We start from the raw sequence: 112,812 nt of genomic DNA on the forward strand, positions 1-112,812 counted from the left end.
CACTCAGGAAAAGAGATAAATCAACACAAAGTGTAATTCAAACATGGGCCTGAGCCAGACATCTTGTTTTTGGTTGGAATGTGGTTTTCCAGCAGTCTAAATCCATGAAGCAAGTTTGCTCACAACAGCCAATACATCTCTTCAATCTGCATCCCCTTGTAAAGCAAGGAAGGAAGTCAGAGCTCACAACTGTTTATTTAAAGCTGCCCATGGTCTCCCAGCCCTTGTAACATAACGCTAGGCTTTCATTGCTTCTCTGCTTCACGAGCAAAAGGGAATTAGCTTTTTCAAGTTTGTTTTATAAGAATCGTAAATAAAGCAGCACTTATTCAAGCTTAGATCCTCTTTTTCTGAGATGGAGTAAGGCTTGCTTGGGTGGCATTGGAAATACTGAGGCAAGCTGAACATGTTTATATTACTGTGCCCCCAGGGAGAGCGGAGCTTTGTGGTGCAGATGGATTACAGGGGAAAGGAGCTGTTGTAGCTGCTTAAAGTTTGGTGTTAATGGTGGGAGAGAAGTGGCTGTGTAAGTGTGATATGTTCGCTTCACAGGTCAGTCATTTCTGTTCACGTCAGTGAGAAAAGGGGGAATTCCCACAATACCTACCTCCAGTAAAGGCCATTTTGATAATGCTTTAAACAATGTTGCATTGTGAAGGAACTGGTCTTTTACTCAACGTTTCCGGAGAAAATCTGGGATATAAAAATATATCAAAACTCTTTGCATTATTTTTTGGTCTATATTTTTACTACACATCAGTGATAATGACTGAAGTTGTATATTTTAACGGTTAATAAATTCCACAAAAAGAAAAACTACATTTTAAGCTGCTTCCACTGTTTCCTGCCTTGCTCTGTGTGTTGAACAGTGGTGTCAAAAGTACACACATTTGTTACCTAAGTAGAAGTATAGATACTGCAGTTTAAAAACACTCCGGTAAAAGTTGAAGTATCAACTTGACCTCTTTACTCAAGTAAAAGTTAAAAAGTATGTGCTCCAAAAACTATAAAAGTATAAACGTATAAGGTAACTTTTAGAAGAAAAAAAAACAGCCAGATGCCATTATATGAATTGAAAGCTCAATTTTTCAACTATTTTGAAAAATCTTTGAGATAGGGCCAAGGATGAGGGGGGTCTTGTTGGTCTCCATCTTCATCTCCCGATACACTCTCACCTTTGTCCGACCTTTCAGACATTTCAACATCTTTTTTCTGAATCCGACATTGCAGCATGGCATATACAATTCGCGTTTGCAGTTTGAAGAACACCTGCTTGCTTCTGATTATTTCCTTTAGCATCAGCATAAAATTGATGAATAGCTAATCAATGAGTGTTTGTGTTTTATGACTCATCCAGTTTTCACTAGATTTACACTAAGTGCAAACACTAGTTTATTTAAAGCAAAACTTCCTAAAAAATATTGGATGGGTTTTTTAAACTTGGCAAAATAATGACATTAAGTTGGCACAGTTTTTCTGTTTTGTATGTAGACTTTCTGGGACATTTATTTTGTTTATAATGATTTAATTTAATGACAAAATTATATTGTCTCAACTACTAGTAAAGATATTGTTGGTAATATTTGAGAGTTAGCAAGATTTGAAAGTGGCACCCCCCCTCCGTTCAAAGCTATGTCCTCCCTCGCAAACTCGAACACACATCCCACAGCAGAACTCTGCAAAGCAGAGGGCAGCTGACTCGGCTATTTCTTACAATACATTATGGACTTCAGCTTTACTACATAATGTCTCGTTCACTTTTAAATAAACTATATTATTATTATGGCTTTTAAGGTAGCAGGCTAGGTTTAATAATACTAAACTTAAAGGTTTTAGCATGTTATTTTTAGCGATACTTATCTCCTATGTTGGATGTTGCGCATAATTCTGGCAACAGCCAAACCTGATGTGGAGGAAGGACAGGGATGAAGGCATCTGATTGTTTTTTAACTATTCAGACCGAATGGCAGAGACTGGTCAGAGATTTTAGAGGCTTGCAGCTCTCACAGATGTCTGATTTTTTTCTGAATAGATAAGGTACAGCAAAGAAGATAAGTAGCTATGATGATTCAGAAATCTAACAGGACAGGTTCAAATCAAAACCACAGTTGACCAAAATATTTAAAAATATAAAATATAAATTTGTTTGAGTTCTGCCAGCATTGCTGCAAGGGACAAATGAGTCAGTGCTCAAACCATGCACCACACACGACATCAAATCTGCATGGCTGCAATGCCAGCAGGGAGCCTCCTCTAAAATTGATGCCCAAAAAATCCTGCAAAATGTTTGTGCAGGGTAAGTTGACTATGGAAAACAAACCCATATGTTTCTAATTATGTCGAACATTTGTGACAGCAACCAGGTAAGATGTATAAAGAGAAGTGTGTTTGCCTACACACAAGCATGAGGGTGGGAGTGTCAAGGTTTGGAACTAAATAAAGGCTGCCTGATGGAATGATCTACAGTCAATTCACCATCTCTGCAGCAGGCTGCAGCGTCTCAGACTGAAAGAAAGTGAGAATAGTGGTGAGAACAGCAGAGAGAATCATCAGGGCTCCTCTTCCCTCCATAAAAGATATTTCATCCCAGTTTTGCATGTCGTGAGCCCTTAACATGATCAGTGACCCCTCACACCCCCACTATGGACTGTTCTCTCCGCTGCCCTTTTGGAAGAGGCTTTGCAGCATTCAATGCAGGTTCTGCAACAGTTTTTTCCCCACTGCCATCAGACAGTTTAACTGTTGAAAAAAAATCTCTAAATCATGTCACAGACTCTGTGTCATACTGACAACACCAAATCAAAAATACTGCATATTTGCACCATATATATTAATGCTCTGAACTTCCATATCAATGCGTTTTGCACCATGTTTTTCTCCCACACTGTTTACATTTGATCACTACTGTACTTTATGGAATGGAAATGTTAATTTACTGTCCGGAAAGCTGTACTAAATGAAAGTTTGTTTTGTACATACTCTGTATATAAAAATTTTAATAAAAGTTGTCTAAGTCTAAATGAGCCAAGAATCCCAAAATGTACTGTGAAATTGAAGAAGAGCACAGCCTTTTAGGACACAGAGAGAAAGAGAGAGGGGAAGCAGCTGAGGCAATTAGGAGAAAAGTGAAATCAGCTGAGGAAGGTCAATTTAATTAGCTTAGAGAATACTAAGCTGAGGATCACTGAACGCAAACAGCGATAAACTAAACCTGATGTAAAGACAAACATTCGAACTAGAGCACACACAAACAACTCATGTTTACCACAGAGAACATAAACACAGATCATGATAAAAAAAAATCTAAACACCAGAGAATAAGGAAATTAACAAATTAAATAAAAAGAAGCAGCACAACTAGGACGACACTACACAAAATTAAAATGCTGTAAAAAATAAAGGAAAATGGCAAACTGGAACCAGAGTCCCAAGAACTGAAACATATATGTTATTTAAATTGAAAATATTTATTGTAATTGTGGACGTCTAAAATTGTTATCATTTCCTTAATTAATCTTATTTAAATAACACTTGTGCTTCATTGAGCTTTACGTGCAATTTTTGTAGATCGCCAATACGTCACTCCAAAAAAGTTAAAAAACAAACCAATGGACTTTGTTGGTTCCATCCAGGAAGCTTTCTCATTTCAAAATGTCTGGAGTAGCGTTCCGGGCTTTATAGAGTAGCCCAACAAAGCCTTGTTATGGCTTAGAAAACGTGCAAATTGAACCGTATAAACAGGTCCAGACCTTAGTAATGGGGAGTCGTCGAGGTCCTCATTGGCCTGCAACACCCGATACTGTCCTATGCCTTTGAAAAGGGAGTTGTTAGAGGTATTGTTGGCTCTGCTGACCAGGCAAGATGTTTTGGTCCCCTGCATAACGATGGGGGTTGAGCTGATAGCGGGAAGGAATCAACCCCACGCTGTGTTGTAAGTTTTTGAGAGCTGGAACCTGCACCCACTCTGTTTAAGGTTGGTTTATCTCTCTTAACATAAATGGCTTCCTTTACACCCCTTTCAAACCAGCCGTCTTCTATGTCCAAAATGTGAACATTCTAGTCATCAAACGGACATTTGACAACAGTGAGATTTGAACCCACACCCTCAAAAGGACTATGGAATACATTCAACATGTTAGAACCTGAGATCTTCCCAGACAGGTGTTTGGAAATATCTTAGCCAATCCACAGTGAAAGCTGTTGTAAAGATGGAATAAAACATTGACATTTACATTTGGGAAAACTGTCATGATCCTGGCGCAGGTGGCTGGCTTGATTGCTCATTCCATTCACCTGTTTAACTCTGCCCAGTTTCTCATTACCACTTATTGTAACCACCTATTTTCACCTCCTATATATGCTGTTTGTTTTCAGCCACCAGTGCCAGATTATTCAAGCTGTTGTGAGAGTAACTCTAGCCTTTAAGTAAGTCTGTCTGTTATCTTGATTCTGACCTGTTTTCTGTTTTGGAGTTTTTTACCGTGCCTCTGTCTGCTATGTTTTTTTCAAAGTTCTCCTGGATCCTGCTGATTACCGAACCTGGACTGTTTCTCTGACCTCGGCTTGGATTCTCTTTAAGGACACTGTTGCTCCATCAGCGTCAGCTATCGTCAGCTTATCATTCGAGGCTACTGGAAGCGGCTACAGCTGCTAACTATCTCCCTTTCATCTGGGATCGGACTGGACTTTGAACCAGGTCAGTGACTTTTGCTCCTTGTTTTTATTAGGCTGATATCCCAGTCACTAACGTGTTTTTTCTACCTCTGCAGAGAATCCACTTATTCGCCCCGCTGACGATCAGCTGCTCGCTGAGTTGCTGGTTCTAAATAAAGCTTGTTGTAAACCGTCCTGAACTGTCTGAATATTGGGTCCAAGTTTCTGAGGTCGCTACAAAAACCCATAATTGTTCAATGACCTTTAAAGTTCAGACAAGGAATCAGTTACAGCCATCCTAACTCAGTGGGTTTGTTACACCAGTGCAAAGTGCTTAAATTAAATACACATTTTAACTATTTTAATGCAATTTAAATTAGAAAAAGATAAAATTTCACACTGGGAAAATAGCAGTTAGCCATGTTTTAGACTTATTTTAACACCTTTGCAGCTGTTCATTTCTGTTCCTAATCAGACCTCTTCGTGTAACAGCACACCAGCTCTCCTGTACAGTAATGAACCACAGTGGGAGCAGGCGTGTGCGCTTTGGATGGGATTATGTATGTGTGTGAGTGTGTATCTGTGTGTGGGAGCAGGCATGCCTGAGGTTGCTGAGCCGTGGCCTTCTCAAAATTAATAAGGACTTCCTTCCTACCAGACAGTCAAACACCTGATCATTTACCAAGGAGAACAAGCCCACGCATCCCTCAGAGCTGGCAGCCTTTAGCCTCTAATAAGGATCAGCTTGTGTTCTGTAGCTGCCCATCAATCAAAGCGTTCACATGCCGGACATCCATAAACAAATCATGTTTTCTCTCCGTACTCCACCCCAACTGTGGGAGAGAATGTTTGTGTGTAAATTTACACTCGAGAATCCTGGGTGGCAACTTCGTCCAGCCCGAATTCAGAATAGGTTCTCCAGTAAACTTACTTTGAACATGTTTGAGCCAAAATAAACCGGGTGAAATGTGCATTTTATGATGTGCGTAACCTTATTTCTTCTCCTTGAATATCAAGTTATGACAACGCCTTTTTTCTTTCCCCAAAAAATGAATTAGAGTGGCTTCTGTCAGGTACAGCAAGATCAAATGAACAGTTTGAAGCCAGGATCTAGAGTTTATGTCTGAAAACAACTCGAGGCTCCAGAGGTAAAATCCCCTTTCAGATCATGTATGACAAGTTTTCAGTATCAGTTTGAGTGAAAATTGCTTTTTTTATTTCACTCTCCAACAGACAGCATATCCTTAATGTCTAATAAGGTGTTTTTATTTGTATTAGGAACATTTAGGAGTCTTTTTACAATAGGGTGCACTTTGAAGTTTGTATTTGCCGTCAAACCTCTGAATAAATATTCTGACTTGATATGTCATTTTTTATTTATTTTGTTACCAACACACAGAGGTATGTTGGTAACAAAATTGTGCTGTATTTTTGTGCTCCAATTATATATTTATCTAATAGCATAAAGCCCGCAGTCTCCATAACATGGAAAAAAACTGTTCATAATCATCACCCTCTTATTATTTTAAGTAGCAATGTTAGTGTTACCTGACTCACAAATGAAGTGAAATGAGTTATAGGATATATTAAAGCAAAATGAACCGAAATATCTTACTAAAAACAGAACTGCTGTTGCTCTGGGCAGCAAAACAAAATGTGAAAACTGTAGTTTAATGATGTAATATGAAGTAAGCCTCACAAAGCGGTTTAAAAAAGGTTTGATAAAGGGCACATTAGTGGGAGTAGAGTTTCTCCCCCTGTTTTGGGACTGGCTTATCTTCTCTTTTTACTCTGTGATCTTCTTTTTTCCTGCTAACATGTTGTTCATTGACACTTTTTTTTACCTGTGTGTCATGATCTTGCCACTAATGGCTGGATTTGGCTCTTTTTTTCCACCTCCTTAGCTCCGCCCAGCAATAATTTTCTCTAATTAGATCCACCTATTCCTGCTTTCTATTTAAGCTGCCTGATATCAGCCATCGGTGCTAAATTATTTGAGCCGAGTGTGAACGTTTTCTAGCTTACCTTCAAGTTTCTGATCACCTGATCCCGACTAGTTTCTGCCACTGGACGTTTAAGTTTTGGTTGCCTCTGTTCTGCTCTGTTTGCCTGACTGTTACCTGGATTCTGCCTATTACCGACCTTGGATCTGTCTTCTGACCCCGGCTTGGAAACCCCTTCGTCATCACTTCGGACTTCTGATCTTCAGGCCTGGAAACCTGCTCCTTCTTCGACTCATTCTTCTGCTCTTCTTCATGCGTTGGCTTCTGCTCATTCTTGCTCTGCTGCTCTCCTGGAACTCCGGAGGTACCTTCCGCCGTATGCTACGGAGAAATAATCCCTCCGGACTCCACTCCTTCTGGGCTCAGACTCAACATTACCCAAGAAAATCCAGAAATCTGTCTGATCTGTCTGCTTGAACTCTGGGTCCTATGTTCTGAGCTTCGACACTGTGTCTCTTTCTAGGACAAAGTCAGTTTCTGCTCTAATTATATGCACTCTAGTTCTCTTTACTGCAACTTTAACACTTGGCTCAGTGCTTCTAATGTTAGCTGCTTTTTTGTTTGTTTGTGTTGTTGAAATTGTTGTTGGCGCTATGCTTCCTCATAAAAGTTACCCCAATCCAACACTTCTGTGTTTTTTTTCTGTCTACTTTCTGATCTCTTAACCCCTATAGCAGATAGATGTTCATACTGTGCCTGGTTCTGTGGAAGTTTCCCAATTGAAATTGAGTCATTGCTTTCCACTGTTACTGCATTCTTTCCTTGAAGACTGGATAGCTGCAAAACTAATGACTGGATGGCTTTGCTTTTCTTGAAGAATGGTTTATTTTTATTTTTTCCAGTTGGGATTTAATCGGAATAAAGCGAATGTGTTATGCAGAGATGTTGAAATTTATTGGAAAATAATTAATCTAATAATTATCTGAATTGGTTCTTGTGTTACTACATATTAAAAAGTTTTAAAGGTGATATTTATCAAGAAGAGCTGAGTTCCTTTATGCTGAATTGATTGGACTCTATGTGAGTTGAGATACTGAAAATTACTAAATACAACAACATATTTTGAACTGTTCATTGCCCCATGTTCATATTTGGATGTAAAGTAGCATGTGTTCTACTGAGTCAGCTAAGATATCTTGTCATGTTTGTATTCTTGACAACTTTAAATGAACGTAAAAGGTATACATTAAAACCAGTTGATTGCCTCGACTCATTAGCTCGAAGGCAATACCTCACACCAAGCATGCTTATAGAAACAGTGGAGAGGAAAAATTCCCTTTTAGCAGGAAGAAACCTCCAGCAGAACCAGGTTCAGTGTGAGCGGCCATCTACTGAGGCCGACTGGGATTCGAGGAGACAGAAGCAGACATACAGAGAGAAGCAGAGATACAGAACGTAACTGTCAACTAGCTCCACAGGTGGCCCTGTCCAGGAAACACACAGCCAGGCAGACGAGCTCCGAGCCAGCTCTCATGACAGAAGATGAAAGAGAGCACATCCAGTTAATCAGAGTCAGAGAAACAGGACTACACTGATCTATAAACATCTATAAACATATAAACATGTATAAACAACGGTGCTGATGGCAGCATCACAGCTTATATTTCTCTCCAGGATGGAATCACAGCCAAACAGGAAAAGACCAGATGAAGCTACTATGAGAAAAAGCAGAGACATCATAACATTAGAGGTTGAACTAATAAATTCTGCACAGTGGGAGAAGAGAGATAAAATGATGAAAAAGGGGTCCCTATTTGTCCTCCAGCAGTCTAAGCCTATAGCAGCATAACTATAGAGATGGCTCAACCACACATCAGATATCCAGTAGTTGTGCTTCTGATCTTAATCAATCAGGGGCACATAGTACAAATACTAATAGTTCATTAGTTTTAGTATCTCACTTCAATGGATCAAATGAAAGGCATTATACAGGTGTTAAGCTACACTGGTGTTTTTAAAGGTTTTTTTTTGGTTAATTTTTATGATTTTCCACTTACAGCTAATTTAAAAAAGCTCTTATGATTAAAATATTACATCTGTTTAATAAAACATTTTAAATGCAGAATTGTGGACTTAACGGCTTAAAGTATGCATAATACCTGCAAAAATGCTCTTATTTCCACTAGGTAGTTTTTTACAGGAAAAGAAAGGTGATGGTTATTTGTGTGTATTGCAAATTATAACCTGGTCACTTAGCAAAACATTCAGCAAATCCATCTGGTTTTTCTGATTCACAGACTAAACATACTTAAGAGTGTGAGGTAATTTCTAAATCTGAGTTCTAACCCAAACTCCAAAGGTAAATATAACGCAACATTAAGCCCCTTTAATGAGAGCAATGGTCTCTGCTTTGCTCTATGGTACTCAGTTTTTTTTGTTTTTGGTGTGTGAAACACTTTTCTTCTGATTTACTTACACTAACCTCCCTGTTTCTCACACTGATTTAAATAAAAGAGAAAAACTTTCAGGAAAAATAATATATATACCTATAATATACTGTATACACTTTATATCGTTTTACTTATCATTTTACTTATGGTTTTACTACTTTACTATAAGTAAAATGATATAAGGTATATATATTATGTTCATATTCAATAAATATGTATATATTATATTATATATATATATATATATATATATATATATATATATATATATATATATATATATATATATATATATATATATATATATATATATATATATATATATATATATATATATACAGTTTTAGTTACACCTCTAGAAGTTATACATATCAATTACAATGTTAAAACTCTTACTTATAAGTGCAAATGATAAATTCAAAAATATGAATTAAATCGTAACTCCTGATAAAACTTAAAGCCTCACTAGTTGGAAGCATAAACAACCATTTAACCCTTAGAAAAGGACAATCATAGAAACCTCAATCAAATGCTGCTCGTGCTTTGAAAACAACCTTCCAGCTCTAAAATTCTTTCCATGTTTCTGTTTTTGGTCTTCTTCCTTTTTTTTTTTTATACTGGTTGGAAGTTCATCATCTGGTATGGAGAGGAGTTTTAATTCTTACTTGCAATTTTATGATTTGTTCTCCTAAATTAGTAGTCACTTGTCATAAATATGTAACTCCTACTTATAAACTTGTGAAACATGTGATTTATACCTTAAATTTGGCAAAGTTGTATCTTCTTAATTTGTATTCTCACAGATGAAACATCTGATCTCATATTTATGACTTGATGTCAAGGAAAAAAATACAAATCTTAGATTTTTTAAATGTTTATTGACTTACATTTACAAATTCAGACACCACTGTATAGTATAGTATAGTATAGTATAGTATAGTATAGTATAGTATAGTATAGTATAGTATAGTATAGTATAGTATAGTATAGTATAGTATAGTACAGTACCGTATCATATCGTATAGTATACTATTGTACGGTATAGTATAATATTGTAAATTACAGTACAGTACAGTACGGTATAATACAGTATTATTATAATATTATATATAATACAGTAGTATTCTGGTACATTTCTGCATTATTATTATGTATATGGTTTAGTTGTGTCAATTACATTAGTAAGATAATTACAGCTTTGATAATTAACAATATTCTTCTGTCCACAGTCGTGGTAAACATAAAAATGTGTCTCTCTATGAAATAGTTGAGTTGACTTATTTTGCACGTATGTATGTTTATTGGGTTGTGCAAAATTTTAGTTACAAAACAGTTAAGATTTTATTGTATCATTCCACTCAAGAAGGATATTAGCACATAACTGAAGTTTTAACAGCATCACAGTCAGTCAGGAGTACTGAGCTTAGCAAAAGATGTTTCTGGGGAAGTAAATGCATTTTGCTGAAAAACTACATCATGTTAAACCCTTGAGTGATACAAAGTAACTTTTGGGAGATCACACAAAAGTTTAAGGAGTTTAAAATAATAAAAAAAATGTATTAGATCCAACAATTTCCCAGGATCTTGTAAAAAGAAATTAAGATCTGGAAATGCTTTTGTAATATCTTGCAAATCCTCTGCAATCCCTCTGAAGTTTTACAAGATTCAGGGTTAATTTTAGCAGATCCTAGAAAAAAACCAGAGTTAAGACCTATGCATATACCAAAATAACAGTTAAAAAATCAAATTTAACTATAAACTGTTATTCAGTTATTCAACAAGTGATAATTTATTAACATTTACATTATATTTTTTATTCTCTAAGTCTTATAAACTTAATAAGTTTTGGTGACATGTATAACTATACCTTCCTCTTACAAATAAAAGGGATTATTTTTAGGTTAGTGCTGCATATTCAGGATCAAAACAGTTACACATTACTCAAAAAAAAAATTTATAACAAAAAAATATAAAGTTGCTATAAAAGGTTAAGTTTTTCCATCTTTCAGGTGGAGATTCTCCACCTTGTCTGTGAATGGGTGCCACAAGAGAAGAAGGATTTGTAGGATAACAGAAGAAATTAATAGAAATCTTGCTAATGTTTATTTTTCCTTTAATTTCTGTAGAGTGCCTCAGTAGAGAAAAAAAAAAAAAGATCCATGGTTGTTTTGGACGTGTGTAAAGCAGACCAACATTAAAAAATACACATTTTGCACTTGGAAGAGAGGTGATTCTGAAAGATTCGTGTTGCAAAATATTAAGAAGCAGACTGGATGGGACTCATCTGTTAGAAGTGATTTACCTGTTTTATTTGCTGCATTTTATTTTATTGCAATTATTCACCTACTGTTTAAAGTTTTAGGAACTCACAATCAAAGACAACAGGAATAAATCCTTGTTGAATTGCAATTTTAATAATGTAAAGTTTTTTTTAACTTCTTTTTTTTTAAGTTTCTATTTGTAGAATTCCTACAGTTGAAATCTGAACAGATTTAAAGCAGGTTATTCTCAAATGCTAAGTTTCTCAGTTCTGTCTGATTGGGGCAACACACAGGAGGTCCGGTGGCACACTGTTTTCTTTACTTGGGCCCATAACGCCGAAAAACACACAAACACTTGGGTTGTAAATGACCTGTTCATCACACAGCGACAGGAGAGGTGATTCTGGACCCTTGGTGGGCCAGGTGTGCAGATGAGGACAGCTGTGGTGTGCCAAGACCTGTTGGCATGGCATTGCAGGTCAGTGGAAAGTTCTGGAATCTGTCGCCGCTGGCAGAGCTCAGCTCCTGAGTGCGACCGGTGTTGGCTTTGCCTCCAGCTGTTTCTTTACAGACGTGCTGAACGCCAGCAAGAGCTCAGGGGCCAAGATCAGCCCATCGAGTCTGGCCACACACAGACCACTTAAAGGCACACATATATATATACAGACGGCCACGGTTATACAAACTCACACCAACAAAAATATTTACATCTCATGCAACAGTAGCAACAAAACTCACCAGAGAAATCATATTTTCTCACATTTAGTAAAGTCTCAATCTTACCAGTGTATTCTAATAAAAATATTTTAGGGTTATCTTGCTCAAAAATATCCCCACCCCTTGAGGTTTTTGAAGCTTTGCCACATTATAACTTGAAACCTTAATGCATTGTATTGGTAATATTTGTAAAAACTAACTTTAAGTATAAAAATGGGGTCTGTCTATAATGACAGGACAGCCACTAAGAGCATTAATTATAGAAGTTTCCAAAAGCAACATGAAACCTATACATACAGGTGGGGAGTCTGTTGGCAGGACAGGTTTGAGTTGTTCACTCCACAATTCAGGGTTAATGACAAGAAGAAACCTGTTGTTGAAAGAACACCATAAGAAACCTTGTTTGCAGTTTTTCAAAAGCTATTCAGTGGACAGAATTAACATGTGGAAGAAGGTGCTCTGTCCTGTTGAGGCCAAAAAGAAACTTTCCATACTAATTACAAATTGCTGAGAGTTAAGAAAAACTAACCCTGACTGGTGGTGACAGTATCATACATAGTGGATATTTATATACTGCAAGGGACTGAAAGGTTTTCCAGTCTTGAGATGGAAGATAGTTAATGCTGGAAGATCCTGGATGAAAACATTTCAGATGCTGCAAAAGGTTGGAGGTCCACCTTCTAGGCAGATGAACTATTGTGGCGTATCAACCCAAATTAATTCAAATGCCGTGGCTAGTTAAGACGAGGGGTATAGGCTACTGTAGTGGGAAAAAGGATTAAGCTATTTGCTCCAGTTAAATGAACGGAGATTGATTGATTTAACTCGGTCTGCACTATTTTTATCTTTGCAAAGAGAGAACAGTTCATCATACAGCCCTGATGGCACGGTAACATGTTATGAATAAGCCTTGAGAAAGAATATGGTTTGTTATGGGAATAAGGTATCGCTTATCGACAAACACCCTAATGCAGGGGAATTGTGTGGCCTTGCAGGGGAAACTGACTGAGTTAAAACTTTACAGTGAGTATATAGCAAAAATTAATATATGAAATGAGAGAAACTACATTTTCCGACCACACTACTGATGATGCGTCGCGCTGAATAATTACATGTAATGATATTCTTTTATTCTCTGTTAGGATTCCAGTTTGTGTGGGTTGTTTTTGTATTTTTGTCTCTCAGCCACCAGGTGGTGCCCTGTCCTCGTTGGGCCTCCCTGCACACCTGCGGGTCGTTGTGTCATTACCGGAGGAGTATTTGAGCAGTGGGCTGTCACTACCTCGACGCCAGAGTGTTTGCCAGTTTTGGGTACTCTAGCCAAGCTGAGTTTAGCAGAGTCTAAACCTTAGCATTGTTTCTCTGAGTCTTATCTTGTTTTTTGTCTTTGCTCTTCGACAGGAAGCCTTCCTGTGTAACTGGATAGCCTGGACCTTCTCCCCCTGGAAGGATTTACTGAGTTCACACTGAGCAGGGGAAAACCTCCACACAATCCTTTCAAGTCCTCATCTGGAAAACCAAGTGACAGTCCGCTCCTGTACTCCTCTGGGTCCAACCTGTGTCTGCCTGTCCGCTCTCCAACGAGTTCCCTCTTCTCTGGATTAAACCCCCACAAAATGGATTCAAGGATTAACAAAGAGCCCCCCAAATGGGGGTTTCTCTCCAGCATATTCAAGCCTCAGTCATTTTTCCTACAGGCCCTGAACTGATCCATATGTACTCCCCTTCAGACTTTCCGGTTCCGGTTCACCAGTCCGCTGAGTTCCAGCTTCCTCTTCAGTGTTTTTCTACATTCAATAAACCTGTTAAACTTTACCCCTGGTCTCTGAGTGGTTCCCTGCATTTGGGTCAGATCTCTAAAACCAATTATGACATTCTCCCCATATCCCGTTCTTAATACAAAACAGTACTTACATTAATGAGCCTTGCATTGATATATTGGACAGTGCACCCAGCCGTCAAATCCAGGTCGATGTTGAACTCAGGTGAGCCCACAAACTACTACAGATGACACCACAGCCAAGGTGCCCCCCACAGATGCCGGTGACAGCGTCCGCTGATGTGCAAATACACCCCTAGAGAGGAGAATAGTATCCGAACAGCACAAAATGAATATATAACAACTTATGGCTCCTACATGAACCTAAACAGACAGAGCTACAGTGGATTTTTAAATACTTCTGTTAGTATTTTAAAGTCCACTGTAGCGAACCTAAAATGTGTTTATTAGAATATACCGTTATATTGAAATAAACATTAGTTTCCAACCTCTTTTGTTCCATTTTGTTAATAATTTTATCTTTTCTTAAATTTTATAATTCAATTAATAATATTTCAGTGTGTCATTTTTTATTTTCTTTAACCATTTGTGTTACCCCTTTGCCATTGAATCACTCTTTTTCTTTTCTCATTGTTTTGTCTTGCCAATGAAATGTGCTGTAAAGACTTGCTTGCCTGGCTTTGCCTTATGAAGATTTATTTTTGTTTTTTTTAACAAAAGTTGGTCTCTCAAACTGAATCCAAATTCAAACAAAGAAATACCCTCAGGTCTGTGGCTGTACCTTGATCAAGGCACTGTACATGCAAAGAAATATGTTTTATTTGTGAAATAAACATCATATTTGGAATTATTTCTAAAGAATTTTTCTAATCGGAATAATTTTGATTTCTATATTTCCTTTAAACACGTTTTCTTTACTTGAATGAGATTGAATAGATTTTTTTTTGTTAACTTTGTGGTGTTTTAGTTGTTCTTCATGAAAGGAAACACATCTATGAGTTTTTTATATAACTCTGCAATAGTTTAGTTTAGACTTATTATTCTGTTTATGTAACAACTTTTTTGTCAGTTTTTGCTGCAGTAAAATTTTCCTAGGATAAATATTCAGCAATCCAAATTTGTCCTGTGTCAAAATATACAAAGCATTGCCTCCACTTTTTATTAATAATGATGTGACAATGCAATACAGAGTATTCCTAATGTCTTTGATCGAAGAAGCTTTGATGGTGGTGTCAGTGAATAATTGCTATGTTGAAACGACCCACCGCAGCAAAATAAACTTGCCATCCTTTGTTTTTCTTGTGTGGTCGACAGTAATTCATTGAGTAAAGAGTAATGGGAGGGAATTCTTTTGAGGCCCTTGTTTGCTAATTCATTACCTGCTCAAGACCAGGAAAAGTGGCTGCGGAAATTAAAATTTATTGAAATCTATTTCAGTGGTAAAGTTGGCTGTGTTTCTTGGAGAGTCAATTCCTCTTTGAAACTTTCACAGTGAGTCTTGGTCAATGGAGGAGGCGGGCTGCCTCTGCGGTGGGACCCAGAGGAGGAATGTGTAGGTTTTGTGGCCGATGGAAGCCTGGACTTAGAGGAACTTGTAGATTGGCGTGCTGAAAACAAAATATAAGCTGATCAGCAGTCTTTGGTGTTTAAAATGAAAACTGCAGGTGAGTGGCCAGGAAAGTGTCACATCAGCACCAGTGTTTCGCTGTTCCTGCTGAAAGGGGATAGTCAAGAAAGTTGATTATTGGCCATTTATCTATCTACAAGCTTGTACAAAACCTGCAACAGTTCATAAGAAGCTTGTTTTATGATTCCCTCTGAGGATGTCTTTATTTTGGACTGACGATCAAAGAATTTTATGGCTCTCATAGACCCGCAAATCTGGACGACATCCACCCTTGGCTTGAGAACAAAACAAAAGCCTCTTCTGAAGTCAATCATACACAGAAGGTTTATTGTAATACATGTCTGCAAATTTGGGTATACCACCCTCATGCTCTTTGAACTGTTTAAACTGTTGACTTTCCTTGCTTCGCCATTCTGTTTCCATCAGTCGACAGGTCTTCAGCAGAAACCAACAGTGAAAATGGCAGTTGATGCAAGACGGCACTTAAGGAAATGTCAGACAATACAAAAACAAAATAGTCCAGACAGTTTAAAGAGATTGCAGTTTGTCATCTGGCGGCTATAAGTGGATAATGGTAAATGTAGATGGTGTGGCCAGATTTTAGTGGTCTGATCCGGGTGACTTAGAGGAAAGTTTATTCATAACATATTTGACCTTTTGCTTAAGTCCTTGGTATGGACAGGGAGTATTCCCGCAGCCCTGGCGATGCTGTTGCCAAAAACCACAACCAAATCATTTTACAAAAGGAGGAAACATTTTTTCTGAGTTTTAATGTACTTTGAGTGCAAACTCCCTCCTTAAAATTTTCTCACAATGCAATGACAGAACTCACTGTATTTTTATGAGATTTTATTCAGTAGGCCAACAAATATGTTTGCATGTTGTAAGTTATAAGGAAAATGGTACACATGGCATAAAACTGTAATTATCATTACATCTTAATACTGAAACATGTAGACCGCCTGAACTTTTTTTGAACTTGGTTTGACACATCATTATCCTAATAAATAAATACAAAGCACACTTTTACTTTTTTTTTGCATCCTTTGCATCCCATGTATCCTTTGCCTTTAATCTCACAATCTAGAAATACACCGTGTTGGTCTTTCACATATATAAAGTACATGGACATTTTTAGTTGCAGTCTGACATGTGAAACAGTTCAAGGAGCATAAATAACTCTGCATGGGACTGGATGAAGTTTTTCCTTTACTGCTTGTCGTCTATGTACTGCAGCACTCTGTCTGTTATTGGCCAATAAAGTCTCCTTGGATTAATTATTCAGACTGACTGAAAGTCTTCCTCTCCTGTGTCCCCTCTTGCTGGGCACAGAGGTGGTGGATACGGCTGGCTGCAGTCATAACAGGCATTTTTCAAAGTAAGCTTGATTTGATGACATGTCGGACATATTGAATGCCTTGCACTGTTTTCAGGCCAAGTCTGAGCATTTTCCAATGAGAGACGGGAGACACAAGGAAAAGAGCAAGAAAGTTTCTTGGACAAGGAATTAATAAAAACCAAACAGTTTAAGCGACAACCAAACAGCGGGAGGTGCAGTTTCCTTCAGCTTTTACAATGGTTTTCATTGAATTGGCCCCAAATTGTCATGTTGTCACTTTAACTTTAGTCTAGCATATGGTATTGTTTATTTGTGGTTACTGCACTTATTGCTTTGCCAAAGTGTGGTTGGGGTAAGAGCTATAGAAAACGGGACAGGAGTTTTTCTCCCTAGTTTGCCTCTCTGCACCACACTGAGCCTAACAAGCTGCTGAAAAATGGGACCAGGTTGCATTTGAGCCTCTAAAGAATGTGCAGGGGCTGTGAGTAACCCTGTGGTCTGTCTTGGCATGTTTTGTCTGGCTCCTCAAAACCTTATGTAGTGTGCCATTGAATACGGAGGGCATGCAGACCAAAGAAATTGTTGAGGGCGTTCCTACTTTGGACCAGTATTGACGCCAAAGCCTAATAGTAGCACCTAAATCAGTCTCCTAACTAATATTAGCACCATGGGTATTTTTCTCCCGGGTGGCACCTGATTTGTTTGGAGTAGTGCATCCTCCCTGGCCTTAATTTCAGTGCTATGGATGTTTAAAACACTACATCAGACCAACGTCGTCTCATTAAGGTATAGAACCAACTCCTGTTGGGATTGTGGCTGCAAGTTTTTTCAAGTTTGGCTTTATGAGTTTTGCATTTTTTGCACTTTTTTTCTTTGCGAAACAGCTTAAGCTCAATCAAATTTGTTGGGCACATTGCAAAAATTGAAATCTAAATAAGTCATTTTTGCTTAAATTAAGTGCATTTTTTCTTGAAATGAGGAGGTAAATGAGGGAGAACAAGACAATTTACATTTCAAATAAGAAAAAAAGAATTGCTTCGTCTTATTTCTAGTGCAAATCATCTTATTTATCTGCTAAAATTGAGGGTAAATACACTCAATTTAAGAATTTCTTTACTTAATTCTACTGTAGATGGTTTTTGCTGTGCAATATTATTCAAGACTTGTACTTTAGGACTGGTCTCAGATTTAGTGCCATCTGGATTTAGGTCTGAACTTTGACTAGGCCATTCATACAAATAAATACTCTTTGAGCTAAACCATTCTATTATACCTCTGGTTCCATGTTAAAGGCTGTCTTACTGCAAAAGAACTAGGCCATAACCTTTTTTCTTCCATTAGGCCCCTATGTTCAGCTTTTCTTTCACTTGAATTTCAACTTCCTAATCCCAATAAACAAATCCATATAACATGGTGCTGCCATGCTTTTCCACAGTATTGACTGTTTGAGGTAAATTGCAATGTTTTTTGCATCAAATAGCATATTACATGTATGCAATACATGTATAAAATTGAAGATCTTTTGTATTTCTTCTTTCCACTCTTCCATAAAAAAATGTTGATGCATCAACTAATTGTTCCACTTGAGCTGTAGTTTTCTGCAGCTCCTCCAAAGTCAGCACGGGCCTCTTGACTGCTTTTTTTGGTTAATGCTTTCACTAAATACCCTCTTTGGTCTTCATTATACACCTGAACGTATACTGAGATTTTAAAAGAAAGAATTTTATATAACCTCTAAAAACCAGCCCCCTGAGCTCTTTTTCTTTTGAGGCATCAGTGCAAAAAGAGCTGAATTCTAAATGCATGACACAATCTTAAAAATTAAATGTTTTTTTTTTAAGAAAATGAACCATGCATTATTTTACTATTGCTTGCACAACTATCCGCTACTTTTTCTTTTGTCTATTTATTTAAAGGGGTCATAGAATGATTATATTGGGTATTTGGTGCTGGTCCTTAAGGTTTCTGAATAGGGTGTTTAACATCAGTTGGGCTGAAAATAGCATATTTGCTGTACTATGAGCTCTAATGAAAGCCTGGTTAAGAGCCTCAAAAGCAACAGGTTTTCATCCTGTCACGGTATGCTCATGAATATTTAGGTAAGCTGTGCGCTGATTGGTTGGTTTACAAAGAGCAAAGCTGACTCATCATTGCAACAAACACTCACTGAAACATCAAATTTTTTGGGTGACCAGACATCCCCCCCCCCCCAATAAAAACTGTCCTCCTTTTCAGAAACCCAGATCTGGTCATCATAGATATGCTAGCATTGCTATCAACAGCTTAGCGACAGAATCATACTTACAGCTTGAGGTGGTGATGGCCTTACGGTCGGAACAGCCCCTTGTTTCAGTAAAAGAAGTTTAGCAAATCCTGCTTTGAACTGTCAAAGATTTTGAAAGCTGTCTTCGGTAAAATGCTTGGAGAAAATGAACAGCTGAGCATCAAACTTTGCAGGGATCTTCTGATAGACAAAAATAATCCATGCCTGTCGAGTCTTCGGATCCTTGAGAAGACTGTCAAAATGTTCCCCTTTCTTCGTGCAGCCAGGAACGCTGCACGAAGAAAGGGGAACTGCCTCCTTTGTAATTCTTGTAGAATTAAACCCAACTATCGGCTAAACAGCTAAACTGGTGTCTTACATCTACCTCTATTCATGTTCTTGGGCCAGGGATCCAGTGGGCTGGTCTGTTTGCCAATTTCGGGGCGTGACAAAAGCACAGGCCAGAACCAAATAAGGCAACATTCCCGAATTGACGTCAATTTGGGGCTTTGTTTGGATTTCCCCATTTTAAGGTGGAAGTTTTGAATTGTGAGACTTGCAGAGAAAGGAGGAGTCGATGGGGTTTGAACTTCTCTGTACGTCCATTTCACCCACAGAACTATCGTTATTCATCTATGACAATGGACACTCGGTTTTGCATTCTATGACCCCTTTAACATTTCTATAAATTTTAGGTGTAATTTCAAAAGGTAAAATGATTCAAGGTCTATAAATACATCTGGAAGCTACAATCTGTGATTATATGATCCGCATAGCAGAAGGAAATACCATCAAACCTTACACTTGGAACAATGCATTCAGACAAGTACCGTTCTCCTGGCAACCTCCAAATCCAGACCTTTCCATCAGATTTACACATAATTACGTTTGATTTGTCACTCTAGAGAATGCGTCTCCTCTGCTCTGGAATTCAGCTGTGCCGTGCTTTACACCCCTGCATCTGACGCTTCGCATTGCACCTAATGTTGCATGGCTTCAACACAGCTGCTCGACCATTGAAATCCACTCCATGAAGCTTTCTGCTCACCATTCTTGAGTTAAAAGTTTGTTGGTGTGTAGTGATTTACTCTGCAGAAAGCTAGAAACCTCTTCGCACCTTGCGCTTCAGCATCTGCTAACCCCGCTGCATCAGTTTATGTGGGCCACTACTTTTCGGCTATTGTTTCCAAACACTTAGATTTTTTTATGATACAACTGGCATTTGACTGTGGAATTCTTCGGAGCGGGGAAATTTCACGACTGGATTTGTTGCACAGGTGGCATCCTGTCACAGTTCTCTGAGATCCTGAAAGGGACCCATTCTTTAACAAATTTTTGTAAAAACTAGTCTGCATGCCTAGGTGCTTGATTTTACACACCCATGCCCATGCAAGTGATTGGAACACCTGATTACGTTCTTTTGGATGGGTGAGCAAATTCTTTTGGCGATGTAATGTAGTTCCTCTATTATCAAAATCATAATTTCCTCATGACTGAAAGCTAAAAGGAGGAATAAGAAAAGTTGCAGTTGCATGGAGGAATAAACTGGGCTGACTAACAAGAATCGATATTATCTTAAATGATTACTTGGTGGCTATACCTGAATTAGCTGATATAACATATCACCCCCACTGACTATATTTATTTCATTGCATGGTTGGTCTCTCTTATTACACCTGTGCTGACTTTGCAGGAAAACTCATATCCTCACTCTGATGCCGAGAAGTGTGTAAATTAGACCAGAAGCAGATCTCTGGTCAATCAAACCTCCCAGCATGTGCGTTCACTGTAAATTAGGATTAAAGCTGATATCCCCAGCAAGGCCAATATTTTTTCAGCCTCACCACTAAATGTCGGCGATTTATCATTCAAACATCCTCAGGTTTTGTGTAGGTACTTTTGGGCCTCAGGCTCAGTGGGTTTGATCCTCTGCCAGACACAATATCAATTCCCGGCCAAACGTCCAAGCTGTGAACGCTTGTCTGAGAGTTACCGTAAATCCTTTTGCTCGCAGTGCTAAGAAGCTCAGAAAGCCGCAGCCCCTTCTATTTGCCACCCCTGTGGTCCTCAAAGGTAGCCACTGATACTCTCTAAATTATGATCTTCGTGTATAGGAGAGCAACAGAGCTGAATGAATAAAGCTTTACCTGTTGCCCCTTATTTTCCTCAGTGGAGCGCTCAGTTATCCTCCGATTTGATTAATCCGAGTCTTTATTGGAAATGATAGTGATGATTAATGTCCTTTCACCTTGCCTCTGTGATGGAAATGCTCATATTTCATACATTTTTAAATTAGAACTGATATTTCTCTCTCTGCTCTATAGCAAAAGAAACTGTTAAATGAGCAAAGAGGGGCTCTTATTTTTCTTTTTAGTAAAGCGTTTTAACAGTTCCTCTATAGATATCAGGTTATTGTTCCCATGCACTTTCTAGGTTAAAATTCACATAGCAAAAACACGAAAAGAAAAAAACAAGCAAAGTTCTTTTGGTTACAATTGAAAAAGTATTTGTCTTCATTCCAAGAAAAATATTGGTGTCAGGTCTAGTCAATGGTTGATGTAGAGTAGGCTTCTTTTCAGATTTTAATAACCGTATTAATCAGGATGAATAAGAGCTAATATGTATAACAGACAGCTTTGTAGATGTTTATTTAGAGGAGTTCAATACTGCGCCTACCACCAAGTTCCCAGCAGGATTCTGGAATCAAACATCAAGGCCTGTCTCTGGTCCTCGACCCCTGCCCAGGCCTCTGTGATGGGCGGGCCAAAACTGAGAGGGTTCAGGAGAGACAACACACCATAGCTGTGTATATCTGCACAGAGAGGCCTTTCGCTCGTTGCCATGTTGTAGCTGACCGCAGGACTGCAGTGTTTACTTAAGAGCCAGTGCATAAGAGAAAAGCGGACCACCAGCACTCGCCACCCGCCGGGCCCTGGGCTGGACGTGGGGCTCATCTTTGTTGAACATGGCTGTGGAATATGCCGCCGCCCACCAGGTGGCCTATATTTAGCAACAAACTGAAAAACCTCTTCATTCTTAAAAAGCTGTTTAGCTTTCCAAGGAGAAGGGGGATCAGAGGAGGACGGATGCTGATGGTGTCCCGCTGTGGTTTGAGAAGCACTTGACTTTATAACTCATCTGGACAAGATAGTTATGGATTCAAAAACCGATTTTATCTCAGGTCTTTTATCACCAGGAAGTCACAACAGAAAATGATTGCATGATGTTGAAAATGCATAACAGAACTTTTGGATCAGTTCACATGTCGAACTTTCTTTCTTTCTGCTAGCTGAAACCTGAGAAAGTTGAAATATATATGACGTGTTTGAAAACTAAAACGTTTAGCAAACTCCTTTAGGCACATAATCTCATGGTCTACCACTGCTTCAAATGTGATATTTGTCGTACTATGCAAAATATATCAAACTTTAACTTAATTTATCTGCAAAATATTGAGTAATGCTCTGCATTGAATGCATTGCTCTGTCCTGTCTGCTGCTGCCTGCCAGTCTCATGGAGTGATGAGATTATAGATCCTTGACGCCAACATCATACATTATTTCATAAAGAGTTACACATTAACTGTAAATGAGTAAATGGTCAAATAAAACTATTCATTGACAGTATTTTGTCTGGGCTGCATAGTCAGCAGACAATACTGTGGCAGTAATAATGAGGTTCAAATCAGCCGTTGAAGAAAATTCAACAAACACAACTGTTTATTTCTGCTGTCAGACGGAAGCATAAATTATAATCCCAAACTATTCCTAATGTCCTAATGTTCAATTTAATGAGCTTCAAAAGGAAGTAGGAGTAACCATGAGAACCCACTTATGAACAGGAAACAAACCCCGACAATAAAAGCAACCACTCCACCGCCTTGAAAATATTTGTTAAGAGAAAAATATTTGTGTTGCATCCCCTTATCAAACAGAAGGTGATAGAATTTCATGCAAATATATCACGACAATCAATTCTGGAAACGCATTTATGCCCTATTTTGATTGCAGGATAAAAATTTTGCAGGCCCCTTCAAAAAAGAAATAATAATAAATAGGCTAATACACAGTCCTTGAGTGAATCACATAATGACATGCTGATTTTTCTCTTTCTACATTCAACACCTCTCAACATCTCATTGAAATTGGAAGGAGAGCATATCCATGACAGAACATGCATATGACTTTTTTTGGCTCTCGCATGCCTGAATGTGAAACAATCCCCCTTTTCATGACCATAGTCTCATTCAGTGGGTGGTGAGAGCCCCACTGTGATTGTGGATGAGGGGGCTTAGGGATTTTTTTTTTTCTTTCTCTTTCCAAGGTGAGCACCTCATAGGAGATGAATGTTCGCTGCCATTAGTAGAAGTGTAGGAGTGTCAGTTAACCCGACACTGGCACCAGCAATACTTAATACCAGATGGAGGGAGCTGTCCTTGAAGTCTTAACAAGCAAGCACTGAGAAACAAGCCTTTATTCAGTATAAGGGAACGTAGAAAAAAACGATAACCTAGCAAGGTTACCACAAAGTGTACGTTAAATCCAACATATGAAAGGGAGGAATAAAATGAATTGAACGGGGTGGGAAGGGGCAGAGGTCCAAAGTGGATAAAAACACAGTTTAGCTGTTGCTGACTGTAATTTTTTATCACATTCAAAACAGGCAGAAATATAAAACAAAGCAGTGGTTGTCACGCTAAAGGGTCCAAATGCTTAAGAGGTGTCAAATTATTGTACCTCAGCTGGATACATCTGTGTTAGACGCCAGGGGGTGAGAGAAAGAGCCAAACCCTACAGACTTTGGCACATTTGTCCTTCGCCGCTGGCACAGCAGAGCCAAGCTGTGAGGCTTTAGAGCATCAATAGAACCCTGAAGTTTTCTTACACAAATCTACGAGCTGCTACGAGTTTCTAGCCTTCAACACTGCCTCCTAGAAAAATGGTAAACATGACAGCAAGTGCTTTTTCCCCCCCACATGAGCTCTGCTGAAGGGGGCCAATCTGGGATCAGTTTATACCAGCAGCGGGACACGGAGGTCTAAAAGTTTCCATTTTCAAGATTAAACAGATAAGATTATATCAGCTGAAGTACCAGGTTTTTCTTGGCCGTCATAGATAGGGAGTTGAGGGCTATTACTTAGAATAACTTGACACCAACAAAACCCCACATCGACCAGCGAGGAAATCACTAGCACATTCAACTCAGTCTATGGAGGCACCTCACACAAAGATCCCTGAAGAGGTAACTTGTTGGCAGCTTTGATAAAATCCACTGGATTTTCTTTTCAGGAACTTTACTGAAAATTGAGCTCGAAAACCTGTCAACCTTTGCAATAAAAAAAAAAAAAATTGAAAGAACCGAGCTGCTGGCATGTACGCTGATCTGGCACTTGCCACTTGACAAGTGCTGTTAAGTATCCGTTAATTATCCACTTCTCATTCATAAGGTTAGCTTAGTGATGAGGTAAAATGACTGAAGTAAGAGGAAGGCCACTGAGCAAGCAGCCCTGACATCCGAGGAGGACATAGAACAGTTGAGGGGTGCACCGCAGTGTCACGTCAACTCTTCTGAGAGCTCTTTGGCTCTTCAAGGTCTTGTCCGGTTCCAGTGTTCCTCCATGCAGACAGTAAAACTAAACAGAGGTCGGCCTCTTAAGGGCATCTGCCAAGTCAAGCAGAGATTTCTTTCCTGTTAACCCAAGAGTCTGGAAGTCGCTTGATTGAGGTCGCCGGCTCATTCTAGGCTTGAACCATCTGCCGCACCTCGTCAGGAAGGTTTGGAAAAGTCCCACCTGGATTAGACTTTGGTTAGACTTAAAATTCCAATTAGCCAATTTACAACTGTAACTGGAAACAGGTTAAAATGTGCAATATAAAAATGTTTCTAAACTTTGTGTTTAGAAAACAAACATTTGTTTTCACTTGTAACTCACAGAAATTAGCAACCATCAGATCGTCATCAGACCAACATGGAGGTGCAGTTTTAAACATGTAGTTAGACTTGCTGCAAAGTAATTACCTTACATTAGAGGGTTATAAAAGTCCCAGTTATGTCTATGCAGATTTGATTTGATGACACACATCTCTATATTACAGTTTCACTACAAGGCTAAAGCATGTTACAGTCGTATAGCAAGTTAATACATAATATTAATGAATAAATTTGACAGAACATGCTCCACTTTCGAGGCAAAATTAATTTTTGTCCCAAAAAATACAATTAATGAATAATCCACATCCAGAATCATAGAAGCTAAAATATTACTACTGAAGGCAACATTTAAATATGCAAATAAGGTTTATTACTGATAGTCCCTCTTAAAGACAACAAATGTATACAGGTAGTCATGTCGGTCTCAGACAGTAAAAGAAACAAAAAAAAAACTCCTGCATGCTTTTATTAATAGCGGGCATAAGCGTCGTTAGACCTATTTAAGGGTGGCTTCAGCCACCCTTTCTTTGGCATTAGCCACCCTATAATTATTTTGCGATTTTAAAAAATATATTTTTTTTTTCTGTATTTATTTTTTCCTCATATTTTCCCAAAACAAATGCAGTAAAGCACCGAATAAAAGCCATAAAGAAGACAAGTTAATCTGAACAATCATAGGCGTAACTTCCTTAAGGACTGGTGTGGACATGTCCCCACCAATATTTTGTACACGTATTTTGCTTTCGGTGCTGTGAATATCTGATTAAAACCCCATTCATGCCGCTCCTCAGAAAGAAAATAAAAAAAGTTCTCCCCGCTGCTCACCGTCCACAAACCCCGACAAAAAAAACTCAGAAAAAAGAATCTGTTGCCTCTCGCTTTCTCCCCATCACCCCCCTCCGCCCTCTCCCCATAACATTTGAATTGAAGATATCCGCGGGTGACGGGTCGGGTTCGGTAGTCATCCTAACGGGTTCGGGCGGGTGCGGGTTGGTAAAACTCGACCCATGCAGGTCTCTAAGCTACACTACATTCAGTATCGTTGCCATAGAAACAGAGAACAGCGCCAATATATCAGAATTATACTAAAACACACGCAAATAATTTCCCACATAAAAAACAGGACTTTCAGTCCATGACAGTTTTCCGTTTTTAGAGGGTTGTTTATTTTGCGTTTATTAAGTGATGGCTGTGGTATATTAGCTTTCACTGCTATAAGCTTTCGCAGCAGTGATTGATTAATTTAAACAGCTGCTCTACTGATGGTCTATCGGAGTTGGTGTTTAGGTCGAACATAAAGAACACCTTTTATTTGAAGCTTCTTGTAGCTACTGTTTTAATCCCGGCTTTACTTAAAACTTTTTCCTGACTTTGATAGTGTTGCCATTCAGTAGCAAGCACTGCGCCCCTTTTTCTTTTATATGTACACGTACATTTAAGATTTAGCGTGTTAAGTTGACAACTCATGAGCAAGCTGCTTTTTGCAATCTAGCAGGAAGGTAAGGATAGGATCTTGCAGGTGTGACGTCACTCTGCAGGGGGTCCAAAGATAAAAGATTTAAACAATTTTGGCATTGGAATTTCAGATTTAAGGGAGTTAGAAAGTTCACTTTGTAAAAGTGCAAATAATAAATCTGATTACCGATTACTTTTAAGCTGGTTGAACATACTGCGACAGACTGGTGACCTGTCCAGGGTGATCCCACCTCTCACCCAGAACGTGGCTAGAGATATGCACCAGCACCTCCTGATCCCACTGAGGGATAAGGTTAAAGAAAATGGATGGTTGAACATAGTCCGCTCTCCCAGATTCTATCAAATCAGTATTGATACCCTCAGGGGCGGATTTAGGAAATTTGGGGCCCTAGGCAAAGACAGGCAGGGGGCCCCCTGAGAAGTAAACCCATAAAACAGACCCATTGTACAGATAGAGAAATGTTAATAGAATAGACATCCATTATTTGTTCTAGGTTTTGTCCCTCTCTCCTTGTCCCTTTTTCCTCTCTATTTATCAGCGTTCTGATGGCATTTTAGCCAAAGGATTTTTATCAAAAACATAATTAATGTGCACAAATAAGGATTAGTTGTATTAACCATACATGGAAACAGAGTTTTATGGGGCCCCCAGAACTTGGGGCCCTGGGCAACTGCCTAGTATTGCCTAATGGTAAATCCCCCCCTGGATACCCTGCTGGTGGATGTTCTTGACAGAAAGACGGAGTTGCTTAATCATATTCTGCTTAAGGTCCCATAAGATCTTGTCCGAGTCCTGGTTTAAAAGTAAATTAATTTTAAAAAGTGACCCAAAATTGACTGTCAATAAATGTTCTACAAAATTGATATATTTATTTGATTTCTTTGATTTGTACTGTCTGTTTAGATTTATGTGATATTTTTTGCACAAAATATATAAGTGAATATTGTAACAGTTATGTTTTCAACTGTAAGCATTAAATTGATAAATGTTATTCGCATTTTTTTGGCTTTATCCTTTCCAACAAAAAAAAAAAGGCGTCGCGCAGGTAGCTCCCTTTCCTTATGAGCCGTCCCCACCAACTTTCAACACAAAGTTACACCCTTGTCTTAGACAACGCCTTAGCAGGTGCACTGAAAAAATTCGGCGCGCGCTTGGCGCGCGCATTATCTTCTAGGGGCTGAGCCACCCTTGTCTCTTAAACCTAGAGACGCCCCTGATAGCGGGTCAGACATATTTGCTTTATACCAGATAATTTCACAGGATACTCTTTGGAATATTTATTCCTGTTGGGTTTTACATCCAATATAATAGTTGTAGCAAAGTAGTTTGTTTTTATCTAAACATGTTCAATTATGTTCTCCCACCATTCCTACAATACAAGTGCATCAGCCAATCTTTTTCTATAATAATTACCTAAGGATACATTAAACTTTATTTAGGTCAAACATTCTAACAATGCAGGCAATTACAGGTGGTTGTTAGAAGATGCCAGGAGCTGGTGGAGGACTTTGTGGGTTGAAGCAGGAAGAACCAGCTGCAACTGAATGTCCCGAAAACTAAAGAAATGGTTCTGTACTTTAGAAGGAAGCCTCAAACACCTCAGCTGGTGCAAATAGAGGGGGGCAGTTGGGAGATAGGGGTATCCTACAAGTACCTGGGAGTAGCATTGCAACATAGGTTGTACTGAGCCACCAGCATAGATCATCTCTACAGAAAAACCCCATCCAGACTGTACTTTCTTCAAACTGTGGTCTCTTTTAACATGTGTTTTAAACTGCCGTGTCACGAGTGCCATCTTTTATGCTATGGACTGCTGGTGCAGCACTAATCTGAAGAACATCTGTGGAATACACATGATTATCAGAAAGGATAATCCAAGAGGTGGCTGAGAAGAGGACTCTACCCAGATTTTTCTGCGTGAGGCCAACAAAAAGAAAAAAACATGTTCAGCAACAGACTGCTGTCCCATTTCTGCTTCACAGACAGACTGAGGAATCTATCAACTTTGTCTTTTTACTCACTTGTTTTTATTGCATCCTTCAGGATCAATAAATTTGATATCTATCTATCTATCTATCTATCTATCTATCTATCTATCTATATATATATATATCTATTAAAGAGAATTGGTCCTAGCACTGATCCCTGTGGTACTCCAGAGTTAACTAAGGAGACTGAAGAAGATTAATCATTTATGTGAACAAACTGAAATCTGTCAGATGAATAAGATTTAAACCTGCCTGGTGCCGTTAATTTAATTCCTCAAAATATTATCAAATGCAATCTTAAGATCTAACAGCATCTGAGACCATAAGAATATCACTAGTGACTTTCACCAGAACTGTTTCAGTGCTACGGTGAGCTCTAAAACCAAAATGAAACTCTTCAAAAAGTTCATTATGGTTTAAGTGCTCACACACTTGTTTGGTAACTTCTTTCTCAAGAGCTTTAGATAAGAAAGGAAGATCGGATATAGGTCTATAATTCTACAAGTCCTCTGGGTCAAGAGACGGCTTCTTAAGTAAAGGTTTAATTACAGATACTTTAAAAGCCTGATGTAGATATCCCTGTTACAGGGATAGATGAATCACATCTAAAATGGAGGTGGAAATCAGAGTGAATACTTCCCTAAATATGCTGATGAAGATTCTCAGTCATCCAGGTCATAGTCATTCCATTAAAAATTCAAAAAAAAAATCCACTGTACTTGGTTTCCAAGATTTGAAGACGTTTCGCCACCTCTCCAGGAAGCTTTCTCAATTCAAATGTCCGGATCCGCAGTGAGTTTGAGTCTTATATAGACAAAGCCTTCCCTAAATACTTTATTGGAACTGGATCTTACATACAAGTTGAAGGCTTAGATGAAGATAATAGTTTTGCTAACTATCTCTACAACACCACAACAGTGCTAGCTGTTGCACGCTCAAAGACATGCATACTTTCAAGGCACTTTAAATAAAAAAATGCACATGTTCTGCCAAATCTGGAGAAACCTCTTATTGAAGACACTTTGTTCTTCTTTAAAAATCTTTTGAAGGGGATGCTCACTGTTGTTCATAATCTTCTTCACTTTATGAAGAATTCTTCTTAGTTAAATAATTTCCAGGGGTTCTAAATGATCAGCAAAGCTAGAGGAGCTGTCTCATTTTTCCTTTTGGACAGAAATGTCTAAATAAGTAAATCTTTGTTCTTTAGCCTAACTTAAGAGATTGTCAACAGATTGGTGAAGAAATAATGCAACAGTTTTTGGCATCTACTTAATCATATCAAGTTACTTAAACACAATTGTTTTATGCCCTCCCTGTAGATGTGGGAAAAATGTGTTAAAGAAACTAAATAGGATTAAGTTAATGCCAAAAACAGCTGTATTATTGTTATTTTTTCAGTACATATACTGTATTAGCATTGGAACATTACTGTTCTGAGCCTCTTAATAGCATCATTGGGGGCTGAGATTGTTGTGATAGATTGGAGGAGTAAAAGAATTAAAACATTATCACCAAGCATGAACATTCAAATTTTTGCAGTATGGAAATCAGTGTGGTGTAAATCAGAGAATAAATCGAGCTTGTGTAGCCGAGGTATGCAAATGAAGGGACGTTCCTGTTATCTTACAGGGAGCTGAAACAATGCAGCATTAATTAATCTTGCAAGAGTGTTTTTTCTTGTGTCAGTGGAATTGGATCAGACATTCACTGGGTGGTAAAGGTTGACTTTTCCTAAGGTACTTTGGTGGTTGGCTCAACTGGGGTTTAGAAAGAGTTGAAAATCCAAGACAAACTCCGCCAAGGAGTCTCTGTTAAACATATTCCTAAATGATCAGAAATCCTCTTTTAGAACATGTACGATCGAGGCTCATGTTCATCTGAGATGCACTGACGTTTCCAAACACAACATAGCTTTTTATAAACGATTTGCCTCTTCAACTTTATATAACATCTGACTGCTTTTTGCTGTCAGATCAATTATTTTTCCCGTCTGTTCCCAGTTGTTTCATTTGTTCACCAGGTTCAGACTAAACTGTCAAGAAATGTCGTCAAATATTCTGAGTGGTCGACATCAGGTGGAGCAGTTCCATTTTGGATGAGCTCATCCTGAAAATATGAATGCTGACGATTAAGGAGTAGGCTTTGATAATTTCTCAGAGCCCATGACTGTTATGCTTGAAGAGGCTCTCTGTGTGATTCTTGGCCACAGCCTTGTTTTCTGTGTAAATTACACACAAAGAAAGCTTAAGAAGTGTTTCTCAAAGGGCTCAACAGTTTTTATGCTTTCACTCCATTGGCAAATCTACTGTGGAAAAATTGAACCATACTTGAAGTGTGGTGTTTTTTGGAGGCTGGGCTGGGGATCGATTGCTCAGTGCTTCAACAGCAACCCAACCCCCCTCACCCTGAGAGAGGACAGGACAGGGGACACCTTCAACCACTTCCCACAGCAGGGCTGGAGGTGTTAGATGCCTGCACATTCAGATTCTGTTTGAACACAAGAATGCATGTCAAAACAATACAGTATCTAAACGGAACTTGGAAAATAATCAGGTGTTTATTTGTTGTGACTGTGAAAATTCTAATGCTTTTTTCCTGTTCATTCTTCATAGAACTGCTTACGTTGTTCTAAGGCTTTTAAAACAGCAACAGGTTGAAGGGCTGTGTTTAATATAGAGTGCTGGTAGGGGGGCTTACTGACCCATTTTCCGCACTTTTTACTCTTTACTCGATTCTCTTCATTGATGATTGAATGCTCTCTTTCATTTTTTCTTTTGTTTTTAAAAGAATAAAGTGGTTCTATGTTAATTGTTTCTCTTGTTTCTCATTAAATCATAAAAGAGGACACAATATAATGTAATTACTATTTAATACCATGTGCGATAACCTGTTTCTCTATATTCAACACCCAGTGCAATAAATACCTGTCTATATAAATACCCATGCAACCACCCAGTGCAATAGCTATATATATATATACATATAAATATCCATCTTTATAAATACCCTGTGCAATAACCCTGTATAATAATCCTGCTAATAAAATCAAAAAAGCTGTCATATGTGGATGCACTGTATACCGAATATACCCCATGCTTATTTTCTTCCTTTTGCACTTTCTTCTTCTCCTTTGACTATTTGAGCTGATGGAATTAGTAAATTTCTCCACTGTGAGATCAATAAAGTCAATCAACCAGAAAAAAGCACCTAAACACTGCAGGCTTCACTTGACAGTCGAACTTTAGAGTAGTGGGAAGATCAGGCACTAAATTGCTGGTTCAGAACCAAATAATGAATTCTGCTCTTATCCATCAAATCATTCAGGAGAACATGAAGCCATATGTGTGACACAAATCTCCAGAACATTTAGGTAATGCAAAAGAACATTAATCTAAAGGGTATCAACAGATTTGAAACACAATTGGAATCCTGTTGCCTGACCTTAATCAGCCTGTTCATATTTAAAAAGCCTCCACAGTGTTTGCTTGGGATTTAACGAGGTGAAACATTCAAGGCAGACAAAAAAATAAAAGCTGACCTGTTTAGATTGCTATTAAAGATTCCTATTAAAAACTTAAATTGTAACATTATGTAATGGAAACTTAGATCCAACTAGATGCAATTATATGTTCACATAAAAGCCCATTCAGAGCAAAAAGAAACTTTAAAATATTCTCACATCTTGCGTCACTCATTTTATTAAGTGACGTTCACTAAATTGGCTCCAGAAAAGAAAAGAAAAATATTTATTAATCTTTCAAGTGTGTGTTCATGCTGCCACCTTGTGGTAGAAAGTGGATTATTTTTAAATCTATTGTTTAATGTTTTCTTTATTATGTAATATCAGTATTATATAAGTAAAAAAGTCCATGATGAGTAAGGTTAATTGTTTGGCAAATAATTCGCATTTATTTATGATGGGTAACATTTAGGTCTAAGAAATCCGTTACTCAAAATACCGATACTTTCTCTGCAAAGTAAAGAATAATTGAAACTGCCTATCTTTTAAAAATATAATCAGACATCAGGATGGCAGGATAATGGTGCCGTGTTTGAAAAAAACAAACAAAAAAACCATCCCCGGCTGCGGTTCCTTTGTGGCGGCCTCTTGTCAGGGTTCCATTCATAGGCGACCAATCAGATTAAAGCTAACAGACTCCTGTCAGCCAATAGCGACACAGCTTATTGTGAGGCCCTATTGCAACCGCGGACAGACAGTAGCAAGTGGACCGGTTGGAAGCTAAGCTAACTATTTCAATAGGAAGCCAGTTAATGCCTGTTTTTCAGAGGGGTTCTATCTCAGAACAAGCGTTGAGTCGTTTCCAAAAATTCCAAACTCCATGGAAATATTTCCGATGGTAGGCTAACATACAGAAGTTAACGTTTATTTTAGAAAAAGCGCTTCGGCGAGGCTAATTGAGCAGGAGGCGGGTAGGCGCCACTTCTGTTTGACAACAGCGCTTTTCGCTCACGTTTCTGCTGTTGTTGTTTTTGCAGCGGCTTACTGGAGTATTTAATTCATCACTGCGAAGAGTTAAAGAAGAAACCACCATCTTAAGTATTTTTTTTATTATTATTTTAACAAAAGGCTATATCTGAATATAAGTTAGTATGGCAGAATTTCTCGAAGATCCGTCGGTTCTCACGAAAGATAAGCTGAAGAACGAGCTCTCAGCGCACAATGTCCCGCTTCCGAGCGGGGACCAAAAGAAGGAGGTTTATGTGCAGTTATATCTGAAGAACCTGACGGTACTGAACAATAAGAAAAGCCCGCCTGTAGACACCTTCTCCAGCGACGAAGAGCTGCCCACGCCGGTGGTCTCCAACAGGAGCCGCTCTGGGAGAGTAAGTTTGACTGAGAGGAGGCATGGATTTATTTAAAGTGGAGCTAAAACTGCACACTGCTGGCTTATAAAAGTGATTTATTCATTCCTAACAATAATATTTCCCAGTGAATCTAATTGGGTTGTGTTGGTTTATCAGAAAGCAACAAAGAAAACGGATAAACCCCGCACAGAGGAGGTGGAGGTGACAGAGCTCTCAGATGAAGATTTGAAACAACAGCTGGCAAAGCATGGTGTGGACACTGGACCTATTGTTGGTGAGTTTATTAGATCCACACAGTTGGCACGTGGTGTTAACATTTTAAACCTTTTACATTATTAATCAGATAAAGGTTGATTTCTAAAGAGTATTGTACACGTTTTATAGATGAAACTAAATAGCTGAATAAAAGCTATGTGACAGAGACAATGCCAGTCAAGCATGAGATTTTATATTTATGCTTTACTTCCTATTAAACTAGAAGTTTGGTGTATTTTTTTGGGTATATAAGCTTCCACAGACCCCGTTTTAAGTTGAAAATTGAAACAATAGTGTGGAATAATCTGTGTTGGTTTAACGCATAAACAGTCATTAAAAAAAAAAAATTTAAAACAATCCACTGGACTTGGTTTCTGTGTTTGAAGACATCGGAAATCAAGTCTAGTGGATTGTTTAACAATTTTTTCGGAATGGTTATGACCTGGATGACTGAGAACCTTCACCAACAACACGTAAACAGGGTTTCTGCGGGTCATTAAATAATAATTTTTTTTTAAATTAAGGCCTAAATTGGCATTAAAATTCATTAAATGTGATTATTTTGACATTTAAAATGCTTTATTTAGAAAAAAAAGTTTATAAAAACAATTTATGAAACGATATATACATTTTTGCAAATATATCGCCATATATTTGCGCGGAACTGCTTCTGGTTGCTCTGAAGGCAGAGAATGGGAAAAATGCAAATTTCTACAAAAGTGGCTGGAAATCGAGGAGTTGCAGCCTTCCTACGGTAATTGTAATAAAACAAATTAGTACATTAATATTAAATTGTAAAAAGAAGGGGGAAATGTTGACAAGGATATAGAAATTGACATAAATGTAAACATAAAGACATTACATGTCCGATGGGATATATTGCTGGGATTATTGTAGAGAAATTCTTGTTTGTTTTGTTTTATTTCCTTGCATCTGAAAGAAAACAGTAGACACGGTCAAATTAAATACAAATTGTAAACATTTGTGAAAGACAAATGTGTAGATATCTGGAGGAAAAAACATTAAAAAGGCTCCATCAACAAATGAAAAGCTAAAAGAGGATTATAAACTAAATACAAAGTTATTATAATTTTGTTTTTGTTAATACATTATGATTATCATGGGAACTCGGTTAAATAGCTCATTTAAAAGTGAATGAAAATAGAAATAAATGTTTATTTAAAATGACAAACATCCCTGTTTTATGGAAATTGCAGGAAAAACGTTGCGTATTTAGATTTTGGTTCAACAATAAAAAAATGTAGCATCCTCTTATCTAAGCCGTGAAATAAATAAATAATATATCCTTTTTTAATTGTTGATTTGGTCGATTTAAATCACAGCATATTATTCTATACCCTAAAGAACTGGTATTTATGTATCGTATTTGTAATCCACCCCTCAGCTTCTACCCGTAAGGTTTATGAGAAGAAGCTGCAGAAGCTTTTGGGTGAGCCTGCAGCTGAAGCTGGAGCTCCTACAGACGTCACAACTCTCCCCAAAGCAGACAGTAACCAGAACGGCAACACAAACTCTGACCACTACAGTGACAAAGAGGATGGTGAGCTTTGATCGCTTTACTGGTGACAATCTTTTTAGACATAACCAGGTTTGTTAGGGGGGTAATAACCAATCAATAGATCAGCTATTGATACTAATTAATTTCTCAGCTGGACTGTGTATGCAGCTGTATTTAAATATGTTTGCCATTTTTTTTTCTTCAGTAGAGATTACTGAACCAGAAGCGGTTCCTGTGGTTGAGAAGCCTGTCAGGAGCAGAGGGAAAGCTCCCGTCACAGTCAGAACCAGCAGCAGACGACAAACCAAGGCAGGTCACTTGATGTGGTTAAATGAATGAGAACGGAGGTGTTCTAGGGCGCGTTGGTTTGACAATGTTTGATGCTACACTCGCAGGTTGTGGAGGAGGTTGTTATTGAGGAGACGCCTAAGAAGGCCAACAAGGGTGTGGTTGAAGATATCCTTGCCAATGAAATAAGCACACCGACAGGAATCAGGTAAACGTTGATCTTATGAAGCTGCCAATAAATCTATCAACCAACCTGATGGTTGATTAACAGTTTTTTTTTATTTGCAGTGCGACATGCAGGCGCCCCATCAGAGGGGCAGCCGGTCGGCCCCTAAAACCCAGCGAGTACTGGCTGGATGAGTCCCGCGTGCAGCGCACCGTCCACACCGAGAGCCGCAGCTACACCGAGACGTATTCTCAACCAAGCAGCACCGTCGCCTCCAGCAAACCTCCAGCCGGAAGAGGGTTCCTCCCCCTGTTGCTCAAACTCCTGCTCCTTGTAGTGGTGATTGGTTCCCTGTACTTTGTGTACCAGAACCTCAGTGCGGATCAGGTTGACGCCCTGAAAGGCCTCCTAGACAACGTCGTCGTCCCTGTCCAGAGCGCTGTGGAGTCGGCAGCCAACTACCTGGGCATCGGCAGCAGCAAAGCCGCCATTGATGGCGCCGGCAATTAAAGGACCCTCAGCAGCCGTGCCCGGGTCGCCTCTCTGCCACAACGCCGCCACAACTCAAAAAACAGACCACGCCCATTCTTCCTATACCTTTATGTTTTGGACAAAAGACAAAGGTTTAATTGGAACGAGATGCTTTATTTTACCAGACTCCGACTTTCCTCCTACCACAAGCGGGCGGAAGTTTGCTCCAAACAGTAGCTGTTGGACGACAGTCAGAAGAAACGACTTAAATGTTGATTTTTAATCTGTGAATCGTTTGTCTTTGTGTGCATTTAACCCTGTATATGTAGAACCGAGTGGAACGGAGCGGCCAGTTTATCCGTGCATGATTGTAGTTCTTTGACGGTCATACAGTAGTTTTCCATGCGACGCTCTGTGCCAGGTGTTTTTCCGACTGTGAAGTGCCTGGACACTTGTTAGCACTTAGTGCCCTCCCGTTTATCATGTTACCTTTTTTTCAAAAGAGCGCTTCTATTAATACCATGATGTTTTTATGTCCGTATGCATTTAAAAAAAATTGGTTCTGTAGCTTTAGAGGTAGCTAGTTCTTATTTTTTGTCATGTCTGGTGCTCAGGTTGATTCATTTCACACCATTTCGTTGTGGTTTGTGGTGGGAGGAGACAGGTGGTGCAAGCAGGTCCACTGTGAGGAAAACCAACCAATTAAAAACTTTCCTCTCTCTTTCCCAGTGGCTTTGATGAATAAGTAAACTTGAAACTCAGTAGTGACATCATGAATGAACTGACCATGAATTTATTTTATTTCTTTTGGCATTTTTACCAGCATTGTCACAAATTTACAAGGAAAAAAATCCAAATTAAAGGTGTATTTTTATTTTATTTTTTGTATTAACGCTGATAAATAGGACTTACATTCAAAACATCACTCTTATATTCCATCTCTATCTGTAAGCCCATGTGAGTTTATATCGGCTGTACTCTGTTCCCATTTGTCTCTTTCATTTTAACAGTTTAAATTAGATTTTGGATCCTTCAGTCCATTATAAAGGGCTGGCTGTTGCAGTGCACCCACATAGCCCGCTTCAACGACCTCAAGAACTACAAAGATGACACCTGGAGGAAATAAACTCACAGGAGTTTAACGCAGTTATATTTTTGGTTTCTTTTGTCAGAGCTAAAATTCTTGCCTCGGCAGAAATTACAACAAGTAAAAGCAACGTTACTAGGCAGAAAAAAGGACTCACTCTTAGAGTTGGGGGGGTTGGAATGGGGTTCAGAGGGGTTTTGTTTCTATTTTGATATTTTTCTAAGGCGGCATGTTCTACAGTTTTTTTTATAGATGTTTAATGATTTCAAGCAATATGTTAGACATGCAAGTAATACTGTATATTAATCAGAATTTTGCTGAATTAAAACAAGTGATTCATCTTCAGGCAGCTCTTCAATAATGGACACAAATGACGGGTTATGTGGGTAAGGATTTTTAATCTGTTTTTTTATGATAATTTAGGCTGTGTGTCAAAAAATAAATTCGGTTTTCGCCACTTTTTCTGTCCCCTTGTTTTGTTTTTATCCTAAAGACTAAGCAGTTTATCTTTCTGAAGTTATATTTGCAAAGTATCAGTCTTGAAGTGTCCAGTAGACCTATAGGGCCTAATAAAAGCAGTTTTTTTGCTTAGAGATTTATTCCTAGAGAATTTGACATGTTTTAGGAAAGTTTGGGTCTGATTTTAAATAGTGTTTCACCGACACCAGTGTTAGGCGGCACCCAGATCCAGCACTAAAATGGTGGTATCGGTGAGTACCAACTAATAAGGCACCAATACCATTTTAAGAGCCAAAAGTTTATTCAACTATTGTCACCCATTCTATGTAGGCAATAAAAAGTTCTACTGGATTCACTTTGCATTAGTCCCCTGCTTCACAAAGGTAGGCAGCAGCTTGACAAAGCCATGATGGCAATTATTTTACATCCAAGTAGGATGCAGTTCTTCATATACACACACACACATCAATTTCAAACAGATGGTATCGGCCAATACTGCACAGCCAGGTATCAATATCAGGGCCAAAAAAATGGCATCGGCACAACACTAATTTAACTAACAACCTCATCTAAAATGTTAAACAAGGAAGTGTACACCTAGGATTCTATTTCAATAAATAAACTGTTTTAATTAACCTTTTATTTGAAACTCGCTTTTTTGCTTGACAAGATCATAATTTGGATTTTTAAATAAAGGTGGTCTAATTAGGTCTAGATGCTACAAAAGCAGCAAGAAAACTGAAACATGGAACAGATTTCTGGTTCTTTCATTATTTCTTGACCTAACAGATAATATGCTGGTGAAGATTCTCAGTCATCCAGGTCATAGTCATTTAAAAAAAAAAAAAATCCACTGGATTTTGTTTCCAAGTTTGAAAACTTTTTGCTCCCTATCCAGGAAGCTTTCTCGATTCAAAATGTCTGGATTCGCACTGAGTTTGGGGCTTTATAGGGTGGACGAACAAACAAAGCCTTGTTTTTGCTTAGAAACATGCAAATTGAACCTGACCCTAGCACCTGACCTGACCCAACAGATAATGCATTGGAGAAAATCTAGATCCTAGATCTAGATAAGTCATTTTTTTCTTAAAATCAGTGCATTTGTTCTTGAATTGAGGAGTTAAAAGAGACATTTTGCCAATGGAACAAAACAACTTAGATTTAAAATGAGAAAAAGCAATTGCGTTGGCTTATTTCAAGTGCACATGATCTAATTACCTTATTTTAAGAGTAAAAATACTCTTTCAATTGGCAAATGATCTAATTTACCTATTCAAATCAAGGGTAAATACACTTAAATTAAGAATTTTTTTTTTTTTTTTCTAGATTGTTTTTTCCTGAGTGTGACTGAGGTTTTAAGGATAATATTTTGTACTCTGAATGTTTGAAAATGGCAATATAAATGGAAAGTAACATTTCATAAAGGAAAACAATGAAGAATATTGAGCACAGAAAGATGCTCTACTTTGGAATGCAGAATGATGCCAACATGACCATGAACTGAAGTCAGCTTTAGTTCAGCTCAGGAAAACAGGACAGACAAAACATCAGTGTTTCACATGCTGCTTTATGGAACCCTTAAACCAGGCATTTGCACACACAAAAAAAAAGATTTTCAGAAGGGCTAAAGTGCAACATCATAACAAAGTTTACAGCCTTTTATGGAGGCCAGTGAGGTGTAAAGACTGATCAAACCAGAGCAACGCTATTGAGACCAAAATGGATTTGCAGGCTTGTAAATGTTATTCCTGAAACATTGCATTAATGAACAGCCAGACTGAAAAGTTCATTTTAGTCAGGTTATTCAATTCAGAAACTTGTACATTTGTTACAGTGATGTATCTCAAGCATTTCTGTTCTTGCATCTAATTCACACTTTCATATATACACTTAATACTTGGTGTAGAAGCTCTTTTTTCCTGTATAAATGCATCCAAGTGACATGATATGAAGGCGTTTAACGTCTTTACCACCTAACCAGAAGATCCGATGAATTCCTTTTATTTTCCCAGCCAGAAGAACTCTGTTTTTCAGTTTTCCAGTTCTTTGCATCCATTACTGAAACCAAAATAGCACAAATAAAACAAGAAAAGCAAGAAAATCTCAAACTCTAAAAGCAATTAAAAAAAAAATAGAAAGGAACAGACACCTGCTTTCTATTTTTGGAGTCATTTTGCACGGTTGATCTGCAGCAGTATACTTAAGGTTCTGCTTGAGGCACAAAGTTTAACTCTTAAAATTGGAAGTAAATTATAAAATTAAAGTCATTACAAAGAAGAAAGTCTGCTGCTAAGCCAATATCTAAAGAAGGGCAAGAAAATGGGTTTTAGTAATGTTGTAACCCCGTTCATTTCTAAAGGAGGACAGTATATTAAAATGTTATACCTCTTTGTGTGATTTGTTTGTTTCTATTTGTACTCCTTCACTGGTGTCTGCTCGATAATATTTTCAGATATAAATTTAAATTCTTCTCTGATGAAGTAAACCTCCTGAGAGACCCTCGAAAGCTTCATGAAGCAAGACAGGGATGGATTTCTGGAAATAAAGACTTTTTTCCACCAACTTTTATTGCTTTTTTTGGTGCAGAAAGGAAATTTATATCATTTTTTCAGCCCTACTAAGAATCATATTGAAAATTACAGAAACATTTTTTACCTCAAAATTACTAAGAGTTCTATTTATTACCTTTTTCCTTTGAAATATCTTAGCAGAAAAGACATGGATTGTGTCTAGCTGGGGTTTCCTATTGGAGTGCAAAGTGAGACTTTCAAGGAGACAAAGAGGCTTAGTTAAATAAATCCAGGAGGCTGCAGGTTGACAGCAGGCAGGAAGAGCGGCGGGCAGAGAGTACGGCACGTCTGCAGTGGACCCTGCAGTTGCTCTGGAGAAAAGGCCAGCAGCTTCAAACATACACAGAATCTCCAGACAACAGGTAAATATTGACTTATTAAGTTGATTTAAACAAACTAAGCAACAGTTCTAGTCGATTATTCCTTCTAAGAGCATTAAAATTAAACTGAAATAAAACAAACTTTAAACTGTTTGCACTAACTTGTGCTTTTGAGCATTTCTTTCCATCTCTTTGTTGAATTGAATGATTGGTCTGATCAGGTTTGGTACTAAATGTTAGAACATGTGGACTGCCAGGATTTGGTCTGCATCACTCTAAAGGTAGTTTAGATCCATGTTGACAGGAAATAAGTTATTCCTGAGGATTATTTGTTGTATTTTTCAAGAAAGATGTATAAAGTTCATTTGGATTTATTCCTAATCTGCAAAATGTTTAGTAACTCCAGAAATAACTGTAAAGAAAACCAATGGTCAGAAAAATATATATAATTAAAACAAAAGTTTCACATCATTTAGGTTGTTGTGGAATTATATAGCATCCTATGGTGGATTTTGTTTTTGTTTTTTAGATATTTTTCATTTTTTACCTTTGTTGCTTTTTATGTTTATCATATTATAGGGGACACCTACGCCAGATATTGTTTTTAGGCTAATATCTTTATAAACTTAATTATAATTTAAAATAAAATATTCTCCTTAATGCTGCATGAAGGACTTAATACCATGTTATCTATTTTATGTCTACTGTTGTTGGAAAGGAAAGCATGCTTTTATTGTGAAGAAACAGAAGTGCTGTCCCTTCCTCCTGACCTTGGTGCTAAGCCATGTAAATACCTGCTAATGTTTATGTGCTTGGAGAACATAACCCTGCCTATGGATAATCCAGAGTCTCCCAGTTTGAATGAATGTGCTGAACTGTTTGTGTATTTAAATTTAAACTGTTATTATTGGTATAAATATTTATATTCTTTTGGACGATGAATCTTCTTTTAGGTCGATGCACGCTATTAAATACGTTTGGGGAAAGACAAGATGATGTTGCCAAAGCTTTAGAAGCTTCTGATAGGATAATTATAGGATAATTTGAGTATTTTGAGCCTGTCAAGTTCACCAAACAGGCAGAATCCATCAGTAGTCCATAAACAGGTCAGGTAAACAGATCAGACAGGAACAGGTGGGCCCAATGGTTGAGAGGCAGAACAGGAAATCCCCCTAAAGTAAAGCTGGACAGACTCTCACTACTTGCTCGAGAGAATAATCTGGTCCTGATGACTGGTAGCAGGCAGCTTAAATAGAGGCACGAGCAGGTGGATTAGAGGTGCAGTAATGAGAAACTGGGCAGAGTTAGACAGGTGAATGAAATTATTAATTAAGCCAATCATCAGCGTCAAGATCACAACAAAGGCAAAATCTCAAACATATTCTTCCTGTGACATCCCTGGGGAAAAAAATAAAATAAATTCAACCAAGTCAACATTTTGATACAAATACAAACAAGACCTTGCTAGATAATAGCTGGCATTGATAAGAGTCATAACCGCAGTAAAATGAGTCTTTTACAGACATGGACTGAAAGGTGATGCTCAGAGGAAGAAGCCATTATTACAAAAGTAAATTAAAAAGACAGATTATAGTTTGTAAAATGCTAAATAAATATAATTTGGTTAATATTTATTGATATAAAACATAATAATTTCAGTCTAATTTAAACTCAGATGGCAAGGAGGATATGTGTTCATTAAGTGAGTAAAAAAATGTCTTGTTTTAACTGTATGGAGGAATCTTTGCAAATACACTGGAAAAATTATCTAGAAATAAGTAAAAACTTCTTAAATTAAGTGTATTTACCCTTAATTAGAGTAGGTAAATGAGATAGTTTGCCAATGGAATGAGTAGTTTTACTCTTAAAATAAAATAATCAGATAACATGCACTTAAAATAAGACAATACAATTGTGTTTTCTTATTTTAAGTGTAAATTGTCTTGGTCTATTGGCAAAATGTCTCTTTTACCTCCTCAATCTAAGAAAAAATGCACTTATTTTAAGAAAAAATAACTTTTTTAGATTTTGATTTTTTCCAGTGTATGAGTAAAGATTAAATCTATATTTTTATATGCAGCATTCAGATCCTCACTTTTAACATTTATTTGTTAAATAATATGTATCATGATTACCTTATTTCTTGTTCCATAAATTATTTCAGCATTTATTTTTTATTTAGAGGATAGCTTTTTACAGGTGAGGTTATGGTTCATGGGTAGTGCAGGTGCAGCAGATGGAAGCAGTGTTTAGGGATTAAAGTAACTCCTTTAGCAGCCTGCAGTTACTGAGATTATTGTGCTCCGTCCTCCATGAAGGGAGGAGAGCTAAGGGAGAGGAGATCTGTGCAGCTCCCTGCTCCTCCATCCAGCCCCGAGTCACATGTTCTCTATGCTGCTGCTGCAGCAGCTGACCGGATACCTGCCTCGACATTGTGGACTGCACGGCCCCTACTGTGGGACGTGTTATTGATGCAACTCTAAGGGAAACTCGGCTTTGGTGTAACATCATTTTGCCATGCTGATTACATTGTGGTATTTATACCTTGCAGCTCGGAGCGTCGCTGAACAAAGCAAGTATTGCTGCTTTTTCTGTCTGACTGCATGTCATTTCAAGGTGAATCATGAGTGGGGCAGAGCTCAGGAAGTGTGTTTTCTGCTATTGGATTATTGGTTTTACATGTAAAAAAAAAAAAAGGGAATGATGCAGACATAAATGAAAGGTTTAAGTCTTGCTCAGTGGCAGACTGCAGTTTATTCTAAGGTTGAACGCAGCATGTAATGTATCTTTTTGCATCTTATTTGACTGAAATTAATTCAATCTATTAACACATTTCAGCACTGAAAATGGCTTCAGTCCTGGAAAAGCTGATCACCCCACTGATCAGCGGTCCTCCTGAGCCCCCCAGAAATAAAGTGACAGTAGTGGGCGTGGGTCAGGTTGGCATGGCCTGTGCTGTCAGTATTCTTCTCAGGGTAAGATTTCCAGCATTTATACCTCTTTACACAAGATACCTACTTACTTCTGTCACAGTATGGGTTAATTCCCTGGATCCTACTGGATTGACAACAGATTACTGATGTCTTGGCCTCTGATCTTCTCTATTCCTTATTGTCATGAAGGAGGTTCTTACATGCAGAGGCGTAGCCAGAAAATCCTATAAGGGGTGGCCAGTCAATAACCAATGTACATTGAGGGGTGGCCGAAAGGCACCAGAACCTCAGGGTCAATCTACAATCTTTCAACAGGAACAAGCACAACATCAATATTTTTAAAATAAAGACAAACCATACTTTCCTGCAGCCTTTGCTAACAAATAGACAGGTATATTTAAACATCTATTATGTGTAAATAAAAGGTATAGTGGACAAAATTCTTTCAAGTTTGAGTTCTGGGGCGAACATATTTTACATTAACAACAATCATTCTGCAAGTAAAAGATATTTAAATCTACTAACATCCACATTTAATGAATTTTTAAGTTATTATTAAAGTAATTATTTATTTATGATTTTTCTGAATACTCTGAAAATTTGCAGAGGCACATCATTTTATGTTTACCCCAAATAATTCAAAATTTAGTTCTGAAAAGGGCATGGATTCTGTATCTATCATCTTTAATGTTTGTATATTGATGTGCATAATTAATCACAGTGTTTCTGTTTTAAAGTAGTTGTTAATATTTATGTAAAATTTAAATGTTTATTAAGTTTGAACCTTCCCCTTCAGAGTATTGCTGCTGCCACCGTCTATATTAGAGGGAAAAAATGGTTGGGGTGGCCACAGGGGTGGCCATGATTGGCTAAGGGTGGCCATGGCCACCCCTGGCCCCCCATCTAGCTCCGCCCCTGCTTACATGTACTTCCTACTGAACAATGTCAACATATAATAGGGCAGCTACTAAAGTGACCTGAAAAAAGAAATGTTTAAATAAAGTCCATCCCTCATTGGATCATATATATTTTGAAAACTAAGACTGAGCAAAGTTTGTCTAAAACATCTAGATGATAGGAAGTAACGACGCCTAAAATCATAGATTTCTTTACATACCAATGTTACTGAATTTTGTCACACTGCAACCACAAGCTTAAAGGTATAGTGGAGGATTTTCGTGAATTTTTTAAAAGACCCGCCCTCTCCAATTTAAAAAAAATGCTTATGCACAACCTTGTACCTGTTCCAGAGAAGGTACGCCTATTAAACGTGTGCAAGAGCATACACAAGCCCATTTCTCCTCGTGCACACTCTGATTAAAAGTTGCTGTTTGCATCACTCATATAAGCTTACTTTCCAAAAGAAGATTTGCAATTTTTCCACTTTGTCAAACTCACCACCGATAAGTGAAAATGGGGACGAGCACTTAGGACGGCCTTACGTAAACATATCACCATGAATGACAATTAGGAGGACCACTTATTTTGATGATTCACCTGGAAAATGAAAATCCTGCACTGTACCTTTAAAATATTACTGATTGCGATTTTCTGAGATTGTCAACTATAAATTTAGACATAATTGAAAAGCAGATGGAAAATAATGATGGATGCTAATAAAGTTTTTTTAATACTTTCACAAATAAAACGAAAAGGTGTGGACTTTCTTTGCAGTTACAGCTGTTGGGGGGCAATTCTTTTACTAACTTTGTAAAAAGGCTTAGCAAAAATTAACAAATGTTAAGATAAACTGGATGATTTGTCCCTGCGAATGTTCGATTCTCTCCTCTATAGCTCATTGTCATGCCAGAAGGTGGAATTGCTTCCTTTCTGAATTAATTTCCAGTCTATAAATAACATTTTTTTTCCATGATTGCCCTGCATTCAACTGCATCCTTCCATCTCCTCCCTTCTTGTCCCATTTGCAATAAATAAATAATCCCTCAGTATGAAGCTATCCACCACAGTGTTTCATAGAATTCTCTCTGCATGTGGTGAGGGGTTCATTTTCTACCTATCTAGCACAAAAGTTTAAACTTTGGTCTCACCTCATCATTCCCTAACATGCCTGCTGCATCACCACACGTCCTTGTGGAAAACTGTAAATGGGCCTTATTGCAGCTTTCTTTTAAACATTTATTTTTGTCACAATTCTGTCAAATCCAGATTTGTGTGATGCATGATTAGCAGCCCTTTCCAATTGTTGGCTGTAATGCATTTAATCAAAAAGGCATCAGAGTCAAATGTGGTATATTGTATTTTGTGTTGGTCTGTTTCTTGGTATCTCGATAAAAAACATTGGAGCTTGTGATGTGATCAAATGTCTACGGCACAAACGTTTGCAATGTGTTATTTATATTTTTTTAAAACAACAAAATATTTGAAATTTGAAATAATTGGCTTAAACTGTGTTTAATTAGCATTTCTGTAGGTGTTTTGTTAAGGTGAATTTCTTTGGTTTATCGTAGGAGCTGGCGGATGAGCTAGCCCTGGTGGACGTGGTGGAGGACAAGCTGAAAGGCGAGATGATGGATCTGCAGCACGGCAGTCTTTTCCTTAAAACCCCCAAAATAGTTGCAGATAAAGGTAGGTCTGTTTCTTTAAAACACTTAGGAGAGGAAACATTCACTGCTCAGCACTGAACACTTTAACCACTATTCCACTGATGAGTTTATAAAAGCCAGGCTTGTGTAGACGCCTTATTGTAAGATTTATTTGAAAAACACGCCATACTCTCTTATCTTCTTATAGGTTTTAAATTATCATTAGCCTTTTTTACAAATAACTCCCAATGTTCAATATGGAATATTCTGACTCCAAGTCCAATAAGAGTGTGACTTTTGAAATGTCAACCCTCAAAATATGGAGCAAAGAACGAGGGAAGTTCTATAAGTAATGCCCCTGACCCACTTCCAGTTGTTTGATCAAGCTCAAATTTTGCATATGCAATTGTTTATTTCTCTATAAATTAAGTGGTAAATTACAGCTCTGTAATAACTGTGGTTTCTGATTAACAGGTTTTTGAACTGAAATCTGAAATGGAGCCTGTTGAGTGTCGTGCAGTGATCCAGGTTTTGAATGGCATCATATAGCCTCATATGGCTTTATAAGGCCTTGTAAGGCCATATGATGGGGTATCATCACCATAGGTTACTTTCATTTGATCAAAAGTCTCCTGTGGCGTGCGTCCTTTCAAGTACAAAAACTGTATCCCCGTGCAACACCCAGCAGGCTCCATTTCAGACTTGACTCAGTTCAAACACCTGTGTATTGGAAGCCACGATTAGTTCTAAACTGTCATTTGCCACTAAATGTAGAGAGATAAATATTTGCACATGGAAATGTTCAGCTAGATCAAACAACTTAAAGTGTAGCAAGGGCATTACTTATTGAATCCCCCTTGTATAAGTCTAAAACAGGTATAAAACAATATGTGCTTTTTGGCAGGAAGATGTCGGTTGGTTTCAAACTGGATAACGGAGATCCCCAGTCCTTTGCTCTTTACTTTGCGTACCCAAACTATGAAGTCAAATTTAGCTAAATCCAACATATTAAAGTGTAACTCATACTAAAATCCACTTTTTTGCATTTAAACTGCATTATTCTTTTGTTCCTTTTTCATCTAATATTTTTTTAGATCTCTAATAACTGTAGAGGTGTAGCAGTGATAGGGTGAAAGTGTTTGTGTCATGTTGCTAAAACTCAAGACCTCATTATTAAGTTTAGAAACATGATATAATCTATTTCTTGATGCAAATATAGATTAATGACTTCCCTTTTTTTCTTTTTTTAGACTACTCAGTTACAGGCAACTCCCGTGTTGTTGTAGTCACAGCCGGAGTCCGTCAGCAGGAGGGGGAGAGCAGGCTGAACCTTGTACAGAGAAACGTCAACATATTCAAGCACATCATCCCTCAGATTGTGCGATACAGTCCCGACTGTATCATCATTGTTGTTTCCAACCCAGGCATGTCTACCACACCTTTATGATAAACACTTCATTTTCTCCTCTGTATAAAAACATTATATTTATTTCATATGATCCAAAAACATTTTCAACAGTTGATGTTCTGACCTATGTGACCTGGAAACTGAGTGGCCTTCCTAAGCACCGCGTCATTGGCAGCGGCACCAACTTGGACTCGGCCCGCTTCCGCTACCTGATGGCCGACAAACTTGGGATCCACTCGAGTAGCTTCAATGGGTGGATTCTGGGAGAACATGGAGACACAAGTGGTGAGGAGTTGGTTTGCTTGTTTTCTTGTTTCCATTTAGACACATCCACACACTGAGCTCATTCCCTTAAATCAACCGTATCATGTTTATGTTAGTGCCTGTATGGAGCGGAACGAATGTGGCAGGAGTCAACCTGCAGGTGTTAAACCCTAACATTGGCACAGACTTTGATGAAGAGAACTGGAAAGAAACTCACAAAATGGTGGTCGACAGGTAAGCTTGACGTCAACTTAGAAGTCAATTTGTGCTGTTTTATATTTAGTCCTTCTGTAATATGTTTTTTCATTGAAATGTTCCAAATAGCTTATATTTATCTCATGATCTACACAGGAGAGAGAGGGAACCGATGTACTGATTTATAGTACTTGTTCACCAGTTGCTGGTAAACCAGTTAAGCTGGATTCTGATCTGATCAAAGCATGTTTCAGTTAACTTGTCTTAACACATTTTTAGTGATAGGACAGAAAATATGTTTTTCCCTTTTGCATTTCTTCCCTCATAAACAGCAGGAGATTTGTTGATCTCTGAAAGTGCCCCTTTAAGCTTGGAAATCAACAATAATTATTGTTCTTGCAAAAATACAGTTTTAGGCCATTTTGTTTTTTTTTACTGGTGCCATTTCCTGCATAAGACTCAGCTGATTTATTTCAGCAATACTTAAATATTCTCCTGTCTTTACATTTTTAAGAATGGCGTAGACAAATATACCTCTGTATTTTCACATTTATACTCGAATGAAACAAAAAGCTGATTACTATGTTAATGTTCATAAACACTTTGCAATATCTATATACATCAGTCATTTTAAAAGAGAATAAAACAATAATTTTTAATGTTAAATTTTCTAAAAGTGAAAATTTACTTTATTCAGTTTGTTACTGTTAAATTGACGAATGCTATTTTTTGCCCAATGTGCAAAAAACATCAGTGTAGAAGTTTTCCTCATAAGAGGAAAATTTACAACTTTGTTATAAATAAAAAAGATATTTTTTAGCTTTTTGGTATCTAAGCAAGTCTCAAAAGCCTTAACATCACTACCCATAGCTTTTATTCTGCACATTTACTAGCATGTTTTTTGTAAACAGAGATAAATTTGATTCCCTTTGATTTTTCCTAGAAAAACAGGAGAGTCTTATACAAGAGATTTTTTTTGACATAGGGTTAAAAATCATTAAAAAAATTAAGTCCAGATATTTTTTTGGCACAGGTTTGTTTTTGTCTGTAACATTGTGTAATTCTGTGTCTCTAAGCGCATATGAGGTGATCAAACTGAAGGGTTACACCAACTGGGCCATCGGTCTGAGTGTGGCCGACTTAACTGAGAGCCTGATGAAGAACATGAACAGAATCCATCCTGTCTCCACCATGGTGAAGGTAAGGGATCAATGCTCTCTGTCTTTGAATCTAATAATCATGCATAAATGATTTGCAGACTAATCAAAGGTTTTCCATTTGGAATGATAATTTCCTAAAGCATTTTCAGTTTAAGATGAGGTGTAACATCTAGATTTTGATGTGAAATGATGCCAGAGGTAGCTAGCTTTTTTTACACCCTTTCTAAAATCTTAGTACTATTTACCAGACAATCAAAGTATCCTTTTAATCTTTTCAAATTATCTCAAATCCTGATCGTTTTATATAACTTGAGGCAAATACCAACCAGCTGAGCTGATGCTCTCAGTTTTTAATTTTAGCAGTTTATTATTTTACCAGGTTATGAAGTTAGCATCACTGCTTCTTATAAATGTGGATATTTGGCCAGTTTTGGAAAAATTTCTACTGATTTCCTGGATTTAATGTTGCTAATATTTTTGACTTTTATGTGATTTTACTGATTTATATATACACACATATATATATATATATATATATATATATATATATATATATATATATATATATATATATATATATATATATATATATATATATATATATATATATATATATATATATATATATATATATATATATATATATATATATATATATACTGTATCCAATTATTCAGACGATTAATTTAACATTTTACTTGTTTTATTAATTAAGTATTATTGTTTTGTTTTTTTATAATCTACCCACTTTATCAAGTTTGGTTTTCTTGGTTTCTAACGCAGCATCACTATATAAAAAAAGATAAAACTTATATTTAATTGCATTACTTTTCCCATTTTTTTCTACATTTTATAATAAAAATATAATATGAATATATCCTATCTCCAGCTAAATGCATTACATTTTCAATGTATTATTATTATTATTTTTTTATTTATTTTTTTTTTATTTGTGTTATTATTAATCTTTGAGTGAGCTGCTTTGATGCTGCTACTCCAACAGATGATGGAAAAGTAGATCACACTCTCCACAACAGACTTACATCTTGCTACAAACAAAACCCATAAATTAAACTTGTTTATTTCCTAATTTTGTTTATTACAAAAAAAAAAACACATGTTGTTTTAGTTTGAAAAAAGAAAAATGTTTTTAGGGCTAAACAGATATCAAAAGCTTTTTGTGGCTTTGTCATTTGAAAATTGGTTTTATATCTGTCCATCTTTTGACAACTGACACCGAACACTTTAAAAAGGCTCTAAATAACCGATTAACTGATTTTCTCATTTAAAACATCTTTATAACATGATAGAAACAGGAATTACAGTGACTTGCCTCTCAACGTGATTTTTTTCCCTGCATCAACAGGACATGTATGGGATCAGTGAAGAAGTATACCTGAGTCTGCCCTGCGTGTTAAACAGCGGCGGCATCTCCAGTGTCATAAACATGACCCTGACAGATGAAGAGGTTGCCCAACTGCAGGCCAGTGCCAACACTCTGTGGGACATCCAGAGGGACCTGCGGGACATCTAACAGACCACGAGGGGGCGACATAACATCAGACCTTCACTCTGCAGTCACAAAAAGCCATTCAGTGTATCTGCACCTCTCTCACTGCTTTCTGTAGAATTTGGTCAAATTTAGCATTAGATGTCACTTTGAACATTTATTTTTGTTGGAGAGGGGATAGAATGATTTTAAATTAACAAAGCGATATGTTTTAATGCATCGAGGTGCAATGGAGAACTTTTGCTTTGATGCAAAATAAAGTTTTGCTGTAATGCAGTTTCATGTATTCACTGGCACACATTAAAGATACATTATTATTGTAGCGCTGCAGAGACACATAATTCGATCTAAATGTGAATAGCATCACCCTGACCTATGCGTGACTCCTTCAAGGACGTCAGCGTTGACAGTGTGATGATGTTTAGATTGATGCTGCTGATAATCACTTAGTGTTTTAAGAAGGGACTGGTGTAATTGCTGCCTGGAGCTTTTTTCATATTAATAAAGAGATTCCGACACATTTCAAAGACAAAATTCAAGGTGTCGCAAGACTTTTCTAGATAAAACTTTTCAGTTTCTAGCCCTTTATTTTAACACACATAATACAAACATTCATTATGATTTATGGAGGCTGTGTCTGAAGTGCAGAGGCCCTAAAGGAAGGAATACAAAGAGACAAAGAATACAAAGAAAGAAGGAAAATCAATAAGGATCCTGGGGGAAAAGAGGAAATGAGGATACAAGGAAGGATAGAAGAAAGTAGAGCTTGAGGAAGTTGAGCATTAATTGGGTGCAGAAGGAATAAATACTCAAAGAAAAGAGGTAAGGAAAAACAGAGGTGAAGAAATACACTTGAAAAGAAGGAATTTTAAATGAAAATAAGAAAAAAGAGAAAGACAAACTGATACAGTGAGTAGACTATTTCCAATAGGACGAATTGGTAAAGACACTTAACCTCTTACACCCTAAGGGGGTATGAATAAATTTCTGCCTGACAAAAACACACAAAAGTAAATAACTTATAGCCTCACAGCTATTAGATTTAAGAAGAAACTTTTGGTACGTCTGTAAAGGTAAGATGTCATAGAATGGTTTTCTGGTGTCAGTACCATTGTAGCTTTGACCCTGCCTGAAATATTAGGGACAAAATACAAAATATTTTGCATTTTTTGAACCTCGCCAAAATTTTCTTTGAAATAAACATTGCAAAACACTACCAAAATATTATTTATAGCACAAAAAGTAGTACAGACTTTTAAATCTAAATGTTGTGTAAAAATATACCAAATTTGGACTCAATCAGATGAATCATATTTATTTTAGAATGGTATTAGTGAGAAATTTCTTAGGCGGAGAGGCCATTTTGGCACATTTATCCATAAATGTCACCAAACTGTGCCAAATGTGTTTTTTACATCAATACTGGGGGTTTGTTAAAATTACGAGGTCACGTAGCAGCTGGACCCACCGGTGGGTCCGTAGGGTTCTAGGGGTTAAAGTGGAACTGCACCAACAATTGCCTTGATAAGTGCTGTCCAAGTAGTGCTGGCACTAAGGAGGTAAAGAGAGGAAGCAGGATGCTTCCTATCTTTAGTTCACTTAGCATAGGAACCTCCTGACCTTCCTATCTGCCCCATAGGAGCTATACGGTTGCCCACAGTCCTTAGCCTTCATTTGTACTCTGTCTGAAACATGTTGATGTTTGTGGTTTAATAATGGAGAGCTTTGTTTTTTGTTTTTGTTTTCTGGAAGAGTGCGGTCCCAGAATTGACAAGCATCATCCATGTGCTTTTCTGTTGTCTATTAACACCAGAAAGAGCTGTCCGGATTTAAACCAGCAGCCTGGAGCTCTTCGTATACCCTGGATAGGGTTCTTTCTGTTAACCCCACATCGGTTACCATCGGTTACCATTTGCATGTTTCCAAGCAATACAAGGCCTTGTCTATATAAGACTCAAACTCACTGCGGATCCAGGCATTTAAATTGAGAAAGCTTCCTGGAGAGGTGGCGAAACGTCTTCAAATCTTGGAAACCAAGTCCTGTGGATATTTTTTGAACTTTTACGGAATCCCACAAAAGGTGAACGGAACTGAGCTAGGAGCAACAATTTGCACAATTCGGAAACAGCCACAGACTGACTGCCATGGATTGAAGTGGGAAGGATAGGAGTGTAGAAATGCATGCGGCTGGTAGCATCAACAACCAAAAAAAAGAGTAAGGGAAATAGCAAAAAAACTAAAAATAACATTTGAAAAGCCAAAAAACTTCAAAAATGCTAAAATTAATTTCCCAGGTTTATTCAGAACTGCCAATAAACACATATAATATTAAGAGAATGCAGTCAATAATAATCAATGTACAGTTTAGAAATGCAGTTGCCAAACAATAAAGTTTATTTCTGAGTCAATTTTATGCAGATGAACTATTCTCACCAACATTTCAAGGTTAAAAGATCCAGAAAATACAACAACTGGATCATGAAAAAAGAAAATCACATATATTTTAAATTCCAGTCTTGGTGATATTCAGGTCTGCCTTCGCCTGAGGAGAAAGAAAAACGGATTAAACTACTAAGAAGATTATGAGACATGAAAATGAGGTGCAAACGTTTACCTGCTTCTGCAGGTCTTTGCAAGAACTTTGATTGGACGACTGAAGCTGGAAACAAATCCGTTCCATCGCTGATCTCATTAAAGTTTACTAAAGAAATATAAAACAGAAACATTTGGAAAATTATCAAATGTGTAAATTACGAGCTGAACCATAGTTTCACAGGAGCCAGTCAAATGCAGCTGCTGGATCCCTTCTGGTCTTTCATGCATGAAATTTCTTAATAAATCTAAAAGCAGAATTGAAGAACATTAAAAAAAAACAACTTTTATTAATTATTTTAATTAGTAAATCATTGAATAAAGCAAAAAATAGCAAACCTAAGCGGTAAGCTCCCTCCTCTTCCCTGCTGCTGCGCTCCAGGGTCGAGCGCTGTCCCTCTGAGAAAGAGCGACATTTAACAGGTTGGGTTAGAATGGAAAACTATAACATTTTTGTATTTTTCTGCTACAAATGTCGGTCTTACGTGCTCCTTTTAGGTAGAGGATTGCCTGAGGAGTCCAGTTTCTCCTCTGTAAAAAAGAAAAACATTTAGAGAATTTCTTTATGTTTAGGTCTAAACGGGAGATTTTGTTTTAAAAAAATCAGCCTGTGCTTACATATGGTGCAGAACAGCACTGAGAAATCAGTGACACCACAAGTAGAGTGACCTTTAGAGACATTGTTAGAGTCTGTAATGAAAAATGTCTCATTAAATTATTCTTTATATTTCTAGCAATAATTAACGTATCATTTTATATTGTTTTCTATATAATTGTCTCCTGAGTTTAGTCTAATTTTTCCTAACTGTTAAAAACAAAAATAACAAAAATAGTAAAAAAAAAAACAGATCATATTACTAGGTAAAACATGTAAAAAAAAAAAAAAAAAAAGGGTAGTCTAAATAATATGCAATCATTACTTAAGACAATTAAGCAGCAAATGTAAATGTTTTATTTAAAAAAGCAAAAATATATATATAGAAGTCCATGTGTTTTCTGTTTACTTGAGGCCCATAGAATAAAAGACATAGTTTCCTTTTTTAGATCTAATTGTTGGAACTTAAACTACTCAGTTTAAGCTTCAAAATAATAATTGTATGTTAAATATTTTTTAAACAACAAACCAATTTACATACAAGGGTTTTAATAATAGCTAAAAATGAAATGTGCATCACTTTACAAAATACGCCTTCCAAAAATTGCATACAATATAAATTCATGCTCGGCTGTTATTACAAGTGAAGAAAGTTTAACTCGATGATTTCTTAATTCATGGTACATTAAAACTAAATAAATAAACTAAATATGAAAACAACAACAATAATAATAATAATAATAATAATAATAATAATAATAATAATAATAATAATAATAATAATAATAATAATAATAATAATAATAATAATAATAATAATAATAATGATAAAGGTTTCTTACTGTTCTGGATTTTTTATTCTGAAGGCTGCAGCTTGTATAAATGTTGCATCAGTGTTTCCTCCTGCTTTATAAAGCCACATATTAAGTAAACCAGCTTATTTTGTGACATCAGTGATGCGACTGACAGGTAATTATCAAATGACGTCACGCCTAACACTATATCTGGGATGGAGTGAAAGGTGCTACTGAAGCTGTCGCTGCAAATTAGCCATAGGCCCTGGAGATGAGTTTGAACTTTGAGGGCTCTAATAACCGCAGGAACTTTGCAGGGTCACACCGCATAAAGACTGTTTTCTGAATGAGTCTAAGTGTGGTGTCAGATAGTGGGGGTGAGAATATACCAGCAGGAGGATTAAAACTGGAAAACAGTGTTCGCCTTTTATTAAAGCAACACAAGGATTACAGGACAGAGGCGATCAGAATTTCTTATAAACTGAGAGGAAAATCCTCAAAAATTAATTGAGATCTGTAGCAGATGAAGAGGTACCTTGCTGTGGGCGTGTTACCAGCCGCCTTTTACAGTTGCTTCCTTGAACCCCAGTCGGCCTCAGCAGATGGCCGCTCACACTGAGCCTGGTTCTGCTGGAGGTTTCTTCCTGTTAAAACAGAGTTTTTCCTCTCTACTGTCGCTACAAGCATGCTTAGTGTGAGGGATTGCCTTTGAGTCAATGAATCGATGCAATCAGTTGGTTTTCCTTAGATAGAAAACTTTGAATAAATTTGACTGGATGATCTGGTTGAATTGTAAAGTGCCTTGAGATGACGTGTTGTGAATTGGTGCTATAGAAATAAACTGAATTTAGATTAATTCTATATTAACTGTATTAAATGGGTTTTCACCATTTTCCATTTATCCTCACAGCTATGCAAACTGCTTTAATTGCAACTTATTGAACCAAATGGATTCACTAAAATCTCTACTGGGTGACCGAGCTTAATACATTTAGCGATAAACACGCATTTGTTTAATGCTAGTGAGTTAAAAAGATATATTGAAATTAGAATGAGTTTTAGTTTAAAGGTCACCTTACTGTTTTTTCTAAAGTTTACTTTGATAATAACATATCATACATGATGTTGTAATATATGTTACCATAACTGATAGTACAGGGTTTCTTGATGTTTAGGTCTTATCTCAGTATTAACTTGCCCATTTACATAAAAATGACATGAAACTGATGTTGGAGTGACTTCCTTATCAGTGGTCCAGATGCGAGTTCATGAAACTGAAGTCTAAAAATTAGTGGAGAAAACTAATAATTGAGCTTCATAGGACCCCTTTTGTGTTGCAGCAAGAAGAACATAAACGCATTAAAAATCTAGGTAAAAATAAAAACTTCTCACATACCAGGATGCTTGACAGGAGGAAAAATGACACCTAAGGTTGCCTCTTTGTTTGTACCGCGATCCCAGGACCAAGCTTACATTTCAAAGCTCCTCTATTTTCCTCCACCAGCTGTGCCAGCAGGCACTGCTCCTCTGTCCATTTTCTTTTTATCCACCTTTTTTCCTCTACTTTATGGTTGTTTTGCAAAATTAAAAAAAATAATAATAATCAGGCAAGCAGATACAGTAAAATACCGACAGATTAGTCCAAATTAATATCAAACAAGGTAATTAAGAACATAATGTTCAGAATGGTTAAAAGTTATAAGCAAATTAAAATGTTGAGGATGTAAACAAGGTTTCTTTTAACATATTGATGCTATTTTTTGATCATTTAATTTGCTGCACTGCAAAAAATCTAAATCTGGATAAGTCATTTTTTCTTAAAATAAGTGCATTTGTTCTTGAATTGAGGAGTTAAAAGAGACATTTTGCCAATTGAACAAGACAATTTACACGTTGTCTTATTTCAAGTGCATATTATCTAATCTTATTTTAAGAGTAAAATTACTCATTCCATTGGCAAACTATCTCATTTACCTACTCAAATTAGGGGTGAATACACTTAATTTAAGAAATTTTTACTTATTTCTAGATCGTTTTTGCAGTGTTTCATCATCATAAAAAAAATTCTAATCGAGTCTAAATTTTAGGATCGGTTCCTTTTTATCTTAACTGGGAGGGAATTTGCTTTTACTGTTTTCATTTGTTTTTTTAGCCTTAAATCCAACAAGGTCAACCAGAACTCCTCACTAAGATACAAGTCAACCACCCCCTCCTCCCTGAGATGCTAAAAAATCTTTGCCATGATTGTTTATGTTAAGTCAGGAGCTCTCTGAGAGAATCTTTAGAATAGAGGCCAAGATGTTGTAAGGGGATAATAGAATGCAAAATTAACTTTTTGAGTTTTTAATTTTTTTAATGAAATACTATTCCTTCATCAAAATCAAAGTGGTATTTTGCTGGATCCATGCATTTCTGAGTCTGCTGTCCGTGCGGCAGCCCCTACCTGTCCTGTGAAAACGAACGGTTGGGAAATATCTATGTGGAGCAAAGAAAAACAAAACATTATGTGGAAATTATTGCAATGGTAACCTCTATCCTGGCAAGCAGTAAGTGCCTTGAATGCAGGCTGACCACTGCTGCAGATGGCAGAATAGTTACCCAGCTAAAATTAGCTTGTTTCATTTGACCAGGAACAGATACAGGGGTCCAGTCTGCATCTTCGATACGAGGAAACTGGGTTTGAAATTCCTGCTGCAGGAAGACGGGCGTTTGGCTTAAAAACCTGATCCTGTCTTGTAAGTTTTAATGACTTTCTGCTGCGACAAACAGGAGTAACCTACAGGATTTATGTTATTCAATAAAAAATATGTTGCAAAATTAGTAAAAATTGATTTTTAATATAATGGTATTTGGATTTTATTGCTCTCACATTGGGAAATGTACCTCTGCAGTTGTGGGGTAAAGGGTCTTGCTCAAGGACCCAGAGTGCAGGCTGTGGGGATCGAACCAAGTACTTGCAACCTCATATATAGTATATATGTTTACATTTACATATATACATTTATATTAATTATACAGTTCATTTTATGCATCAAAATAAGATCAAATAAAAAAAAATACAGACCTTTTTACAAAAAGTACACATTTTATTACAAGTATTTACTTAGAAAAAAAATCACTGTAAAAATTACAGTACAAACATTTCAAACTGTTTTTTTTACAGCACTTCACATTTCTGTAAAGATTAAAACAACCTTTTTTTGATTCAAAACTCCATATTAATATTTCAATTACATGTCAAACAGGATTGCTCCCAGGCACTGACTTTCCTCTGAGATCGTCCAGTGTTGCCAAATATTTAGTCCATAAATATTGCAAGGTAATGGTAGAAAGAGGTAAAAACAACAGAAACACATCTGTATCGTAGTCCAGTCTCAATCAGATGCTCCTTATGAATAAACCAGGGGGAATGGATGCAGTCGGAGGAACATTTACAGACAAACGTGTTTGTTTTCAGCAGGAAAATGCATACATGAACGTTTCTGGAATGGCAAGGACTGAAACATACAATCACGATGAGAATCCATGATAAACACAAGGATAGCCCTCCTTTGTGCTAGCAGCGTCGTGTTATACCATATTGTTGCTCTCACCAACTTTGTCCACCAACTGAAAGAAAGTAAAATAAAAACAAAAAAAGGCTATGATGCCTCCAGCAGCATTGTGCTATTTTATTTTCTAAATGACTGAAGTCACACTTACTGTCCTAATTCCCGGTAAACTGAGAAAAGATCCAAGAACGGGCACTCGCCTCATAAATCCGACCGCCACTGGGAAGAATCCCCTGTAAATGAAAAGTGGAAACAATGTGAGATGTGTTTTTAAAAAAAAGAGGTGTTTTATCGCATTATTTTATGTGTGACGATACCTAAATAAGAGAAAGAAACCATAGATTTCCAGAACGACTCCAATGATCGGCCAGCCGGTCAGAACCACCAAAATCCCTCCCAAGAAGAAGCTTGTGGCTTTCACTTTATGTCTCTGGAAGAAGAACCTGAAGGTGCGCTCCAGGCCGATGACAAAAGAGAGGCCTGACACGAAGAGAATCTGCAGGCAAATGCAGAAATATGACAGGGCTTACAGATGTGTTGCATTTCGTCAACCAAAACAAAACAAAATATAAATCTTCCATACAAGATTTCCAAAACATTGCACTGCTAAAAAATATCCTGCTCACAGGAGATGTGCAGAACGAAGAGAGCAAGAGAGAGATGTGCAGAACGAAGAGAGCAAGAGAGAGATGTGCAGAACGAAGAGAGCAAGAGAGAGATGTGCAGAACGAAGAGAGCAAGAGAGAGATGTGCAGAACGAAGAGAGCAAGAGAGAGATGTGCAGAACGAAGAGAGCAAGAGAGAGATGTGCAGAACGAAGAGAGCAAGAGAGAGATGTGCAGAACGAAGAGAGCAAGAGAGAGATGTGCAGAACGAAGAGAGCAAGAGAGAGATGTGCAGAACGAAGAGAGCAAGAGAGAGATGTGCAGAACGAAGAGAGCAAGAGAGAGATGTGCAGAACGAAGAGAGCAAGAGAGAGATGTGCAGAACGAAGAGAGCAAGAGAGAGATGTGCAGAACGAAGAGAGCAAGAGAGAGATGTGCAGAACGAAGAGAGCAAGAGAGAGATGTGCAGAACGAAGAGAGCAAGAGAGAGATGTGCAGAACGAAGAGAGCAAGAGAGAGATGTGCAGAACGAAGAGAGCAAGAGAGAGATGTGCAGAACGAAGAGAGCAAGAGAGAGATGTGCAGAACGAAGAGAGCAAGAGAGAGATGTGCAGAACGAAGAGAGCAAGAGAGAGATGTGCAGAACGAAGAGAGCAAGAGAGAGATGTGCAGAACGAAGAGAGCAAGAGAGAGATGTGCAGAACGAAGAGAGCAAGAGAGAGATGTGCAGAACGAAGAGAGCAAGAGAGAGATGTGCAGAACGAAGAGAGCAAGAGAGAGATGTGCAGAACGAAGAGAGCAAGAGAGAGATGTGCAGAACGAAGAGAGCAAGAGAGAGATGTGCAGAACGAAGAGAGCAAGAGAGAGATGTGCAGAACGAAGAGAGCAAGAGAGAGATGTGCAGAACGAAGAGAGCAAGAGAGAGATGTGCAGAACGAAGAGAGCAAGAGAGAGATGTGCAGAACGAAGAGAGCAAGAGAGAGATGTGCAGAACGAAGAGAGCAAGAGAGAGATGTGCAGAACGAAGAGAGCAAGAGAGAGATGTGCAGAACGAAGAGAGCAAGAGAGAGATGTGCAGAACGAAGAGAGCAAGAGAGAGATGTGCAGAACGAAGAGAGCAAGAGAGAGATGTGCAGAACGAAGAGAGCAAGAGAGAGATGTGCAGAACGAAGAGAGCAAGAGAGAGATGTGCAGAACGAAGAGAGCAAGAGAGAGATGTGCAGAACGAAGAGAGCAAGAGAGAGATGTGCAGAACGAAGAGAGCAAGAGAGAGATGTGCAGAACGAAGAGAGCAAGAGAGAGATGTGCAGAACGAAGAGAGCAAGAGAGAGATGTGCAGAACGAAGAGAGCAAGAGAGAGATGTGCAGAACGAAGAGAGCAAGAGAGAGATGTGCAGAACGAAGAGCGCAAGACGAAGAGAGCAAGAGAGAGATGTGCAGAACGAAGAGAGCAAGAGAGAGATGTGCAGAACGAAGAGAGCAAGAGAGAGATGTGCAGAACGAAGAGAGCAAGAGAGAGATGTGCAGAACGAAGAGAGCAAGAGAGAGATGTGCAGAACGAAGAGAGCAAGAGAGAGATGTGCAGAACGAAGAGAGCAAGAGAGAGATGTGCAGAACGAAGAGAGCAAGAGAGAGATGTGCAGAACGAAGAGAGCAAGAGAGAGATGTGCAGAACGAAGAGAGCAAGAGAGAGATGTGCAGAACGAAGAGAGCAAGAGAGAGATGTGCAGAACGAAGAGAGCAAGAGAGAGATGTGCAGAACGAAGAGAGCAAGAGAGAGATGTGCAGAACGAAGAGAGCAAGAGAGAGATGTGCAGAACGAAGAGAGCAAGAGAGAGATGTGCAGAACGAAGAGAGCAAGAGAGAGATGTGCAGAACGAAGAGAGCAAGAGAGAGATGTGCAGAACGAAGAGAGCAAGAGAGAGATGTGCAGAACGAAGAGAGCAAGAGAGAGATGTGCAGAACGAAGAGAGCAAGAGAGAGATGTGCAGAACGAAGAGAGCAAGAGAGAGATGTGCAGAACGAAGAGAGCAAGAGAGAGATGTGCAGAACGAAGAGAGCAAGAGAGAGATGTGCAGAACGAAGAGAGCAAGAGAGAGATGTGCAGAACGAAGAGAGCAAGAGAGAGATGTGCAGAACGAAGAGAGCAAGAGAGAGATGTGCAGAACGAAGAGAGCAAGAGAGAGATGTGCAGAACGAAGAGAGCAAGAGAGAGATGTGCAGAACGAAGAGAGCAAGAGAGAGATGTGCAGAACGAAGAGAGCAAGAGAGAGATGTGCAGAACGAAGAGAGCAAGAGAGAGATGTGCAGAACGAAGAGAGCAAGAGAGAGATGTGCAGAACGAAGAGAGCAAGAGAGAGATGTGCAGAACGAAGAGAGCAAGAGAGAGATGTGCAGAACGAAGAGCAAGAGAGAGATGTGCAGAACGAAGAGAGCAAGAGAGAGATGTGCAGAACGAAGAGAGCAAGAGAGAGATGTGCAGAACGAAGAGAGCAAGAGAGAGATGTGCAGAACGAAGAGAGCAAGAGAGAGATGTGCAGAACGAAGAGAGCAAGAGAGAGATGTGCAGAACGAAGAGAGCAAGAGAGAGATGTGCAGAACGAAGAGAGCAAGAGAGAGATGTGCAGAACGAAGAGAGCAAGAGAGAGATGTGCAGAACGAAGAGAGCAAGAGAGAGATGTGCAGAACGAAGAGAGCAAGAGAGAGATGTGCAGAACGAAGAGAGCAAGAGAGAGATGTGCAGAACGAAGAGAGCAAGAGAGAGATGTGCAGAACGAAGAGAGCAAGAGAGAGATGTGCAGAACGAAGAGAGCAAGAGAGAGATGTGCAGAACGAAGAGAGCAAGAGAGAGATGTGCAGAACGAAGAGAGCAAGAGAGAGATGTGCAGAACGAAGAGAGCAAGAGAGAGAGCAAGAGAGAGATGTGCAGAACGAAGAGAGCAAGAGAGAGATGTGCAGAACGAAGAGAGCAAGAGAGAGATGTGCAGAACGAAGAGAGCAAGAGAGAGATGTGCAGAACGAAGAGAGCAAGAGAGAGATGTGCAGAACGAAGAGAGCAAGAGAGAGATGTGCAGAACGAAGAGAGCAAGAGAGAGATGTGCAGAACGAAGAGAGCAAGAGAGAGATGTGCAGAACGAAGAGAGCAAGAGAGAGATGTGCAGAACGAAGAGAGCAAGAGAGAGATGTGCAGAACGAAGAGAGCAAGAGAGAGATGTGCAGAACGAAGAGAGCAAGAGAGAGATGTGCAGAACGAAGAGAGCAAGAGAGAGATGTGCAGAACGAAGAGAGCAAGAGAGAGATGTGCAGAACGAAGAGAGCAAGAGAGAGATGTGCAGAACGAAGAGAGCAAGAGAGAGATGTGCAGAACGAAGAGAGCAAGAGAGAGATGTGCAGAACGAAGAGAGCAAGAGAGAGATGTGCAGAACGAAGAGAGCAAGAGAGAGATGTGCAGAACGAAGAGAGCAAGAGAGAGATGTGCAGAACGAAGAGAGCAAGAGAGAGATGTGCAGAACGAAGAGAGCAAGACGAAGAGAGCAAGAGAGAGATGTGCAGAACGAAGAGAGCAAGAGAGAGATGTGCAGAACGAAGAGAGCAAGAGAGAGATGTGCAGAACGAAGAGAGCAAGAGAGAGATGTGCAGAACGAAGAGAGCAAGAGAGAGATGTGCAGAACGAAGAGAGCAAGAGAGAGATGTGCAGAACGAAGAGAGCAAGACGAAGAGAGCAAGAGAGAGATGTGCAGAACGAAGAGAGCAAGAGAGAGATGTGCAGAACGAAGAGAGCAAGAGAGAGATGTGCAGAACGAAGAGAGCAAGAGAGAGATGTGCAGAACGAAGAGAGCAAGAGAGAGATGTGCAGAACGAAGAGAGCAAGAGAGAGATGTGCAGAACGAAGAGAGCAAGAGAGAGATGTGCAGAACGAAGAGAGCAAGAGAGAGATGTGCAGAACGAAGAGAGCAAGAGAGAGATGTGCAGAACGAAGAGAGCAAGAGAGAGATGTGCAGAACGAAGAGAGCAAGAGAGAGATGTGCAGAACGAAGAGAGCAAGAGAGAGATGTGCAGAACGAAGAGAGCAAGAGAGAGATGTGCAGAACGAAGAGAGCAAGAGAGAGATGTGCAGAACGAAGAGAGCAAGAGAGAGATGTGCAGAACGAAGAGAGCAAGAGAGAGATGTGCAGAACGAAGAGAGCAAGAGAGAGATGTGCAGAACGAAGAGAGCAAGAGAGAGATGTGCAGAACGAAGAGAGCAAGAGAGAGATGTGCAGAACGAAGAGAGCAAGAGAGAGATGTGCAGAACGAAGAGAGCAAGAGAGAGATGTGCAGAACGAAGAGAGCAAGAGAGAGATGTGCAGAACGAAGAGAGCAAGAGAGAGATGTGCAGAACGAAGAGAGCAAGAGAGAGATGTGCAGAACGAAGAGAGCAAGAGAGAGATGTGCAGAACGAAGAGAGCAAGAGAGAGATGTGCAGAACGAAGAGAGCAAGAGAGAGATGTGCAGAACGAAGAGAGCAAGAGAGAGATGTGCAGAACGAAGAGAGCAAGAGAGAGATGTGCAGAACGAAGAGAGCAAGAGAGAGATGTGCAGAACGAAGAGAGCAAGAGAGAGATGTGCAGAACGAAGAGCGCAAGACGAAGAGAGCAAGAGAGAGATGTGCAGAACGAAGAGAGCAAGAGAGAGATGTGCAGAACGAAGAGAGCAAGAGAGAGATGTGCAGAACGAAGAGAGCAAGAGAGAGATGTGCAGAACGAAGAGAGCAAGAGAGAGATGTGCAGAACGAAGAGAGCAAGAGAGAGATGTGCAGAACGAAGAGAGCAAGAGAGAGATGTGCAGAACGAAGAGAGCAAGAGAGAGATGTGCAGAACGAAGAGAGCAAGAGAGAGATGTGCAGAACGAAGAGAGCAAGAGAGAGATGTGCAGAACGAAGAGAGCAAGAGAGAGAGCGCAGAACGAAGAGAGCAAGAGAGAGATGTGCAGAACGAAGAGAGCAAGAGAGAGATGTGCAGAACGAAGAGAGCAAGAGAGAGATGTGCAGAACGAAGAGAGCAAGAGAGAGATGTGCAGAACGAAGAGAGCAAGAGAGAGATGTGCAGAACGAAGAGAGCAAGAGAGAGATGTGCAGAACGAAGAGAGCAAGAGAGAGATGTGCAGAACGAAGAGAGCAAGAGAGAGATGTGCAGAACGAAGAGAGCAAGAGAGAGATGTGCAGAACGAAGAGAGCAAGAGAGAGATGTGCAGAACGAAGAGAGCAAGAGAGAGATGTGCAGAACGAAGAGAGCAAGAGAGAGATGTGCAGAACGAAGAGAGCAAGAGAGAGATGTGCAGAACGAAGAGAGCAAGAGAGAGATGTGCAGAACGAAGAGAGCAAGAGAGAGATGTGCAGAACGAAGAGAGCAAGAGAGAGATGTGCAGAACGAAGAGAGCAAGAGAGAGATGTGCAGAACGAAGAGAGCAAGAGAGAGATGTGCAGAACGAAGAGAGCAAGAGAGAGATGTGCAGAACGAAGAGAGCAAGAGAGAGAGCAAGAGAGAGATGTGCAGAACGAAGAGAGCAAGAGAGAGATGTGCAGAACGAAGAGAGCAAGAGAGAGATGTGCAGAACGAAGAGAGCAAGAGAGAGATGTGCAGAACGAAGAGAGCAAGAGAGAGATGTGCAGAACGAAGAGAGCAAGAGAGAGATGTGCAGATCGGTCCTGAGATAGAAAACATTTAACCAATCTTACTTTACGATCTGATTGAATTTACTGTGCCTTAAATATAAGTTTTTTTTTTTATTGCTGCAACATCAATAAACTGAATTGAATCAAATTCAATTGCAAAGCAGGTAAAGCCACAGTTTTGAGGTTGATCATTTTTTGTCAAGCTGCAAAAACCTCCAAACTGGGAGGCGACACTAAAGCTTCTTAAGGTGATATCAATGATGATCTTCAGTGTCACCACAGAGATCAGCATTTGGAGGTTTGTTGTTGCAGATATAAACAAAATATGGACAAAATGTATAACAGCCTTCCTAATATTGGTAATTATGAAATGATTTCAATATCACAAAAAATAAAGCCTCAGACAGAATACCTGTACAAACATCAGGAAATTATATTGTATTATAAAACTCTTCCAACATAACATTTTAGAAATTTTTGCAATAAAAAATAAAAACACTTAAAACTACATACAACCTGCAATGTCAGTCGGTGAGAAATGCTATATTGATACTGTCATGTAAATTAAAATATCAGACATGTTTAAATTTAATATCACCAATTTTTAATTAAATCATATCAAGATATCTATATTCATATTTTAATATTGTCAAAACTCTCAAAATCTGTTCATAAACAAATTTAAACACAGATCCCCACATGTTATCAAACAGGTAAAAAATCATATCAAAAATGAATTTGATTGATTTTACAGAAATCTCTTCAAGGTAAAAACTCCAATGCTTAACTATGACAAGACCTACAGCCAGTTTAGCCGCTTGATTATTATGACTCTTATTATCAACGATCCAAATAAAGATGCTGCGCAATTTGCAGCTTTTTCTATTTGTGTGAAACCAAGCACATTACAAAGTGTGCAGAATTTACAATTCATAATTTCTGAATTCATGCAACCCCGCCTCATGCCCATTGACTGCTGGAGATAGGCACCAGCACCCCTCGCGACCCCAATTGGGACAAGCGTGTAAGATAATGGATGGATGGATGGATGGATGGATGAATTCATGCAGTGATATTCTAAAAGTGACAAACCAAAAATACTGCATATCTGCACCATATGCACAAAATGGCACATTTAATGATCAAGTGGTAAATTTAATGGTCCAGTGTATATTTAATTTTACATTTAATTACTTAAAAGTAAATTTCTCTATTTATTTATTTCATTTTTTCCATTGCTTTTTGTTTCATTTTATCCTCCATACAAGTGAACTGCCCTTGTTTGCTTCCAGTATTAAGAATTTCAATCAGAGTGGGTGTTCTTTCTTCATTAAACTATACCTTAGATCATTTACAAATGGAATGCTCTGAACTTCCATCAATGCATTTTCTGCACCATGTTTTTTTTTCTCACACTGTTTATATTTGATCACTGCTGCAATTTAAGAAATGGAAATGTTAATTGGAAAGCTGTACTAAACGAAATGTCGTTTTATTTACACTCTGTGTTTACAAAATAGCAATAAAAGTTGTCTAACTGTGTTGCCCTGCTGTGTTTTAATGACAGTGCACATGTGGCAGTGAAAAAATAATAATAAAACACTTGATGATATATTCAGGTTTAAAGACTCACGTTTCCTATGGCCAGTAGAGCTTTATCAAAGAACAGCATCATCCCAAAGAAGAGGAAAAACACACCAAATCCTGTCAGCCCCATCCCAATTTCTGCAGGGTTTAGGAAACCACAGGTTAGATCAAAATTACACCAATTATTGTTTGAACTATTAAAGCAGCTGACAGAAGAAAAAAAAACATGAAACAAAAACATATTTTGAGCACACGGGGGTGCCATGAGTTTAACAAAACCAGATCTGATTCAAATGTTTACATTTTTCCTCCAAATTGTAAAGGTCTAAATCAGAGTGACGTAATAATCCCATCCACCAATCATGTCTTAGGTGTTAGCTTTATACATTCGGCTAAACCGGGTTAGTTAGAAGAAAGATGGGCAAAAAAACGGTTCTTACTTTGTGAATCCGTGAGTGAAATCATTTTTAAGCGCTTCCGGCGAATTGACAAAAATCACAAATTGGTCTCAGATCTAATAAAGATGATAAGCTAACTTAATTATTGCTACGACGGCTGCAGTGCCACAAGCTCAGGCGAAGCTAGCGGGTTGTTACGCTGATACGTCAAAGCGAGCCACGTACGCTGGCACGCACTACATCAGAGATCGTCTATATTAACAAGCTGCTTACACACCACAGGGAGTATGGAGTGTTAAATGTGACAGAATGAGCTAAATAATTACTATGAAACTAATTAATTCAATTATTATAACATGGATGAATGTAGCATTCAATTGTAGAACGTACAGTAAAGACATAAATGTACCGTATACAGCCCTGTGGGAAGAGCCTTCAAAAGATGTGATGCAGGTCCAGCAGATTCCAGAACAGTTTCTTCCCCATTGCCATTAGACTGCTGAATGTTACGGAAGAGGATTAGGGCCACTGGAAAAAAAAAAAAGTTAACTGATTTTTAAATTTTATTTCAGTTTAACATGGGAAAAAAGTCAGAATTCTGAGATTAAAGTCAGAATTCTGACTTTTTTCTCAGAATTCTGACTTTAAATCACAGAATTCTGACTTTTTTCCCAGAATTCTGAGATTAAAGTCAGAATTCTGACTTTTTTTCTCAGAATTCTGACTTTTTTTTATTGTCAGAAGTCAGTCAGAATTCTGAGATTAAAGTCAGAATTCTGACTTTAATCTCAGAATTCTGGGAAAAAAGTCAGAATTCTGAGAAAAAGTCAGAATTCTGAGATTAAAGTCAGAATTCTGACTTTTTTCCCATACTAATACTGAAATAAAATTTAAAAAATCAGTTAACGTTTTTTTTTTTTCCAGTGGCCCTAATCCTCTTCCGTAGAATGTTGTATACAAAGGCGTAGCCAGAACATTTTTATAAGGGTGGCCAGGCAATAACCAATGTACACTGAGGGGTGGCCGAAAGCAGATAGGCGACAGGACCTCAGGGTCAATCTACACTGTTCCAGCAGGGAAATTAACAAGCAAAACATCCATATTTTCTAAATAAAGAGAAACTATAGTTTCCTACAGCCTTTGCTAACAAGTAGATGCAAATATTTAAACATCCGTGCTTTCTAAATAAAAGGTATAGTGGATAAGATTCTTTCAGTTTTGAGATCTGGGGCATAAATCTTTTCCCTCGTCATTGCTTACCTGCTTTTATCATTAAACATTCTGCATAAAATTTATATTTTCAAGCACTAATAGCTACATAAATTGTTTTTTTTTATTAAAATTGTTATTTATCTATTATTTCACTGAAGACTCCCAGATCACTTACAGAGATACATTTTCTCTTTACCCCATATAACACAAAATCTAGTTCTGAAAAGAGCATGAAATCTGTATTTATCATCATTGATGTTAATATATTGATGTGTATAATTAACCACAAAATATTTAAATGTTTTGAATATTCCACTTGAGAGTATTACTGTTGCCACCATCTGTGTTAGAGGGAAAAAATGGTAGGGGTGGCCACAGGGTTGGCCAATGATTGGGTAAGGGTGGCCATTGCCACTCCTGGCCCCCCCATCAAGCTCCGCCCCTGATTGTATAAAATGAGGTTTATAAAAACAAACTTGAATCTTGGAACTGTAAATAATACACAGTCGTATGTTTACATTTTATCACTGCTGCACTTTAAAAATTAAAATGTCTGAAGAGCTGTACTAAATAAAATAAAAACAAAAAAATAAGGTCTGTCTAAGTCTTTAAAAAAAAGAGTCTAAGTGCCAGTGAAGATTCTCAGTCATCCAGATCATAGTCATTCCAAAAAAGTTTGGAAAAAAAAACAATCCACTGGACTTTTTTTTCCAAGTTTGAAGACGCTTCACTTATCATCCAGCTTTTTCAATTGGAAAAACTTTCCTGGATGCATTGGGTTTTTTTTTTATCTTTTTGTTGTTGTTTTTTTTTAATAAATGTAACATTAAACAAATAAAAGCACCATATATTTGTTTCATACAGTTAAATGTACCAGTCATTTGTGAGATGTAAAATGTAATGATTAAATACATCATCAAATAATGAAATGTAATAATAATGACATTAAATAATAAGTCATTAGAAATAAATTTACGTGCCTTTAGATTTTAATATTTCACTCTGCATTTAATTATGTTTCTGCAGCAAATTCCTCATGAAAATATCTAAACTGTCAACTTCACCCAACAAACTCGGTAGGGAGGACTATAGCAATCCCTATAGTGCCGCTTTGTGGATTGCTTTGCATCTTATTTATAGAACATCCATATTCATCGCAGCAAATCTCCTCCTTTTAAAATGCCTGCTAACCTATTATAAAGAAATACAGACCAACAACAAATGGATAAAGCTCATAGGTAATTCATATAGTTTCATAATGAGTTTGCTGCACAGACTCAATGAAATGAAAAAATAGAGGGGCAAAATGCAAAAAAAAATGTAATTTAATTTAATTGCTTGGTGACACGTTTAATAATTTAATTTTACATTTCATAATTTAGTGGTACATTTAATTTATTAATGGTGTATTGAATAAATAAATGGGACATTATACATTTAGTGGAACATTTATTGGTACTGTATATATAAAATTTTACATTTACATTTATTTATTTCATTCATTTTTCATTGATTTTTTGTTTCATTTTATCCCCTTTAGCCCTCCATATAGAGATGAACTTCCCTTGTTCGCTTCCCGTACAAAGAATTTCAATCAGAGTGGGTGTTCTTTATATTTTAAACTCTACCTTCAATCATTTACAAATGGAAGCGTTTACTCGCTGAAAACTGCAGCAACAGCGAGAGCAGCTCAGTAGTTTGTTAAGGTTTAGACATGTTCTTTAAATAGACGAACTGTTTCTTAAATCAATCCCACTATTTAACGTCTGTACAGGTTAGGAAAAGCACGGCTATGGAGAACACTTCCGGGTTTTGAGATAAACTACAACTCCCATGAATCTACTGAACCGGAAAAAACCGAAAAGGGTCACATCTGACGTGTTCAACTAACACAGGAGTTCAGTGAAACAGAAGCCCTCCTCTGAAACGCAAACCGCGGCTAACGTTCAAACATGCTACTCCCAGATATTCACCTAAATAAGTGACGCGAATAGTTTCAGAGTTGGTTCGACTGAGAGCCGCCATGGGGACTGCGTTCGCCGTGCTCCTTGTTTTTGTCGGATGTTGTAGCAATGTGGTTTTCCTGGAGCTGCTAGTGAGGTCAGTCACAAACTAAAGCCGCTGATGCATGTTTCCATCCAGGCAGAGATGCCATTAAGCATGCCCAGTTGGCATTTAATTAAAGTAGGCGTGTTTGCATGACCAAAGATAAAGGTTAAATTAATTTATGATGACTAAACATTGTGTGAAAAGGGTCTGAATGTCTGGTTTCTACGTAAATTCTGTAAAAAAGTAAAATTGTTGTATCAAAAACTGACCTAAGCTGCAGTTTTAAGCAGTGGTGAGAAATGTTAACTTTCACCCAAATGAGAATAAAGCTATTGTAAACTTGCATAAGTAAAATTATTAAGAAGTGAAAGGTAAACGCTGAATATGCATGTGTAGTTTAAGGGAAATTAGTAGAGAAAAGTTGTAAAATGAAAGAAATATAACATGGGTTTTTAAAACATTTAAAGTCCTAGGGAAATCATGTTTAAATGTCAAATCATTGTGCCTTAAACATGTGTATAAATGCACTCTTTATCAGACCATATTGTCCTAAAATTTAAAACATTTCTATTTTTTTAAAATCCTGTCTTAAAATCTGTGTTTTTTTTTGTTTTGTTTTTTCGTTATTTTATGCAGGCCAGTTAGTTATATGCAGTGGTGTCAAAAGTACACACATTTGTTACTTAAAGGAATAGTACACCCAAAACATGATTAGCCTTCATTTTCTACTCACCCCCATGCTGAACAACACCCTGGAGTACTTTTTTGATATCTCAAATGCATCTGGAGATCTGGGAGGCTTCTTGCTGTCTGCTGACATTCAAAAATGGAGGTCTATGGCGCCCGAGGCAGAACGCGCCGGAAACCGCGGCAGACCAAGCCAGATGAAAGTGCGCATTCAGCTCGGCAAAGAACTCATGCTCTTCCTCAATACTGTAGTCCTCAGACATTTTTCTTTCGTTGTTTCTTTCTTTGCACAGGTAAACAGCACATTTCTTCTTCTACGCTTGCAGTATCGGCAGAGCAGACGCTGAATGCGCACTTTCATCTGGTTTGGTCTGCCGGCTTCCGTAGCGTCATGAACGCGCCGGCGCGCGCTTTCAGGAAATCCTATACACTACTGTTTATGCTCTAAAAACATTCTAAATGACTTCGTTTCGAGTAAATTCTGGATGCTACCCACTCAGGACACTTGGAATACATTGGACGAGCAGTATGGAGGAATATTGACACGTTTTTTGTGGACGTTTATGGACCTTTCTGTCTCGGGCGCCATGGACCTCCATTATTTGAATGCAGCAGACAGCAAGAAGCCTCCCAGATCTCCAGATGCATTTGAGATATCAAAAAAGTACTCCAGAGTGTTGTTCAGCATGGGGGTGAGTAGAAAATGAAGGCTAATCATGTTTTGGGTGTACTATTCCTTTAAGTAGAAGTATAAATACTGCAGTTTAAAAACACTCTGGTAAAAGTTGGAAGTATCAACTTGACCTCTTTACTCAAGTAAAAGTGAAAAAGTATGTGCTGCAAAAACTACTTAAAGTATAAAAGTATAAAGTAACCTTTAAAAAAAAAAAAAACACCCAGATGCCACTTGTATATGAATTGAAAGCTCAATTTTTCGACTATTTCGAAAAATTCTTTGAGAAAGGGCCAAGGATGAGGGAGGTCTTGTTTGTCTCCATCTCCCGATACGCTCTCACCTGTGTCTGAACTTTCAGACATTTCAACATCTTTTTCTGAATCCATCATTGTAGCATGGCATAGACAATTCACGTTTGCAGTTTGAAGAACACCTGCTTGCTTCTGGTGATTTCCTTTAGCTAACCAATGAGTGTTTGCGTTATATGACTCATCCAATTACACTAGTTTTCACTAGATGTGGATGGAGCCAATGATCTGCATTGGATGGAGCACATGACCGGAAATAAATATTTATAAATATTAAACAAGAGTAACAAGTAACGTTTGTTTTAAAAATGTAAGGAATAAAAAGTACAGATACTTCTGTGAAAAAGTTCATGAGTAGAAGTCAGAAGTAGGAAGATAAATAAACAGTAAAGTATAGATGCCTAAAAAGTATACTTAAGTACAGTAACAAAGCATTTGTACTTTGTTACTTGCAAGGGCGTAGGTTTGATTTCAACTTTGGTAGGGACACTATTCTTCAGTTTCATTGGTCCTTTGCAAAAATATGCATGCTCTTTTTTATGCTTATGTGAGCTTCAGGGCTCATTTTGTTAAAAGAGAACAGCAGCATTTCTTGCTACATTAATACAAATCTTATAAGCACTACATGCACTAGATGCTGTTTATCAATATTTAAAGCATCACTGGCTCTGATGAATGTGGAATTAGGACTTTTTCCACTTTGAAAAGGATTGCATTTAAATTTACCTGCGACTAAGACAGTGTCTGTTTAACCAAATATAGTCTATAATATGTGGATTTATCCTGTGTTTTCTTCTGAAGATATAGAATTGTGCAGAGGTAAACCCCACTCTTATTTTTTTTATCTAATATGCTCTCTCTGGATCATGCAAAATAATACATTCAAGGGACAGCAAATAAATGTATTGTATTTACATGTGCACTGGAACTAGAAGAGGAGCTGACACTGAGCATTTAAAGTATTAATATTAGAAGTTGTAAATCTGGGCTGTTGTTACTCTGTGGAGCTAATTTCATGTATTTTATCTATGGCTGAAACAATCATATTAACAAATTATTTAAATAATCGTGAACTAATTTAGTAATTGATTAATCGTTAACTGGAGTATAGGGCCACTAAAATGTGCCTTTAGCCGACAGAGCGACCCACTTAGAGCAGGAATTATACCAAGATTGTAAAAAAATATGTAAACATTTAGCATTTAAGAAGTAAAAAAAAAAATAAAAAATTTTGTCTGTCAATATTCTCCATCCAGAACTCCTCCAAAGGAAACGTTTAAACGTTTCTGTTTCACCTGGTTTCATTTCATAAAAGATCTTCTTTAAGGAGCCTTTGGCTATCTGATTAAAAGATAAAATAAAAATAATCCTAACGTTGTTAACTTACATTTCTCAAGTTCCACAAATTAAAAAACTCTCTCCTGCTTCTTTACAGAACTCCAATCAGAAGCTTTCGCCTGTTTTAGCGTAGATAATATATATTTTTTAATTCGGACTAGTTTCATAGCCCAATATTAATTTATTTTAGCATCTTTTTTTTCGTGCTCCAAGCACCCGCGCACATACAGACTAGAAAACACGCAATCAGAAAGAGAGAAGGCGGAACTTAAGGCAGAATAATCAGAGAGTTAAACCGCGCAGCACAGTTGATGCGCTGCTATGTGAAAGGGACAGGAAAGAGCAGGCAGCTGCAGCTACCAGGCAGAGAAGCTGCAAGAGGAAAAGAAGCGGCTGCTGTATAGTAAATTATAAACATGTTGTTTACATCCAATTATTGGTAGGGACAAATAGGTCCTTCCAAAATTTTGGTAGGGACATGTCCCTATGGTCCCTATGCAAACCTACGCCCATGGTTACTTGAGACCTCTGGTTATACGTCAGCTTGCACACCTAAATTCTGTCAATCATATATCAACGGCCATTTGTCAATCAATCACTAGAACGCAAGTACGAACTTGTGTCCTTGCCAAATATGTTCTTGAGAACCCACAAGTACACATATTGAGAAACAGCTATTTCCTTTTCCATTGAGTTCCGTCCCAGTGTTCACAGGGATGGACGTCTGTGTCTTCAGCAGGCGTAGAGCTAACAGAACTGGCAGCGTTGCGAGGCAAGGGCTCAAACATGTACGGCTGGAAGCCTTCTACACCAAACCAAGCTTCTGCCGCCCTGGCGTCCTCTTCCACAACATCTTTGTCCCTGCTTTCCTCCTCTAAATAAAAAATGGATGACGGAGGAGACTCATCCACGACCTCCGACACTAAACTCTCCTCCTCTTGCATGTTTCCACTGTCCATAGCGTTCCTTGACAGCGTCGTTTCTAAGTCACCAATTTTGTGCTACTTGGTCCCAATGGAATTTTCCATTGGGAACCTACTAGCACTAAGTTGCTATCTGGTTAGCAAGATGCTTCCAAAAAACCAGCTACAACCAAACTTGATTGCGAACCTTCCGCCACAACAATCCGGCCCCCTTGATAAACGACCAATCAAATTCACTTTTTTGCTCGTGTAAAGTCGGGCACCACTCAGAAGAATTTGCTAATGCAACAGTTGGAACAGCCGCTTCCCTACGACTTTATTTATTAAAAAATGCATGGGGCCATGCACCATGAGACTGAAATATTTGCCCATTCCCTTTTTGCAAAAAATAGTACAAGTTCTGTTTGATTGAAAGCGTCTGTGAACATCAGTCAAATCTGGACTTTAAATTTGAATATTGTTAAATGTGCCTCCAGAGTTAGACTGTATCAACCCCATCAGCTTGGCTAGGTGTCCTGACCCTGTTGAAAGAAAAGTTTTCCCACAGCATGATGCTGCCATCTCAGATTTATTTCCCTCCATACAGTCATCTCATCATTTTTGGGGTTTCCCTTTAATTGCCTTGTATTAATAACTGTATTCCACAGCTGTATTTAATAAAAGCCTGATTTGTGGACAGCGCAAATGTGACAACCTCTCCCAAATCGATGGAATATTTATTTCCATGATGCTGTTTGCTCTCTAACGTATTTCTAAGGCCTTCACAGAAAATCTGCCTTCAAATGGAAATTTAAACTGACAAATACTTTTCACTGGGTTTGTCTTGAAGTAAATCAAAATATTATTTAGGGAAATCAGAGATAAATGTTTAATTCGATGTTATAAAGCAGATATTTAAGATGTCTTTATGGAAAACAAAAGCTAAAATAAAATAAAGCATATTTTCCTCCTCTTCTTCGTCTCAAAGAAATCCTATTAAAACACTTTTGTGTTTTGTGGTTGTAATGTGATTAACTGTTTTTAAGTAATTAATGATTTCTTTCCTGCTTCTAAACCAGCCTTTCTGTTTTTCAGAGAGTTCCCAGGATGCGGCAACATAGTCACCTTTGCTCAGTTTGTCTTTATAGCCTTAGAAGGTTTTATATTTGAAGCAAAGTGTGGAAGAAAGAAACCAGCGATTCCTGTCAGGTAAAACAAATAATTCAATTAAAAAAGCTGCAGAAGGCAAGGCTAAATGCAGATGTTTAATAAGATGATTTATTCTTTGTTTCAGTAATTATGTCATCATGGTGACCATGTTCTTCACTGTCAGTGTGATCAACAACTACGCTCTGAACTTTAACATCGCCATGCCATTACACATGATCTTCAGATCAGTGAGTATCACTGGTTACCGTTGGTTACCATTAAGCAGCTTGGTCTCCTCTGGAAGCTTTGGCTGAAGCTCTCTTCATTTCTTCCACACAGGGATCACTTATAGCCAACATGATCCTGGGAATAATCATCCTAAAAAAGAGGTGAATTTTCCCCTACAACCAGTCTCACATTCATTTTTATTATTTGACAACTTTATCCTGATTTAGTGACTCATCTTCTCCACCTGCAGGTATTCAGCCAGCAAATATCTCTCTATTGTTTTAGTTTCCACTGGTATCTTCATCTGCACCATCATGTCAGCCAAGCAAGTGGTGAGTACCCTGCAGAAAGCTGCCTTATCGCAACCTAACTACGGTTCTGCGTCTGTAATAATGCAGAACCTGTACTGGTTTCTTTCAGCATGATGTGTCCAGTGATGGATCAGAGGAGGAGGGCTTTTATGCCTTTACGCACTGGCTTATTGGTGAGTTTTGGTTCAAGAATTATGTTGCACACTTTATGATTAAGCAGTGTGTTTTTGCAGGTCCTTTTATTCTATGTACACTGTTAACACAGACAAGAGCGACAGTGAGCGCCTCCGCTGACCAGCCGTTACTGCACTAAATTGCCGTTGGCTCGCTGTGTCAGGAGTAGGGGTGTAAATCACATCCATCATGGCGATTCGATTCAGTATCGATTTCCTGACCCAACGATTAGATTATTTTCGATACTCAAGAATACACCACGATTCGATTCTATTAGTCGGTTAATTTTTTTTTTTTTCTTACACCTTACAGGCTAAACAAAGTTTCAAGTTTGAAATAAATCAATGAAAGCTGTAATATCGTTATGCATTTTTTTTTTAGAAACAACAGCAAATAACAGAAGTAGAAAAGTTGCATCAAAAAATACTGCACATAATCAGTGCAATGAGTGCAATGCAATACCAGACGTCCCCGCCCCCTCCACAGACGCTCCACTGCACCTCTCCCAAATTGTAGCTGACAGTGCCGCAGACAGGAGGCCGGCTTGTTTTGTTTTTATGACCGAAATTGCGGAAAACAACTCTTGAAGTTTGTCCTGCTAGAAGAGCGAGGTGCGCGAGAACGTTGGGACCCTTTTTCCACCTGGATCTCCGCTCTTTTTGGCCCTCATGTCCCTCTGTCGTCGGACTAAACTCGCCCCCACTTCCTCACCGCCTCGGCCGTATCTAGACCCACAGCGTGTAGCGCAGACCACGCTTCAATATTGAGCATAAATCAAAAATGTCTGTGTCAAGCTTGCTGCAACGCACTGCTGTAAGAGGATAACCAGGAAGCGAGGTAGGAGGGCAAAATAGGTTTAGCGCCACCGCAGCACGGGAGGAGAATTACGTCCAGGAGCAAATGGATAAAAATAGGCCGGAGAAAAAAAAGAAAAATGAATCGATTCTCTTGCGGACGTGTTGATACATCGGATCGTCGGCTGTTGGATCGATGCATCGATACAAAACGATTATTATTTACACCCCTAGTCAGGAGTGCTCACCGCGCTCCATGTGCCAACTGGTGGCAAACTGCTGTAACTGCATCTCAGTTCAAGTAGAAGTGCAGCCCAAGAGCACAGTCAAAATAGGTCTTCAAACAAAGTAAAGTAAAAAAAAAAAGGAGGGGGTGTAATAATTCTAATGTCCATTCTGTCACAATTAGAATGAAAAATGCAGAGAGAGGAATTAAATATGCCTACAATGCTTTGGAAGACAAATTAATTATTGTAATTACAGTATTTGGGACTAATTGTTGGAAATTGAAGTACAGTTTTTCTGGAGGGGAAATGTGTAGAATTAGAATTTAATTACTCTTAAAAACATAATGTAAGAAGCTGAAAGATGTCATAAAAACAACACATTATGCCTCAGTCCAATGAAGTTCAAGAATAAATGAGAAACCAAATCAGTGAGATTTACCAAAGGTTACAAAGCCTTTTATCATAGGCCTGCATGATGGTGGGAAGCCTTGAAACTGTGTCAGTGTTGATAAATAGTGCAATAATAACTCTAGTTAGGATATATTTAAAACATTTTCTTCTCTCTTTCTCATCTGCAACTTCCTACGGTCTGTGAGCTTTAAGCATTTTGGGCAATCTGTTAGCATCTGCTTCAATGAAACTACATTAATTTGGCTAAATATTAGCATAGCATGAAAAATGCACATTGTTGACACTTGGAATATATTACCCAACAAAAAAAAAGTTTTGGCACCACTATTGATCTTAATAATTTTTTTTCTGAATATTTGGGGGTTTGCAATAGCAATTTCAGTTTGATATATTTAATAACTGATGGACACAGTAATGTTTCAGTATTGAATTGAGTTTTATTGATCTAACAGAAAATGTGCAGTAAGCATTAAAATAAAATTTGTGATAAAATGAGAAAAAAATTGGGTTGATTGAGTGTGGTCCTTTTGTTAGTATTTGATGTTTGGTTGCTTATTTTTTTGAGAATCATTAAGTATAGCTTAAAGCCAAAACACCATAATTACACCTCGAATGGAGGTGGTAGAGTTATTGTTATGCCGCTGCATGACTTGTCACTTTTAATTCATGGTCAATCAGAGTGGCGGTGATTCTCAGATGTTTAAGAATCTAAATAATGCCATCCTGCAGGTAAGGGCGAGCCAAAATTACTCCATATCATGCAGGTTAAAGAGGCAATTAGGGCCTGAATGATTGGGAGTTCTTTTCCTCTTTAATTAATAAATTCAATATTTAAAAACTTAATTTTTTATTTATTCAGGTTATCAGTATATAATGTTAAAATTTGTTTTTTATTTAAAGTTGTAGGGGAATCATCTTTAAATGTCAAATCATTCTGGCTTTAACATGTATATAAATGTACTCTTTATCAGACTATATTGTCCCAAAATGTAGAAAATTTCTATTTAAAAAAAAAATCCTGTCCTAAAATCTGTATTTTTTTTTGTTATCTTCTGCAGGCCAGTTAGTTATACGTCAGCCTGTACACCTAAATTCGGCCAATCATATATCAATGGTCGTAGCTGTCTTTTTTTCGGCCATAGCATCTTGATTCATATGTTGCAGCGAATATGCGCAACGGTTGCAATAAGAAATAGGAGTAATTTCCTTTCTCATTGAGTTCCGTCCCATTGTTCAGGGGGATGGACGCCTGTGTCTTCTGCAGGTGTAGAGCTAACAGAACTGGCAGCGTTGTGAGGCAAGGGCTCAAACATGTACGGCTGGAAGCCTTCTACACCAAACCAAGCTTCTGCCGCCCTGGCGTCCTCTTCCACAACATCTTGATCCCCGCTTTCCTCCTCTAAATAAAAAATGGATGACGGAGGAGACTCATCCACGACCTCCGACACTAAACTCTCCTCCTCTTGCATGTTTCCGCTGTCCATAGCGTTCCTTGACAGTGTCGTTTCTAAGTGCTACTTTGTCCCAATGGAATTTCTCATTGAGAACCTACTAGCACTAAGTTGCTAACTGGTTAGCAAGATGCTTCCAACAAACCGGCCACAACCAAAAAGCTTGCCAATCTCCTCCTACAACAACCCCGCCCTCTTCATAAACGACCAATCACATTCCCTTTATTCGCTCGTGTAAAGTCGTGGCCTCGTGAGACCATCCTGATCTCGCGAGCTTTCAAGGTTTCACTCGCTAATCAGTCTGGAGACTCTCCGTTAAAGAAAATTTGGAGCCGTTCACCAAACGAACGTCCAATCAGCGTTGGCTTTGAGGCGGGTTGAGGTGTGACGCAACAAGAAGCACGACAGTTCAGTCTAAAGAACATGGCGGCTTCAGCCGATGAAACTAGCTTTAGCGTGGCTATCGAGCAATTTTTTTTCGGAATTACAGAGTATTTCTTCACTGAAAGAAGAGCAAAACACTGCTCTGGAGGCTTTTCTCAGAGGAAAAGATGTTTTTGCTCTTCTCCCGACTGGTTTCGGCAAGAGTTTGATCTATCAATTGCCTCCTCTTCGTCGTCGTTCTGTTAGTACGTCATATGCTTTGTTGATCTGATTGGTTTATTTGGCCCGTCTATCACCAACATAGGCCAATCAGCTAACCAGTATTTTCGCCCCTTCCCAAAATTACTTCTACGGAAGGTTTCCAGATGGATATGCGGAGCAAATCCGTCTGGCGGAGTCAGGTTAGTAAAGTCGGGCATCACTAGGGAGAATTCAGAAATACAACAGTTGGAACACCTGCTTCCCTATGACTTTAAAACTTCTAAGTGTAATAAAAAAAATGCCAAAACAGAAGCAATGTTTAAAACAGCAACTTCCTTTTCACAAACTATAGATCAGTCCACAAACTAAAAGCTGCTTATTGAAAAATGCATGAGGAGAAACCACGGGAACGACTTGCAGACGTTATTAACTTCACTTTTTGTGGCTCCTTTTATCTGTGGCTCCATGTTTAATCAGGCATCGCCATGTTGACCTTCGCTCTGCTGATGTCTGCGAGGATGGGCATTTTCCAGGAGACGCTCTACAAGCAGTACGGAAAGCACTCCAAGGAGGCGCTCTTCTATAACGTACGTGTTCCTCCTAACAGGTGAAAATGCAGAAGGAGGGAACCTCTCTCTGTTTTAGGAGGTTTTAACCGAACTCTGCGTTTGTTTTCAGCACTGCCTGCCTCTGCCCGGCTTCCTGCTTCTCTCCACAAACATCTACAACCACTGCATCCTCTTCAGTCAAAGCAGTGAGTTGGATTTGATTCATAGTCATGTGTTCAGTCATTCAAGAATATCTGTTATTTATCTATTTGATTTTTTTGCAGCTCCCGTGGTCGTTCCTGTGGTCGGAGTGACCATGCCGATAATGTGGCTCTACCTGCTGATCAATGTCATCACTCAGTATCCTGTCATTCTAATATTTATGGCCTCTAGAAAAAGCCTTTATCTACACCTTATAATACAACAAAAAATGGAGAAAGTTCAATACTGTAATAAATTAATTAGTTTTAGGTTATTAAAGATCATAGAAGATTTTTTGGACCCTTTTTAATAAGTTTTGTTGCAGACTTTAACCCTTTCTTCAGATACGTGTGCATCCGCGGCGTCTTTATCCTGACTACTGAGTGCACGTCGCTGACCGTCACCCTGGTGGTGACCCTCAGAAAGTTCCTCAGCCTCATCTTCTCCATCCTTTACTTCCAAAACCCCTTCACCGCCTGGCACTGGGTGGGCACCGCTGTGGTGTTCGTCGGCACCCTGCTGTACACCGAGGTCTGGAGCAGCATGCGGGCAGCTCTGCGTGGGGACAAGGAGAAGAAGGCGGAGTGACCCTGATCCTCCTGGTCAAATAGTTTTTAAGCTCTCCTTTGGTAGATTTTATACAGTTCTGGACATTTTGCTTGCATCCTTGATGACATCCTTTACAAACACAATCAAGTTGAAATTAGGTGCTGATGATATTCTGCTATTTCTGGGAACAAACATCATGAAAAGACCTAAAAATGGTGGAAAAGAATGATTTGCAATCCTCTCAGTTAGTTAAGGGTCATGACATTAAGAGTCGACTGTTTTTTCTGTTTAATATTTAAGTTTAGCAACTCGGGCCGCTTAGTTAAACTGAGCTCAGGCTTATTGGACCATTTTTCTGGAGATCTTTCATTCTTGGTTCCCAACATTGGTGCCAGAAATATTCCTCTGAGATTTTATTGCTCTGTTGGATTTCGATCTGGAGAATAAATGGTCTATTAGAGAACACTGAACCTAAATTGTAAGATGATCTGAGCTTTATCCAGCTGGAAGTAGCCATCATTTCTACTCTGTCGTCATGTTAGAATAATACGGAAGAGGATTAGGGCCACTGAAAAAAAAAGTTAACTGATTTTTAAATTTTATTTTAGTTTAACATGGGGAAAAAAGTCAGAATTCTGACTTTTTTCTCAGAATTCTGACAGCTAACAAACATGTTAGCATCAAGCCATAGCTATGTCTGTTTCAGAGACTAGCTCTCATGTTTTAATGACCTTCTGCTCCTCCATTAATGAGGGGACCCCTCGGGCACGTAAAAAGTTGCCTAATTCCATCATTTTCCACCAATGTGTTCCCGTTCCTCTCAAACAACTCGCATCTTTGTCAGTGAAGCTGAGTGCTCCCACATCTCTGCCTTCATGGTGCCCATCTACATTAAGATCCAAAATTCTGAGATCAAAGTAAGCATTCGGAGAAAAAAGTCAGAATTCTGACTTTTTCCCCATATTAAACTGAAATAAAATTTAAAAATCAGTTAACTTTTTTTTTCAGTGGCCCTAATCCTCTTCCGTAGGATAAACCTTTTTTTGTTCTTGTTGATTGAGATATTTAAATGCTTAATGTATTAAAGGTTTCAATGGATGTTAAGGAAATCCTTCCTAAGCCCTCCTGCATATATTAAGTCTGAATTGTTGATATATGCAGGTTTCTGACCCTACTATGTGAACGTTGCAGCTTTAATTGGTCTCTGCTTGTAGCCTCAGTTTGTGGTTTTCAGCTGGCAGTACCTTCACTGATGGCATCGCGTTTACTTAAGGTCCAGATTCCTTTCTAACATCTTGAACCTGTTTCCCATCCACGTGTCAGCTGTCTGCCTCGGTCTAACGCTGGGCTCAGACTTCATGAAGTCATCCTCTCCATGTCTTAGTGCATTAAGTTTCTGCCATACGATTGGCTGAATTGTCATTTGTAGTAACAAGCATTAAACAGGCGGTGCTGGTGCTTTTACGTTGCTCGATTTCAAACAATCCTCCGGGTTTATATGCTTCTAAAAATTGAACATAAGGAGAATGTAACAGTTCCCAGTCTGGATCTTAAACTGCAAAAACAATCTAGACCATCTAGAAATAAGTAAACATTTCTTAAATTAAGTGTATTTCCCCTTAATTTGAGCTTGTAAATTAGATGATTTGCCAATTGAATGAGTAGTTTTGCTCTTAAAATAAGATAATTAGATAGTATGCACTTGAAATAAGACAATGAAATTGTTTTTTCTTATTTTAAATGTAAATTGTCTTGTTCCATTGGCAAAATGTCTCACTTACCACCTAAATTCAAGAAAAAATGCAATTTTTTAAGAAAAAACTACTTATTTAGATTCGTTTGCAGTGTATGTGATCCTTATGATGGTCGTCGTTGAGGTAAAACATAACAAAAAAGTTCTAATGCAAGTAGAGAAGTTTGGCCAACAAAATATCAAATAGCTTTTCATCCTTGCAGAGGCTGATATGACATCTGATTGAAGTTTTGATCTTCTGTCCATAAAGCCTCTACTTCTCAATGCACTCCATGCTCACCCTATTCTTCCCAGACTTCTTAGCAGGTTGTTTTGATTTTACTCAACGCGTCTCTGTTCACTTTACATCAAACTTTGGCTTTAATGTCCCAATATCTACACTGAGGACCCAGGTTGGTTCGATCTGTCTTAATAAAAAGAGCTTAAGATGAAATGTGATTATATAAACTAATGATCATTAATTCCTAAGGGGAGGACCTATTCTTCTGATTCAATTTGCATGTTTTCTAAGCCAAATCAAGTCTTTGAGCTACTATATAAAACTTCAAACTCTTATTCTGACGTTTTAATTTGAAAAAGCTTCCTGGATGGGAAGCGAAACGTCTTTAAACTTGGAAACAAAATCCAGTGGATTGTTTTTTTTTACCTTTTTTGGAATTATAAATTAGATTTGAGGCACATGTGGGTGAAATGTGGCCATATTGAGGTGATGGATACTATGTAGAAATGTGCTTAATGTCTGTTTGCAGTCCAACCACCTCCTAAACATACAGTAGGAAACATTTAATCCACCCATGTGGGTCCAATTTGAGCCTACTTTGTGCCTAAATGTTGCTAACATGTTGGCTCAGTTCAAGACATTCTTTAATCTCCTGTTCATCAGAGTCATCTGGTGGCTGTAAGGACAGAGAAGATCCGCGCATGTAGATGGAACCAATGTTAACTGATTGCAAACAGACCCTCTTTCTAAGAGGCTGCCATGTCTTTTCATGAATTTTGTTGTCTTAAAACAAATGTCACCAGACCTACGGTACCTTCTTTCTACCGCCTGTACCTCTGTAGCATTCATTTATTGATGGTGCAGTTTATTGCTCTGAACTATGTGCTGCTTAGATATTTTATGAGTGTGAAGTTAACCTGAACCCTTTACTGAATCATGACTATCCAGGTTATTTTGAACCGTTGTTTGTCAACAATCTCTGCACTCCATGTGCTCTGAAATTAAACTGTTTTTAATAAATTGCTTCCTTTCATTGTGTTTTTAATGTTGCATGAAGGGTTGTTGATTTTTTTTTTTTTTTCCACATCCATTACTGGGACATAAAGTTCTCTCATGCCTGACTGGTTTTGAATAAGCATTGGACCAATCAGCACAGCAGAGGATAAGCTCCATCCAATGGCAGAGCTGGTTGTTCCCATGAAGAGGTGGGAGAGGCAGCTTGGAGCAGTGGATCCACGCTGTCAGTATGGAGTAAATCTAGAAACACACTCCAGGACAGAATCAGCAGGATTCGATGGGGGGAAACAATCCAAGCCGCTGCTCTGTGGAGGATGAAGAAGGAGGAGGAGTAACCTTTATAAAAGGCATAAGGGTGAGTGGGAGCTGCAGGGAAATTAGGTGAAACCAAGGATTCTGCATCACAGCTGAGGTTACATTCGGTTTGGTTTCCACAAAGCGTGTCCTGATGGTGTGATTGTGAGACAATCTGACAGCCTCCAGCTCCATAATGGTAAATATAGACCCAGCTTGTCTCTCAGCACATTGAGAAAGTATTCATGCGTGAATGTTTTGTCCAACAAGCATAAGGTGTTTTATGTAAACAATCTTAACATGTTTGTTTATTTATATACTTTATGCTTTAGTAGCTGCTCCAAGCATGGGAGGTTCTAAACAGCGGCGCACAGGGGCCAACGCCCCTATAGAACTGAGCCTGATGTTTATAATAATAAAGAAATGACACATTTCTTTATCATATTTGCTGTGATATAGTTATTAATGGGGCCTTTTGGCCCATTTTAATGCATTTTGTTTTCCTTACAGTCACAGATGGGAAGTAACGAAGTACAAATACTTCGTTACTGTACTCAAGTAGGTTTTTCTGATATTTTTACTTTACTTTACTACTTATTTTTATGGCGACTTTTTACTTCTACTCCTTACATTGTTACACAAATATCTGTACTTTCTACTCCTTACATTTTAAAAAATTGGCTCGTTACTTTAGTTTTGAATCATTTCAATGGAGTTACTGTTATTATTTTTCCCGTCATCAATACCAAATTCAATCTAATTGGATGGGAATCTACGTTGCATTTGATGCACCACTACAAGATGAATCGACAGATTCGGCGGTATTCATTGGCGGCAAATCCTTGCAGCTTGGTGGCGGTGGCGTTAGCATAGTAGCATGGACGACGTGATGATTGAAAATTAACACAATGGAGATCTAGTCCTATTGGCAGACATCCATTTAAAATGTAGGCAACGGCATGAAAAAAGTGGTTTCTACTTTTACTTTTATACTTTAAGTAAATTTACAAGCCTGTACTTTGTTACTTTTACTTGAGTGAAGAAGTTTAACCAGTACTTCCACTTTTACCAGAGTATTTTTTAACACAAGTATCTGTACTTTTACTCAAGTACGGAAAGTGAGTACTTTTGCCATCTCTGCTTACAGTTCTGTTTTAACTAGGATTGTAAAATTATAGTTAGTTTCTATTATATTAAGATAGGATCCCAGTTTTTATTTGCTAAATATTATTTTTAACCAATTTAAAAAAAAAATCCAATTATTATTGATTATTATTGTGATATTTCGTTATTTGCAGAGAGTCAGGTGAAGAAGGCAGCCTTTGGGGAATTTACTCGACAGAGTCAACACTACATAAAACATAGGATGTGTACTTGTGCGTTCTCATGTGCTCGTGAAACGTCATCAGCCTCAGCCCTAGTACTGTTCCAGTTCACAAGAACAGCAGATCGAGAACGGACAAAGTCCCTGGATGTTGTTCTCCTTCCCTATCTACAGAGTATGCATCAGAGAAGACTTGTCCATTCTTGAGATTGACAGCTATCCCAGCATGCACTGCGACAGCTTTCAATGGAGCGCTCGCAGAGCTCAGAGTATTAAGTTAAAAGTTCTTTTTTCTGTTGCCGTTGTTCAATAAAAGTACATTTTAAGATCATATGAGGCGAGACTATTATACTTTTAAGCATCACTATATGGCCCATTTATTGATTTAATGCGTACTTTAAAAAAAAAATAACGAAGTTGAGAGGACAGCGATAACCAGCGGACCTCCGAGGGAAACAGCAGCCAGGGCTAACCGTAACCCGTCTGCAGCAATCCTCTCCCAGCATAGCCGTTTGTGAAGGTTCGCAGGGTCTGGTGGCAATTTTTGTTTTATTTGGCAAAATGTTCATTTGATTTGTCTTTATCTGACTGTGTTCACTATTATTCCCCAAATAAAAGTCAGAATTTATTATTATTTAATTCAGTTTATTTCTATAGCGCCAATTCACAATCCATTTCATCTCAAGGCACTTTACAATTCACCAGATCATACAGTCAAATTGGTTCAAAGTTTTCTATCTAAGGAACACCAACTGGTTGCATTTACTCTTCAGCAATCCCTCACACTAAGCATGCTTGTAGCGACAGTGGAGAGGAAAAACTCCCTTTTAACAGGAAGAAACCTCCATCAGAACCAGGCTCAGTGTGAGTGGCCATCTGCTGAGGCCGACTAGGGTCCAAGGAGACAGAAGCAGAGATACAAAAAGCAGCTGTAAAAGGAAACACACAGCCAGGCAGACGAGCTCCGACCCACCTCCCATGTCAGAGGATGTAGAGAGCACATCCAGCCAGTCACGGTCAGAGAAACAGGACTACACTGGAAAACAGGCCGATCTCCAACATCTATAAATAAAGGTGTTGATGGCAGCAACGCAGCTGATATTTCTCTCCAGGATGGAGTCACAGCCAAACAGGAACAGACGAGGCAAAGCTACTATGAGAAAAAGCAGAGAGAGCAGAACGTTAGAGATTGAACTAATCGATTCTGCAGAGTAGGCTTAGACTTCTGGAGGACATAGGGACCCCCATTTCATCATTCTGCTTCATTCTATCTCTATTCTCCAACTCTGCAGAACTTGATAGTGGATGTTGTGTGGATCTAAAAGTAGGTAGCAGTATTATTTTATAGTATTATTATTATAATAGTAGTATTATCTAGAGACTATTAATAATAGGAGGTGGAATGCAGCCGAGCCGAGGCTGTGGTGACGTCATCAGTACGCTTCTGTTCCAATTCACCCATATTTATGCGTGCTCCTGATCCCTACTGTTGAACTAGTACTAGATTTAGTGTGGTTCAGTTGTATCTGGCGCAGTCCGGTTTCATTTACACTCAACAGTTATCTCGGTTACCGTGCTCTGCCTGTCTCGGAACAGTTTCAAAAGGGTAGAGTAAATGGGGCATAAGTCTAATTGTACAGAGACAGTCTGTGATTATTGATTTCACCGTCTTGACCAGGATTAAGGTCATTGTAAAATCATTACTTGTAAATGTCACCAGGAGGTGGTGCTCCTATCAGATTAGTTCATGTATGTTTTTTGTCCTCCCCAGCTTTCAGACAGAGTCATCAACCGGATGAAGCTTTCCTCAAAGGCCAGCTATCACCTCTCACCTGAACCACAAACCCGGGAGGGCGCCCGCATTCCTGCCCCATCGGCTGAACAATTGTTACCTCTCCTGACTCCATCACCTCCAACCATACCCACTCCTCCCACTCCCACGCAGGAAGCTGTCCCCATCCCTCCTCCTGTGAAGCTCACCCCCCCTCCTCCTGTGAGGTTCCACTCCCTTCCTCTGACCTCACTGGATTCTGCATCAACACCTCCATCTGCCTCTTCTTTAAAGACTGAAAACAGTGAAGCGTCTGAATCTCTCACTCCACCATCTGCAGAAGGACCAATAGCCCCTCCACCTGAATCCACCTCAGCTAATAAAGAGACACAAACTACACCTCAGATCAAAGAAGAAATAAAGAAACCATTCATTATCGCCCCAAGCAGGGAGCCAGCTGATCCTCCTAAATCTGCTGCTACATCGTCTCCACAAAGCCAAACCATTGAGGTTTCTACGAGTTTTGAGTCTCAACCAGTTAAACCAGTAACCTCAGACCGAGCTTTGGCCAGGTCCTCTCCCTCAGAAGCACAGGCGGCTCCCGCTGCAGAACTACATTCCTCCTCATCTCCATCTCCTCCAGACCCGTCTGCAGATGGATCCGCACCGTCATGTCAGTCTGAGATGGTCCACAGCCATAAACCTGGCAATGTGCAGCTGCAGGCATCACCTCCTAATGCACCAGCTGGCCAACCTGACACTGCGCCACCACCTGCAGCAGGTTAATGAACTTTTATTTTCTTTATAAGCAGAGGTGGTTACTTTACTACTTGTGTATTGCTGTGCTCCTTCAGGTGGTATGCGTTATTGTTGTTATGGTTAGGGATGCATGATATAATCGGCCCCCTATCAGTATCGGCCTGTATCGGCCTTAAAACTGAATATCGGACATCGGCCACCCCACCGATATTTAACCCGATATTTGATCAGCTTCTGAGTTTCTAAAGTCTAAAAAAAAAAAAAAAAAAAAAAAATACTACCTCTTCTTCTTCCTCAAAAACTTCTTTTTTACAGACTTAAAAACTTCTATCTTCATATGCTGATATATTGCCATTTAAAAACACCATATCAATCTCTTTTACTAATGAAATATTGCTATATGTCATCGTTATGCTACGAAATCCCCCGAAAATTCACGAAATATTGCCATATTTTTATATGTTGATATATTGACGCGGTATCGATCTATTTTACTAACAAAATCTCACAAGAATTTGCAAAATATCACGAGAGTTTGTAACAGAACGATGAAATTTCACGAGATTTTGAAAGTAAAATAGATCGATACCGCGTTTTTAAAAATCTATTTGATATCAGCATATGAACATATATTTGAGTATATTATTTTTCAAAGTGTCAGAAATGGATAACAAAACTGCTATTTTCAATGACCACTTATTTTTGTCCAGCTTTAACATCAGTATCGATATCGGTTATCGGCTACATGAGTTTGAAAATATCGGCATATCGGATATCGGCCAAAATCCCAATATTGTGCATCCCTAGTTATGGTAATTAATGCAGCTGAAAGGTCTCTCTGAGATGGTTATGTGGAAATATGAGGACATTGCTGTCAGGTATTTTAAAAGAAATGCTCATATCAATTTTAAAACAATTCTGTTTTTTAATTTATCTAAGTTTTTTTCACTCAGTAAACATAAATTCATCAGAAATGTGTGTTCTAGCTTCAGCATAACTTGAATAGCTTATCCTCTTTTTGGTGGCGCTAACTCTAATGAGGCATTTCACCTGGTTATCTATCAGTGTCTGAAATCGGGTCTGAAGAAAGTTTCCTCCTCTCTTCACTTCCAGCTGTGAAACATTTCAAATGGAGATCTTTATTAAGTGAGTCACCAACCCGTAATTTCAGGGTAATTGTTTAAATAAATTGTAAAGACGAAATATTAAATTGATCTAAGGTACAAATCAGTTACAGTCTCTGTAAGCACATATAATCATAAGAAATAGATTTGGTATCAATATACTGATCTAAAAAAGTAAAAGTTCCTCTAAAATTAGTATATTTGCTCTTAATTTCAGCAGGTAAATAGTAATTAGAAACTATGCACTTGAAATAAGATAATAGCTTTTTGGGTTTTTTTTTTTTTTTTAACATAAATCAAATTGTTCCATCAGCAAATTGTCTGAACCTCCTGCTTAAATCAAGGTAATGAACATCAGGAAAAATTTATTTATATAAAATTTTTTGCAGCTTATGTTTTCTGGGGCCATAATGGGGGCCAGGACCAGTTCTACAGGGGCCCCTGTTGGCCCCCATCTAGGATTACCCATGGACATCTAACAATCCCCGCGGCAACACTGAAATCATGATCTCAGTGATTCACAACTGTGTTTTCTCTGTTTTGGTTTGTTTTCCTTTATCTGAGTTGTTTGTAGTTTATTTTCACAGTTTCCTCAGGTGCACTCTGATACACAGAAGAAATAAAGGGGAATTCTTTATTACTGTAGTAAGAAGCCGGCTGCAGCAAAGCATTCCAGAACCATGACACTCCCAACACCGTGCTTCCGTTTATTCCAAACAAATGCTCCGTTCTACTGTCCAAACATTTCAAACTTAAATTTATCTCCCCAAAAAGATCAATATTCCAGAAGTTTTGGTCTATATCTATGTTACTTGTTTTTTTATGAACAAGTAAATGTTTCCTTCTGATCTCACATGGAAGTTAAACTAGCGCCATGTCTTGCCGTTTGTAGACTTTTCCCATTCCAATAACAGAACAAGGGGAAAGTGTTAAATGCAAAGAGTTCATTTTGTTGCTCTGTACTTGTTACAGTGTAATGACAATAAAACCCTGGAAAAAAAATAGTAATTTTGAAGGTTTCTTTTATTAAAATCTCCCCTAATAACAACTTAAGAACATATATGTCAGCTATTAGCTGACCTCTCAATGCAAAAAGTTATTTAGAGAAAATGTGTTTTCATGTTCAGCATTACTCATTTCTCCCTGTAGTAGTAGAAGAGGACCTGAGGAGGAGGATCAGAGCAGAGCTGCAGAAAAGTCTAGAGGAGGAGATCAGCCAGAGGAGACTGGAGCTCCAGCATCAGTAAGAACAACGGATTGTCCAATCATTACTGTATTCCTCTTAGCCTAAAATATGCATGTTGAAGTTTTGCTCTTAATTAAAAGCATGTTTTAACTGCTACAGTAAAAAGGTTTTGCAGGTTTTTGCATACCTCACGATACTTATATTTAATATTTCTTGTGCTTTTTATCTTTTTGCAAGTCAAAAAAACTAGTTTGACTTAAAACCAGCAGCAATTATCTCTTGTCTCCTAATAAAGAAACAATGAATCAGATATTTTTCAACAAACAAATGTGTGCAATGTCTTTTTTTTTTTTTTTGCTGTTGAAGGCTGGAAGAAATCCAGGCCCTGACCCGAGCTGAGGCGACGGTGGCAGCTCATGCTGAGGCGGTGGAGCAGGTGAAAAATACCTTGGAGGCAGAGAAAGCGTTGCACCTGGAGAAGCTGACAGCGTCCATGGCGACGGAGAAAAGGCAGGCAGAGGATGAGAAGCTCAGGTTGCAGCTTTATGTAAGCAGAACACATTCTGGACTCATATATGAAACATGACCTCCATCTTTCTTTCAATTTTTTTTTTTTTTTAGTGGATGGAGGTTAAGATAGCATAGGAGTAGCTCTATTCATGCACATCTTTACTTTGGCGTGTTTACTTTGCTCTCAGCTCACATAACCGTGATGCTTTCCATGCAGAAGGAAGAAACATTTATATAAGCACGTGAAAAATTGGTGTACAGTATATTATGTGTACACTCAGCACTATTAACACCCCTTTGGACTTTTGCACATTTTCTTTCTTTCGATCACAAGCTTTGACTGATGAGATTTTATGTGACATCATTTGCATTCAACATAAAGAGACTGACACAGAGAGAAGTTGCAATTAGAAAATATTCCATTTATTTATACAGCTGACAAAATCAAATTTTACTAAATATTTCTATCGAAGGAAAACCAGCTGATTGTGAAGACTCATTCACTCTCTGCAATCCCTCGCAATGACCATGCACGTAGCGACAGTGGAGAGGAAAATTCACTTTTAACAGGAAGAAACTTTCAGCAGAAACTGGCTCCATGTGAGCGGCCATCTGCTGAGGCTAACTGGGGTTAGAAGCGATGGAAGCACATAAAGACATAAACGAAATAAATTATTTGGTGCTCAGGCCCCGGCAGAAGATTTGATGCTGTGAATCAATGTATGCTTGGTTGGATGAGTGACCTAGAAAAGGATTAGAGAAGTCTTCCCCCGGGGCCTGAACACTGGTGGTGGAATAAGCCAGAGGGTGAGTGGCACTGAGTATGAGGGAGGAGAAGCGGTGGAGGTGGGTGAAAGTTTGCTTGCATGTGGGAGAGAGAAGCTAGGCCAGGGGCTAACTGAAGAGGATCTTTAAAGATGATTGGCTTTGGAGAAGGTGCGGCCCCAGGGGCTGAGGAGAAGCTAATAAGAGTATTCCAGATTTAATTTATGCTTAAGCTTCATAATTGAAAGACAAATTAAACATTCTCTGGAAATTTCTTGCATTAAAGGAATAGTACACCCAAAACATGATTAGCCTTCATTTTCTACTCACCCCCATGCTGAACAACACTCTGGAGTACTTTTTTGATATCTCAAATGCATCTGGAGATCTGGGAGACTTCTTGCTGTCTGCTGACATTCAAATAATGGAGGTCTATGGTGCCCGAGGCAGAAAGGTCCATAAAAGTCCACAAAAAAAAGTGTCAATATTCCTCCATACTGCTCGTCCAATGTATTCCAAGTGTCCTGAGTGGGTAGCGTCCAGAATTTACTCAAAACGAAGTCATTTAGAATGTTTTTAGAGCATAAACAGTAGTGTATAGGATTTCCTAAAAGCGCGTTCACGAGTCTACGGAAACCGCGGCAGACCAAACCAGATGAAAGTGCGCATTCAGCTCGGCAAAGAACTCATGCTTTTCCTCAACACTGAAGTCCTCAGACATTTTTTTTTTCGTTGTTTCTTTCTTTGCACAGGTAAACAGCACATTTCTTCTTCTACGCTTGCATTATCGGCAGAGCAGACGCTGAATGCGCACTTTCATCTGGTTTGGTCTGCCGCGGTTTCCGTAGACTCGTGAACGCGCTTTGAGGAAATCCTATAAACTACTGTTTATGCTCTAAAAACATTCTAAATGACTTCAGCAGACAGCAAGAAGCCTCCCAGATCTCCAGATGCATTTAAGATATCAAAAAAGTACTCCAGAGTGTTGTTCAGCATGGGAGTGAGTAGAAAATGAAGGCTAATCATGTTTTGGGTGTACTATTCCTTTAAAAAAGAAAGCCCTGCATGTATTTTTATGCAGCCCTAATTTTTTACCAATAACCCTGAACTAAATTAACTTGCTTTAATCATTTGCTTTAAGAACTCTCTGAATTAATAAAATTAAGTCAACAGATGTGTAAATGTGGTTGTAATGTGACCAAATGCTGTGATGTTCAGACGGTAAGAATATTTTTTGCAAGGTGCTGATTAGCTGATGAAAGTTGAACTCATGCAGGCAGAGCAGCTGGAGGAGAAAGAGAAGGAGATGAAGAAGCAGGATTAGCTCTACAAGCAGCACGTCTCCAAGCTTGAAGCAAAGGTAAACTTATCTTCTCAGAAGGATATTACTTCATATTAGATTTATACCATTCAAACTATATTTAGAAGAAAAATTGTATAACAACAAATAAAAAAAAAAAGGCTTCTGCATCATATTTGATTTCAATTCAAAGACTTTAGGATAAACTTCACTAAGAATAAAAGCAAAAACTCATGAGATCAGAGCAGCTTTTTTTTACTGTCAGAGAGAATATTAGTTTATTATTGATAAACAATTAATAAACCAATACTTTATAGTTTAAACCAAAAAACAACACTGTAAAAAAATGTCAATCTGAGGAAGTCTTTTTTTCTTTAAATAAGTGCATTTTCTCCTAAATTGAGAAGGTAAGTGAGACACTTTGCCAACTTAATAAGAATTTAGATTTAAACTAAGAAAAAACAATTGCAGTCTCAAATTTCAAGTGCATAATGTCTAATTATCTTATTTTAAGCGTAAAAACACTCATTCTATGGGCAGATCTTCTTATTTTCCTACTCAAATTGAGGGTAAATATTATTTTAAGACATTTTTACTCATCTTCAGAATGTTGCAGTGCATAAGCACTCACTGTGAATTCATTGGGAGCCCATTTGCTTCCCTTTATATTTAAAATAAATTACAAATAACTATGATAAATATTTTACAAAAAGATATATTACTAAGTGATGGCTTGGTTTAAAATGGTTTGTTCTTGAATCTACATGTACTGTATGTAATGGATGCACTGGAAAAATGATCTAGAAATAAGTAAATATTTCTTAAATTAAGTGTATTTACCCTTTATTTGAGTAGGTAAATGAGATAGTTTGACAATGGGGTTAGTATTTTTACTCTTAAATAAGACAATTAGATGATATGCACTTGAAATAAGACAATGCGATTGTGTTTTCTTATTTGAAGTGTAAATTGTCTTGTTCCATTGGCAAAATGTCTCTTTTACCTCCTCAATCCAAGAACAAATGCACTTATTTTAAGTGAAAATTACATAGCTAGATTTCGATTTTTTTCCAGTGTGCTTTTGCATGAATTGTTTAGTCTGTGCAAGAAAAATAGTAGAGTTGTAAAGTTTTTTGCCTGGCTAAGACAGCAGGACATCTCTACATCTAACCCTAACCCTGCAGAAGGATCTGTAAAACATTGACAGAGGATGCTGGGATGATGTTTAGGATTAAGCTTCAATCAAGCCTTTAGAAAACAAACATTAATAATGCTTGTGATGTGAACCTAATAATGATTTTTTTCAGAGATAATAAATGCATGTACGTTGGTGGATTCTGTGTTAAATTCAAGCTAGATCACATACTCTTGTTCTGGTTTAGTGTTTGCACATAAAGTTGTTTCTTTTTCCATCTATATTTCTTGTTTTCCTGATTGAAACAGGTATTTATGTAGTATTTAGGTGTTTTTCAGAACCACCAGATTTATCTGTGTTTTACACTTTGGCCACTAAGGGGCAGCCAGACTCACGTTTCCGCTAAACCAGTGGATGTGCATCATTTGTTCAGCTCATCATCTGTACTCTTTTCATAAACATGTATATTATGCCTGTGTTTTTTCCTCACAGTGTGTAGAGTTATACAAAGTTTCAGCTGAAAACTTCCAGAAAGGCAAAGAGGAAACTAATAAGCGTTTTGCGTAAGTCTTCATTCTAAATGTTTCAGTAAATTAAGTCAAAATCAGTAACATGACAAGTGTTATTTCTCACCATCATGGACAGAAATACTGTTTCTTTCCCAGACAGATCCCTTTTTTTCTTTCTCCTTCAGACGTTTTCACACCCAGCCTCTCTGTGGAGACCTTCAGGGTCAGATCCTGAGATGCTACAAGGAGAACCCAAGGAGAACGTTGACTTGCTCAGCTATTGCATCAGCCTACATGCAGTGTGTGGACAACGCAAAGAAAGTAAGAATTAAAATGTAAGCTACTTTGATCTTTTTTATCACTCCTAATGTTTTTCCTTTTTTGCTTCTTATTTTTCTGTAGGATAAACTGATCAGTGGAGGTTAAAGTCAAGAAAAAATTGCTGCGATAAAAGAGAAATGGACTCAAATCAATAAATACACTGAGAAATAAAAACAGACTAATTTAGCTGCTTTTAATACCTGAATATTTTTCCACAAAACTACCCTCAGTGTAGCTATGAAGTGTCTTTTTCATCTCACAATCAAACAAGTTCAACGTTCGACAAATGACACAGTTTATCAATCACTACAGTAGAGAGAATGATTCAGAAATGCAAATAAAACAAAGATCTACATCACTCATTAGTTTTATCTGTATGGATTAGATATATGTAAAGCTATACAAGGAGGTGAGTGTCTAAGAGGTGCAAAAATCAGCAAGGTTTGGAAATAATGGAGTTCGTTGTGCAGAGGAAATCCAATTAAATAAAGCACTACCAAAAGAAAGCAAATACGTTCAGTATTTTTTATCTTGTTTTATATAGAAAATGTTCTGTTTGTCGAGTTTCTATGCTATATACTGAGTTTAAATCACCCAATTAGTTATTGAGCTTTTCCACCACATGCACACTGTATTGTGTATTAGTGAGCCTCAACAAAAGGTAAGTAGACACCACCCAGGTTCATGGAAAAGAATCTGCTTGTTTTAAAACCAGATGCTCCTGATATACCTGATTGTAAGACTGGATTCCAGGAATGCGAAATAGTTCCTACAATGGCTGAGCTATAAGAAAATGTTAGAAATGTACAGTCACCGTGACTCAGCTCTGCACATTTCCGGGTTGAAACAGATAAAGTTGGACTGATGCCATCTGCCCTTTTAAGCCAATCAGAAAAAAAAAAGACTATACAACCCAAAGTGCAAGATCAAACTGTTTGTTGCAAGGAAAGCAAGAGCTGTCCATCACCTGAACAAAACCAAGAAGGCAAAAAGCAAAGTTGTGGTAGTATTAAGCTGTAGGGTCTGTACTTATTTTGAACGTGATAAAGGGATTTGAATAGGGTTAGACTTCATTAAAATTAAGAGTCGATTAATAGGACTGTACTCAGAGAAAAGAGAAGACAGGGTTGATGCTCTTCCACCCAAAGACTTATAATGTTTCAAAGTTTCAGGACTTGGTTCCAGAGTTTACTCCTAAAGATCTTAGGATTAGCAAAAATGTTTTAGTTCTAATAAAAATCTCACTGATGCATAAAGTTATTTCTATTTGCACCAAGCAGCCTGTGACGACGTTCACACGTATCATTCTTGGACTGCAGTCTTAGGCCATCAAAAACATATAGAGGATATCACTTTAAGACGCTGCTCTCTTAAAGGCCTTATCTCGCCATTATTCGTCTTTTCAATGTAGATGTTTTGTGTCGCATGTCCTGATGCTGAAAGAGAAGCTCTCTGCTTCCAAGTCAAGTTTGAGCTCAGGGATCTATCCAGTTTTCCTGAAACATGAAGTAAGAAGGGGACAAAAAAAGAGAGCTGAGATGGAGCCACATAATCAGGGAAAAGCTCTACTGTCTTTCTGTGCTTTTAATGTCCTTGTTAATGGCTTTTCTAATTACTTTAAAACCGCTTTTATTTTTATCATAAGCACAGGACTAAAATAATTTCTATCCATTTGCATTGTAATTATATTGCATTTGTAGTAATAAAATAGCTCCTCTAGGAGACTTGAGGTTTGTTTACATTTGCATGTCTCTATATTAACTGATCAGGTAGAGTAATTATTTATCCATCCATTTTCCGTCACACTTATCCGAAGCGGGGTCACAATGGGTTCTGGTGCCTATCTCCAGCTGTCTATGGCCAAGAGGCAGGGTACACCCTGGACAGGTCGCCAGTCCATCACAGGGCAAGACAGAGACAAACAACTATTAAAACCTAAGGAGAATTTAGAGAAGCCAGTTAAAGGAAAACGTTTTTTTTTTTACATTGGGCCCTTGATTTTAGGTTATTACATCATGTTCTACTCTCCCATATTAGTTTTGTGTCATTTGGAGCTGTTCTGAAGATATTCTGTAGGTTAACGTCTTCCTATGGGCAACGACTTGAAGGCACAATCTGAACTGTTCATAATTTATTCTTTATGGTACGCCAGCATTCATAACATGTAGGCGAATCACTGTCCCCCAGACATCCGCGGTTATATTTTTTATATTTATATCTTTTAAAAACAAAGTGGCGCGTGTATGACGTCATCCGCGAGCACCGGCTACCGTTCCTTCATCCTGTCCGCTGAACTGCTGCTAGTTTTCCTCACATGCCTGGAAGATGTCTAGTGCAACTACTACAGATGATCTCGCTCTCCAAATGGAATTGAACGATTCAGATTAGCTAGCCGAATGAATAGAGTGTGTATACACACTCCGCTTTGTTTTTAAAACATATAAATATGTTTATATATGTTTTTAAAACATATAAATATAAAAATATAACCGGGGATGTCTGGGGGACAGTGATTCGCCTACATGTTATGAATGCTGGCGAAACATAACGAATAAATTATGAACAGTTCAGTTTGTGCCTTCAAGTCGTTGCCCATAGGAAGACGTCACTTGGATATAATCTGACAGAATATCTTCAGAACGGCTCCAAATGACACAAAACTCATATGGATGAGTAGAACATGATGTCATAACATAAAATCAAGGGCCAAATGTAAGAAAAAACAGCATTCCCCTTTAACTTAACAGTCATGTTTTTGGACTGTGGGAAAAAGCCAGAGTACCTAGAAAGAACCCATGCATGCTCAGGGAGAACATGCAAACTCCATGCAGAAAGACCCCAGGCCAGGATTCGAACCCATAACCTTCTTGTTGCGATGAAGCCATGCTAACCACTGCACCCAGAAATAGATTATCTAACATAATACTTAAAAATGACAAACATAGCATTCTTGTTCACCCATGTGGTCAGCATGCACCAGATGTCAGAAATACTGTTTGGTTTGTTTAAAAACGAAGCAATAATAAAACCAAGCCAAACCCTGCCATGCATCAAACAGCATGACAAGGGTTTGGGGTTTTTTATCCTACCACCAGTCTGGTTTAAAATCGATCAAATGTGTTTAAGATTTTTTTTTTATTAAGTCATTTCTCACTTATTAGTTATTTCTTATTTGATTTAAGGTTGTGTAAAAATCAAAGATAAAAAAAGCTGCAAAATGTACATGTTGTCCTTTCATGGACATGTTTACAGTAAGTCCCTCATAGGGGGAAAAAAAGCTTCTCCAGATGACTAAATGTAAATTTAAATGTTGTCCATAACTATACAAGGTGCTTTACCACCTCAAAGGCATAAGTAGCACATGTTCCTGCAGCACGTGGATAGGTCTAACTTCTGTGACTAATATCTTTTGTTTTTTGTTTCGCTGCAGATCCGCCTATGAAGAAAAGTTCACTTAACCAAGGCGGTGCTCTCGTATGAGTCAGAGTGAGAGGGAAGATTATTCACAACCACCTCACTGCCACATACCACAAAATAACCGATCAAAAAGATGAAAGTAATCAGCACAAAGATTTAAAAAAAAAAAACAGGCCATCATTCTGCAGAACATCTGGTTCCAATTATTATCTTATTTGCTCATTATTATCGCTCAGAATTATGATGGTGGTGAAACACCATGTTCTTGATGGAAGTCACATCCTGTGGTAGCTGTCTAGAATACCAGGCTGGAAACAATACATTTACACTGAACAAAATAGTAAGCCAATAAGTTGAGGCTTAGGGCTACAAAAAAGAAAAACATGAAACTGGAGTAATTTCCTCTAAAATGTGTTGCATGGAAATGAGTAAGATGCGTCAGAGCCAGGAATTTAAAATGCCCACTTGAGTCACTGTTGTGAAATCTCAATTTTCATTTTAGTCAAAGCCACAGAAAGTCAGTGAATGTGTGAGTTTCAGCGTCATATGATTGTTGGTAAACTTTGTCCATCCTCATTTAAGAGGAAATGGATGCATGTTTATTAAACTGCTTTTTCGTTGATTTATTCTTTACCTTAAAGCTGTTTGGTTAAAGCTTCTCATTCTTCTCATTAATTTTTGGGTTACATTTGCTGAGCTACTGAAAAGCTGAGTCTCATTGCAGAGAAACTCTTTCATCCTCTTGCACCACTTTGATAAGAAAAACCAGACAAATAAAAACAGAAGTGAAGCTGTGGTCTCCGTATCAGAACTGACGTCTGGTTCAGCCACAGAGGAAGCAGCCCGCACCTCATCACAGTTAATCTAGGACTTTCCGTTGGTATAAGCAATAACGTTACTGCAGTGGAGTGCTCACTGGAAGGTCCGGGGAAAGATTTATTAAAATGCTTACCTGCTTTTACAGCTTTTAATTAAATATTTTACCTCTTGGATACCTTATGTCAAGGAGAAAGGAAAGAATAACAACCTAAAAATCTAAACAGACAAAAAAAGAAAAAATGAAATACACAAAATCAAACGTAACACAATGTCATTAATGTGTGCCTGAAATCTGTTCCTACAAGAGAATGAAAAGCACTGGACAAAAACCTAATGAACAAAAACAAGAAAACAAAACAATAAACTAACAGGGGATGAATGAAAGAAAAGGAACAAATGAAACGGGGAAAAAAGGCATGAAAGAGAATGAAAAGGGAAAAAGGAATGTACAAATGAAAAGAAAAAAACAACTAAGAACAAACAACATAAGATGAGAAAAAAGACAAGTAACAAACAAAAGAAAAATGGGAAGTGGACATGTTTTGGCATGATAAAGGTGTGCCAGATAACCTGTTTGTAACTATTGCCCCCAAACAAGTTATTGGATTCTGACTTTATTCTCAGAATTCAGACTTTTTTCTCAGAGTTCTGACTTTTTTCTCAGAATTCTGACAGCTAACAAACATGTTAGCATCAAGCCATAGCCATGTCTGTTTTAGAGACTAGCTCTCTTGTTTTAATGACCTTCTGCTCCTCCATTAATGAGGAGCGGAAGGTCATTTATCCACCAATGTGTCACTGGCCACCTCAAACAACTCACATCTTTGTCAGTAAAGCTGAGTGCTCCATCCTCTCTACCTTCATGGTGCCCATCTACATTAAGATCCAAAATTTTGAGATTAAAGTCAGAATTCTGAGAAAAAAGTCAGAATTCTGACTTTTTTCCCATACTAAACTGAAATAAAATTTGAAAAGCAGTTAACTTTTTTTTTTTTTTTCAGCCCTAATTTTTTTTTTTCAGGCCCTAATCCTCTTCCGTACAATCCAGTGGATTGTTTTTTTTTTTACTTTTTTTTGGAAGATGCTTACAGAGTTCATTTGGCCTACTTCATGCTGTAAGTCATGATTTTATTTCAATGATCTTGCCTAACAGTAATCAAACCTGAGAAGGGATTTCAACCTAAAAGATGTTGTCGGTCACAGTCATTTCTTAATTGATGGTTCATCAAGGGGGATTTTTTTCAGATCGAAGCTACCAAATAAACATATCTTTTAGTAAAATCCGATGGCAAAAAAACAAACATATTTCCTTCTTAAGAGTGTTGCATCCTACTGCTCTCTGCTAAGCTTTGCTGTTGAAGCATTTATATGAGAGCATACGTCTTTTCAATTACAAGCGCTTCAAACAATTTCATGCAACGGAGCAAAATGAAATCATAATATGAAGTAGGAACCTTTGTGTGCATGTTTCACGTCTGACTCCAAAAAAAAATGGACCTTGGCGTTCTCGGAAACTCTAAATAACATTTCACACCTATATACATGTGACTCACCTCCCATTGCAATTTTTTGTTGGATAATTTCATAGACGTTAGTAATAGCCGCTGTGTTGAAACACAGCTGTTTGTCCATTTTCTGTTAGTGTGTGGGTTGTCTTCACAAACACAGGCGAGCTATAGCGCTGCAGAGCCAAGAATGTGGGTTATAAAAGGATGATGCTGGTGAGGTGGAGAGTCAGATAAACATGTTTAGTAGCAGCAGTAGTGGCATGACAAATAAAAAGAACTGTTTTGCTGTACACTGGCTCTGATATTTCAGATCAATGGATCATTTCATCAACTTATTTTCTTCCTAAAAGTGGTTTAGACAGAAAGCGATGATGTTTTAAACCTGTGAGCGAATCAGCGCTATTGAGAGCTGTCTGCCAGGAACATCAGGGAGGAAAGCACTTCAAACTGATTAAAAGAAAAATAAGAAAAACCTAAAATTTGGATAAGCAGAACACAATAGTAACTATAAGATTTAATGCCAACAAAGATATTTAGATTTTTTTTCTAATGTTCTTATAGATTGTGGATTATCTTGGTTCTGCAATAAGCTGACTGTGGCATGAAGCCGTGTCCATTTTTCACCCACATTAAATATATTCATGTAAACTTTTAATTTATCAGTATTTTTTAAATCTTAAATGTACTGCAAGGTACCTGGTATTTATACCTAATTATGTTTATTTAAAAAATCTCCACCCAGCTACCTTTATATTTCTTGTCAACATTGTAGACCTATAATAAGAAATTTAGTAAGCACATAAAGAAAAACACATAAAAGCTAATGTTACGTCACTGTTTAAACAATAAGAGAAATAAAGTTTGTTTTAGCTTAATAAACAACAGCTCTGAAGTATCAGCGTGGGGTACATTTAGCTTGAAAATACGCATCTGTTTGGAGCTTGTTTTTTTGTTTTCTGCAGGATTTTTCTTCTGCATTCATTTGTTGTGATTGCGTGATTTGAAGTTTGCATCACTCACATTTTTGCACATTTGTGCAGGTATGCATTTTGGTCACCATATGAACATAGCCTTGTTAGACTTCTTTGTTGTACAGATTTATCTTTAATCCCCTCCAGAATCAACCAGGTACTGTGATTGGGTCACTCCATAACCTCCCAGTCAAAAGAGACACGTCAGTCAAACTAGAAGAACAGTAAAAACCTGAATCTGCCAGGGGTATGAAGAATTTGGAGCTTAAGTTTACCGGTAGGTCTAGTGTTAAAACCTATGTGATCTAAAACATTTAGATGGTACAAATAAAACAAAAGCTGAAGAAAGCTGCAAGGCGGGAAACGTATTTACAGGAATCTATATAGAGCAGCAACATAACCTTGGTAAATTGTGCACTTCTGCATTGAGCTTATACTTTTTTAAGCCACTAAGGTTGTTGTTATGTAAGCCAGTTATGACTGCAAGGGTGCTATGGAGACTGTTACTAAGGACACATCTAAAGCCTTCATCCTATACTTTAATACAACTGTTACATAATTCTTACATGCATTGGTGTTTTCTATTTATGTTTATTACAGTCGGGCAAAAGACGACTATAATATTTTAAGATAAATAGAAAAACAGGGTTTAAACAAAGCATGAGCACAGAAATATTTTACAAATTTAATGAGAGGTTTGTAAACATTATGTGAAGCCAATTGATAGACAGTGTGGTGGTCAGCCCGCTGTCAGGATCAACACAGAGGAAATGTGTCAGAATAAGCGGATTCTGAGTTGGACCTAATTGCTGACAGAAACATTGAAAGTTTCATGGAAAGAAACAATGAAAGAAAAATACTTACAAAAGTGAGGCATGGAAAAGGAATTTAGAGTAAAACAAAGAATATCGTAGGCGAATGTATAGAGGGACAAGTGGAGAATGACCCGGCCAATTGTCTGGGAAAAGTTATTACTAGTATTATTTCGGTCTGGGTTTAAACACTGATATGAAGTCAACAATTCTTGACTAGTTTCCTAATTCACTCATTACACATAATTACTAAAATATGACTTAATAGTCATTTTAAAATTCCCTTGTGTCTTTTAGCCTTTATCTTCACTGTTTGCATAAAATGACATGAAGAATCAATCACCTAAATGGTTTTATTATTGGCTAAATCATTGTTTAAACTATTATTTTACCATAATTTTATCTACTTCTTGGATTTGAATTGTCAATGGGTTTGAATTAATTCCAGTCTAAATTAGTTTAAAGGTACACTATGCAACCGGTGTTGATTTTCCAGCGAGGCTCCCCCCAGAGGGCGAAAGTAAAAGTGCACTGTCGTAAATATGCTCAGCTGTTCTCCTGGTTTCTCCGTCAAGCCAGGCGCGGTTGTTTTGAGCTTAGCAGACAGGCGAACGCAGCTGGCGCGACAGAAGCAGCGAGTTTACATGCAAAGTCAATGGTTGACGCGCGTCAAGGCGCAGCAAAACAGTTTATTCTTAAACAGTTTATTGATGCCTAAATTAACTTAAAATGCAGAAATCTGCCGGCAGAATATGTTCGCTTTTATTATCCTGCTGCCTGCAGTTTGGATTATTTAGATGAAAAACACCTACCAGCTGCCGCCGTGAACCGCGAGGAGGCGACCCAGCCAGAGGCTGCTGATGAAGGGATTCCAACTGTCGGCGCACCGTTGCTATGTGGGGGTCCGTAAAGCAAGACCGACTCTCGCGAGACTTTTGAGCCTGTGGGTGCGGGTCGGTGCTCCTGCAATTGCGGTTTTTCCCCTCCAGACCACCAGGGCGGCCGAGAATACCTTTGTTCAACCTGAAATGACTCATTTAATCATCCAAAACGTTATGGAACACATTAATTAACTGAAAAATGTTGCATAGTGTGCCTTTAAAACCTATTTTAAGCTAATTCCAATTTTTTGAAGATAAACTTTGGATCTAAAGCATAAAATTCAAACTAAAATCTGATATCATGTTATTATATTATTGGTAATGGTTTTTAACAATTTTTTTCTGTTTACACACCCCTGTATTTAGTTTATGGAGCTTCAGGAATTAAGTTAAGAGTTTTTGACTATAATATGTTTAACTTGAAGTTTAATTTTATTTAATTTTTGTTTAATTTTAATTTTTTTTTTTGGCAATTGATTATTTTTCACACTGAGAATAAATGAGACAAGTATATAATGAATTTAGTTCCATTATTGTTAAAAAAAATTAACATATTTTGTAAAAAAAAAAAAAAAAAAAAAAAAAAAAAAAAAAGAAATGTAATTCAGAAATTAAACTTTAAAAAAAACGCTTAAATACAGTTTTGATTTTAGGATTTTAAGTAACATTTTTTCTTTTCATATTTTTTTATTAAATTATTTAAATTCTTATCTTTTCTATTTTTTCACATTTTAATATTTTAAGATTTTTTTTTTTTTATTTGTATTGGTCAGACTTAGTTTTACTAATTGCATGCATTTCGATTTGCATTTTACAGATCGAATTCTCTTCACTTCGAGTCCAACACAAATGCTTGCTCTTGACAAATAAAACTGGTGCTGTTAACATTCATGCAGGCCGATAGAAATACATCTTTGCTTGTCTCCACATAGGAAAGCCCTAAACGAATTGTACAGTTCATACTAGAAAAGAAAAAGTTGCCTAGACTGACCAGGACCTGAATGACTGAGAATTTTCAGAGATATAACCTTAAAAAGAGAAATTTTAAGTCGTAGGGAAGCGGCTGTTTCAACCGTTGCATTTGCGAATTCTCCTGAGTGGCGCCCGACTTTACGACAAATAACACGAGTAAATAAAGTGAATGTGATTGGTTGATTATCAAGGGGGGATTGTTGTGGCAGAAGGTTCACAAGCATGTTTGGTTGTGGCCGCTTTCTCGGAAGCATCTTGCTAACCAGTTAGCCACTTAGTGCTAGTAGGTTCCCAATGGGAAATTCCATTGGGACCAAGTAGCACTAAATTGGTGACTTAGCAGTGACACTATCAAGGAACGCTATGGACAGCGGAAACATGTTAGAGGAGGAGAGCTTTGTGTAGAAGGCTTACAGCCGTACATGTTTAAGGACTGTTAGGTCTACGCCTGCCAAAGACACCGACGTCCATCCCCCGTGAACACTGGGACGTAAAGAAAATTATTTTTATTTCAACCGTTACGTATATTAGCTGGGACTTATGAATCAAGATGAGATGACTGGAAAAAAATTGATTGACAGATGACCGTTGATATATGATTGGCCGAATTTAGTTGTTCAGGCTGACGTATAACTAACTGGCCTGCATAAGATAACGGGGGGGATTTTTGGACAAGATTTTTTTTTTTAAATAGAAACTTTCTAACTTTTGGGAAAATATGATCTGATAAAGAATACATTTATATACATTTTTGAGTCAGAGTGATTTGAAATTTAAATATGACTTCCCTATGATTTCAAAGAGAGAAAAAAACATTAAAAAAATATATTATGAAAACTAATTAAAAAACACATAATTTTGAAAAGCAAAAATCTGAGAAAATAAGCTAATTTGCTCTTTTAATCCTTCTTTGTTTAATAATTTTTTTAAAATGTTATATTTAGATTGCTTTTTCTGTATTTCATAAAGCAAAACTTTTTTAGCAACAATAATGGGACAAATTTTACTCTATAGAAAAAAACATCAGCCTCTCTTATCTTTACATCTTCTGGTAATCCGGATCAAAAGGATTCATAGAGAAACTGAAAGATGAATGAAGTTCATTTGTTATGAGAAGTGAAAGAAGAGTGAGGGCAGATTCAAGCTGATGCTTTAAGGGATGTTTCTCCAAACGATGCAGAGGAAGTGAAGCGATCATAGTAAGAAGTTGACATGACTCAGCCTTCCTCGCCTCTACTGTTCAAAGGAGGAGTCATCGTCCGGTCAGACGACTCACCACACAGGAACGGATTTCTGGGAAAACAACCACGTGCTTCTTTTTTGGGGGGGGGGCTGTCCCTTCCTATCCTCCTCAGCAGAGACACACATTTATTGAATTTCCCGTCACTCTGCAATGCAGGCTGAGATTCCAGTTCCGTGACTGTGCCCTTTCACCTGCCTCCTCCATATGGATGCTATTTCATCCTTCCTTTTCCCTCTCAGCCTGGGAATTTCCCCAGAGTGTGTGGTTTGCTCACAGGGAAGGAGTTCTGCTGTTCTTTCTGATTAACACAGCAACATTTCCTCCATGGAGCCAAACTAAAGCACTGATCAGGGCGTGTAAAGCAGTCATGGTGTGGAGGCGTTCACCTAAAATATGCTTTGTCATGGTGCGTAAAGTGTGTGAGGAAATAAGTGAGCAACATTAAAATCTGAGATCTAGAGGATCTGCATATTCGTGTGTCCCTGTGTGTTTACCTCAGCCCACAGTGACTCATAGTTATGGTAATGACTGTAGCAAATGAAAAGCTCACTCTGGCTGTAGACAGCAGAGAGAGAAACAAGGCAGAAGGCTGAGCTCCTCATTACCTCCCAGCTGCTGCTTGGCTTGATGCGCGTCCGGATGGAGGAAAGCTTGAGGCTCAAACCATGTAGGATCCCTCAGTGCTTGGAGCAGGAATACTGGTTTGGACATTCAAGTGGGGACAGGTGATGCATCACATGCAACAGGTTAGTCCTTTTTATTCATTGAAGAGTTTCTTTTTTATTTATTTGAGTATTTACATCTTAACATGTGTTTAAATGTTTTGAACAAACACTTTTGGGCTATCAGAAAGCTTTGGATGATCAGAGGAGGAAAGTTTTCCCCTTTCATTTCACATTAATAACTCTTATCTTTAATTAAACAAAGACATAACAATACTTCACTAACTGCTTTATCTGTCAACTATTTAGTTGTTTATAAATGCAGTGAAGACTTTTGTGTTAAAGAAAACACGACTGGAGGCTGTCCAGCATTACTGAAGACAGAAATAGCTACAGAAAAAAAAACATCCTTTTCATATCAGCCTCATGTGAGATAAAAGCTTTATTTTCTTCTGCCTCACTGCTGATTTCAGGCAAGGCAATAAAGGGTCCAGACTAATAAATGATTTACCAGCAGCTCCATGAAATTCCCCAGTTAATCATCTTTTAGCAGCAAATTAAAATACTTTTGAGTTTCTTGGCATAACTAATCCCATGTATTTATGTGCTTCCCCTCAATGCCCCCCCCCCCCACACACACACACACGCACACACACACACACACACACAAACACACACTGCTTTGTTTTCATGATATATGGGGACATTTCATTGACTTGTATTCATTTTATATATCCTAACCCAGACTCTTTCCCTAACCCTAACTATTACCAACATGTACCTAACCTTAACCCTAACCTAAACTGAATAATTCATACCTTAGTCTTAATCCTAACCCCTACAGAACTTTACCATAAGGGGACCAGTTGAATGACCCCTATACTACCCATATATATATATATATATATAGATGTGTATTCATTCTCTTGCTTAAACAAATATTCTTATTTAACAGTCAGTGTTAAGCTTTTACTATCTATATATATATATATATATATATATATATATATATATATATATATATATATATATATATATATATATATATATATATATATATATATATATAGAATAGAGTAGAATAGAATAGAACTTTATTGATCTCACAATGGAGAAATTCACTTGTCACGTCAACTCTTATTAACAGAAGGTGCACATGTCATTTCTTAAAAACCTTTCACCATTTAATAGTTACTCTCAACATTTTGATCAGCTTGATCTGTTAATTTCATCTGACTAGCTCAAAGTAACAATATTATAAAATCAAAGGAAATATTTGTAAAGTCAACTGTAAAGTCAATTACGGTAAAGTCCCAGTTAATGAAGTTGAAGCGTTTTCTGAAATGATGTAGTCACAATGTGGAAATGATGCACGGTTTCCAGTTTAACGTTCTAAAAAGTAATCCTTGTCTTAACCTTTTTAAATGTATCTTTGTCATATTGTAGAAGGTATAGCAAGTGTTAGAGGTTTTTGAGGGTTAAAAACTAATTGTTTTCTGAACTTACACTAATGTCCAGCAGGTGGCAGTGTTGAGCGGGATGAATGAATGAACTGGTTTCTATGCAATTAACTACTAGTCTCATAATTATCTGTCCAGAAGTTTAGCGTCACATAATATTGTGAATTTGTTATAAACACAAAATGATGTTGTAAGAGCAAAAGATGCAGAAAACTCTTTTAAATGATTCTTTACAAGACAAGCACCCAGAGAGCGCAGACCTCTGCTAAGCAGCAAATTTTACCCCAAAGTGTGACTCAAACTAATAGCTCAGACTCCCAAAGTATTTGGATCATTACCAAATTTTTATGAATTGTTCTTTGAATCGAGGTGCACCTCTGGTAAAAATAAATAAATAAATAAAATAAAAAAAAATACATAAATAAAAAAAAGAAAGAAAAGAAAAGAAAAGGAAAAATACACAGACATAGACCATGCAAACTCACACCTAAGGACAATTTAGAGCTGCCAATTAACATAACAGTCATGTTCTTGGACTGTGGGATAAAGCCAGAGTACCCTGAAAGAACCCATGCAATCACGGGAGACCATGCAAACTCCATGCAGAAAAACCCTGGGAATCAAACCAAGAACCTCCTAGCTTCAAGAAAACAGTGCTACAAACTGCTCCACCATTCAGCTCCTCCATAAAATGTGTTCACACATTTTCAATTGATCCAGCTAACAAACCAACAACAATCTATTTCCTAGTGTTTTTGTCTTCAGTAGAATACCTTCTGACTTTTTGAGTCTGATGCTGAGGCTGTCGATAATCTCTGCTGCCACCCTCTGGTTTAGTGGGGAACTGCTTCTTCTGCCAAATATCCCTATCTTACAATGTTAGAGAATCTTTTTTTTTTTTTATCCTGTATCCAGATTATAATCTAGACCCTGTTCCCTAAAAATCTGTCCACAACGTTTCAATTTATGTTGTAGCTTCTTGGCGGAGGAAATAAAAGTATCTTTAAAGGACAAGGCATCTTTCTTCTAACCAGAGTCCTGAGATGATCATAGACTAGTTAGAATAAATAGGCACTTCAAGCTGGAGCCAGAATATCTTCTGTCTTTCAGAATCTGAAATTATTTCTAAACATTACACTTGAAGGATCTATAAACTGATGGGGTCCTACTGGCACTTCAGCTATACATAGCATCTGGCAGTGAAGGGTCTTAAATATAGACCATACTCGTTGCACACACTTCTGAGGACCCTGTGTCTTCCAGAGAAAACCATGTCTACCACAGGAACTTGTTTCCTCTTCAGAGTGACCATATGTCAGTGTGTGTAGGTGCGTTTGCTGCCCACGTGTCACCATGAGTCAGCTGATGCACACAAAACCATCCTAACAAAAAGAAATACGTTATCAGATAATAATTTCTCAGTCCCCCCTCCTTCCAGGAATAACTCCATGCTGATCTCACTCTGCATGAAGCTTTAGTGACCTCTGCTGTTCCTGTCCGGATGACGACCAGCTGACTCACCACTACCTGTGTCAACCAGCTGATGACACAAGAGAAAAGATATTGGACAGATAAAAGGCAAAGCTGCCAAATGGAAATCTATAGAACAGAAACTGATAAATATATCATTAATAGAAAACGTAAACCTGTTAATAATTATCAAATTACACTAATTGCCAGGGTAACAGTACCACTGAACATCTGGGAAAAACATACTCAAAGGCAAGAAAATAAAATAAAAAAACAGACAAATGTTACACTGGATAATGATTCAGAATTCATACCTGTTAAATTAGACAGTAGATTCATTAACAGAAGTAATGTAGGTTTTAATTTATTTTCAATCATAAAATATAATATAATACAAATTTCCAACAACTTAGAAATTAGTTTAATGTAGAAAAACATGACCCTGTCTGCTGTACTATCTTTACTTATTTTATTTGGTTCCTTGTAAAATTCCATGAATAAAAATAAAACCGTTGGTATGAATGCACCTTATAAATTAGTTTCATTGCCTCACTGAAAAAAAAAAACAACATAAACAGCCTGAGAAAGACAAATTCTCAGATTTCAGTTCTTTTTGTTGCAAAAAACTATTTCAATAAATAACAATCAGTGGTGCTTATTTTCTAAACAGGCACATCCATTAATTGCTATAAAATTTGTTTTTTTATATATAATTTCAGTGTGTTCAGTAGCATCTAAGCAGTAATTTGCAACTTTCTGTTTGTCTAATGTTTAAGGATTTGTGCTGATCTAAATCAAACAGGAAATCACAACATAGAAATATAAAACATTTATGGGTCTTTTTTTTATTTGAAAACTGATATTACTTAAACATTGCATTACTATTTTATTATTTTTCATTTCCAAACAATATGAATTGTATTGGACTTCAATGTTGCTACAAACCTAAATATGGCTGAACCCACAGTCAGAACAAATATTGGAACATTCACAGGAGTTAAAATGAACAGGACAGGATGAGGAACCACATTTATCTCACACAGAGGCTATAGCGAGATATCAGTATTATGTCATGATGAAATCAAGCATATTATTACTTTCGAATATTCATAATGTGTTGTCGCAGAGTCTCAGTATCTTCTTTTGAAATCTCACTAACATAAACCAAGTACAGGATGTGTCTCAAACACAGTCAGCCACAAAAACAAGTGTTTTTAGAAGCTTATTCTGCATTTTCAGTTATAGCCAGGGGCGGAGCTAGATGGGGGGCCAGGGGTGGACATGGCCACCCTTGGCCAATCATTGGCCGCCCCTCTGGCCACCCCTACCATTTTGGTAGTTAATTGGTGCACATCCGTATAATAACATTAAAGATAAGTACAGAATTCATGCTCTTTTCAGAACTACATTTTGTGTCATTTATGGGGTAAAATGATAAAAATAAAATGATGTTTCTGCAAGACATTTAGGAGTCTTCGGTGAAATCATAGATAAATAACTATTTTAATAAAACCGTATTAAATGATCAATATCGATATTTGTAATTATAAATATCAATTTTATGCAGAATGATTATCGATAAAAATAGGAAAGTAATGTCGATGGAAAAGATGTTCGCCCCAGAAATCTAACCTGAAAGAATTTTATCCACTATACCTTTTATCCAGAAAGCATGGATATTTAAATATGTACGTCTGTTTTTTAGCAAAGGCTGAAGGAAAGTATATTTTGTCTTTATTTAGAAAATGTGGATGTTTTGCTTGTTACTTTTCCTATTGGAACAGTGTAGACTGGCCCTGAGTTTTTTTTTTCTTTTTTTTTTTAACAGTGTCCTGTTTGGCAATGTGGCAATAAGAATAATTGTCTTGATGCCAAAAAAGAGCCCAACAGATTTTGCTTTCACAATTGGAGCAGCACGGCTATCGCCATAGTGTTCTGCTTGATTTATGCATATAAATAGCTTTATTATAATCATGCAGTAAGTATTACAGATTATATGGAAACTGCAATGTAAGTAGAACAGGAAAGGAAAAACAGGAAAAGGGAGAAAAGACAAAAGAAAGAGGAGATAAAAGGGAGACAATGATAAAATGTCTCCAGTCTGCTTCATCACCTGCAAAGGATATAGCAACGGATATAGTATAGATGGCTGGTTATACTCCTGCAGCAGTGTGTCGCAGTAAGCTTGACACAGACATTTTTTATTTATGCCCAGTATTGAAGCGTGGTCTGCGCTTTAAGCTGTGGGTCTAGATACGGCCGAGGCGGTGAGGAACTGGGGGCGAGTTTAGTCCGACAACAGAGGGACATGATAGCAAAAAAGAGCGGGGATCCAGGTGGAAAAAGGGTCCCAGCGTTCTTGTGCACCTCGATCTTCTAGCTGGTCCAACTTCACGAGTTGTTTTCTGCAATTTCGGTCATAAACACACAAAAAAACGGGCCTCCTGTCTGCGACACTGTCTGAAGTCAGTCACAATCTGGTAGAGGTGCAGCGGAGCGTCTGTGGAGGGGGCCGGGACGTCTTTTTGTTCACTGCGACACCTACGCAGACGACCTAGTTTCGAAGTATAAATCAGCCTTAAGAGATACAATGACCCTGAGGTTCTTGCCTCTATCCACTTTCGACCACCCCACAGTGTACATTGGTTATTGCCTGGCCACCCTTATAAAAATCTTCTGGCTATGCCTCTGGTTATAGCTCAGTTAATTTTTGCTTCTATCACCTTCCCACCTTATACATTTCCTGCTTGTGAAAATTTAGAGAAGCACCTATAAACCCACTGATGGCTATCTTTACCGTAAGCAATAAAAATGGTTGCCTTGGCAAGAAAAAAAGAGATCTAAATCAAATCCAGGCTGCAAGATCCACCTCCACTCAGAGGAATAAAATGACTGTTATTCTTCGTATGTGTAAACCATGTAAATTCCCTCATTAATCATTTCTTACCTTCTTCATTTAAAGTGAAAACAAATGAATGTTTTTAGGCATGATTGCAAACATGATTCTGGTTGAAATGTAGTATTTTTTTTCTTGCAGAGGCATGTTGGTCCAGGCAGGTGGAGCCCTGCTGAGGTGGCCCATGTTATGTCTCCTCCAGTCAGCTCTGGTTCAAATAGCTCCCCCTGGTGTTCATCGGCAGAATTGAGCAACACTCCAAATAAAAAGCCTTGCAGGTTTACTGCACATCTGGATCAACAGCATCACTGTGTGGATTGTGTTTCTTTTTACATGGTTTTGTGTCAGAGTGAAAGGTTGTTTTCCAACAATCTGCACTCAGAAGCTGATTTCATTTGGCTGCGTAGATGTTTCTACCCATTCTCTAGCACCACATGAAATCAGTGTTCTGGGAGGTGGACCATCGGCGTATACAGACTGTGTACATTTAAATTCTGATTATGCTTTGTTACTCTGAAAACAGCTTTATCGTACTACAATTTATTAGCTTTGTCATATTTGAGGTTTGCTATTATTTTTTGTGTTTAGAGACTGTTTCCTGCTCTTTAGGGTTTTTTTTTTTACCTCCGGCTTTATTAATATATACTACATCAATCATGTTCAGTTAATAAACATTTACTCCTTTTTGGCATGCATTCGTTTTTCATTGTATACATATTTACCTCATCATATCTGCTCACTAACTAAATTGCTGTTATTGTCTGGAAGATATTTTTGTTTTAATCAATTTACCAGCACCACAGCACATAGACAATCCAGCACATAACTGCAGGGTGTAAGACGCTGGCAGGGAAAGCTTACATGGAGCGCCATAACTAAGTGGCTGGAGTAGTATACAGGAACATCTGTGCGGAGTATGGGCTGGAATCCCCAAGGTCAAAGTCATTCATTTTGTCTTCCTTAAGCCAATTCATAATCAATGTCTTGGGTTGTTTTTCTTTTTTGTTTGTTTTTTTGTCCATTAAGAATGCTAATTGGCATTAAACTTAGGAAACTTGCCTTTATTTATTGATTTTTTTTTTTCAGTATTTCCACATAACCATTTGAATAGTGAACTCCGGCTCCTATGTCTTCCTCCTTATCCTCCAAATATAAAACTGGCCATTATGGTCAAACAATTAAATTTTAGTTCATCGGACTGCAGGGCTGGTCTGAAACACTAAGTAAAGTATTTTTGAAATGTGATCTTCTTTTCTGTAAGTTTTGGATCTTCAGACAGTCAACTCTGAGACCTCTTTCCTGATATGATGTTTGTCATTCTCATGGTGTTTACACTTGTCTCTAATTGTTTCTCTTACTCCATATAAACATATGTGTTTGAAAATAAATACATAAAACATTTGAAAAAAAAAGGGTCCCTCTAAATTTCTTCTTTTTTTTGTGAAGTAAAATAGTTTTAGAGATGAAAGCCAATCTTTAACTAAGATTTTGGACCGATTTATTGTCAGTAAAGTAAATACCTGGCTTCAATATTATATATAAGATAAAAGAACTGTAGAAACATTTACAGCTGTATTCGTCTGACTGTATTTTAATTTTCTTAAGAAGAAATTTATAATATGCAAAAAATGAAAAATTTTATAGTAAATTTTCATTTTCAAAGAGCCAGACTTTAGTTAAATCTTTTTAAAGTGATATTCATCAGTCTTTTTCCTGATTTTCTGTGGTATTTTA

General features: G+C 37.9%; 6 protein-coding genes and 1 long non-coding RNA gene across 9 annotated transcripts; 5 read left to right on the plus strand and 2 right to left on the minus strand.

The window, feature by feature from the left end:
* The first annotated feature begins 32,610 nt into the window (after positions 1-32,610).
* Positions 32,611-37,499, plus strand: tmpob (thymopoietin b). Of its 2 annotated transcripts, none has more exons than XM_038308902.1 (6): positions 32,611-33,274; positions 33,413-33,530; positions 34,917-35,072; positions 35,239-35,339; positions 35,426-35,526; positions 35,607-37,499. In XM_038308902.1, exons 1-6 carry the CDS (start codon positions 33,041-33,043, stop codon positions 35,992-35,994), a joined length of 1,098 nt encoding a protein of 365 aa, XP_038164830.1. In that variant the 5' UTR covers positions 32,611-33,040; the 3' UTR covers positions 35,995-37,499. The 2 variants fall into 2 exon arrangements, with proteins under 2 accessions (XP_038164830.1, XP_038164829.1); XM_038308901.1 differs by having other exon boundaries at positions 32,612-33,274; positions 35,236-35,339.
* A 2,830-nt stretch (positions 37,500-40,329) lies between these two features.
* Positions 40,330-50,680, plus strand: ldhbb (lactate dehydrogenase Bb). 2 transcript variants are annotated; one of them, XM_038308904.1, is made up of 8 exons: positions 40,330-40,433; positions 43,230-43,366; positions 45,793-45,910; positions 47,118-47,291; positions 47,387-47,560; positions 47,656-47,773; positions 48,811-48,934; positions 50,261-50,680. In XM_038308904.1, the coding sequence occupies exons 2-8, from the start codon at positions 43,238-43,240 to the stop codon at positions 50,426-50,428; spliced, it is 1,005 nt and encodes a 334-aa protein (XP_038164832.1). In that variant the 5' UTR covers positions 40,330-40,433; positions 43,230-43,237; the 3' UTR covers positions 50,429-50,680. The 2 variants fall into 2 exon arrangements, with proteins under 2 accessions (XP_038164832.1, XP_038164831.1); XM_038308903.1 differs by lacking the exon at positions 40,330-40,433 and adding an exon at positions 42,694-42,963.
* Positions 50,681-52,683: 2,003 nt separating this feature from the next.
* Positions 52,684-53,757, minus strand: LOC119799114 (spexin-like). Its single transcript, XM_038308860.1, has 5 exons — positions 53,615-53,757; positions 53,482-53,527; positions 53,336-53,395; positions 53,019-53,105; positions 52,684-52,946 (listed from the first exon to the last, which is right to left on the minus strand). Exons 1-5 carry the CDS (start codon positions 53,705-53,707, stop codon positions 52,897-52,899), a joined length of 336 nt encoding a protein of 111 aa, XP_038164788.1. The 5' UTR covers positions 53,708-53,757; the 3' UTR covers positions 52,684-52,896.
* Positions 53,758-57,459: 3,702 nt separating this feature from the next.
* Positions 57,460-66,397, minus strand: golt1bb (golgi transport 1Bb). The gene is made up of 5 exons (XM_038308933.1): positions 66,222-66,397; positions 65,828-65,919; positions 58,254-58,432; positions 58,088-58,169; positions 57,460-57,994 (listed from the first exon to the last, which is right to left on the minus strand). The coding sequence occupies exons 1-5, from the start codon at positions 66,244-66,246 to the stop codon at positions 57,956-57,958; spliced, it is 417 nt and encodes a 138-aa protein (XP_038164861.1). The 5' UTR covers positions 66,247-66,397; the 3' UTR covers positions 57,460-57,955.
* Positions 66,398-69,254: 2,857 nt separating this feature from the next.
* Positions 69,255-80,823, plus strand: slc35b4 (solute carrier family 35 member B4). Its single transcript, XM_038308855.1, has 10 exons — positions 69,255-69,491; positions 74,447-74,560; positions 74,646-74,748; positions 74,840-74,889; positions 74,979-75,060; positions 75,149-75,212; positions 79,159-79,268; positions 79,360-79,435; positions 79,514-79,589; positions 79,775-80,823. The coding sequence occupies exons 1-10, from the start codon at positions 69,415-69,417 to the stop codon at positions 80,016-80,018; spliced, it is 996 nt and encodes a 331-aa protein (XP_038164783.1). The 5' UTR covers positions 69,255-69,414; the 3' UTR covers positions 80,019-80,823.
* A 2,321-nt stretch (positions 80,824-83,144) lies between these two features.
* Positions 83,145-94,473, plus strand: chchd3b (coiled-coil-helix-coiled-coil-helix domain containing 3b). Its single transcript, XM_038308861.1, has 8 exons — positions 83,145-83,324; positions 86,359-87,139; positions 89,391-89,484; positions 89,794-89,974; positions 91,979-92,062; positions 93,630-93,700; positions 93,832-93,967; positions 94,049-94,473. Exons 1-5 carry the CDS (start codon positions 83,247-83,249, stop codon positions 92,024-92,026), a joined length of 1,182 nt encoding a protein of 393 aa, XP_038164789.1. The 5' UTR covers positions 83,145-83,246; the 3' UTR covers positions 92,027-92,062; positions 93,630-93,700; positions 93,832-93,967; positions 94,049-94,473.
* A 10,407-nt stretch (positions 94,474-104,880) lies between these two features.
* LOC119799125 lies at positions 104,881-111,383 on the plus strand. The gene is made up of 2 exons (XR_005282812.1): positions 104,881-105,336; positions 111,220-111,383. It is a non-coding gene; the product is annotated as an uncharacterized LOC119799125 (long non-coding RNA).
* Positions 111,384-112,812: the final 1,429 nt, after the last annotated feature.

Source organism: Cyprinodon tularosa, unplaced genomic scaffold (assembly GCF_016077235.1).
Source record: "Cyprinodon tularosa strain WSP-4 unplaced genomic scaffold, ASM1607723v1 ctg65, whole genome shotgun sequence".
Lineage (NCBI taxonomy): Eukaryota > Metazoa > Chordata > Actinopteri > Cyprinodontiformes > Cyprinodontidae > Cyprinodon > Cyprinodon tularosa.

Bases quoted from the DNA above. Each gene is read 5' to 3' on its own strand.
- chchd3b (XM_038308861.1), top strand. From the start codon at position 83,247: ATGGGGGGAAACAATCCAAGCCGCTGCTCTGTGGAGGATGAAGAAGGA. The intron at 87,140-89,390 runs GTTAATGAACTT...TTCTCCCTGTAG, and splicing joins TGCGCCACCACCTGCAGCAG to TAGTAGAAGAGGACCTGAGG. The intron at 89,975-91,978 runs GTAAGCAGAACA...GAACTCATGCAG, and splicing joins AGCTCAGGTTGCAGCTTTAT to GCAGAGCAGCTGGAGGAGAA.
- golt1bb (XM_038308933.1), bottom strand. From the start codon at position 66,246: ATGATTTCACTCACGGATTCACAAA. The intron at 65,920-66,221 runs GTAAGAACCGTT...TAAACCCTGCAG, and splicing joins TTCACTCACGGATTCACAAA to AAATTGGGATGGGGCTGACA. The intron at 57,995-58,087 runs GTAAGTGTGACT...ACTTTCTTTCAG, and splicing joins GTTTACCGGGAATTAGGACA to TTGGTGGACAAAGTTGGTGA.
- ldhbb (XM_038308903.1), top strand. From the start codon at position 42,909: ATGCTGATTACATTGTGGTATTTATACCTTGCAGCTCGGAGCGTCGCT. The intron at 42,964-43,229 runs GCAAGTATTGCT...AACACATTTCAG, and splicing joins TCGGAGCGTCGCTGAACAAA to CACTGAAAATGGCTTCAGTC. The intron at 47,774-48,810 runs GTAAGCTTGACG...TGTGTCTCTAAG, and splicing joins CACAAAATGGTGGTCGACAG to CGCATATGAGGTGATCAAAC.
- LOC119799114 (XM_038308860.1), bottom strand. From the start codon at position 53,707: ATGAGACATTTTTCATTACAGACTCTAACAATGTCTCTAAAGGTCACT. The intron at 53,528-53,614 runs GTAAGCACAGGC...TCTTTTTTACAG, and splicing joins AGTGCTGTTCTGCACCATAT to AGGAGAAACTGGACTCCTCA. The intron at 53,396-53,481 runs GTAAGACCGACA...GCTCTTTCTCAG, and splicing joins CCTCTACCTAAAAGGAGCAC to AGGGACAGCGCTCGACCCTG.
- slc35b4 (XM_038308855.1), top strand. From the start codon at position 69,415: ATGGGGACTGCGTTCGCCGTGCTCCTTGTTTTTGTCGGATGTTGTAGC. The intron at 74,749-74,839 runs GTGAGTATCACT...TCTTCCACACAG, and splicing joins TACACATGATCTTCAGATCA to GGATCACTTATAGCCAACAT. The intron at 79,436-79,513 runs GTGAGTTGGATT...ATTTTTTTGCAG, and splicing joins CATCCTCTTCAGTCAAAGCA to CTCCCGTGGTCGTTCCTGTG.
- tmpob (XM_038308901.1), top strand. From the start codon at position 33,041: ATGGCAGAATTTCTCGAAGATCCGTCGGTTCTCACGAAAGATAAGCTG. The intron at 35,073-35,235 runs GTGAGCTTTGAT...TTTTTTCTTCAG, and splicing joins CTACAGTGACAAAGAGGATG to TAGAGATTACTGAACCAGAA. The intron at 35,527-35,606 runs GTAAACGTTGAT...TTTTATTTGCAG, and splicing joins AGCACACCGACAGGAATCAG to TGCGACATGCAGGCGCCCCA.